This window comes from Numida meleagris, chromosome 1 (genome assembly GCF_002078875.1).
Source record: "Numida meleagris isolate 19003 breed g44 Domestic line chromosome 1, NumMel1.0, whole genome shotgun sequence".
Taxonomy (NCBI): domain Eukaryota; kingdom Metazoa; phylum Chordata; class Aves; order Galliformes; family Numididae; genus Numida; species Numida meleagris.
Window position 1 is genome coordinate 81,117,830 of NC_034409.1, and position 121,297 is coordinate 81,239,126.

Sequence of the window (121,297 nt, forward strand, 5' to 3'; positions counted from 1 at the left end):
ATTTACATTCATGAGGTCAACGGAGATTTGTGAGTAGATCTGCAAGCAGTCAACACAAATCATTACATGCTCCAAAATTTCTAACTGAAAAATGATTTCAGTTCTTCCCATGTTTAAAAGGCTTCACCCAGTTAAGCACTGTATTTTAGGTAAAGGCCTGGCAAATGAAGAACAGGAAGAAGTTGCCCCAAATGGCTTAAAGTCAATTTTACATATGTGGAAATAGATCCACACAGACAGGTTACCAAACATGTCAGCATTCTGCATGCAATCAGAGAAACCATTAACAGTAATGAGGAATCACAGAATCATAGAATGAGGAAAGAGCTACCTAAACTGATGACCAGTGGAAACTTGCACTGACGATGTATTAAGGACTCACAATAATTACTGTGCTGCCTAATGTCATCTACGGAGGTAGCCCTATAAAACAAGAAACAGCCCGTATTACCTAATATAACATTTTAATACTTTACCATAAAACCTGCAATTAGTGCATTCTAGGTTTCATTAACAACCCTGCTCAATTTCCAGATGTGGATCTTCAGCATCCCACTTGAGTCCTGTTGCAAGCGACAGGAAAATTTGGAGAGCCCTCTAAAGGAACTGAGTACTCCTCTCAGAAAAAGCCAGAGGGAGTCTGGCCCCAAACATGTAGGTGGCTAAGATGGGAGTTCATAATAAAGTAAAAGAACATGAAATATGGGAGATGAGAAAGTGGATTGTAGAAACCAACAGCCTTCAAGAAGAAAGGCAGCCTTCCACACATTACTTAGTAAAAAAGCCCTGGCAAAGGCCAGGCTGGTTGGGTTGTTATTTATTTTTAGATATAAATGGCATGACAAGTTTTATTTTCCCAATTTATCCCTTCTATGTTTTTGTAACAGATTACAGCAGCTTTGGAAATAGAGGCTACGTGTTATGATTTGAGAGCATGCAACATTACCGGTATCAGTCGTCTTAAATAATGCATTATAACCAAAATACATCTTTTCAAACTTCAAAACAGTTTCCTTATTAGTAAGAGATGGTTTTCTTAGTCAGAAGCTTCCACTATGTCTAGCTAGTGCACCTACTTCCCCTACTGTTTACTTGTCACATTTTCTAAAGCTCACAGAGTTTTACAAGAGGCATTCCAACAACAGATCTCAGGAGAGACCGATGATTCTCCAGAAATCTGGACTGCATTTTGCTGCTTTGGATACTGGAGTCAGGCACAGGGTAAGGCAGGAATCTGTGATCAAAGAAAATGCTTCCCACGAAGTGACTAATGACTTCTGAGGCTTCGTTTGAGGATGTCTAGCTTCAGATCCTCTGCAAAGCACTGATTTCCAGTACGCACTGAGTACTCACAGCTACCACTTGAAGGATGCCCTTTCTTTTATCCTGTTTGTTGAGGCAAAGCAAACCAGACTGTGAAACCGTGTGGCACTTTGCTCAGAGAACGAAACCAGGACAGTGGTTTCAAAATCAAACCGAACTGTCAGTCTAGCTTTAAAATTGGTACTCAAAATGACCAGAAAGACAGAGCTAAAACGCAAAGAGCACCTTTCCCACTGAGGAAGCCCATGTATAAATAAATACGCAGTGATTATTTAACTTATATATCAGCATCCACATGACACGACCACTCGCTTGACTTCGCCATGTGCTGCCTAAACACCTGCATGACCACACACCCTGAGCCTTCACCACCCATTTCCCCTGTAACCTACTCCTCACCCTCCCTCCCCTGGGAACCACAGCAACACTTACCCACGCCCCACACACAGCAAAACAGTTACACCATAAAAAAATTACTAACAAAAAGAAAAGGGAATTGAAGGAAAAAGGGAAGGGAAACAAGAATGAAATGTGCTATAAGAAGATGCCCACGAGAAATTCAGTTGCATACGAGAGAACATACCAGAGCAGAGTCCCTGCACAGAAAATGATTTAGCATGAGCAAGGTAAAGAATAAATCTGCAACAACCCTTATAATCCAACAGCTTCCAGAGCCCAAGCTTTGACAGAGTGAAGTGATGGCAATGTGGCACACTCACATCTGTGCAGTTACTTCAGAAATCCTTGCTGAAAGGCGATGGAACCCTCCCACTATTCTAATTTTTTAAGACCTTGTGCAATTTGACTAGCGATGCTTATAGGTTCCTACCTCCACTGCCACCTAAATAAATGTCAATGAAAGTTGGTGGGGAAACTCCCGTTTTCACTGGAGTTTTGTATGGGTAACTTCAGAAGAGCTGGGGTTTGGCTGAGTGGTAAGACTGAAAGCCTGACCCCACAGACTATACAAACTCAGCAGTGAACTCAGCAGGATCAGCATGCCCTCTTTCAGAGTTCATGCTAATGATTCATCTCCAGACAGTCCAAGGACCTACGAAGCTCCTACAATTACACGGTCCTGCAGATCCATGTGGTTAAGAACATCTGAATAGACGCTCTCAGCTGTGCTGCTGGACTTCCTGATACCATGAGCTGCACCTTCCTTAAATTGCCTTTTGGCTACTTGGATAAGGCATTGGGGAACATCATGGCATTTAGGCACAATTTAACTCTCTGCTGAGGCATGCGTAGTGTAGGCACCCTAAATCAGCTCAGGTTCCCAATCCATGTGGCTACCACAGCTCTGGTGGCACCAAAGGTAGGGCATTACAGAGAGAAACACCCTCGGACCGTGTGTTTGCATCGTGTGTTTCAAGGCTGAGTCTCCTTTCTCATGATGTCCTGAGACAATGCTCACTTCAGCCAGACTTAAAAGCCAGATATGGAGACTGAAGCTAAGCAGCTAAAAAAAAAAAATACACAAAAAAAAACAACTAAAATCTGTATTTGCCACAAGACCTGATTGGAAAGCATGTGCCCTAAATCAGGTCTTGTGAAAAGGTCCAGGGGAAGTGAAAAAGGAAGATTGCAATAAAAACAGGATTTCCAAAACACTGCGCATAGAGAACAAGGACCAAATAATACATTTTCAATCTTATAATTCAACTAAAACAGCAACAGCAAGCAGCAACTCATACACCTTGCACTGAATCCAGCTTTTGCACAGCACTGCACACAGCTTTATGAGACCGAAACCAAAGCATGGCCTCCTGCCCCACAGTGGGTAGGGTTTGTTTAGTGTGTGAGACACAGGTGGAGCAGAGGTAACAGATGTGGAGAATAGCTCTTGTCAGCTGACAGGACAACCCATGACACACGGCCTTTCTTCTGTTTTAATAAGGCCGATGTGTACTGACTCACGCTTTACTACCAGTGCAGCAGAGCCAGAGGGGACCTCAGGCAGTCATCTATATCACCAGCAAATACACGTCAGCTATCTTTGACATGCATCTGTCGAAAAACGTAAGCGTCGGCCATCATTTCTCCTGAGAAATTTCATTAAATGTGTTGAAAATCGTGAGCTCCCATGCAAATCTGTTCGGAGAATTCCTTTCATTGCTCTTCAACTCATCAGTTTACCCTCTAACCACATGCTGCTTTCTTTGCAAACAGGAGGGGAAAGAAATCTTTGTTCAAAAAAGCGAGCTGGTGGGCCCTGAGGCCCTACCACCTGTACCACCAACCTGACAGCTTGCTGCATTACACCAGCTCTGTCATTTACCCCACCACAACAGAAAACCAAAAATCACATGCACCATGCAGAGCAGGACAGCACTTTGAAACTGCAGCCTATCAGACGCAGATCAGCCCGGTAAGCAGGGATGAGACAAGAAAATATACTTCCAAGCGACATAGCTTTTAGAAAAATGGCTGGAATCAGATGAAGGACTACTTTGGATGGTGAACTGCTTCTCAATATATACTGCAGTATTAGATGTCATGTGTGAGAATTGATGGTATATAGCAGATCTTTATTTTTCTGAGGAATCAAACAATTATTTCGGAAAATGGATAAAAAATAAAACTAACACTCTCTCCTGCCAGCAATATTTGAGCAGAGTTGGTTTTTACATAATATGACTTCCTTTGGGTCAACTTTATAAGAACACTAAAGCCTCCTTTTCAACCTAAAATCACCACAAGCTTTTACCTGCCAAAAAAGACTAAACGAGCTGCTTGCACTGCTAAAACAGTGATATATGTACAGAACTCCTGCAATTTTTGACATCCAAAAAGGAGAAATACAAGAGACTTCCCGCAGCTGCACTGAACAAAGCAGCTCAGAAGCTATGAGCACGGGAACCTTAAAGTCGTGATTAACTAACAGCTACAATAGCAATTTAACCAAAGAAAGAAAGAAAGAAAGAAAGAAAGCACTGAGCTAAGAATATGAGTGACCTCAAACCATTAAGAAGACTTGACTTTCTTATCCACTTTGCAAAACAAGAACTTTGCATTCTGTTTTCTGCAGCTGAGAACAGCTGGATCCTGCAGGACTCGGCACCATGCTGTTTCCTTGCTCCTGCCCCAGGCCCCCCCGCGTGCCATTCTGTGTATGCCGTGGGTCGAAGGCAATCAGGGATCCCGACCTTGCTGCCCAGCAAGCAATGCTCCACCAGCAGACACCGCTATCCACATCTCACTGGGTCCCTTGAGAGCAGAGGGGAGTGTTGCAGTTAGGGCAAAAATAAACCTTAAGTTTTCAAAGGCTGAGGTGCTTTAGTCTCAGTGACTCAAGCAGCCTCAAAAGCAGTATCTAAACCAGGACGCTGCTGCAAACAAGAAAGGCTGTCTTTACGGTTGGTGTCTTGTCTTGTTGGAGACAAGAAACAGTGAAAATAAAAGATGTGCACTCTTGGCTGACACACACCACAGCTACACTAGTATGTGTTTATATTGCTGTTGTCGGTGCTGCTCGGGGTTGACAAGAAGTTCTCTACAGAATCATTTTCAGAGACGCACCCGGAGCAGCTCCTGTGAGATGTGGCCAGTCCTGGTGCTATAATGGCGTGTGTGATGCCAGGATGCATTATGAAGCGAGTTTTAACAGAGCTGCCATCAAGCAGTCCGTCTCTCATGGACTCAGTGATCTTTGTGGGTCCCTTCGTTCTCTGATTTTATGATCGTAATGTGGTTAGTTTGCACTCCCAGCTGCTGATACTGTAATTTTCTAAGTTTGAAGCAGCAAAACCAGAAACATTTTTACAATCATAGAATCACAGAACCACAGAATGGGTGGGTTGCGAAGGACGTCTAAGGCAACCCCTTGCTGTGAGCAAGGCCACCACTCACCAGCTCAGGCTGCTATCCAACCCTGCCTTGAATGCCTCCAGGGATGGGGCACCCACAGCTTCTCCGAGCAGCCTGTGACAGGGCCTAGGCTTTTTTTAAGAAGTCACCTACACCCATATCCCCCCAAAACCTAGGTGCAAAGTGGGCTTCTAAAGGGTGGGACGGCATCCGTCAGACCACAGGGTGCTGTGCAGCCCTCACCGCCCAGCAAGAGCCTCTCCAGCCCTACCACCACACACGCCCATAAGCAGGAGGACGCAAGGCGAAAAACCGACATTCGGCGGGGCACGGAAGCGGCCTCCCTGCCCTCCCCACCCAGCGCTACCCCGGCCACAGCTCCCCTCCATCCAGTCCATCACTCGTGGATTTGTGGACGCACACCCTGACCCAGCACCCTATACATAAATAAAGCGCAGCCGCCCGTCCCCGCCGTCCCAGCCCTACCTGCCCGGCCGGGCCGCTCCCGCCGCCGCCCCTCGCCGCGGCGTCTATGAGTGCGCCGGGGCCGAGCGCAGGCCTAGGGGCGGCAGAGGCCTCGCGTGCGAAGCACACGCGGCGGCGGTGCCGCTCTGAGTCAGGGCGGCCGCGGCGGCGGGGGAGTGCGGGCTGCGGGTGAAAGAGAGAGCGGTGCTGAGTGATCTCTGGCACCCGCCGGCCGGCGCGTGGCACGCAATGGGACCGGAGCCCTGCTCCGCCATCAGCGAGGGGGAGCGCGGTTGAGGGCTTACAGTGTGGTTGCCAGCTGTAAATTATACGTGATTTGCGTGACTTTTTCCCCCTCGGTTGTCGTCGCCTCTTCCTGCGATCAGAAAGCGCTGTGCTTGTAGGGGAGAAGTGCCTCACGATGAGGGTGGTGAGGCTCAGGAGCGGGTCTGCAGGGAAGCTACGGATGCCTGATCCCAGGGCACACTCAAGGCCAGGCTGCACGGGGGAGGAGATGGGCAGGGACGTGCAGTCCGGCCCCACAGCAGAGTACATTTGTTGGGTGATCTGTAAGGGCCCTTTCAGACCACACTGGGATCCAATTTGCTGCTGCCAAAGGGCTTGTGCCATTGCCCAGCCTTCCCAGCACAGCCACCGCTGCACCCAGCATGGCGTAGAGTCACAGAATGGCTTAGCTTGGAACGGACCTTAAAGCCCATCCGGTTCCAACCCTCTGCCATGAGCAGGGTTGCCACCCACCAGATCACCCAGGCTGCCCTTCTTGGCATGTAACTTTTCCAAGAGTTTAGCGGTTAAAGGGAAGTAGGATATGTAAAAGGCAAACATCTCTGTGCCATCAACAGGCTGAGCAACAGAAATGGTGTGGAGTACACAGAGTAGCGGATGTTTTTTGAGAAAGGGTGTTTATGCAGACTTCAGGAACACATTCATCTCAGAAACAACAGAAAATTGATGTTTCTCAAGATTTCATCTCAGTGGATTCAGTTGAACTGGTTACACCACAAGCTTTCCCAAAGCTGGCAATAAATGAATGATGATTTTTACAACAAAGGTGGTGAGGCACTGGAACTGGCTGCCCAGAGAGGTGGTGGACTCTCCATCCCTGGAGACATTCAAGGTCAGGCTGAACGGGGCTCTGAGCAACCTGGTCTAGCTGAAGGTGTCCTTATTCATTGCAGGAGGGTCAGACTAGATGAACATTATGGGTCCCTACCGTCTCAAACGATTCTATGATTCTGTTATTACTCACAAAGAAAGTTTCTGTCAAATGAGTGTCACTGAAGCGAATACTTCCCCTACAACACCTCTCCAAGAATCTTGGGGCCCACAGTAAACTTTCACAGACATCATATGGGAAGAGATTTCCATCCCTATTTTACAAAGAAATTACAGGCACAGTAAGATTAAACTGTTTATTCCTTCTGAACACTGGGAGCAGTTGTGAAGCAGTTCAACTCAAAGTAAAATGCAAGACCTCTCATTACCAGTCCCATGAGTTTACCCTAGGATCTCTTTTGGAATAGAACTATTTATTTATTTTTTTTCCTTACCTGGTCCCAGCTTGCATGTTGGGCCAGCTGTCAGCTGCCAATTTCTGCTCTTAAAGCACTTTCCAAATGATGGTTCTTACAGTGTCAGGGTCAAAAGTGGCAGCGGCAGGCTTTTTGTTTTGTAGATTGCCCCGCATTGTAGATTGTGTGGCTGATTAACCACCCAGAAAGTTTATGCAGCATACAAATGCACAGATAAATCTGTGACTGTGAGATTCAGAAGAATCAAGCACAGAGATCTATGTTCTGATTCAGTTTTACCCATATACAAAAACTGGTCAGACAGATAATCAGCATGTGGCTGGTTCAGATTTTCTGGAGATTATATTGCAGAGGAATGGAAGTGCTGTATCTAAGCACGTTTAACAAAACATCAAAATCTTCATTAAGTTTTCACATGAAATTCACAGCAGGTGATGCTCACTCCAGATATGTCACAGTGCAGTAGAGTAATGCTGCTGAGTTGCATTGGTAAAGCCACACAACAGACTCAAAACGCAATGAATTCCCTCCTCTTTCCAAATTTTTCCCTACCTTATTTTAGCAGCACATACAAAGAAAAGTCTGAATCGCTGATTTCCAGGAGACCAAACTTTAAGGACGTATCCAGGCTCTTTCATATGACTCATCAGTTTCACTCCATAAAAAGGAAATACCCCTGGAGTTCCTAAGCAGTGAGAACAAGCTTTGTCCTGAGAAAAGTCCCAGGATGCCGAATGCTTCCCTGGGGCAGTAGATTTAAACTGGCAGGACTTCACCTGCAAGGGTTACATTTGGGGAGAAAGAGATTCTGAGCAGATATGAGCAAAGCAAGCAGGTAAGAAATCACTTCTTCAGCAGAAAGGGCTGAAGTTTCTGGCTTTTTCATGTGGCCCAAAGTTTTTTGTGTTTTTCTAAACCTTCATTAAAGTCCGGGTGCATTTATGTAATACCTATGCACATGTGTACTGATGTGTGACCAGGGAAGTGGAGCTAGCCTAAGCAGATCAGGCAGAAGTCTGCAACAGAGAGGTTTGCAGAAGCGGTGAAGTGACTGAAGGTGGAAGAGCTTGCTGCTCTGCACACTGCTTTACACATACAGCTGTACATGGTACCAAGCACCTGAGGAGACACAGAACTTGTGAAATTAACTTTTTTACTCAAGGCAACTTGTTAAGTGCAAATTTATGTTGATAGCTGATTGCACTGGTAATTACAAAGCAAACAAACAAACCAATCCTGATACACAGGAGTCGCATTTCTCCAAAGGAGCACTATCCTGTGTTATTCACAGCCTACCACATTGCTCCAAAAGAACAACAGCTAGAACATGCTCACCTTTGTGTGGTGGCAAACTCCTCTCAGGAGGAGAGCCCTTAGGAGAGGAAATTGAGAGCGGTACATCAGGAAACTGGGGAATCAGGTACTGCTGGCAGTAAGTCTTTCTAACCATTAATGAAGAATGTGGACGCACACATTTTCAGTATTCAGTGCTTCATGCTAGAGGAAGCCTTCCTTCTCAATGAGGACTTTCTTTCCCCCCATCATAACGCAGCCCAAGCGATACAAGTACTGAAGCACATCAATGGCAAAGTGTAGTCTCTTGAGATAATCAAACACCGTTGTAATGTGTGGAATCCTGGTTAAAATACAAGGCTAAAAGTGTGCATGCAGAGTCAAGACAGCTCTCCCACCAGTACTAACAGGAGGCTGGCGCTGAGATACTGGAGGAAATACAGCTGTTGACTGTTATTTAGCCTTTTGATGATGAAATAGATGGATTTCTTTACCAATGTGAGCATCTGAGATGAGGCACAGTTACAAAAGGCTGGCAAGGACCCATCAGGTCTTTATTGACCATCCTGAGCATTGGTGCCCCTCTCATAAATCGATCACCCTCCATCCTGATGCTAGGGAGGGATTTTCCCTCCCTTCTTTGGAAAGGTTGATCAGCAGACTCACTGCATGGGTGATGAAACATGCTTTCAAAGTCCTGCTCAAACTGACGCATGGTTCAGTTTACTGGCACTTGTTTTCCCAAATGATCTGAAATCTTCAGACAGTTGATATGGGTGCACCTGCTTGCTTCTTACCTAACGAAGGAGAACAATTAGTGGGACTCAACATTTCATAATGTGATGTTATGGCTGCCCTGGTTGCCATTCTGTGGCGACCCCAAAAGATGTTCAGGCAGTCAACCCATCCCGTCCCCCCGTCTACCAAGAACCTGAACTCAGTTAAATGTGCCTCTACTGTCAAGGTTTGCTCACATAGCCTGCAACAACTTCTTGTTAGTCACAGGTACATTCTCAGCAGAATGGGGTGCAGAGAGGGATGTGATTTTATAACAGTCAATACAAGTAGGAAACTGAAGGAAGTGTAACAACCAACATTTTTTTTATTAGAAGGTCAGAGCCAAGTCATTCAGGAGGAATTAATTTTCAGGATTTGGCTATTGCAGAGCTCTGCAATCTCATTGCCTTCCCCAATGCCCAGCAGCCTTTTTTTTTTTTTTTTATTTCAGGGGAAACTTCAGCAGATGTTGTCCATCCTTTGGTCTTTGATGCTGGGTTCCCTCTAGTTGCATTAACAGGAGCATCGATTCTTTGTTATTGACTGATCTTGGTCCGTAGTGGAGGCAAAGGGAAAGAGGACACTGCAGGATGCTACCCACTCACTTCAGGGAACGCTGACTTTTCTTCCAACTAGTAGCCTAGGACTTTTGTGTACCACAGTTTCTTTATTTTTTCTATCAGCTGTTCTGCCAGCATACTAAGTCTAGCCGTTTCACTGATGAGGAAGTTCCTGTAGGAGACAACAGCATAGGTGGTGAGATGTATAGATATGGGAGTGAGGGTAACCTCTGTCTGCAGTAGTTATCAAGCTGTCCTTCTTTCACACTGCCTGCCACTGAGTGCAGAGCTCCTCCACAGTCCTAGAAAGGCTTTCCTTAGAAGGCGGGACTAGGCAGTCTGTATTTGCTGTGAGTTAGACAAAACTTTCTCTCTTAAATTGTCATGATTTTCCTTTCCCCTTCTTTGAGGAATACATATTTACAGATAGAGTGAATTTTATAATCTGAGTTGAGTGCTAACAGTGTTTGCTGGCGCCTTCAGTACTCGGCTCCCCACAGCCAGTGTCGAAGCATCTGCCCGGCCTGCTCCAGTGGGCTGATACCCTACCAGAGATTGCCCACCCACCCCACCCCTACCCATGTATTCATCGTCCCTTAGGTCCCCTCATATAGATACTTGATTAATCTGTTCTTTCTCCCACTCCTCCCTCTCCTTCTCCACCCATGGCTATTACAACACTAGCACAGAAGTTCTTTCCATACCTGGTCCCAGCAACTGCTGCAGTCTGGGAAACATCCATCAAGAACTGACCAGCTCTAGGGGACACCTTGTTCACAACTTCATAGATGTAAGCTGCAACTGCATCGACAGTGACCATCCAGTCACGACGGTCTCTCTCAAAGATGGACTTTGAGTGCACTTCTGAGAGGGAGGAGGCAAAAAAATCATGAGGCTTCTCCAGTCACACGTCCTTCTGATATCTTCCACCAGACACAGTGGGAAGAGATGCAAAATTCTCAGGTTCAAAGAGTTTGCTCTAAAAGCATCCAGCAGTAGCTCATTGCTAATTTCTAGGCACCTGAGTCAAATGACATGGCAGAGAATTTGCACCAGGTATGGATGATTTGCAAACCAAGCCCCTAGAAAGTACCGTGTACTCATGGTTTTGAACTGTGTTACTGAGCTTCAGTCCTATTATGGATGGGACAGACTTCTCTGAGGCAATGAGAACCCATCTCAAAAGCTGTTCAGACTTACCGGGGACAGTGCTGCTAAGGAGCAGAATCAGAACTATCACCAATGCCCTGTATTGCACCATGGTTTGTTGGTACCAGTTCAGCCCTGTGCACCAAGAGACCTGCTGGAATAACCATATAATATTTTGTTTGTTTTTAGAAAAATGCCATGTCTGTTAAACATCAGGTTTGTGTGAAAAACCTAGCAAATATATAATAATTAAAAAAAAAACAAACCAGGAAAGATCATGATGCAGTTCTCCTTAAGACATGAGGAAAATATAGCATAAAAATGAGCATGTCCTTTTATTCACATAATCACAAATATCCACAATGAACAATAGCTTTCAGAGCTCCAAGAAATATGTGATTGTTAAAGTTATTTATTTTATAAGAGAGTTAAAATTCCTTGCTTCAGCATAGGAGCAAATAATGAAAATTGTGGTCAGAAAAGGCTTCTTCCACACAGGGGTATAACTGAAAAAGTCATGGTGCAGGTTTTTTTGCTTGAATTTTTGTAAATGGCTGTAAGGAATCTTATGCTAGTCAGTGCATCACATGCAGTGATCATCTGAATGACACAGTGATCTGAGTACTTTGTCTTGCTCTAGTTGAGGAAAGACCCAGCTGGGTTCTCCTGTCTCTTCCACACTGTGATAAGTGAAGCAGACAGTAACACAGGCAGAACAAGTTGTCAGAAGGAAATAAGTGCAAACTTCACCATCATCCAATGTCCTTTATTCTGTCTATGGAAAAATCTAGAATCAGAGAAACTCTTGAAAAGTTGATCCATTGAAAGGATGGCATTACATCTGTACAAACTTTTCAAATACTGTGCATTTAGAAAGGTGTTAGAAGATTGGAAGTTAAAATTGATTTATAGGCTGAACTACAGAGTTGCATCAGTGAGAACAGCATGATGAAAACATTAATGCTAGGAATTGCAGTTTCAAAAAGAGCTGCACACCTATTCCATATGAATACTTTGCTAAATCCTGTTCAGGTAGTGGCACTAGCCAATGCTTCTTCTTCTTGCACAGTAAGGCAGGGTATGTCAATTTTTATTTCCTTCTATGCACAGATTACTTCCAAAAACTACTACTCCATCTTCACTAGGAATTTGCTGACTAGCAGCAGTTGCTCAGTTACTACCCTTCTTTGAATTTTAATCCTAGGGCCAGTTTCTCCCTCTGTAGACAAAAGGTATAAATTTGCTTCCCAGGATTGTAAAGAGGGGATCTTACCTGCTTTAGAGCCTGAAGCCACTGTGGTGAGGGCAGCTGGGAAAAAGTCATGTATGTTCCAACACTGCAACTCTGCAATTCCTAACCATGGGCTTGACCCTGCTATGAGTGTCCTATGGGGCTTCCATCACTCAACATCAGTCCATTCCCACCCTCTTCCATTTCAGCAGTATTCCACACTGGGGAGCATGAGGAGGGTCCATGCTTTGTAAAAAGTGGAGCAGACCACCTCCACTCACGTGTCAGCGTCCCAAGGTCCACACCACCCAGAGCTGAGAGTGCAGTTCTTACCTGTCCTGCTTTCTCTCTCCCAGGCTGAAGCTGAGGTTGGTGCTCATCCGAGACACCGGCATTTATGCAGAACTAATATAGAGATAGTGAGGGGTCAAAGGTCGTGCTTTGTTTCCCCATTTGCTCTTTTGCAAGCAGATTCAGCTCAGTGGGATGGGAAGAAGCTGTGTAGGACTCTGGACCTGTTGTTGGGATTTGGTAATGGAGGGTCAGTCTGACCTGAGCACAGGAGATGTGGAAGGCAGCTCCTGGGTCACTGAGCCCCCTACTTTTTCAGGCAACCATGTCATAGAGTCCCCTTTCATAAGCTGACCAAATTCCACATTAACTGTAGCTAGAGCTGGGCTGAATTTTGCTCCCACTGTTCCTGTGGGAAGGCTCATGTTGAAAGCTGACCGCTCTGACAGCTGCAAATTATTTGTGGCTATTACGCTCATTCATATTTCACCCTCTGTTTCCAACAAACATATTAACCAACTGGTGTGCACAGATACGTGCGTACGTATAGTGCTCTCACTGTTCATTTTTCCCCACATCCAAGCCTTTTTACACAGGCTGACACGATGGGCGTAAATCTCAGCCAGTTGTCAAAACGTGCACAGGGGAACATAAATTCTCCCCAGGCTGCCTGTGGAACTATGCCTAGTTGGAAAGCATCTGTAGTGCCATGCTGTGGGATGTGCTTTTCGCATAGCTCAATCTCCAAGCGCCCATTGGGTCTTCAGTCAGGCCAACCATCAGTATCTGGCACATACAACCACTGAACAGGAGGGGGGAGGCAGAAAATGTACAACATGGAGCAACAAATGGCGTAAGCTGAGGGAAAGGTGCGGGCATGAGGCGTACATTAAACTTACAGTGTGAGACTCAACAAAACTATCTTGTGTCAGTGACATAATATAGTATTAGTCACCTTACTGAGTCACTGACATGACTTTCAACTAACAGATGGACACTCTGAAAAGCTCAACCAGTATCTTTATCAGCCCAACACACTCTTCTTCATGGAGCTTCGTGTATTGTAAACCAAACAGTAAGCATTACAATTTTACAGATATGGCAGCCAAGCCAGTGATAGCAGCAGTGATACAACTGAGGTCACATCGTTAGAGAGGGCTGCCCATGGCCTCCCAGACAATTTTTCCACTCTCTTGGTGAAGTATTTATTAAAAGCATCTTCTTTCTTTAAAAAAAAAAAAAAAAAAGCAAAGAAAAAGCCCCCTGAAACATGAAGAACATTCACCATAAAGATCCTCCATAGCAGCAAAAAATGACAGCAGAAAATTCTTACTAATGTCTAACAAGGTTACTTCTAAGTCAGAACAGAGAATTTTCAGTTCTACTTCTTGTGTAAACACTAAAAAGCAATCTATGGTCTAGGAAGAACACACAGGAACAAGAGTTGAAAGTTCTCTTATATTTTAATTATACATTCAACAATCATAAGGAGACTCTATGGATTTACTGCCTGCTTTTACAGCTGAAGTAACGTTCAGAAGACCAGCACAAGGCACGTTACAGGCACAAGGCATTAAAGTTAACAGAAATAGCAATAAGCAGTCATTACTTGTGGGGGTGAATTTAGTATAACCTCAAGTGTCATCTCTCTTCTAAGTCAGGTCAACAAATGGCAGTCTCTGACCATATTAAGGGTGTGTTTTAAACTGATGTGCTGCTGGAGGTAGTAAAACAAAGGGAATTTAGCTGCCCTACGTAGTAATACGTACCTCTGAAGAGCTTTGCATTGTGGTAACTCTTGTCCCTACTAAGTTAGTCTAACTTTACCCAGTACTATCTTGAATACAACTCCATAGATAGCAGCAGGGCCTTTCAGCACTTTCTACTGCCAAACAGGCAATTGCCAAGCCCAAATCGATGATTGCACAAGAAGCAGTCCTTGCCCTTCATTCCTGAAATGGCATTCTGGAATGGCAGAGCGCTCTGCAAATAAGCCAGGTATTGCAAGTCCTTTTTTAATCAAATAAAAAGAATGCATAGTTCTTTTATCTTTCTTATGAATCTTTGGTCTGAAGTGGAAAGCAGCTGACATGAGCAGCATGGATGTCCTTATCTGTTCCATTCTTTTGCCTATTCTTTATTTTAATATGGATAACCCCAGTGGCTATCAAGGCAATTTCATATGCAAAATTCATTCTTAGGTGTAAGGTATTTTCCTTCACCTGCATGACAGGAAGAAACAAAAGTCTTTAACAAATCACAAATGAAATCATATTTATTTCGTTCATCACAGATGGATGACACATGAACATCAGCTCTTTGGAATGGCTAAAGAATTAAAAATGAGTAAATTACAATCTAGAAGGAATGAGGCTCAACTATTTCCTCCTGTTATTTCTTTTACTGTGTAGTATTTCAGCTGCTAAATTCAATTTCTCTCTTTTAAAAAGTGAAAGGCCTTGTTATCTTACTGTTAAAGTCTACATAGTATTGAGCAAAGGCTTTCACTTACAGCCAATTAAAAACAGAAATAAGCATTCAAAGTATAGCCTATTTTCTTCCCACTTTTCTGTCTGCTTGCAGTTGCAAAGCATGTATATATAGATTTCCTTTTTAATTATTTCACAGATCACTAACCAGTGCTTTATGAACCACAGTGGTTTGTGGACCAGATCTTAGCAAAACTGGTACCATTTCTGTTCCCTGCTGGATAACCTAATCTACTTCTGTCTGCAATTTTAAGACACAGAATTAAGACTGAGATATAATCAGTTTTCCCTGAAGTGTTATGTTTAATGTTTCTATAAATATGAACAAAGTAACTGAAGAGGAGCTCAAACATGATAAAGATAAAACTCTTCAGACTTCACACAGCACAACTTGAACAAATTCACACAATCTGCAGTAGCCATTCTGACTCAATTATGGGAACCACAGTTCAGCATGAAGATGGAAAGCTCCTTCGTGTGATTTAGATCAAAAAGTGCAACCTCTGCAGTTAGCAAGAATTGTAGAATCAAAGAATGGCTTGGGTTGGAAAGGACCACAGGGATCATCAGGTTCCAACCCCACTGCCACAGGCAGGGCTGCCAGCCACTAGGCCAAGTACTAGATGAGACTGCCCAGGGCCCCATCCAACCTGGCCTCAAACACCATCAGGGATGGGGCATCCACAACCTCTCTGGGCAGCCTGTTCCAGCACCTCACCGCTCTCAGTAAAAAAACCTCCCCCTGAAGTCTAATATAAATCTATCCACCCTTAGTTTAAAACAATTCCCCCATGTCCTATCACTATCTACCCACATAAAAAATTGACTTCCCTCATGTTTATGAACTCCTTTTAAATACTGGAATGCTGCAATGAGGTCTCCCCGCAGCCTTCTCTTTTCTGGGCTGAACAAGCTCAGTTCCTTCAGCCTGACTTCATAGGAGAGGTGCTCCAGCCCTTGGATCATCTTCACGGCCCTCCACCGGACCCTCTCCAAAAGCTCCACATCTTTCCTGTATCGGGGGCCCCAGACTTGGACACAGTACTCCAGCTGGGGCCTCAGGAGGGCAGAGTAGAGGGGGACAATCCCCTCCCTTGCCCTGCTGGCCACCCCTCTTCCGATGGAACCCAGGATACCATTGCCCTTCTGGGCTGCAAGCTCACACTGCTGGCTCATGTGAAGTTTTTCATCAACCAGGACCCCTAAGTCCTTCTCAGCAGGGCTACTCTCAAGTTCTTCTCCCCATTTGTATACATATCTGGGATTACCTTGATCCACATGCAAAACCTTGCACTTTGCTTTGTTGAACTTCATTAGGTTCACAAGGCCCCATCTTTCGAGTTTATCAAGGTCCCTCTGGATGACATGCTCATGCTAGAACTGCTGCTGCTGTTACATACAGTCATGTGGATTTTCTTGCTGACTGAGAGAGTTCCCACTCTAGGAGAAACTTACTGGACACGTATTGGAATGTGAAAGGACAGCAAATTCTTTTCCATGCTACCATCTTAGGATTTGAGCTATGGCACTGGCTGGGAAATAAGTCGGACAATACAGTAACTAACACTGGCCAGTCTCTAGTGCCTCAGAGTTACAAAATAATTCACACAATGCTCCTAAAGCTCCCTGCCAACAACTGAATTTCTTGAATCCAAGAGTATCTTTGGCAAGCCAGTTTCCTGTGGATGCATCCAGCATGTAACTACAGTACCCAGAGGACATCAAGTTTTCCAGTACATTTTAAATGGTAACAGTGGATGGATGAATCACATCAAGGAAAAATAGCAAATTTTTCTCCTTTGCAGATAGTCTCATGGCATTCTAGAAATTCTGCATTCTAGTTGCAAGAAGAGACGAGAAAACCCTGCCATCTAGATAGATCAGGTACATCACGTATTCAGAATTGAGTTGTGTCAGGGTAAAGATCAAGAGGACAAGAGTAAAAATTGTTAGGCCTCTTCAGAGCCCTTTATCCCACCCCATGTATATAGTACATGGTAGAGAGAGCAAAGGGAGAACATACAATGAGTATATGGCCCAGGAAACGTACATCCATCAAAGTTATGCTTCCCAGAGTTGAAGGAAGTTCCAGTCTACAGTACGAGAGATAGTAGTCATACCTTGCTCAATTCCTGTGGGGATGACCAAGCTTTGGTAAATTTAGCTCATTACATTTACAAACAAATTCAAGTCTGTGTTAAAGGCTAGAAAAAGCATCTTTTTAGGTACTAAGGTCTAAACTTAAGGTAGAGCAGGGTGTTTCAGTCAGTATAGGGCAGACGAGCTGGCAATTTGCAGATACGCCAGTGAGCCCTTAGTAAGGCTTGCAAATTCTTCTAACTCTGGAATTCTACTGTTTGGGAGAGAGACATATCAGAGACAAAAGGGAGCAACTGCCCATGCTATACTGAATAGCCAGGCAGAAGCAGCAAGCGTCAAATAATTCCCAAGTACAGTAGAGGGCCTCTGAAAGGAGATGCTATGCCTCTCTACAATAAATTCTGAGGGGGCTGGGTCCAATGAACTCCAGAGGTGTCTTCCAACCTAAATTACTGTCCTGTGACTTTACATCTCTGTGATTATCTGAGCACTTCTCCAGTAACTGGTGTGCAAAGGACCAGCATTCTACACACTGGGCTCCCTGTAGTGTCAGGGTACCTAATGAAGGCAACTAATATCTCTGGGAATACATTGTTTATTAAAAAAATCCGCTGTATCATGTTTTCAGCCCATCACAATCCTAAGTTTCCAAATCAAAGTAGGAACAAATAAGGGGTTATGTATTGCTTTCATGTCGACTAGACATATCTTCTTCAAAAGCAGTTTCATCTTCTGTTTGTTTTTCTTTTGCTGGTTCAATCAAAAGCAGTCATCCCAAACAACATAGTAAAAAAAGCTAAAAAGAGTCCAGTGTGAATCTTATTCTTTCAGTACTGGCATTAAATGACAATGCTTCTTGCACTATAGGAACTTCCTCTGTCCTGCAAGAAAAAATAAAAGGTTCACGAACAAGAAAAGATGAATGAAAATCATGTGTCTTCCTACCTGCTCTGAGCACCAAAACAAAACCATTCATACATATACACATCATAGCTGGCACTAAAACTGCACTTCCTTCCAAAACTCAGAAGGGAAAATTGTAATATGAAAAATATGGCCCTTTAAGAATACTGCCACCCGGTAAAATACTGCATGTAGGTGATAAGGGACACTTAATATTTTTGTTACTGTTTTTGAAAAACTACATTTTTTAAGGAGGAACATACTGTCTAGCTTGGAGGCTAGCAATTTGGATACGAAGCTTTTCATGCACAGGACGCTGCTTGAAATCTAGTCCCAGTATAAACCAATGAGCAGTGAACAGCAGCTCTACACTCCCCACACAATGCATGTCCAGTCCTCAGGAGCTGCAGCTAGCAAGCTACCCTCTTCCACATGGCCTGAAGGATCATGCATTTCCCAGCGTTTCCTAGGATACTCAGTGCTCTTTGCCCTCCTTTTGAAAGACAGCAGGCTGCAGAAAGCAACTAACATTCACTGTCACCCCTAGAACCCATCTCTTCCCTGTGACTGGAAGAAAAGAGCTGACTCACCGAGCGTGGCCCTGCACCCTCTCTGTGCTTGCTGTGCCGATCTGGGATGATTTCTAGCGAGCGATAACTGGGAGGTTTATCTTCTGGCCATTCCCGAGACCGGTTGTGCCGCCTGCGGTTTGTCGCTGGCAGACGGACTTGCTCTTCCGAGGAGCTCCACGATTCCCGTCGAGAAGGGGGAGAGTAGCTGTGCCGCCGGTGCCTTGAGTTATTGCTGCTCCTGGTCTGCTGCTGGTACTCTTGCCTCACTGCAGGCTGTTGTCTCCGGCCACGATGGTGGCCAGAGTGCTCCTTGGCCTCCTCTGAATAGAAGCTGCAGCTGCTGCTGCTGCTTTTTCCCCTCTCAGTCTGGCGGGCGGGTGACACATCCCGCCTGGAGTGCTGGGGTCTGCCATCATAGCCGCCTGTCCTCTGCCTTGGAGGATGGTCCTCTCGCTGCCTGTCCCGGGGCTCCCTACTGTAGCTGGAATGAGAATCTCCACTGGAAGGCAAGGGCCACCTCCGTTCTTCCCTCCTGTTCTCTGCTGTGGAGTCCCAGGTTCTGGGGCTGCGGGTAGCTCTCTGTGGCCGTGAGGAGCTGCTGCTCCCATGGGAGGAAGAAACGTGACCGGTGAGAGGAGGAAGACCATTTGTGCCGTGTTGCATGATGTCGGAGCCCAGGGAGGACAGTAAGCTGGGCTGCACCGCCTGCCGCTGGTGGGAGGGCGGCCGGGGCTGTGACGGGTTAAGGTTTTGGATTTCGGATTCCAGGTAGTCCAAAACACCCTTGCTAGGGGAAAGTCGAGCTTGTGGCTGTACCAGTGGAAGACTGTTCTGCAGAGACACATCTAAAGATTAAATCACAGGAGGATGCAGTAAGTTAAGGAAAAACAAAGAAGAGCGAGCCTCCCTGCGCTAATGGTACTAGCTCAATCTCCTTTGAGTCTCACTTCTCTCACTGGAGAAGCTGCACAAGTTTCAAGCACCACAACCACACAAAGTAAGATGCAAAGTACAGAAACCAGTACGTTGCAGCCACTATCTGTGTTCTGAGTAACACACAGGTAAGAAATCGAGTCATCCAGCACACCAGGGAATGAGTATTCGGTGAGAGGAACGTAAGTTTTCCTACAGCATCAATAATTTTCTTTTTTTTTTTACTCTAATACCTTACTGAATTCGAAGTAATATGAATCAATACTGCAAAAGAAATTTTTTTAATACAAATGTGCATAAACACACACATACGTATGTACAGATATAAGTAGCAAATGGTAAAGTTCCTCCTCTATGAAGCTGGTGCAGTTCTGGAACAGTTACCCAGAGAGGTCACGGAATCTTCTTCCTTGCAGATTTCCACTTCTCAGCTGGACAAAGCCACAGCTAGTATAACTGAGGCTAGTGATAGTCCTGCTTTGAGCAAGAGGGAGGACTCGACGACCTTAGAGCTCCTTTCCACTCAGCATCTCTAACATTTCAAATACGTGACATGAATAAGGCTAAGCAACAGCCTAAGGAACTTAATTGTCCATTGTATTCTGCCAGTATGTCCATGTATTTCCTTGAGAAGTCTCAGTGCATTCTGTCTTAACTGATGACAGCTCGGTCACCAGATCTTCATAAAGTGAACTGATGCCCTGACTAGGAAAAATACCAACTGTAGAATTAACTGAAGGGTTAACAAAGTATGTACTCAAACATCTTGAATCTAGCATTTAAGATGCTTACAAACTCTTCAAACAACAGTTAAGACTGTAAATCTGTGACTGCTGTACAATGATGACAAGCTAATTTCAGACAAAAAAAATCCTATATTTGTTTGAGAAGTCATTATGCTGAATTCTGCTATTGTTTTTAGGGGTGGTTAAATAATATTGCTGGTAATAATTAATTCTACTGCTTATGCCTCTGTGAATTCAGACACTCTATCTTCCCTACTCCATTAAACTCAGAAATATATACAACTAATGTAAGTGATTTGGGGGCAGAACACCTAGCAAATTCTTCCTGATTTATTCTTTGCTGTATGTACGCTAGATCTATTGCACAGAAGGCAGTTTGCCCTCAATTGTATGAAAACCAGACATTTGATAAGAACTCAAACAAATTGCACTTCACTTCTCATGTCAATTTTGGATATAAGGAGTTGACCGTGACCAGCACAGCAGAACAAAGACACAGTACCCTCTTCCACCCCCATGACGAGAGATAAGCTGGGTATATTTACCCTGCAGTCACTGTGGTGTAGCACAAGATACACCTTAGTTAGCATTAAAATACTTCACCCAGCACTGAGCCTAGCGAGACACTTAAGATGGATATGCTGTAGTTATCCACCCAGACAAGTCTAAAGTACATTGCAGATGTAGCAGAACTGCCATGCTAGGACGTGCAGTCATGCTAGGAACATCTTTCTCACTCTGTAGTAGAGAGGACAAAGTCTCACTGCCGAACCTTCCTGAGATGTTACCTGCTTCTCTTTCCTATTTCCTTCTGAAATGATGACTGTAGTCTCACCTTGTTGCAGTAGAGGGTTCAGCTGGTAAGAGGAAAGCTGTGAGTTCCTATCAGCACCTCCATAGAACATGTTAGGTAACATCCAAGGTGCAAATGCCTGAGCCCGCTTCATGAACCGATGCCGTTCCAGTACTGTAAAGGAAGATGAAAGCTCTGAGCAGCTATGCCTAGAGTACAGCTTGCAGAACACATACCTTTTTGCTTGGCAGACTTTAGCCTTTGAATGTGATCACAGAATGAGAAGCTCTCTCCAATTTATGACAAAGGTTAAAAATAGAGCACAGGAAATTTTAACAGAAAAGTTGTACAGCTTCCAAAATGTACCTAAAACTGAAGAACCTAATGTACCTAAAACTGGTACATTTCCAGGAATCAGGAACAAACAGCACTAGGATTAAGTATACAGCACATAACCTAATGCAGGACTTCTATCTGCCATGTCACTATGAGTACAGCTGTGGCCCAGTGGGAAATAATGTTTCATATAGCAAGACATACATACCACATTGTTTTCTTTCTTAAAACTCTTTCAGTTCACCATTGGTCCTTTTCCTACAGTTAAACGAGATCTTTTTTGCTCCCTTCATGTAGGCTTTGTTTAGATCTTCTCTTCCACACCACATTCAAAAGCCTTGGTTCTTCTCTGTTCTACAAACAAGGCACTCAGAGATGCATTTTTCACCTTCTCCCTGTCTAGTCTTTCAGCTGCTCTTGTTGTCTCTCTTCAACTTACCTCAGCATGACTGCTAAAATTAAATCCCTTTGGACAATGTGGTCAAACTTGTTAACAAACTAAATGTCCTGTTCTCAACAGCAATGTCTTGTGTGCCAGAAGAGGAAACTCAGTGGAAATTTCTACTTCCTCACCATTTTTCCATCACTAACTCCAGTCCACTCCTAGTGGAGTCAGGCTTCAATCCAACTTCACTTTTTTCAGCTCTTGCATCTCCCCCTTACAAAGACAGTATCACCATATCTGTCTTCAAAACCATCACTCACTGCTGGTTCTTTTTTTTGGGAAAGCTAAAAATATCTTAAAAAAAAAAACAACCTTACTCCTTCTACCACAGACAATCAAAACTTAAGTTTACAAGCAAATTCTGCAAGTCCCAGACATTACACATTACTCTGCACAGTTTGTCTGTCACCTTTGGGTGAAACTCTTCTGCAACTGGAGCTTTTGCAAAATTCTCTTATGTGGTTTCTCTGGAATCTCAAAAGAGGCAGTCTTTTACTGCAATCTCTTCCGTAAGGCACTAACAGAACATTCTTGTCTATACATTTCAGCACACAGATAAGAATGTAATTGCCTTTGAGACACTTACCCCTCTGATAAATCTGGCTGAAGTTGGCTGATGAAATTAAAAGTTACTGAAGGGGAAGAGACTGGGGATACATAGGCTGGCTGCACAAGCCTTCCTTCTTTAAGAAACCAGGCTACAGCTAAGCTCCAATTAATTCTGTCCCCTGAGTTAATCTGAAGAAAGCAGCATTTAGACAGAGAGCTCTTTGGGTCTCAACTCCTCCGTTTCATGTAGCACACATTTATTAAACAGATTGCCTAAATGTACTCTAACGGTTTCACTCAGAGCACCACTTGTAGCAGAACAGGGACTGACACTCCCTCTAAGCACATCCCTCCTTTTCCCCACAGCTCATGCAGCTCCACTTTGTTCTCTACTCCAGACTCCCTCCCCAGCCTGGCTCCAAACAGAGTGAACTACAAAGCTGGAGACTTCAGGAATTTTAATCCTAATACACTGATTTTCCTTCAAAGTGTTGTGGCCTGAGGTAGCAGCTTTCAACCATTTAATGTAAAACTTGTTTCATTATTTTCTTTCCAAGGGATTTTCCACCAGTCTACCTTTCAAATTTGGAAGGAAGAGTGAAAGAAGAAAACAGAGAGAAAAATAAAGAAAAAGGCCCTATCTGTTCCTCACCCATTCCTCTGGTTATCACCTTCAGAATGTCCTCACACCTGTGAAATGCACATCTCTGAGTTTCGAATGCAGTCCTACATGAGCAGTGAAAGCCTCAGCAGCAAAAGGCACACTTACAGCACTACGGGTTCTTCTCTCTTTAATGTATGAAGGCAGCTGCTAGCACCAGCCATCCTGAGCCTATGATGCTCTGATCTATCCCTGTAGCTGAACAAATGCAGAATTATCCCTGGACTTTCTTCACTACCCTCATCTTCTTTTCCCTCCCCCAGATACATTGCCTACCCATTTCATCCCAATATAGAAAGTCCTGAATTCAGTACTCTGGTTCCCCACTTGCAAAATGGAGGTAAAATTACAGATCTCTTCTCTAAACTGTTTGCGAACATTTTTATCTGAGGAAGGTCAGATTCACCATAGTTCCAAAACTCATACCTGCTATAAAACTTCGGCAGGGTGTTTCATTGTTCCTTTTTCCAACCATTCCCTGCTGAGAAAGTTTGTTCTTTACCTTTGACAGCTGCTGGGCCATTTACCCAATTCTAAAAAAATTTACTTTCCAACCTAATCAGACCTTGGTGCAAGTATAACCTATTTTGCACCAACTCATTAATGGAAGAAGTCTGCAGGAGAAAAGGAACTAGTAGGAACAGAAGGAGGTCATTACATATATTTAACACAATACCTGTACTAGTAAGCTTTTTACAGTTTTCCATGAGAAATGTAATTGGCTTGCCCATGGGGCACACTTAATATTTCTGCAGCACCAATTCTGAATTACCCAAACAATTCATTTCTATTACAAGGTTCAAAATCATGTTAGCTGATGACCTGACTTAAAACACAGACTTACCTCGCTTCAGCGTATCCTAGGCCCATTCAGCAGATCTAGGCTACCCTCTAGTGGCCAGTAAGTGGGAAGAAATCACCCACATTCAACTCCCACTATAATTCTACAATTTAATTGATGACTTTTGTGTTCACATCAATTATGTGGAACTGTTATTCCTTAGAACTGTTTTCTAAGATGTTTCTTGCCTCAGTCTTCTGTTTTTTAAGTCCCCAGTTCATTTCCCAAAGGCCAAAAAGTCTGTCAGAAGCAGGATGAAGTAAAGGCACACAGATTCCAGCAACCAGCCAAGGAGGCTGAACCCTTCTGCACCTTCTCTTGTGAGCAGGTAGAGGTTTAGGGAAACCCACAAGATTTCCTCCTATTTATCCTCAGCAGAAGGCAGGAAAGACAAAAGCAGCACTCTGGAAAGTGCCTTTGCCACCTACAGCACGGAAATTCCCCTTAGAAAGTTCATGCATTTTCAAAATCCTTTTCTTGATGAGAACTAGGAAGTCTGGAGGTGTAAATCTTTCATCTCCATCACCTTTCTCTCATGGAAAGCAAGTTATTGGCCAATTTTCTACTGCATCCTCACCTCCATTGCATCCTCATCACCACACAACCAAAAAATTCCAAGAAACTGTTCTGGTTGGTTTTGGCTTTAGCAAAGGAGATGGTCTGTTTGCTCTCTGCAAAGGCTAAGCAGATTAAGCAAAAATCTAAAACTGTCACAGTAGCTTCTTTCAGCTGTCAGAGAGCTTACTAACACCCAAGTTATACCAAATAATGCTTTTGCAAGTAGAAAGAAGCATAGCTCCTGTCCACAAATCCTCTCCTTGCAGCATCTGCAGAAGAATCCAGGGATTTCAGTGATAGGTAAATGTATTTGCTGCACTTTGTTCCTATCAAATTGTATAAAGTGCAGGGGGTGGGAGTATTCTACCTTGTGTCACTGCTAAGTTACAGGAACACAGAGGTTAAACAACCATAGCAATCAAAATTTAAATGCTATGCCTGGCTGGCCCTATTAACAGAACACTGTCTGGCTGCAGAATCTTTATTACTGCAAAAAATTGCACACAACAGAGTTTCTCTTGACCCTCAAAACCTCAAAAAGCATTTGCAGTGTTTACCACTATGATAGGCCTTTTCCCTTTCTTTCTCACTTCCTCCCTCACTCAAAAACAAAAACAAAAACAAAAACAACCACGAAGAGAGAAAACCTTTTTCTTGTGAAAAGAGCAGCTCTGAAAATAATAGGATGGCACAAAAATCCAAACTTTATACAAGCACCTCTCAGAGCAACATACTAGAAGGTTAGGCCAGTTTCGAGAGTAACATCATAGTAAGGACAAGGCATTAACTTGCCTCCCTCAAGTGCACGGACCTAAAATCCACAAGACATGTTAAAAAACAGTCTTGAGCTACTCAGGCAAGGCCAGTGACAGTGCCCTGGATGATGACATTAGGGAAGTTGGCAGTGAGGTGTCAGTGGGAACAAATTTTTGAAAGTAGGACACATGGATGCAAAACGGGATCCACATACCCTAGCTCCCCCTTCTCTAATCTAAAGTGGGGTGGTCACGAATGTTACATCATTACCCAAAGAAATGTCACAGTCTATATGGACACTGAACTGGAAGGAGAAAGTGGAACTCAGACAACTGCATCAGGTTTTTGTCTTGACAGAAATAATGAACGGACACATATTTGCTTGCACCTCACCTTCCTCATTACAGCAGCACCGGGTTGGGCAGCAGACACACCGGATGTGGCAGCAGCAATGCTGGGGGCAGCACTGGCACCAGCATATTCCAATCAGCAGGAAGAGAAGGAGGCCACCAAGGACGATGAGGAGTACTGTGAGCCAGTCTACAGGAGATACGGAGAGAGAAAGAGGATCCTGACAAACCTTGTCACCGTAACTTATTAAGCACCTTTCCAGAACTGAAGAAACCTTGGGGTGGGGAGGAAAAGAACAGGAAAAGGTATCTGCTGCCCAGGCAACAGGAACTTACGTAAAACAATTAGCTTAACTTCTTTGTCTGGATCCCCTGAGGTATCTCCTGGTGCTTCCACAGTGCAGTAGTATACGCCATGGTCCCACCACATGACCTCACTGATAACAAGGTCTGCCCCTGTGGGAGAAGGACTGAGAGGTGAGCAGAATATTTGAAACTGACACTCCTTCCAGAACCCTACTCTAAGAGGGCCCTTCCCCTGCAGGCAACATCAAGTATTGCATATCCCCTCTTCCCAAGGGTAGCCATCACATTCAGACAATCCTCTTTGAGACTGAGAAATTCTGTGAATAGCATTAACCACCAGTCCTATTTCTCTTTGTGTTGCTGGAAGGTAACATTACTTAGAAGTGGGACTAGCTCTGTCTGTGGTGAAACACCAGAGTATTGCTGGGTCATGTATGTTAAAAAGCATGACAGCTGCCAACACTGGTTTTGGAACACAGACCCTTGTAATCGTTAGGCCAGACATCCCAGTAACTCTCTCGCAGTAGCAACAGCTATTGCTCCAAGGACAGCACAGAGCATATAATGCACCTATACAACTATGCAGTACTTCTTAAAGGAAATAACTGTTTTCTGGCCTGAGAACTCCTCAGCTGACCTTCATTCTTCAGCAAAATGCTTCGGTATCCTCAACTCAGCCTTAACTTGTAGTGCCTCCAACACTCTTAGGCCAGGCAAGGGACAGGGGAGCTGGCCCTTCACAACTCTTTTTCACAGAATCACACACAGAGTCACTTGAGTTGGAAGGGACACCCAAAAGTCATCTAGTCCAATTCCCCTGCAATGAATAAGGACACCTACAGCTATACCAGGTTGCTCAGAGCTCCATGCAGCCTGACCCTGAATGTCTCCAGGGATAGGGCATCCACCACCTCTAGGCAACTTGTGCCAGCGCTTCACCATCCTTTACGTAAAAAACTTTTTCCTTATACCCAATCTAAATCTCCCCTCTTTTAGTTTGAAATAATTTACCTTTGTCCTATCACAACAGATCCTGCTAAGGAGCCAACCCCCTTCTTTCTTATAGCCCCCCTTTACATACTGATAGGCCACTCTCAGGTCTCCCTGGAGCCTTCTCTTCTCCAGGCTGAACAGCCCCAGGTCTCTCAGCCTGTCCTCACAGGGGAGGTGTTCCATCCTTTGGATCATTTTTGTGGCCCTCTTCTGGATATGCTCCAACAGATCTATGTCTCCCCTGTACTGAGGACTCCACATCTGGATGCAGTACTCCAGGTGAGGTCTCATCAGTGCAGAGCAGAGGGGCAGGATCACCTCCCTTGACCTACTGGCCATGCTGCTTTTGATGCAGTCCAGGATATGGTTGGCTTTCTGGGCTGTGAGGGCACACTGCTCGCTCATGTCCAGCTTGCCATTCACCAGTACCCCCAAGTTTTTTACGGCACAGCTGTGCTCAATTCTTTCATCCTCTAACTTGTATAAATAGCGGGGGTTGCTGTTACTCAGGTGCAAGATCTTGCACGTGGATTTGTTGAACCTCATGAGGTTCTCCTGAGCCCACTGCTGGAGCATGTCTAGATTTCTATTGCCCCATCACAGAATACATAAGCTACAGACTACATTACCCATATTTATGCTTTTCTTTGCTTAGTAAGCCCAGACACTGCATAGTTCACTGCCTGCCTGTGAGGTCAAGTCACTTACGGTTCTGGATGGTGATCTTTCGTTGCCGGTAGTCAACACCCAGCACAGGCTCATTCTGCCCATATTTCTGGATGACAATGCGCACCTTTCGCTGGATGTCATTGCAGTCATCAGACGGGTCCTGGCCAAGAGCTAAACTGGCTTGGTACGCTGTAAGCACACATCATCAAATAAGATGCCAAAAATTATTTCAAAGGGCCAATTTCTATTCCCTGGTAAGCAGCAGAGAACTCCTGAATGCACATGTGCACTTACTTTTGTTCAGTAAGATAAAGCATGGCTTCAGAGAGAAAGGACAAGTTGCTTTGGAGTGCTTAAAAGCAAAAAGAGGAAGAGCCACAGGAATGGCAGAGATTTTGAGAGCTGTAGAGGAGCTCCTGTGCTCACAACTGAAAGAACAACAGCACAAAGAACCTAATGAAGGTAGGTGGGAGGGCATGTCCCAGTACAAAGACAAACCGCAAGAAAAAGAGTCACAGAACTCCTAGAACTACTGGAAAAAAAAACCAAAACCATGTTTATTTAATAACAACAAAAAGAATCTCTAGACACATACAAACCACTGTGGGATTACTTCCCTCTCCCTCCTCTATCCCATTACATGTTGTGGGGCTCCTAAAGGCAGGAAAACCCATCATCCAATTCCTGCTCAGGACTATATCGTGTAGAGACCCAATAACACTAATGGAACACTAGAGGCAATTTCTGTCTAATACTTTTATGAGAGATTCACAGTATAACCTAAGATAGAGTTGCCAGGCATTTGGGAACTGGGAGTTACGGAGACTACTGATACAGACACTCAGCACTGTCTGTAAAGGACTTGCAATGAAGAGAAGACAAGACAAACCTTGTCAAAGACATAGTGGTGTTTATAATGGATTATGAAGAGCAGATCCACCTAAGCAAATACCATGACCTTTGTGCTTTTTATCCTTGTCAGGGACTATGAGGTTGAGTCATGTTACTCTGGGAACAGCAGAGCATCAGACCCACCTGCTTGCAGACTTTGTGTAGACCACATGCCTACCCAATCCATTCAGAGATGGATTTTGGGCACCAAGACACCAAACAAGTCCAGGGTCTTCATTCTGAGTTCATTGTTAAGTATGCAGTTAAGCTAAGGCTGGCAAGTTTAAACATACTATCTCAAACATTCCTGAAACAGAGTAACAAGCACCAGAATATCTGCATATGAAGTGTTGCCAGTAGTATTAAATGCTATTGCTTAGAAGCCTTCCTGCCCTCCAAAGAGCACATGTTTTTGCCTAAAATCAGTCACACTCAGTCACTGGCCTCTAGTTCCAAAACCGGTGCTTCCCATGTAATCATTAAGTCTACATGTTGCAAGACCCTTGTTTTCAAATATGGGGCTGCCAAGTTTGACACATGTAAAACACGACTGATTCTGTCTGCCTTCTGATCTGATGACAAGGAGGACAGACAAACTGCTTTGGCTGGGATGTCCATGATACAGTACCATATAAGTATTGACATTGCAAAGGAAATCACAGGCACAATCTTGTTTACTTGGATCCTGGGGAAACACCACTGCCTGACCTAGTCTGTGGTCAGGAAAAACCTGTATTCCCCAGTAAGTCTGCCTTCCTGTTCCTTTCCATTTGAAGAGTGATTCTTTGGAAGACAAGCCTGATACTCACAGACTGAGTAGTAATCAAAGATGGGGTCCTTGCAGAAGGATTTGAAGCGCCAGGTCACCACTACATCCTGCAGCTGTGCTGAAGTGCTATAGTCACACTTGAGGGTGATACTGGCAAATAAGGTGGTGTAACGCTCAGTATCCTGCACTGTCACCAGCAGGGAGAGGCAACCTGCAAGCAAGAACACAGGAGGCAGTCAAGCAGCAACAGCAGACATCACAACATAACTCTCACTCTGGACCAGACCAACAACTCAAGTACACTTCCCTTGGCCTCACACAGGATCTGTATTTACAGACCCTCTTTTTAATAAAGCTGTTACTGTGTATGTTTAGAACTCATCAGTAACAACTTCCACAGCATTGTCTATCCAAACAGCTGCATCCATAGAGCGAGGTTTTACAAAGTTTCACATAAGCTATGCTTTATTTTAGCCACACTCAGAGGCATCTCTATCTTGTTTAAACTTTGATAATACATTAAGCTGTGCGTGTCATTAACAACAGAAAAGTTATCACCAGTTGCCTTTGATAAGGCAATACAAATAGTGTGGAGTTAGTGTAGGATGCCCTGTCTGGAACATATCCCAGGAAACAGGACAGGCTTGCAGTGCCGTGCTAGGTGCTTCTAGACTGGGAGCATGGGAAACAAGGAAGGAGAGAAAGAAAAGGGAACATCTGAAGTAACAAATCAAAAGGATAACAAACCAGCATTTGTATCCCAAGTCTTTCCCTCTATTCTCCTATTTTCGGGTTGAGAACAGGGAATAAGGGGATATATAACATCTGGATTACACTTGAAAGCATCATTCTTTCAGTGCCTTCTTAGGCTGCCATGGAGTATGCTCCTGACAAACGTAAGATCACCCAGTTTCCACCAGGTGTAAACCATATAAGGTGCAGAGGTGCAGCACTGTTTCAACACGTATTTTTGCAGCTGGATATTGTTAATGCAGTACTTGCTTGGTTTCAGGTTTGAAAAAAGACTTGTGGCCAGCCAACTCAAAGTAAAGCAGAGCAAACTCTTTTGCTAATCATGGTAAACTCTGAGTCCACGACCTTACTGAAAAATAAAATATACACAGGCTTAAACACAGAAATAGTAGCAGTGGTGCAAAATTCTAGCAAAATGAAGGCTGTTTTTCACACTGCTGTAGTAAGACAAGGTCCAGACTAATGACAGGTAGTTGCAGTGACTTTTACTTATGTTGTATGATGACACATTTTGTTTCAGCTTTCATTGTGAAACAGCTCATACACAGGATCTTACTGTGTGAAATCACAATAAACCAAAATCCAAACCCTCAAGGCTGGCAAAATCTCAGTCTCACTGGCAACCAAACAGATCTTTCCCATGAGAATTCTGACCTTCATGGACAGAGCTTTTCTCTATGTTTTCCATAGCAGCATCTCTCAGACAAGAATAAAACATTCAGAATAACTGTGTGCTTTTCACTTACAGAAACCAAAGTTCTTTTTGAAAGAGATCTTTTGTCATTAGCTCTGTTCTACACAAGAATTAGAGTTGAACAACAAGTTCCTTACTTCTTAATGAGGTTAAAAACCCACTTTTCCCACTGGAGGACAGTCAGACGTCTCCACATGTCTGGTGTTTCATATTAGCCTCCCCAGCCAACGCTACACAAGACTACCGAAATGCTGTGAAATTAAGACAGATTCCTAGGGCTGAATGACACCCCTCTCCTGCATGCTGTTCTCCTTTTCCTGCTTGGAAAGAACAGATCTGGGACTACCAGCCTAGCAAGCTACTGTTAGCTTGTATCTATGACCTCCTTAGGAAAAGATACTGACCTTTACAACCGGTGAAGCCAATTTTTAGCTAGTACATCAAGCAGGAATGTTGCTGTCAAGCTAGACGATCAACTGGCATACCTCTGTATTTGTCGCCTCATTTATTGGTTCCCTCTCTGAAGAACGGAACTTTGGTGCTTAAAGCTAAAGGTGCTGTCAAGCAACCTGCAAAGCTCGGAAGAAAGGCCGCCTCTGGACACAGAAGGCACCTCTGGTCTCCACAAAGGTATGTGCACCCAGCAGGTACTGAAGCAGTGCAGTCACATCAGATCCTAGCGTGGCTGGAGCACTTGTGGACAAGCCAGAGGGGACCGCCATGTGTCTTCCCGTGCTCAGGCCCAAGCCAACCTGGCTGCACACAGGCGACACGGGAGGCGGCCAGGAAGCAGGGGACCACTTCCTCCTCGGCCAGGCGTGGGCCGCACTCTTGGGGTAACGAAACCACTCGCGGATCGGCCCTCCTGGTGCTGCCTCGGGATAGCCCGGCTCTTCTGCCCAGCCCCGGGCGAGCGCTGGGCTGGGGCAGCCGCCCCAAAAGCTGCCCAGGGGAAACAGGGCGGGCCGCCGCAGACGCTCGCCCGGCCCAGTGCCCCTTCTCCCGGCCGCTCCCCTCGCCCTCACCCCGAGGGCGCCTCCTGGCCCCGGCTCCGTACAGGTGTCGCGGGGAGGGGAGCGGCCCCGCTCCGCCGCGCGGTTTCACTCACCGGCCGGCAGGCAGGCCACCAGCAGCCAGGCCAGCAGCAGCGCCCGCCCGCAGCGCCCACACGGGGCCATGGCGCGGCCTCCTCCTCCCGCCCGGGGCCGTCGCGACAGGCCACCCCGCCGCGCCCACAGGCCCTCCCCTTCCCGTGGCACCTGTCCCAGCGCCGGGCGCTGCCGCCCGCGGCAGTCCCCTCCCCTCAGTGCCTCTCTCCTCTCCTGGGCCCCTGGCGGAGGCCTCTGCCGTGGGCAGGTACACCTTCCTCCCCCTGCACACTTGTGTCCTGCTGCAAGTGGGGGGGACGCCGCCTCCCAACTTCAGAAGCTGCTCCAAGATACATGCTTATTGGTAGACACGTAAACATGCACAGGTTGTGCTGGCTGGCAGCCTGCCTGCCTAGGCCTGGGTGCCAGGGCAGCCACCTCGTGGCTGGAAGGAGGCAGCAGGTGCGTGAGTTTTTGGGTTTGGGGTAGGTTTTTGGCCTTCAGCAGCGGAATACTTCCCCTGAGCTGACTGCGAGAGGAAAGCTATCATGGAAACACTCCCATCCGTGCCCAGGCACGTTGCTGCCCTGTGCGGAAGCTGTGTGATGCAGGAGAGCATCAGCTGTGGGCGTTTCTGGCTGGGCCATCGTCACAGCTGCGACCTTTAGTGGATGTTGCCTGGGATGGAGATGGCATGGATGGCCTGGGGCACTGAACGTCACTCCCCAGGTACCCCCAGGGCGCCTTACTTGAGGGTCAGGGTGCAGGCCCCTTGCCTCGCAGAGCAGGAGCCCTCCCTGAGAGCAGCATCCCTGCATCAGGACTCAAGCCACCTCTTTCTACTGGATAGAACCACAGAATATCCCAAATTGGAAAGGACCCACAGCGATCACCGGGTCCAGCTCCTGGCTCCACACATCCAAAATCCAAACCCTATGTCTGAGAGCGGTGTACAAACGCTCCTTGAACTCCGGCAGCTTGGGGCTATGGGATGCGGGGCTATGGGTGCGGGCATAAATACGCATTTTTGAGCGGGCTCTGTTGTTAGTGTTGGAAAAGATAACCCGAAAGATAATTTACTTCCCAAGCGAAGACAAACTCTGCTGTCCCTTTATGGCTGAATCGCTACTGCCGCGTGTCACCCCCACTCCCGGGGCCTTAGGCGGCGTAACGGCCGCCGCTGCCTCACAGCCCGCCCCGCGTGTTTCCCCGGCTGGCCGAACTACAACTCCCAGGGTGCTCAGCGCGTCGCGGTGCGGTTGCCCGGAGACCGGTAACGCCGCGCTGGAGGTGGCCCCAGGTAAGGGGCAGCGGGGAGCTGGGGGCCGCGGGCACGGCTCTGGGGTAGGTCCGGCCGCGGCTCCACTATCCCTCACACAGACTACCAGACCCGTGAGTCCGTGCCTCCCGTGGCTTTGCCCCCGGTTAGCGTCTCACTAGTCCCCCGGCGTCCCTGCTGCGGCAGCCTCCCCTGGAGCTCTGCAGGCCTCCTTCGGGATCTGCTCCCTGCCCCTTAGCTCGCAGCCCGCCACAGGGTCCTCCTGCCTGTCCGTGGCCGTGTCCTGGTGTCCTGATGGGAGGCAGCATTGGAGGAGAGTTGTCATCAGGCCACGCTGGTGTCCACCTCAGAGCACACCCGCTACCATCGCCTCTGTATGCTGAAGTATGCATAAATGCTTAGCTTAGGGAAAGTAAAACAGAACAAATGTTCTGTGGGTGAGGTGGACAATCCCTCACCTCTGAAACATGGGACATGTTGGTTTTGCTGCTCTGCGTGTGAGAAGGCCATTGTTTTTATTGCCTGTTGCATATGCGCTCTTTGTAGTTCATTTTTATGAATTTCCTTTACGCTGTGTGTTAATAAGTAACTGGTGATACAGCCTGTTTCGTATCTTGCTTAACCGAAACCTGGTTACTCACCTTTATTTGCAAGGCAGACTTTAATAGACGTCACACTCTCACTTGCATGAGACAGAGCTGTGATATCTGGGTCATACGAAGGACTATTTTAGTTTGAAATTAGAGTTAGGTTTTATGTCTTCTGTTTTACTGGAAAATGTTTTGTGTGCAAAACAGCAACAGTCAGGTTCTACGCCGGGCTCTCCTGTCCGCTTCCTTTCTCTCTCTATTGGAGAACAAAAGACATATATAATGGGGCTACCACAGTGGTGATGTGTCTAGATCCTGCTTTGTAGCCATATCCTTGCTGTCTCAGTCTCTGGCTAGTAAATATTTTATATACTTATCCTTAATTGCTGCGAGAATTGGTAATTTCTGTTACCCTCCTTTTTGCTAAGTCCTCTATTTTACAAGACAGCAGTATTCTCTACTATGAAAAATTATTTCCTTGGGATTTTGTGTTGATTGCCTAGTGCTGATTTTTAATACTAATTTTGTGGTAATGCCGACAGATAATGACACACAGACAGCACTATGCCAGCTATGCCCAATTTACAGTTGTATATTTTTCACTGTGTATACGAGCACTTAAATATTTTAATTTCTTTTTGAGTGAAGTTTAGTTTTGCGGTACTCTGTTGTTTGCACATGTTGTGCCTACTAGCAGCCCAATAAATTGCTGGCAGACTGTGATGTGGTCTGAAAGCTAAAAGGAGTCCTCAGTTATTGAGTAGTGTGCTGTTTTTCATAAAGAGGAGGAAAGAGGGAAAATGTAGGATGACAATGCCATCTCAGTGAATTTGTTTGTGATGTCAAAAAATGCTCATTTGATTTGATTTTCCTGTGTTTTGAATAAATGATACAATTATATAAGGTGAGACATCTCTTAATGTTCAAGTTTTCTGAGAATCCTCTATATAAAGATTCTGTGTGGCAGCAACCTTTCCAACAAGTTTCTTAGTTTTAAAATTACTGAGAGAACATACCTGAAAGAACATATTTCTACACCCTGAGGTCAGCTGCAGCTTTTTCAGAACGTAGGTAAGAGGAAGGCAATTTGAGAGAAAATGAAGTTTTGCTGAAGTTCACACTTTATAGCACTGGCCACTGAAGCAAGAAAACCTGAATCCACTCCTCAGTGACTTGTTAGATAGCTGAACAATAGAACTAATGTGGATCTGGTACAGTGTTTCAAGTCAATATCGTGAATTACTAGGACTGGAGGGGAAAAAAAATCCTGGGGAGGTATGTTGAATGATTAGGGTTGACAAAAACTTCTGACTACCAGCTTGTTTTTTCTCACCAGAATTGTCACACTCACTTAATTTGCCACAATCTCAGTTTTTACTATCAAAAGCCTTTATTTTAGATTATTTAGAAAAGTGTTTCCTAAAAAGTATGCAGGAAAAGAAAATCAAAACTCAGAGGGATTTTGTTACAGTGAACTTGCATGAAAGTTTTCTTGGATCAGTCAGTCCTTAAAACTGCAACAAAAGTAGACATCCTTCTCTTGAACCTCCTTAGAGTCTTAAAATTATATTGGTTTTGGCATAGTGGTTGAATGCCATCGTAGTCACATGTACAGTGAACAATACAGCAGCTTTCTGTGACTAGAACCCAGATAATGATGGAGGCAGAAATGTTCAGACCCTCTTTCAGCCTAAAGCATTTTCCAGAGAGGAATTAATTTATAATGAAAACTATGATAGACTTAATTTTTAGAAGATAAATGATTGCTAATTAGTTACAATAATTTGAAATGTTATTGCACTTTTCTCTATGGATATCTAAACCCTTTGCTAAGATGGGTAAGTATTATTATCTCATTTTTCACAAGAGATAACTGAGACAGCCAGAGGTGAAATGGCTGATACAAATTGTATACGTCATTACTGGGTTTGGAATTAGAGTTCAGGTCTCTGAAGACTCCACTGTATATTTATGCAACTAGTGTGGAAATATTTCTTCAATAATATCAGTTCTGTTATCTTACTAAAAACTCATGGATTTCATTTAAATATATTGAGATTTATTTTAATTGTTTTGATTTGTTTTCTGAATTTTAAATTTTCTGCATGTCTAGTTTTGAGCACTCCTGAGGGGTAAATGCTCATTTTAATTCTTAAATGAAATTATACAGAGAATTCAGACTCTGACAAAACCTCAGAGTAGGGCAAGTTGACCGTATAATGGCATTAATGGCATGTTTACAGTATTTCTTTCCTTTCACTCTCTTTCTGGGGGGGTGACATTACGTTTGGACACACTGCTTTTCCTGAAATACCTGAAAAGACCAAGGTGACACAAAATATTTTTCCTCAAACTTATTATGACCCAATGCCAGAAACAAGAAATGCATCTTTAGGGATTTTTTCTTGCTTTTGAAATCCAGCTTACACATACAAACAGATTCATTTTCATACTGGCTATATTTGTTATGCTGAATACTTAGATTTCTTTATATTAAACTAATTAATTTCCTGAATTCTGTACTATTTGTACATAATTGGTTTTTTTTGTTTGGTTGATTGGTTTTTGAAATAGAGACCATGTTAAAAATCGAAAGATGGAACAAATTTAGAATAAGCACAACGTATATCTTTTTTGACTTCTTTTGGAAAAAATTATATAAATGATTAATGCATTTGTTTTTTAATTGAAAACTGTGAATCTTTCCCACCCTAAAGGACAATGATAACTATGAAAATTGTAGCACTCTGCAAACAGCAGTCTGAAAGCTGAAAATTACTGGGGGTGTGTTAGTTAAGCCATTTAGTTAGTTAAGCCATAAAGTCTTGAAGAAAGTAGTTTTTTTTTTTTTTCTGAAGGATTCATCTCTCCTGCTTCTCCATTCAAGATGTCAGATGATCACAGAATGTCCATCTCCTGATACTTTTGTGAAGTCTACTAGAAAGAAATTTTCTCACAAAAACAAAGCTCACCCCAGTACACTGAAGAGAAGCCCAAAACATGCAAATCTCTCTTCAGTTTCTCCTGTTACACAATATGTAGATGACAGTCTTTCTGTAGCAATGTACGCAGAGCCCAGCGGTCTAAAAACTGAACCAATTAATTCACCCTATAAAGCAGAACATATTCTTGGATTATCCATACTTGTACTGTACAGGCAGAACACAAATATTATGTTTGGGAATCTCAACATTTGAGAAGAAATGAATAGTCTAAAGAGCAGACAAAGGCAATAATACTAGAAGTTCCTCTTCACTGCCACCAGGTGAAGAGGACATGTCGTCTCCAAATGAACAGGAGGGAGCAGAGGAGAAGCCAGCAGAAGGTACACAGGCAGATGACAGCAGTGGCCGTAAGTACTTTCTGCTGTTACAGTGATTCCAATAGTAAACCTACAGTAACTCCTGACTTCTCACACCACTCACACCTTCCTTTCTAGTAAGAGTTAATCTTTGGTTACTGTTCTCAGTGTTGTTGAATTTTGTTTTGACCCTGGTCGAAGATGACCTCTTCCAGAGATGTTCTGGGCTGACTCATGCATCAGCAGTTCTTGCCATCCTTCAGCCCACAAAGTCTCTCCCCTGACAATTCTTGCTGCTTAGACCTGTTCCTGTGGCCATTACTGCAATCGATTTGTTTTAAAATACGGTTATTTAAAAGCAAACTTCTCCCTACACTTAACGCTGAACAGCAAGAAGTCCACTGTTAGACAGGCTTTTTTGTTTGTTTTACTACTATGGAACTATTTTATAGAATTATATTTTTATTTAACCTGATGTATAAATAAATTAGTCAAATTAATTCATACCTAAGAGATCCCAATTGTTCTTTACAGAGGAAAGCAAAACTAGTCTTCCAAAGGAATCACCAACTGGAGAGGAAGAGAAGGAAGATGTGGAGCAAGTGGAAACAGATACAGAGAGCATTGGTGGGTACTGCTTTCCTTTGGGGGGATGTTGGCATTAACTTAAAAATCCCACTGCTTTCTAGTTTTTATTTTTTGGCTGTTGTTGTTATGAACAACAGCTCAACCAGTGCCATCATGCTACAGATACAGAGTTTCACTGAACAGTTCCTGTTGTCTTACTCTGTGTACTTTTTTTCACTCTTTTCCCTTGCTGGTATCTGAGCCCAGTTGGTTGAGGGGGAGAAAAAAATTAACATAGGGTAAAAAGCTTGCAAAATAGGTAATGGAGGTTCAGTTTGAGGTATCTAGCTTGAATTCAGTTTTAACAAGTACTTATGACTAGTTGGAGTTCAAGCTGATGATATTTTGCATTGCAGTCCAGCAAAGAACTTCACTTAGCAGTACGCATTTTCTGAAACAATGTCTTATGGTGGTCTGCTGTATGTGAAAGAGCAAAGAGCACTTGCTTTTACTAGTAGTTTTGCATGATGATGTGTATTCAGTAGCTGCCAAAAAGAGACATTTCAAATACTGTTTGGTTTCTAAAGCTGAGACTTAAGCACCAAAGCTGAACTACTTCAGTATCCTAGGTTTTGAGTTTTAAAACCAATGTTTTTAAAATATTCTCAATTTTCTCCACCTCTAAATTCTTCAATTGTGAGTATCCACAGTAGAGTTTTTAAAAACTGGAGGGCGGGATTGTTCCAGGACAAGTTGTTACTAAGACAGCATATCCCTATGTTCAGCTATGGAGTGCCTATTACTCTGTCAAAGGAGGCAATGCATGAATCCCTCTTTTCTTCAGTTAAGTACAAATATCAACAAGAAACCTAAGGTTTATCCTAAATATAAATATTCTTTACATTCCCACTTGTGACATGCAGCAGATGATTTGGAAGAACAAGATGATACTGAGGTACCCCCAAAGGAAGAAAAAAGCCCTGAGAAGGAAGAAAAGACAATCTCAGAAACTTTCTTCTATAGTTATGAAGATATATATTCACGGCCATTTGTCACTGAAGACTCAGGGATACCAATTAACCTTCTTACTCTTAAGTATCCTTTCTGTTGAGGCTCTGTAAATTTAAGGCTAGGTATTTCTTAATTTATGTTAAAATTGTACTTGACTAATTTGGAGTATCCTCTGTGGCATTAGTGGGATGCCTTTGGTTGAGGCATGGATAAGAATTCAGTAATGGTCCTGGGTGAATTTAATTTTAAACATTGTCTTGACCATATAAACATTTCTTATTAGACATAACTTTTACTTTCCTAAGTTCTCTCGTAGAACTAGATCATAGTAGGAAATCCATGACAAAGCTTTCCCTTTACACTGGTGTTCCCAAGAGGCTGAGGGTGAGTACACTGAGTTCCTCATATTTCTTCACAGAACTGCTAAAGGAGAAATGTAGAAGAAACTAGAGAGGCTTGTAGCCTGCTGCTCAGAAGACCTAAACTAGTGGAGTGGAGGAAGAGATGCTGATCAATCAAGAGCTATAATACATTCCTTGCTAAGTAGATTCAAGTAGGATATGATATGTGACTATCACAAGGGTTGGTATTTTTCTTTGCAGACACAGTCAAGTTGCTGCTGAAGACTGGATTTTCCATTCTTTGCATCTGCCTGCAGACATTTAAGAGTGAACCTGAGTATTTCTTTGGTTTGGACTCTTGTCTGTAGAAGAGTTCCTAGTAATCGAATGCACATTTCTTACATTATATTTGAAAAAAGATCACCAAACTGCTAGAATGTGAATTTCTAGCAGCCCCAAAGGATTCTGCAGAAGCAAGAAGTGTACCCTTTAATGGAGGTGGGAAAGTGGACCACAACATTTAGAAGGTCTTCACTTTGCCTTCCCCTCAGTTATAGAGTCTTGATATCATTTAACTTCCTGTGCAGTGAACAAAACTTGCCTAATATCAGACTTCTAGTCACTAGATTCAGTATTTTTGTCTCAGTTTTGGTTTAAGCGTTTCTATCCATTTAGTAAACTTTTCTTGAAAGCCAACATCAAATCTTTTCCTTATTGAATTGTTCTCAGATATTCTTTTGGATATGACTGCATCAGAAGTGTAAACCTGATGGTGATGGATAGCCAAAGCCTCTTATATGTAGCAGGCAACCAAGTGGTGATTCTGGACCTGAAAACTAAATCTCAAAGTTACCTCCGGAGCAGCAGTGGAGGTGGAATTGGGTTTCTTGCGGTATGCCTTTATTTTTTCCTTTAGGATGTTAGTCCTTCTTATAAGGCAAAAAGGTCACTTCATTGCCTAATGGGAGATTTCAACAGCTGCACACATGTAAGAAAGTATGGTTCTGATTAAAGGGGTGTAGTGGACCCTGCAGTACAGGGTAACTCAATCTGTCGGTATAATCAACAGAGCACAAATATCTGCATACTTGTCTCAGGCCCAGGTAACTGATAAGTGCTGGCTGAGATTCATTTTAGTACCTATTGCATTCTTATTTAAATATTAGTGCTCATTTCAGCTCTCTTTTTTTTTTCCTCCTATTTACAGCTGATACTGATATAGTATTTCGCCAGTGGTTAAAATTTAGAAAATTAGCAACCTAGATAAATGAAGAGGAAAAAGTATCTGGTTTCACTCTAGTAAACTCCTATGAAAAGCTTGGAATCTCAAATGCTTTTTATGGTTTTATGGCACCTTACCCTGTGAATAGCTCTGCTATCTCTCAGTTGTACTCAGTAAGATCAAAGCTTTCAGTATAACAGCCTCAGACTGTTCTGCTGATATAAGCAGCCTTTCATGGAGAATCGTGGTGCATCTGTCCGTCTTCAGAAAAATGTAATTCAGGATGGCTTTTCTACATCTTTCTGTGTAGATGAACGCTGACCCAAATGGTGCACGTGGAAAGATCAGCTAGTGAGTTGAGTGAGGTAGGAAAAGTCAAAGAATGCATGATAAAGGAGTTTATTATACAGTTTCTCATGGTTCTGAAGTATGTATGTGTGATAATCCTATTTTGTGTGCCTAATAGTTTTACCATTGTGTACGTGTAATGGCTTTATTCAGGTTTTGAGCAATAAGCTGGCAGTTGTTCAGGAAAAACATACAGAAAAATGCTACTTAGTATTTACAGCGATATCTTTTGACTAATGAGTGAGCAAATACAATAACTTAACTAGCAGAATGGAGACAAAGGTGTCATTACACCATGAAACTGGACTTTTATTTTTCAAGGCACACCCTACTAAGCAGTACTTTGCAGTGGGAGAAAAGGGAGAGAAGCCAAACCTCATCATCTACGATTATCCTTCACTGAGGCCTTACAGAATACTGCGAGGTAGTGTAAAAAGTACTATTTTCATTTTACATAAACGGGCAGTGTTTGTAGATCCCAGTAGATGGAGTAGAGGTTCACTTTAACTTTATATCGAATTAAAAGTTTTTGGTATTCCACAGCAGAATAGAAAACACTGATTTCCAACTTTTTTCATTACGGGATTGGAGAAATGTTGAGCTCTCCTTAAACCGTTTTTCCTATTGTTTCTTCCTTTTTTTCCATTCATGTGTTGATTGGTATGTTTCTCCAGGTGGAACAAATAAAGGCTATGTTTTTGGTGATTTCAACCATACTGGCACTCTGCTGGCCAGTATTGGAAGCAGCCCTGACTACATGTTGACTATCTGGGACTGGAAACAAGAAAAGATTGTGTTAAGGTCGAAAGCTTTTTCACAGGATGTTTACAGGGTCACATTTTCTCCTGATAACGAAGAACAGCTAACTACAGCTGGAGTAGGACACATCAGGTAGGTTTACCAGTTATGTTTCATATGCATCAGCTCTAAAGGCATAATACCTAGATGATGACTAGCAGAAACGTATCATTAGCAAACATGCATGAGTGGTGAATGCTATTTTACCTTGCTGTTGCAATTACAAATCCAAAAAGTCCTTCAGCTAGTCAGCAAAGTCTTTTAAACACCCTTGTTTTCAAAAAAGGATGATGCTTGGCGTTCAATATGTGTACTATTAGCTTCATTCTTGTAATTCCAGCAAACACTGTCGAGAATTAATAAAAAATATGTAGACATACCTGTCTTCTAGCTGTTAACAGAGCATTCATGCCTCCTCGGCTTTGCACCTTTGATTTATTGAGCTCAGCTGCTGTTTGGATGGCCAGTAGAACTGGTTGCCAAATCATGGGTTAGAAAGTCACTGATTCAAAAGCTGTGCTTCCATACACTCCATTCTATGGTAAGTTCATGGTTCCTTTTGCAACAAAAAATAAGTGAGAGCTTTAAACTCTTTGAGACAAGGACTAACATTGTGGTATGTGTTTATCTGGTGTTAAGTGCTTGCACAGCACGGACTTAAGATATGGCTTGGATGCTATTGGAATAGATACTTTTAATATTACAACACATCTAAAATTTCTTTGAATTTTACTGAAGAATCAGATCAAAATCTGAGATGTGTTCTACAATTTGGTCATAAGATGGGTCTGAAATAAGAAATTGCTTATGTAGACACAGAATGAAAGTGGTTTAGAGAATATTATTTATGGAAGTCTGACAAAACAAGCTCTTATATAAACTTTCTTTTGAGATAAAATACTATGAATAAACTCTGATACAGCTTTATAACACAGGTATATATGACTCAACGCAAACATGTATTCAAATCCTGATTTCCAGCACTTAACTTAAATGTAATGTCTCCTGCACACGCAGTATACTATCCCTAATTGCAGTATATGTTAATTTTTCTGAAAAGCAATAATTTAAAACAATGTTTTGTACTGCTAAAAATATAATGATTGACTAATAATAGCTGTGAAGATCTAGGATAAAGCTTCTTGCTCACTGAGATTTTACAGTCACGCTCAAGTCCATGGGGTTATTTGTATGAAAATTAGGGAAGAAGTTAGTCCCTTGGATTTACAAAGTTGAACATCATACACTAGAGATAGCAAGAGTAAAATAGACATCCTTAAGTATGTGTATTGGATGTATCTGGAAAGATATGGCTGTCAATTTAACAGTTATCTGTTTTAAGTAGTAGTGTAACCTTCGTTCTGCCCATGTTAAATTCTCCTGGGTTTTTCTTAGAGGTAATATATGGGAAAGTTTGTACATTTACAAAGATTTGTCTCATTAAAAAACAAACAAGCAAAATATCCAAGGTCTCCTGTGAAAAACAATAATAAATGAACAAAATGGAATCCGTGGTAAGATTATTACAATGTCTGAGAGAGATTAAAAAGCATGTCTAGGAAATCTTCTATCAGTGAGGGATGTGTTTTCTTTACTCAGGTTCTGGAAGATGGCTCACACATTCACTGGACTCAAGTTACAAGGAGCTTTGGGCAGGTTTGGAAAAACAGCAGTGACTGACATTATAGGGTACGTGGAGCTACCTGATGGGAAGGTAAGTCTGAACAAGTTTAACTGATTTTATGTTCCTTCTCATGTTTTGTTGAAAAGTTTATTGAGTAAGTTGGAGAGTTACTATTCACTTCTGAGTGATATGAATGCACTGCTCAATGCACTGCTCTAATAAGCTAGTATTGAGATTAATTTGCCAAATAAAATTGCTTGCTTTGTAATAATTGAAAAGTAAATTTGACATTATAATTCCCAGACAAAAGATCTCTATTGGCTTAGGGCTGAGGCTCCTCTTATGGCGTAGTAAAGATGTTCGTGTAAAGAAATGAAAAGTGTGTTAGCCACAATCTTCAGTCATTTCAGTGCAGGTAATTGATGCCATGTTCCTTAAAAGTTGAATCTTGTCTTCCTTTACAACTTCTCTTGAAAATACCTGTGCATTGCTATCAATTTAATGCTTTTGTAGAAGGAAGCCACTAAGTTAACCATATTCTTGTCAATGTTTCTGCATGGTAAAGTACAGTTGCATGCCTGCTTCTCTCCATTTGCATTGAAGGTTATCTCAGGGGCTGAGTGGGGCAACTTGCTGCTTTGGGAAGGGGGCCTCATCAAAGTAGAGCTCTGTCGAGCTGGACACAAGCCTTGTCATAATGGCCCTGTCAGCCAGATAGTTCTGGATGAAGGAGAACTTGTCACTGTTGGAAAAGATGGCTTCATTCGGGTGAGTTTTTTATTGCTCTGCCTTTTGGTGTACGAATTTGTGATCAGCAGATACATGTCACATATTTTCTTTACCAGAGCTTATTTATGGTGACATCTTTGCATTATAGTTGCTTTCTGAGAATTAATTTGTAGATGAGAATATGGACATGTCTCCACAGTGTACATGTTTGAATCAGGTAGTGTTTACACACATTCTGTTTCATTGTGGTTTTTTGTGTCATTTTGTTTAATCTTTATAATTTTCAAGCCTAGTAATGCATTCTTGTTGTTTCAAAGGATAAACAATGACAACTTTGAAATTAATTTTCTGATTATTTTAATGCTTAGATTATTAATACAGAAATTAATTAATATCTTAGAGATACATGCACTGAAATAGAGGAACAGTCAGAATAAAAAGTATTTCCATTAGGAAAATTAACTTGATTCTAAGGGTGCCAACTGACATTTTGTTCTCATACCACAGAGCAGAACACGGATATGTTACTTTTCCCATTTGACCATGCTGCCTCAGTATAAGCAATGCTCAGAGCAGCTAGATGTCACTTACTTTCTCTGAGGTTGCTACGCATAGTGCTACCAGTGCCAGGGCTGAATTTAAGCTATTGTTATATGAGAATTGGAGAGGGAACTTTTACATATACTTTGCATTGCACCCAATTGTACGAGATGGTAGTTGCTAATCGCCAGTGTTCCAGATTACATTCAGAACAGTGAGTGTGTGCTGTATGTCATACTTTACCTGTAGAACCTATCCTCTCCTGATTTGTCAAGATTTTGAATTTCCATATTAATTGTACGTGAAAATGTAATCTGACCTAATGAAAACCCTCTTTTTTTGTTTTCAATTCTTTGAAGGTGTGGAACTTTGAGGCAATAGATGCTGCTGATTCTGTGGATGAGACAGGGTTATTGGAGATGGAACCTATGAATGAACTTCATGTTGGCAAGAATGTCAGTCTGAGTTTTATGTCAAAAATTTATGACTGTGGACACCCCTTTTGGTATTCTCAGGTAAGATACACTCAAAGTACATGCAGCCCTGCGGAGAAACTGTAAGAGAGAGGCAATGTTAACTAATAGCAGTAAGACCTTACAGGTTGGTACATCTCTTTTCTGTAGAATTCGATCTTTTGGATTTATATTTACTGTGTAGTAACACGTGAGCCTATGGCTTGCAGAGCCAGAGCTGCATAAGAGTAGGAGAGTGTCAAAATTCAAGTTCTTTTATCCTGGACTGATAGATAGGACTGATGGTGATGTGGGTCCTACTTCAGTCATTTCATTTTTACAATGATAATCATTAAGGAATTTTAAAGGAGTTATTGTGGTCAGTTTTATTTCTGCATTGAGTTTCAAAATATTCAGGTTACATTTTTGGTTTTGCTTCTTCAGGGTGCCAATGGAACAATCTGGAAGCTGGATTTGACTTTTTCAAACATAGTAAGTTTATTTTCTTTTTTTATTTCTTCAGTTCCTTTATAGTAACTTGTTTTAACTATGTGAGATGCATCTACAGTGAAATTTGTATTTAGTGAAGTTGCAGAGCTGAAAATTTTAGCCTTGAAACAGATCTCTTTTTTTTTTTTTTCATAATATTACTGGTAATCCTGCACAGTCATTATAATCAAAAGTCATTATTGATTTTTGCTTCCTGAAGTGTTGGCTGCCAAATTCAAATTATCTTAAACAGGAAATAAAAGTTGCATGTATGCAGGAAATGAGTTCAAGGATTATTTATATATCCTATCTAGTAGGTGTATTTGAAACAATCATTACTGTTACCTCCAAATGACACAAAAAACTAGGAAAAACAAGGACAACATATGCACTTTGTATGTTTTATCCAGCTGACTTCTACTGTTACTGCTGGAGGTGTTTTTGATGAAGGAATAGATGACAAAGGTAAAATGAGAGCATGCAATTTTTGCTCCAGGACATACTGAAGTTAATGGTAATATTCCCTTTGATTGGTATGAAGTTTTAAGGCAACAGCTAAGTAATGTTCCAAGAATTTCATGATTAAAAAGGATGAATAAAACATGCTGTAAAAATTAAGGTAAAGAATGGACAACAACAAATAAAATCCCTTGGATGATGAAAAAATTTCCCAGGTATTATAAGCCCTAAGCTTGACAGTATTTTCTTTGCCTTTAGAGCAACAGCTCTTTGCTAAAAACATTAATTCTAGGCTTGAAACTGCTTAATGGAAGTGGACATGCTGTATTTCCCTTTATTTTCACCTTGAGAATGGTGGCATTCTAAATCAACTTAATGTTCCTGTACTAGTTTGCGCATAATCTTTTCATGAACATTTGAGTTAAAAAAAAAAAAAAGAAAGAAAGAATTCCCCATAGGCAACTCATGCCTGGCAAATTTTGTTCACACAACCAGTATCTGCCTAGATTGTTCAGGTTGACTGTAGCTATGGCTGGTAATAACTTCTAAATGCAGCTCCAGCACATAGCAAAATTTCTGTTTTTTTGTTTCACACGGCAGACCCATGATCCGGAGTGCCTCTGCACCTTTCACTCTGGAAGGATTGAGGCCATGAGCGTCTCTCCCATAACATACCTTATGGCCACCACTGCTCTTGACCGTAAGTACGCTATTCCTTTGCTCTTATTCCACTGTAATCTTTGGTTTTGGAGAACAATGATGATTGGTTTGGAACTATTATGTTTTGAATAAATTGTGTATTTGCTCTTCAAAAATCACTTTACAGACAACGGTTATTCCTGGGATTAGTTCTTTTACAGTTGGGACAAATCATTAAAGTTTTGAAGTAATACTTTGGGATCACCTCATCTTAAAAGCCTGGGATTTTAATGGGAAGCTTCGTAAATTCCGTTTGTTCTGAAGGAACAGCTGGAAAGATGAGACATTTGGTTTGAATAACAGCGTTCGTATTCAGGCCTCCATACTGATAAGTGTTGGGATCTTTGTTTTGTAAGGAATTACTTACATTTCTACCATTGTGTAAGTCATTGTGAATATTAATATTTGTGGCTTTCTTAGAAAAAGCAATCGCTATCTCACTCTCAACAACAGATAGCATGTTAATTACAGATATTAATTTACGTTATATAAATAGGCTTACCATAATCTGAAAGAAGAACCACAGGCCAGAACATTAACAATGTCATTTATGCTGCTTAGAAAATGCTATAAGATCTTTAACTCAATTATTGTCAGCTGTACCTTGTCATTTATCTGTGTTATACAAAATACATGCACTTCTAGCCTGAAGACAAAGTTATAACAGTTGAGCAAATTACACTTAGGATATTTGCCATCTGCAATGGAATTTAATGCAAACCAATGTATATCTACTATTCCACCTCTGGTGAAATTGGATTTTCTTTGGAAAATCTCCCATTTTCATCCACTTAAATATTTTTCTCCCTAGGCAATTCCAAGTAATAGTGTATCATCTTTTCCTATGTTGACAGTACAGATTTCCCTTAGAGTAGTCCACAGTTCTGTGATTACTCAAAAATTACACACAGTGGTCAGTGTGGGACTTCTTATTAAACCCCTCAGCCCTGACAACTCATGGGAGTGAGTTAAAGAGTGAAGTAAGCTTACGTAAGCACCATGCTACCTGTGGTACTTTGTAACCATCAGTTATGTCTTTCAAGGTGTATGTTTGATGCTCAAAGAGAAAAATAAATAACTTGCCACACAGCTTTTCATTCAAATAAATAGAAATTTCTCCATAAATCTTAAGCTGGAAGTGACATTGCAAGAAATAAAATCCTATTGTCTCCTTTACATGCAGGGTCAGTGCGTATCTATGATTTCATCAGCAACAGTCAGCGGAGTGAAATTCATTTTAAACAAGGAGGAACAGCATTGACATGGGCACCTCATGTTGTAAGTTTTTGTTTGTGTGTTAACAAAAATTCATAAAGGACCTACAAGTCTGCAAGCATCAAGAAAAATTCTCACGATGCAAAACATGAAAGAAGTTACTGTTTAGTCCATGCTGGAATTTACTGTATTAGTACGTATGTATAAATTTGTGCAGTAGTATGTATGTATATAGTGCACCATTTGATTTTACTGTGGGTTGTCAGGTATCCAAATTTGTGAAATTTTAAAATCAGATCTCTGTGTGCAGTCCAGGAAGTAATGTTAGCTTGTGGACTAACAACTTCTGTTGAATCCAAGCAGAGTAATTGTCAATTAACATAAATTAGTTAACACAGGTCAAAATGACAGCCCAGACAATCCACAAACATTTGCAGATTAATCATAAAAAATTGTTACCGGAAATGATCATTTGTAGAGTGTGGAGTCTATCACTTTTAGACATATTTACTAATTTTAGTTTAAGAACATAACTAGACACTATTTTAAGAAACATAGCAAGCCTAGTGGTTTCACTGCAAGCAAATTTATGGAGTAAAGTGCGTTAGCTTGTCCAAGGCAAGGACAGCACCGGGTCAGTAATCTAGTAACTGTAATTCCGGTCACACAGACATGCAGGGATGCTATTTGGTGATGACCAAAACATTCACGATGTCACCACAATAACTTGTACAGCATTACAGAATGAATTCAGATCAGTTTTACGAAAGTTGTTACGAAACACAGACTGAAAAATCAGGGGTATTTAGTCTCCCTAGATTCTTTTAAACTCTAATTTAATACTTGCATATAGTTTAAGGTTCTTGAATCTGTTTGAAAATCGGTGCTGTTAATCTAAGAAAATTTCATTCCACATACTTCAAAGCATCTGTATCCCATTACATCCTCATAGACAAGCTGCCAAAGTGCAGGTTAGGTAAGTGACATGGATTTTAAACTGCCTGAATGACTGGGCTGCAGGGGGCAGTGATCAATAGATCAGTACCACAACCTCCAGTTAGAGGGAAGTCTAGTTGTGTGCTCCAGCAGTCATTACATGAACCAATACTCCTCATTAATGACCTGAATACTGGGACAGAGTGCACCTTTGGTAAGTTTGCAGATGATAAATACTGGGAGGAGCAGCTGATAGGCCAGATGGTTGTGCTGCCTTTCAGAGCAACCTGGACATGCTGGAGAACTGAGCTGAGGGGAATCTCGTGGAGTTCAACAAGGGAAAAACACAAAGTTCTGCATCTGGGTAGGAATACCAGAGGCATCAGTACTTCCTGGTAGCCCACCAGCTGAAAAGAAGATCTACAGAGAAGGATCTTGGGATTCTAGTAGATGCCAAGCTGACTATTAGCCAGCAGTGTACCCTCATGGCAAAGAAGGCCAATGGCATCCTTGGCTGCACTGGGAAGGCTGTTATTAGCTGGTCAGGGAGGTGATACCCTCCTCTTTACTCAGAACTTGTGAGACCACATCTGGAGTACTGTGTCCAGTGCTGGCTTCCCCAGTAGAGGAAAGATACAGACTTACTGGAGGGAGTGAAGTGCAGGGCCACAGATCTGAAGACCATGAGTGACTACTTTTGATCATCTAGTGAGCAAAGTTGCCATACACCTTCTTATTACAGAGATGATTTTTAAGATATGGCAACATAGGCTCATCTCTCAAGATAACTGGAAAGCAGTTACACCTATCTTCCTACAATAATGTCCATAACAGTTTCATACGTAACACTGTGCTTTTTCCAGTTGCTCTCCGATCTTATCCATTTACCCTTATCTCTTCACACAGCAATTTTCATTCTAGTCTAATTTCTAGCATGCATTAATGTACATAATGTTACAGTCTGTACATAACATTATGTACGTGATGGTACAGTCTGCAACATATCTGAATTTGACTCATCTTGTAAGTGACTTCAAGATGCTACTTTATATGGCTAATACTAGCTACATCTGTGAGTCCAGATAGATCCAGCTAAAACTCATGACTGTTTCTGCCAACTCTTCTATCTTGCAGTTTAAGTCTGTCTACATTTTTATCGATTGGATTCCCCTCAGGGCAAATTAGTTAAAGTCTCCATAACCTCCTATTTCCATCTCAAGTAGATGTCTCAAGTCCCTGTTGACAGTTGTACTTTACATGGTCAGCCAGACACAAGTCTATGCCCTCATCTCTTCAAAAATCATATCCACATTCAATGCCAAATATTATATTCAGGATAGTATAATAATTCTTTTTTGACTTCCAGATCTTCTCCTTAAGAAGATACTGATACGAATGCTTATCAGTATGGATCACCTTTTCCCCAGATGTTTCCACTCCCAAAGCATGTCATCAATAAGTAAAATGAAAACAACAGACAAAAACCCCAAACCAATGAACCAATCTAAACACACCTCACCACCACCTTTACTCAGTCCTTCCCTTCCCTTTACGGTAGCATATTAGAAAGAATAAACAAAACTTCCCTTGTATGGAACATTCTTTGTGCTTTAAGGTCACATCCATGTAAGATGAGTTATAAGTTAACAGCAGGACATGCGACATGCAGATTATTATTCTAAACTCCTCGATGTACACTGTGATTTTTTTTTCTTCATTCTTCCACTCAAAGGTAAATCCTGAAGGAGGTCTAATTGCTGTGGGGTTTGAAGATGGTGTTGTCCGCATAATTGAAGTTTATGATCCCACAGGACTGCCCACTCTTGTAGGACGGTCCAATATAGGGAATGCAGAGATAAATCTGAAACAAGCTTTCAAACCTCATACTACTGCAGTTACAGCCTTGGCATACGAACGAAATGGAGATATCCTTGCCACAGGGGTATGTATCACTTCCTTTGTTTATTTTTATTAAGCAACAACTTGCAAGATTATTTAAAGAGTTAAGGCAAATTTTGATCACTGACAATGCAGTTATACTTCTGTTATAGCTGTCAATTGCTTCCTGTATTTCTCAGTAGTGCTAGGGGAAGAGAAGGATCTGTTTGCATGCACTTCATTTCCTGAAGGAAAGCAACCATGCAATTCATACAGTTTATTTTTTGAATTACTGGATTGTTTAGTGTGAATTCTGTAATCCCTTTTGAAGATGCATTTGGCTTATTTTTGAATTAGTTTAGTAGTGTCTTGCATTTAGTAAAAGCAAGTCCATTTGTACACCATCTTGGCAGAACACCAATAGCTACCCAACACTCCTTTGCAACAAGATCATCTGATCTGTTTGTCAGTGTGTCTGCTAGGCTTTGAAATGATTTCCAGTCAGAGAACTGGGAACAGGTAACAAGCCACATCAGAGATCAAAACAGGAAATCCAGGAAACAGTTTGGGAACATCAGAATACCAGGCTGTGAACAGGTATACCTCTGACATAGCTCAGGCTAGGGCTGAAGACCTAGGCCTAAGCTTTGTCTGAGTTCCTGGAGCAGTGGGCAAAAGGTGCATGAATTGAGATGCCAGGAGAGGCTTGTGAGGGCAACTAAGGCCTACAGCTCTACTCAGCAGCCCAGAGGAAGCTGGGCAAGATTTTTATTCCCCCACGCTGTAATCATCATGAAAATCCAATTCTACGTACCAAGGCACTTGCAAGTCCCTTTGTCTAGCCAAAGAACATCTGAAGGATGTGTTTCACACAGTACTTAAAATTGTTCAGATGTTCTGTCAGCCTTCATTCAGTAATTATCTCTTTTTCCTTTTTTTTTCTTCAGAGTAAAGACAAAACAGTTTTCTTTTTTGCTGTTGAAAATGAATACAAGCCAGTTGGATTCATCTATGTCCCTGGGCCTGTGCAGGCATTACAGTGGTCTCCACCTTCTCATGTGAGTAATGCATGCTTGTTTTTTTTTTTCCTCTGCTGTGTTATTTTGAAAAGAACTTCCAATGAAAACCAGTGGAGGATCATCACTAGCTACATTCTCTATATACAGAGCAAAAGATGTTTTGCTGCTTTTTTCTGCATTCTGCTTCAGAATGACAGATTCTTTGTAGCTGTACCTCTAGTTCAGTCACTTTGGATAAATTCTGGACTTTGCATAATCAAGAGCAGAAACATACATAAGCCACAGAATTTTGTGCAGTATTTTGAGTTCCTGCCTTGAACTAACAAGGCTGTCCCTTTTGCCCACATTATTACAATCATTTGCAATTGTAGACAAAACTTTCAGAGCACATTAAGAAAATTTTGGGGTGCTTCTCTGAACTTATGCTCTGTATTCAGTGTTATTCAGTGACATAAACAGATTCTTGATTATACTTACTTTAGAAATTTGATGTGGTTATGGTAATGTGTGAATTTTTTGTTGGTCCAGTATTCTTATTTAGAAGGAAGATAGTTCATTATATTTAATACTGACAAAGTGGCCACCAGGATGCATTATAATGCTTTACAATGGCAAACTTCAACTATTATTGCTTGTTTTTTGAGGACAGATAAAAACTGTGCTGGGAAAAGAGCTCTTGCTGGTATGAACTCTGTCTTACAGCAGAACTGACAGGTTTTGGTCAAACAGTTACATTTTGGGTCCTTTCCTTGAGGACAAGGTGCTCCTTACTAAAAGAAAAGTACCTGTCATGTCTTTGATGTGTCGCATTCCTCTGAGTAATTTTTACTACAAGTATTAGATCTCCACTGCTAAATGTGAACACTTGCTAAACATAATTCAAGCAGCAGACTGTTTTTTTGTTTCCCTTTAAATAAGCACCATGTTAATTATATACATTTAATGAATATGTTTTTAAGGATGAGATTTTATACATGAACCATATGATTGCTCATTAAGGTTTCCACAGCAACTCTAATATATCCCCTGGCACATTTTTAGTGTTGGGTCAGATAATCTTCTCTCTCTTCTCCAGATAGCTTATGAAAATTGAAACTACATACAGACTTGCATTATAAATTCTCAAAACACTAAATAATTATTACCCTCACCTTGTCTATTCTTCCTGACCTGGCGTTTTAAGGGAACCAGCAGGTACCAGCAATTAAAAAAAGCAAACAAACTCAAGCTAAATAGCATTTGGCAAGATTTCCAGGCCAGTGTTGAAGGTATTAAGGGATTTAAATATCATAGAAACATAACAATTTACAAGTATTTATCAAAACAAAAACTCAGCTTCTAACTTCTGGGCCAGATTAACCTTAAAATTTACCAGACTCCCAATATATTATGATTCTTCCTAGCTAGATGGTGTCAGTATAATAGCCATTTTGTATAAGGCAAGGACTTCTTCAGTTCCTTAGCTTTTCCTGGGATACATGTGTGGAGTTCACTACAAAATACCATCTCCTATTTATTTCTATGGAAAGTATAACAGATACAAAGACCACAGCAACACTATTTGATAGAGCAAATTCTCAGCTATAAAACACTCTTTTTCAACATGGTCACCACTATTAGCTATGCATTTTCACCCCTGATGAACAAGAGGAAAAATCTACACCAGCAGAAGCCACCCAGTGTTTCATAGCCACTATGACAACATTGTTGCTAGGAAAACATTGCCCATGCAATCCGTCATTCATTGACCCAGACAGATGAAAGTCAGGAGGCTCCAAATCCAGAATACATGGTGGGTGTGATAGGCTAGTCCAACCAAGACTGGCAGTGTGCTCCATGGTCTTCAAACTGGTATGAGGCCTGGTGTTAATGTGTTGCAAGAGAAAGATTGTCTTCTCTGGCTTGACTCTGGAAGTTGAAGCCTTCAGTTTAGTCAGCATCACAGTGAAGTGGTCAGAGTTGATGGTTTGTCTGGGTTCCAGGAAATCTAGGAGAATGACCCCTTTCCTATCCCAAAAGAGAGGGCACATCACTTTATCCGCTGAGGGCTGCATCTTGAACTTTTTCTTTGATGGGGAATTCACATCACCACTCCATGGACTGCCATTTTGACTCCAGCTCATAGTAGTGACACCACATCTCATCACTGGTAATCATGCAATGTAGGAAACTGTCATCTTTAGCCTCGCATTCAGTAGGTCCTGACAAACTTGCATATAGTTTTCTGTCTGTTCCAGTGTGAGCATTTGTGGGATCCATCTGGCTCAAACTTTGCAATATTGCCACCATTGTTTCCAACATACTGAAGCTGATAGTCAGCTCTGTACACAGTTCCCTGATTGTAATCCTCTGATTCTCACTGATGAGCTGATCAAGACGCTCTTCATTTCATGTTGTGACAGCTGTGCATGACCATTCAGAACATGGCTCGTCTTTCACGTTGATGTCACCACTGCTAAAATGCACTACTCATTGCCTCACTGTACTCACACTCACTGTTTGTTCTCCATAAATGTTCAGGAAGTGTCAGTGAATGCCAGTGGGTGCCATTTTTTCCTCATGGAGGAATTCAGTTCCACACCTTTGCACTCACTTCCATGTCAGACGCCATTTTGTCAGAGTGTCCCTCTGCTGCCATCTGTTGCACAGCAAGAAAATGTAAGGGAATATTGGTGAGAAGGTTCAACCTCTACTGCCATACCACCAATACCCAGCTCTGACATCATGGGCCAACATACTAAAACAGGAGACATTGCTTTCATAGCAGCCCTCAGAAGTTTGCTGGTTTCTGGTGTCCATATAAGAGTATCCAATCAAATAACAACACAGTTAAGAGTTAATGCCTCCTGACTGGAGTTTGACTTTGAGAAGGTGCATCTACTGAGTAACTTTTTTCCCCTTTCTCTCAATTCCATTTATACATCTGCCCAATATTTGTATTTTTTGTGTTTTTGTGTAGGTGGCAAGCATGCTTCTCATCCTTTGTGAGAATGGATATGTTCTCCAGGTTCCTGCCCCTCTCCCTGAGAAACTGGATACAGCATCCACCTATCATATCAAAAACCTGCCGACACAGTACTTTCATTTTTATAGCATTAAGTCCCGAATCAAGGTAAAGAAGTCTCCTTTGGAGGAATTTCATATTTGTGTTCAGAGGACAAAGTTTCCTCTAAGAGTTTCTACTCTCTGTATTGAAGTGCAGGATTTTGGCTGAGCTTCTTAGAAGGGAAGGCAAGGTGGAGTCCATTTGTGGCTGTATTTCAGCGTTTGAAATTTCAAGTTGTTTGTTCATTCAAATATAAAATGCATCACACTGAAAACATGTTGTGTGTTTTGATTAAACATTAGTGGAAGTGAAGTTAGCACATTGGTTTTTATTTTGGTATTTTTCAGAAATATTTTTATTTTGGTAATTTTCAGAAAAAGTATGTTTCTTTATTTGATGTTAGCCCTGCAGCAAATTCCTTTGAACGGTCATAAAACACTTACGTGGTCACTTTGAGGCAAACATGAAACTTTTTTTTATTTTCAGCAGTTATATGTTTCCAAATTTTTTATGTTGTAATAACTTAAAAGGGACATTTTTACCTTCCATATTGAAATCTATGCATTTCTGAATAAGAACTGGCTTTTTAGAAGATGTGCAGAAACAAGGGAGAAGTGCTATGCCAGTTGTCAGCTATCTTTAATTTCGTGAAATTAGAAACCTTGTCTTAGTCAAGAGCAGAACTGCAGTGAGCAGGCTCTCAGTCCGCTGTTCAATCCACCATTATCCTAGCAGCCTATCTGGTTCTGTTCTTAACCAGCAACTTCTCTGCTTCCTCTGTTCACTGCTTCTGTATTCGGAGCAGTGCGTTACTGAATGTCAGACAAAGCCTCATTTCTTGTTGTAACTAGGAGGATAGCAACATTCAGGAGAAAGATTCTGTGGTGGTTTTCTCACAGGAAGAACCATAAAGGTAGCATACACATGTAAGAAAAGATTCAATGTATTGTGTGTGGAGTTTTATGTGGTTTTGTTTGATTTAGTCAAAAGAGAAGAATATAAATTTAAATTTATACACACATATATATATATACACGTATATATGTAATGTTCCTAAGTCTTAGGAAAATAGAAAATGTTGTCATCTCTTTCCTCTGGGAGAATAGATCAATAATTAATAAGTTGGAAGAAGAATGTTTTAGATAATATGTAAGGAAAGATATATAGCAGTAAGGATGGTGAAGCACTGAAATAGTTTACATAGACCATGGAATCACCGTAGCAGGAAATTTATAAAGTGCAGATCTGACAAACCTCAGCTCATAATACTTAAGGTTTAACTGATGCTGCTCTGGAGCAAAAGAACAATCTTTTGAGATCCTTTCCAGGCATTTCTCTATGACTTTCTATCAGATATTTTCTTAGGAATTACCTGTTCCAGAGAATGTTTGCTATTTGGTTTTGCTCAAGGTGGCTTGAACAGAAAGGATGTTTTAAAGATTTTGTGTCCTCCCTTCAGTTTTCAGAAGAAGTGAAGTCCGTTACAGGTTCTCTCTTTTACTGTACATACATCAGTAACATATTAGAACCTGAAAATCTGACATCAGCTTTCCAAGCAGTTTTTATCCTTTCAAGGAATATTTCTGCATAAGTAGCATACTAATAGTGGTTAATATTGGGAATAATCTCTCTGAGGAAGTGCTGAAGTCTGATTCTTATGCAGAATGGCTTCTGTTTCCAAGGTCCATGATTTAAATACTTTGGAGGAGGGAAATGGGCACTTCCCATGAGGTCTGGTTGATTTCTGCTTAGTTGAAGGAAAAGAGATTTCTCTGGATATTCTGTGTATGTAATGCCAGAACCACCTTGGATTTTGTTTATGAGACTACTTCAGTCAGTAATTCATGAATTGCATTTGTTTCATGTCTTTATGTTTCACTGCCTGTTGTAACAGCTGGAAGAGGAAATTGCACTAAGAGAGAGAAAAAAGCAAGAGAAGGAAAAAGCAAAACTTGAACGGATAATACAGCTACAGGAGATGGGAATGGAGGTGGAAGAAGAACCTGAAGAAGAGGAGCCATTGCCACCAATCTACATACCAGAGGAGCCCAGCCCCATTCTCTGTGGGTTTTATTCAGCACCTGGGAAATTTTGGCTTTCCTTGGTAAATCCATTTTTTTTCATGTTGCTTGGATTGCAAGATATGGCAACATTCCACTCCCACCTGAGTATCTTCAAAAATTATTTGAAACCTGCAGTCTCTGGGATACAGAATTCCCATCTTAGTTGATGGTTTCAGTGATCTTTTTGAAGTAAATCAGTAGCGTTAGTCCAATTCAGAAGTTTTTCAGTAAATGCTCTTCTTCATCACACCTGAATGGGCACAAAAGCTAACCTGTTCCTTTGCTAGTAGAAAGTAGAATCTTAACATATTGATAGGATGGACTGTAATGCCATCATCATTATAGATTTTCTCTATGGGTATATAAGTTCTCTAGATGTTTGGAAGTAGTGTTTCCTAAGCTATCCTTAAGAAAAAAATTATTCAGAACATTACATTTACTCGGCCAGCTGCTTCAGTGTTCTTTTGTCACCATTTCTTTATGGTCTTTCTCTTCAGGGTGGATATGACTCAGGTTTCCTTTATCATTGTGCGTTCTCCTCAAATGAGCACCAAGAAGACCCTGAAAACAGGCAAGATGAACCTTTTGAAGTGATTCCTATTGAGGACACTGATGACAACCCCATCCACCAGATCTCCTTCTGGTAAAACAGTTTAGTGTAAAACTAAATCCCTTCTAGTTGGATTGTAGATCATCATTGGTTCTCTTCACTAGTTAGAGGACATGGTTAGCTCTCAAGGAGAATATCGAGGGATCAGTCCATCTCTTTTGTTCAAAGAATACAGGCTTCTCAGGACATTCTGTGAACTGTGAATGAAAAGGGTGAACTATTTTCAGAATCCCAGCATTAGGGTTCCCTGTAAGGCATGATCTACATCTTAGGAGGCAGGTTTAGTTCAGACTTTAATCTACAGCTGTCTGCATTCTAGTTGGCCGCTATCTGCACTAGATGAAGATTGGGAAAGAAAACTGTTTTTCTAACTCTGCACTAGGTATCTGCTGCACCACCCAATTTAGGGCTGAGACTAGTTCTGTGATACCCAGCAGATGCTAGAATGTTACTGAGAAGCCAGTTGACGTGAGAAAAAGTATGTAGTAATACCACACATATTTCAAGTGGTCCAAATAGTTTGCTACCACCTTACAAACTTGGGAAGGGTCCATTTACTCAGCTAGGTTAGCTCTTCCTTAGAAGCATCATGCTTTGAGCTGTGGCCTTACTTGTTGCAAGTCATGTTGTATTACTGTTTCTGGTTGCTTATTTGACAGTACCAGCAGACTACTGATGTTCTGCGGGATGCAGAATGGTGCGCTGCGTGTTTATCCTCTCCGAGACAAAGACCTCTCGGTGAATACCCTGAAGGAATACTGGTCTTTCAATGTACATGACAATGATTATGGCCAGATCCGGGGGATCTGCTGTAGTTACGATGATAGGTTTCTGATTACCTGTGGTGGAGATGGAAATATTTTTACCTTCAACATCTTGTCTCCAGAGGATGTTCACAAAGAGTTAAAAGCCCAAATCCCTCCTCCTAGGGTAAGTCACTAAATGAAAATCCCCCAGACTCTTGTTTTTATCATATGGAGAGTTACAGCTCTGACTCCAAAACGATTCTGAATACATACCCTGCTACCTTATTTCAGTGAATTAGGCCTATTTGCTATGATGCTACTGCAAATGGCTAAAATCCAGTTCAATAATTTGACATCATAGACCTTTCTTAGCAAAAGCTATGGTTTCCTAAACAATTTGGAAGGAGAGTTTTTGCAAAGCCTTTCCTAGTAAAGAGGCGATATGACTGCATTGCTCCTTCTTAATGTTTCATGTTTTTCTCCAAATACACATAGTATGTGTGGTTCATATGTAATATTCTACTACCTTCTTCTGACTCAAAGATGTAATCACAGACATAACTAGAATGAAAAAAACACAAGGATATGGCATATTTAATGTCTCTCTTGGATTTTATTCCAGTAGAGCATGATGCTGCTCTGTATGGGGATTCCAAAATTAGTATCAGAAAATGCCAATTGTATAGTTTCTCAGTGCCTTTGGTACCTTTAATATGCAATCCACAACTTGTACTTTTTTTTAATTTGCAAAATAGCATAGCATTATGATGATCCTGTTCCTCTTTCAGTCATTTACAGCATTAGCAGTAATGATTTTACAGATGTCCAGTAATCTCTGTGCCCCTGTTTACCTTTGTCATGTTTGAAGAGATGACACTGGAACTTGATAACAAATATTCTATTACACACATTTTAAAAATTTCTTGAGTGCTTGAATGAAACAAAGGTAACAGGAAAGAAGCAATTTAAACTGTTGAGTAAGGAAGTGCTATCATATGCAATTAATTTTGTAATGATTATGCATTCAATATATCGTAAAAATTTAAGTGTCAACATAAAACAAATTAAACTTTTAAATAATTTTAATATTAGTTAGCAACTACTTTTTGAAAGATTCTTAGTGAGAGAGACAGAGAGGAAATTGGGATTTTAGTTATTTGGTTAAATTGTTCGTGCTAGTTCAAATTTTTGACCTGTATTAGAAGAATATTTAGCACTGAAAATAGACTAAAAATAATTTTCTTAAACAAAGTGAATGATTGTAACCTGTGGTATTGGAGCCTTACTAGCCGCAGTTTTACAAATAGTAATTAATATACAATTATAAAGCATATATATAGTTTTAGCATTCTGAATGTAGAAGTAGCTCTATAAAAAGATCTTTGTGGTTAATTGGTATTATGCAGGCTAGCAACGTTGCTTAATGACCGTCCTAATAGGGTTTTTCTCTTATCAAAGTAAATCTTCATTAAGTATCTATTTGAGTTTTAAATAATGAGGAAGATTTTTAAAATTCCATCATAATTAAACTTAATGAGATTCCTAGAGAATCAAATATAAGTCCTCTGAAACTAATTGAGTTAAATTACAGATCAATTTAGTACCACTGTATTCACTGTAGAATGATAGGCCCCCCTCTTATCTTAAAGCACGATTTCCTAAGGAAATGAGGCTTGTATGACTGCAGTGTCCATCCGTCATTCCTAACAGCTAATAATTGGGGACCCATTACACAGTCAGCAGAAGCAAACCAGATGAATTGCACTTGTAACATGGAATTAGCCTGGGATATGATGTCTCTTGTCAGCCTAGCAGTTACCGGGGGACAAGAGAATTATATATAATAGCAGGGTCTGTCTGGTGAAGAACCAAAAGTGTAGTGGGACAGTGAAGTTGGAACAAGCAGTGATGTAGGAGTTAACGTTGATGGGAAGAATATAGGATTTCTGTTCTCTGTCCCAAAGAACTAGGCTCCATTAGTTCTTTCACATGTAAACTAACTAAAAATTATTTCTTGTTCTTGAAATGTTACAACCTGATACTTAAGACTATTAAGACAATTGTAGCAGTATTGATCATGAAGATTTCTTTAGATTTTGTGAGAGGCAATGAGAATTCTATCTTAATGTTTGTAAAAGCTTTATTGTCTGTTAAAACTATTATTGCTTGTTTAAAGGCAAGACATTTTTATTCCAGAGGGGTCTAGAGAAGGAGAAGGCTGCTGAAGACATTGAGGATCCCAATGCTTGCAAGTAAGAGATGCTTGGATGATGATGAAAAATTTCCAAGCATTAGCAGCTCTTTCTTCAGATTACATTTCTCTTTTTGGCTGTTAAAAGAAGGGAGGAGTTGATCACCCTCAGTTTGGGTCACTTCCTCATTACACACAAAGTTTTTTCAGGCTTTGCCTCCATTTCTTCTACTTTTCTGTGGAAATAATTCAACTGTATTACTCTGAGACTTACATTACTTCATATAACACAAGGTCAAGGCCAAAGCACTGTGATGTTAGAACCACATAAGTATACAGTAAGATGGCTTCTTTCTAAGTTACCTTCAGAACCACTGAGTTCCCTTGAAGTTTAAGGTTGTCAAGGAAATCTAAAAGGTTACATCAATTGTAATTTTTCCCCTATTCCATTGTGACAATAGAATTTCCTTCTTGCATTTTCAGCATTGAGGAAGTCAAGCAGAAAAAGGAGTATGAACGGATCATGAAAGAAGCTGAAGACAAGAAAAGCAAGAAAAGAGAGGAGTTAGTTGCACTAAGACAGGAATTTCTTTTTCTGCTTCAAAAGAATCAGGAGTTGCCAAAGCACATGCAACTGCAAAGAGAGGTTCATTTGCTTTTCATAAGTCATCTGCTATTAGAGGAACCCTCTAAAATTTGTTGGTGCCTAATGTGTTGGGATCAAAAATGTCCAATGCTATGGGCTAATATACTTGATCATAGAATTCGCAAGGACTTCTGAATCACAACTGATATTTGTACCATTTAAGAAGTGAGTGGGGAAAAAAATGTTGCTTTCTATGGAGATCTGAATAACTCTTGAAATAAAGGATTGTGTTAATGTTCATGAAACTCTGTCATCAGGGCAAAAATATTTGTTAGCAAAACTCAGCAGCCATCTTTTCTAACCTGAGCAATTTTATGATTCTGTGTTGGGTTTTCTGTGTTTCTACAGCAGTATGAGATGGACCGAAGGGTCTTTGAGGAGCTGAACAGGCAGACTGCACAGAGAATCCAATTAGTGGAAAAGGAACTAGCTTGGGAGCATGAGAAACACTTGATCGGACTGCAGAAACTACAGAATTGGTAAGTAGTGCATTTTCCTACCTTTCCCGTTAGCCTTGCCATGAGGCTTATTGGGGCACAACGTTAAAGAACTTTGGTGTCCCCCCTCCCCCCTTGTAGAATCAGCATTTCTTCTGTTAATGATTTTGTCCTTATTTGACTTGAAAAATACATAAGAGTATATATTGATATTTGGGTGTGCTTCCTTCTTTTGAATCCTTGGTCAAAATTCAGATACGCAAATCAAGGAAGTAGCTTAATTCTGATTTATCTCTATATGAAGAAAACCAGTCTTTTGGGGGGGGAGGAGAATAAATTTGCTTGGGATTTTGCCAGTAAGGTCAGTAAGAATGAAGACCTCTTAATGGAACTTTGAAGAGCAATGTATGAAATGAATCCCTGTTTTTCAGGTATGCTGCATGTCTGTCAGTGTCATTGCTAGAACAGTGTTCTCTATACACTTTAAAATTATGACATGAGCTTCCTCAAGAACACAGGTTTAAGCACAAGATTCATTTTTGGTCAATCTTAGGGTAAAAGATGAACAAATGCACAATAGAATAAATACACAATAACGAAGATACCCTAGTCACATTTAGTGTATGACTGGAAAAGAGACAAATAAATATATTTTTAACCATCCCTTAATGAAAGATGACGGTTACTCTCATGAAGAACCTGGTGTAAGTTTTGGTATTGGGAACAGTATTAATATATTTATTCTTGAGTGTCTCTATTCCTAGATTGGATAAAAGACAATAGATGATGTCACATGTCATCACGCTCTTAGTGACTATATTACATATACAATTATTACATATAAATACATATAAATAAGTAAACTGCATTACTCAGGTCCTTTTGGTGAAAGAAAAATGGTGGGTTGCACCTACTGACATCAGACAGTTTTGTCTAATTTGACTTTTCAGGTTTCGAGACTCACTGGAATTCGACACTGTTGTTGTTCATGCTATTCAAAGCAATCATGAGATTTCCACCTATAGACTTCTAGCCATCTCTGAGAAGTACTACCAAGATAAGGAACGTCCATCTTGGAAGAAGACAGTACTTAAACGGGCATGGAAAAAAACGGAAAAAAAGGAGATTGTCAGAGAAAGAAAGTGTAAGCATAGGGCTAATTCTGACCTTTTACAGAATAAAAGTAATAAGTTTTTGTCTTTCATTTCTGTTCATTTTCCTGAGTCCAAGCTAAAGAAATGATAATTTCTCTGGGTACAGATAAAGAAATATAACTATGGTATGATTTTTAGTACCCACATACATACAGTGTTTTTACACATTTAAGTCAATGTCAGCAGTCAGCTGTCAACCCACTGGGAAGAACTTGACTAAGAGTCATCTCAGAGAACCCGAGTGTATTCAGAACATCCACTGCAGTGCAACTGTCTTGATCAACACCAACTTAAGAGGAGCTGTCCCAGGAGATTCCTGGTAGTTTAGATTATACTGTGTTGCATGATATTTACATCTTCATGAATATTACATCTTTGTGAATATTTTTTGTTTCAAAAGCTAGAATTGTCGAGAGGGAAGCTGATAAGCTGAAGTCAAAGGTCCAAAAGCCAACAACACGTTTTATAGAAAGCAAACGTGAGCAGATCAAAAGAATTGTTGAGAAATCTGACAAGGAGAAAGCTAAGATAATGAAGAGGAAGGAGGAGTGGGAAGAACTGTGAGTCTTTAATTGGGCTCTGGGTCCTTTTAGTTCTGCTTCTTGTTTGGCTGTCATATGGCACTATCATATCTCTGCCCAGTTTCTTATGTTCCTGATGGATGCAATTAAAATACATGAGCCTTTTTATACCTCAGAGTGTCAAGAGACAATTAAAATCTTTCAGTTGTTTTCCATGGTTCTTCTAAAACATTAAAAAAATTGAGTTCAGCTAGGTAGCTGCATCTTTAGATAGGGCTTAAGAGGTCTAAATCAATCATGACCTAGTGACATGTGAACTATTAGCCTCCTCAGTTAACTCTTCTAGCACCATGTATTCCACATGCTGCAACAGCTGTATGTTAAGTTAGTTGCACTTCAAGTCTGCTAGCAGAAAAGGGAGCCAATGTAGGGTCAGAGCACAAAGCTTTTAAGGTTACTGAGGGTTTGATAACATAGGATCAGACATTCTGAGCTGCACACTGGCAGACTTTAAGACAGAAAACATACAGATGTACAAAACTGGGACATTCTGTACCTTCTGTCTTAAAGTTCATCTTTGCTTTGTACCTACCAGATACAAGAGCAAGCCAAGCGTTGACTATGAGGATCCCAGAGATGTTCAGGCCATCAAAGAAGCACAGGAAAATATGGGGTGTTACAAGCTGAAAACTGCCACTGATTACAGAGTCCCTCAGGACAAGCGTATGAATACTGAAAAGAAGATGATGCAACTTGCATCCCTGGAAGTGGTGGTATGTAAACTGATTCACTGATGTGGGTATTTTCCCCTTTTCACAGGAAGGAGGATAGTTTAGTACTCAGTGAATCAATGCAGGATAACTCACAGCTGGCTCTTTTTAAGCAAAGAAGTTACCTTTTCCAGTTATTTCAGCAGGAACTTATATCCTTTAATTCTTTTTTTAAGAATCACTATCTAGCAACTGATACGCTTTCCTTACAACACTGAGCTAAATAATCCCTGTCATGAAATTTATGAAATATTTTTACAAAAACAGGGATGTGAGCAGGAGCAGGTCTTTTTGGCATAGCGTCTTCATTTTGCACTTGAGCAATCACTGCTTTTAAGTAAGAACTAAGGATTGGAATCTTCCTGGGAAATGGTGTTTTGGAGCCACCTTCCTGTAACAGGACTCCAACAGCTATTAATGTCTTTTAACCACAAAGGCCTCATGACCTCAGATGTTGCGCAGTATCATTATTGCTTTTCTTGTGACTTCTACTGCCCCCTTCTACTCACAGGAACCGTTTTACATTTTATTTTACTGTGGGTGCATTTTTACAGTGTTACCGGATATCCAGTGGTTAAGCTAACTCAGTAGGACAAGCCAATGCAAGTAAAAAGGAATAGTTCTAAATCTCAGGTTTACATAAATGAAGAATTCCAGTTACTTTAGATGATTGCTGTATAAGATTGTTGTCTTTTAAGAAGATCAGAGAAGTTTCTGCCACGTACATTCATGTTAAATCTTATTCTATTATTATTTTGTATGAAAAGAGTAAATCAATGCAGTGTCTCTTTATCACGGGGTCAAAGAATGGTTAAGGTTTGGAAGGGACCTCTGAAGGTCATCCAACCCAACCCACCTGCTCAAGCAGGGACTCTCAGTGCAGGATGCCCAGAATCATGTCCGAGTCACTTTTGAAGATCTCCAAGGGTGGGTATCCACCATTCTTCCCAGTCTGATATTTTCAGCTGAGGGAACACTCTGCCCCATCATCCAGATCATTAATGATGTTTAACAGAATTATTACTGCTGAATTCTGAATATAAAATTATTATTGAGGTTCTGCCTACAGGTGAAGCAAGATGCAAACAAAATGTAACAAGTTTTGCTGCACTTGGCAGTTTAATTCACAACTCTTAATGTGAGTGTCACCTCTCACATTAATCTTTGTCTCGAGTTGGGGAAAAAGTATTCAGCTAATGCCAAAGTTTTCTGAGTTGACTTTGGTAATCCAGATTACTGGAAGGTCGGGAGAGGATTTGTTGTGAATTTATAGTGGCTTTTTATTAAATCCAGAAGCACCTGACAGTTGCTGTCTTGCTTTTAATTTTGCTGCCTACTCTACTTGAAAATTCAGAACTTCATTCCATTCCAAATTCACTGCAGTGGTTGTGATTTCAACATCACCTTCCCATATTTTATTGACAAGGATTACATCTATATTCAAGAACCAACATTTATGAAGGACACTGAAATGTTATGAAGGAGTTATATAAGAAAACTGCCTTGTTGTAATGATGATGTCAGAAGTCAAGATTTCTGGAAAGCCATGCATTTGTTAGTGTGTACAGTAAAGGTCTTCTGAAATGCAGTTCTTTTGTCTTGGTATATAATTTGTACAGCGTACCTGAAAAGAGAGCTATGTATCAAACCTGAGATTTGTATTTAGTGAGAGACAGCCCAGATGACTGTTCTTCTAAACCCCACAACTGATTTTCACAGTCCGTCTGCTTTCTGCACTACTTCTAAATCTCATGTCAAGAAATTCATGATCAAGTCAGGAGAGACAGAGGAAGCCTCATTTCTGCTCTTGCATTTTCTGTGAAGAAGAGTTAGAACGGTGGTTTCAAAGATTTTAAAACCAGAGATTATTTAAGGTGCTCTTTTAAAAATGCTTATTTATGGAGATGGTACAGAAAAGAAAACTAGTATGGAAAGAGGGGATATCAGTATGACAAGCCTCTTATCTACTACTTGTGTTGGAGAAGACCATATATTATGTGTCACTGGGGAAATCCTACTAAAATTGTTTTCTCTTGCAGATCTATAAGAAGAAAGTGAATATGAACAAACAGATCATGGCATTACGAGACTTCAAGGTTTCTGTTGTTGAAGAAATCAAGTGTTTATTGCAAGAATTGAAATCTGTGCAGGCAGCGTTAGATTTATCAGAACGTCTCCCTCTCCCTCTGATTCCTCAGTTACACCCAGATGAAGTTCCAGAAAAAAGATTTGAGTATGACCGTGACATCCTACTGAAATTCAAAGAGGGGCAGGCAGCCAAGGCAAAGCTTCAGGAACAATTTGAGGAGTCTCTCTCATCTGGTGCATTTAGGCATAGTTTTAAGTCTTCCTATAAAGAAACTGGCTCTCCACAACAGACCGGAAGCTCACACACAATAAGAAGAGCATCGTCTGTGATCGTAGAGCAGCAAAAGGTTTTTGTAATTGAGAAAGCAGAGCCAACAGAAATGGAACTGGAAATTTTAAAGAAGGAGAAGATAAAAAACATATACTTGCAGGAGACCTTAATTAATAAGGTAGGAAAACAATTTTTTTTCCTATTTTCAACAGTCTCACTCAATCAGAAATAAAACCCTTTCCTTCTCTCTCAGGACTGCAGTTACACTGCTTTTCAGAACTTCAGGAAAACACTATCTAGCGCAAATGTACAGTGTAAATCAGTGTAAATCTATAACAGCAACCTCTGTGCTATTATCACTTGAAAAACAGATCTTAGTTCTGTGAAATTCTGAATTCAGTAGCCAAAAAAAAAGGAAAGTAAAATGTAAGAAATTATTTCAAAAGTGATAGAAAAAGTGAAGCATCACTGCAACTTCATAGATTCATGAAGTTCTCAGCTGTCAAGTAACATGAGTAGTGTTGACCCTCTGTTCTCAAAAATGATTTTTAACCTACAAGGGTCATGGGAAAGCTTCCTTAAAAGGCACATCTGTGTGCCTAATGCATAGCATGAGCAGGCTGACTTGGAGATAAATTTTCCCTTCTGCTCCTTCCCTAGCTGTACACGTTTAGCTCCACTCCTAATACCTCCCCTGTAACTCCTTTGCCTCTCTTATGCTCCAGATCAATGCACTGGTGATCAACTTTGATGCTGAACTTCGCTTTCTGCGGCACAAGAAACTGCAGCTGGATGTGCAGATGAAATATGCTGACCTGAGCTACATCACTTGGTTTGAAGAGCTGCTTATCCTGAAGAATACTGAGGAAAATGAGAACCTTCTCCAGGGGCGTGTTAACACCCTCCACAGTGAGCAGGAGGCCTTGCAAGTATGTAGGCTATGCGTCTTTGGATTTAATAGTACCGCTAATGAGTGACCTAAACCAAAAGAAAGATGTAAAATAAATGGGGGCTTCTCTTTGCTTCCTTTTTGCACTGATCCAGCACCTAGTGCTAAATTTTGAAAAACAAAAAACTCTCAATCATCAATCTAAGAGAGTAGCTTTTAATGTCAATAGTTAAATCTTTCCACAGTCTTCATGAGGTAGAATCAGTGTCAAAACATATTCTTTAACTTAAGAAGATTTTTCTAAGTCTTGCTTGACTGGAGCGTGGATTCAAAGATAGTCAAATGTAGCATCTCCAGATCTTCACTGATATGTCCTATTGACATTAAAGTTAAAAGTTTGTGCCTTTCAATTAAAGAAGGTTTTTTGTTTGTTTAGTCAAAACTGAACAGCTACCTTGCACAGATGGAGGATAAAATGTCTGAGATTGTAAAACTTCAGGAATGTGAGAAAGCTCTTTATGCCAGCTTCCAGGCATCCCTTGGAGAAAACAATGAATTTGCCCATTTCCTGACCAAGCTTCTGAAGAATAAATTCAAGTGCATGCAAAAAAAAGTAGAAAGAGAAACAGGTTAGAGATAACTGTTCTTTCTTTTGGATTGTTTACACCTACTTCCATGCAGTAAAATAAATGTGCCTCAATCTAGCTGGAGCCCTGGGTACATGCAATGCTACACGCAGTTCAAAAAAATCAAATAGATTAAACCTACTCAAGTTCTGTTTCTGTGCCAACCCATGTTCTGTGGGAGCCATCCTGAATAACAATGGTAATTCAATCTCTAATGTCATTACATTTGGTCTGATCACAGCTCCTACAATGTACTTCCTATGTATCAGTACTGAGGATTGATAATTAGCATGAAGAGGAGGCAAAGCTTTAAATAGCTACTTCCTGTGCTGAACCAATTGGAGCTAAGGAAAAAATGATTAATCTGCCACATTTGTGACATTCTCCTTTAATCTGTCCATTGACTAATGAGAGATCATAGACCTCATCTGCAATAATCTGTTAGTCACACAACTAAACAAATTAGGAAAGGATTTAATTTATCTTAGTGACTAGGTTTTAATCTGTAAAGGCTAAGCAGTCTAACTAAGCTAGAATGCTTGCCTTGGCTTTTGCAGCCATCGGAAAGATCAACGCAATGGAAAAGGCATTACAAAGAGGTGGAAGGACTGGTATGATAGAAAGGTGCTACAAAGGAACAGAAGTATCAGAATTTTCTGATACTCACTCATATCAGAAGATTCTGGGTTCTCAGAGAAAAGCTCCACCAAGGAGGGATCTCCAGAAAGAGATCCTTCCTCCATGGCAGTCAGCCCTTAAATGAGGCCTAAGACGCCATTCCGTTGCCTTCACCTGCGCTCCCGGGCTGACTGGGTCTTTCCTCCAGGTGCTCAATCAGTGGTTCAGGCCATGACTCAGCAGTTCCCATACAGCTTTCAACTGGGACATGATTACCAAAAAGCGCAGACAACAGTCATGCTTTTGTGACAGTTTTGTGCTTCTGTGTATTTTTCTTGGTTGTTTAATCTCTATAGTAGAAGGGTAAACTACAATGTTTAAATTCCAAATACTTAATACACATGCGGAGAGGAAAAATCATTGAAGAAAGTCCCCAAAATGTTCCTATGTTTGTGCACTTGGCAGTACAAGCTGATCTCTCTCCCATGCTTTTTAAAATTTCTGTGTCATTATCAAATCAATGCAATAGGTGAAAAGTGCCTGAATCTGCAAATTACTGGGTAACTGGGGATGTATTCACTTGCACATTAGGATAATGCACAACTAGTGGATTTGGGGGCTGTCCTGCAAGTCAGTAGTACTGTCCTTTTCTTCCAGATGAAAAAGATGAGAGTGAAGAGGAGAGTGATGAAGAGTCCAGCTTGGAGAGTGATGAAGAAGATTCTGGTTCTGAAGATGAAATCTCTGACATCTCTGTTTGCCCAAAGAGTACCTAAGCCATCATTTCCTTGGGTTGACTACTTGTTTAGCTTTAGAGCAATACTGTGTTTTTGAAAAGGAATTTTTTGGTTATTCTCTTCATGTTAATGCCATTAAGGGCCAGAATGTGTGTAGTCCTCACTGCAGCATTTCTCCCCAGGAAATCTCAGTGAAGATAAGGAAAACACTGACGGTATAGAGTACAGGAATTAAAAAGTTTGGACAAACAAAGCTTAGCTAAGTGCTAAGAATTAATTATTTTATGTAAAGAACCATTTGCCATTTCATGGCTGTTTTCTGGGGAGAAAAAGCTCCTCATAGGAGTAGAGCTGGAGCGAGGCTGCAGTTGCTCTCTGCTGCCAAGCCTGGCGGGCTCCCTATTCAGGGATGTTCTGTGGGGACGCTGCTGCGATGTTGAATGAAGCTCTTTGTTACCACCTCGTGGATTTATGTAGGAATTGCCTGTTGCTAGGTTTCTCTCTATCAAAAAAAGGTAATAGCATTACTTTGCACAATTCTCTTGACTCATTCATTCATTCATTCAGCAAAGGAAAACAATCTCTTTTTTTTTTATTTTTCAAGATCTTTGAGTGACGTAGTAGTGACCACTTAACAACACTGCCGTATTTTCAGTTCACATTTACCAGCAAGATACTGAGACTTTTTTTTTTAACTGAATTTTTACTAACTCCTTGCCTATCTCCTTTTTCAATGAATTATTGGGAGGAAGTAGAGCCTTTTTACGTTTTATTGAAAAAATCCAAACTACTCATTTCATGGAGAAATGACATGTTGCATTAGCCTCTTCATATTTGTGTCTTTAAACGAAACTCGCTTTGCCTTTATTGGACTTTCTTTATAGGAACTGATTTGTGTTTTGCGTTGATAATGCTGAATTCGTTGGTATGACAGATGCCACTGCAGCAGCTAGAACTTCACAGGTCCTATGAACCACAGCTTTCTTTACAAGTAGAGCTAGATCTCCAGAAGCAGATCACCACAGCAAGTCCATCATTTATTGTTAAAGATGCTATGGATAAATATCTAAAGATATAACTAAAGATTGTATTCTAACATATTAATTACCGGGACTGAGTTATAAAAGCTAACTGTTGCTTTAATACTGGCTTTGATGCCTTGAGTTTTACTTCTGGAAACAAACTGTCTTATCTGAATATAAAGAAAAAAGATCTGTCCAAGACACTGACCCCTTCACAAAGGAGCTTGGCCCACAGGGCTTCTGTTTGAGAAGGCTCTAAGGATCCAAGAGCATTATAGGGAATGCTGGGCAACGTGCACAGTAAGGGAAGCTACTAACTCAAGCTTGTATGGTACAGTTATAACAAAACTAAGCTATCTTCTGATCCTTTCCTTCTCAGACTGTGATAAGGCACTCTTTCAAAACACCATCCAGCTCCGGGAAAAGCGGTTAGACATCAAGGAAGCCTTAATAAGGGAGAAGAAAGTTGCTGCTAAACTCAGAAAGGAATATAATGTCTTATTCGAAAAGGTATTGTAGTGTTTTGTTCTCAGCAAGCAGCAGCCGGCTCCAGTACAATGAAAATGTACTATTGATTTTGTCTAAGATATAAAAACACAATGCTAACCTTTTAAGAGACCTCTGTTTGGGGAGAGTATTCCATGCCAGCACACAGGCAGGAGGCAGCTCTCTCTGAGTCTCCTGTCCTCCTGAAGAAGGCAAATCAAGTTGGTCCAACCTTAGTTGCTAGGGGGCTGTACCCAGGTTTTAGATCCCTCACCTAGCAGAAGTTAGACTCTCTGATTCAGGTGGCACACCTGGTGTAGCCTGGCCCCCATCCTGTGTACATGTGATGGGGATGGAGAATATAAAGGGTCATCCTAACACAAATGCTTGCTAAAATACATGCATAAAAATGCTCTTCTTCTCTGTGTTTCTTTTGCTTTTAGTTATTTTCTTCTGCTCTTTGTCATAGTAATTATTGAATAAACTCACTTGGGGCAAGTTTTCCTTTCAGCTTTTATGAGGTCCTGCATTCGTCAAGACATTTGATTTATATTAAATCAAAAATATCTTAATTTAAAGGGCTTTCTGGGATAGAGTTCTGCCAAAATGCCATTATGCAAGGCTTGCTTTTATTGTGTCTCAAAAAATGTCCCATCAAATAAACTTAACTTACAACACTTTCTTGTTTTGCTTTTAAAAGCTTTCCTAAGTGCCAGCTGCCACATATTCACCCTGGGGTCTGACATTTGACTCTGAATTGTTTCTTTCTCATGCAGAATCACATTTCCAGGCATGAAACAATAAAAAATATCTTGCAGACACTGCTGATCTAGAAGTGTTTTGTATGTCCATTGAACAAAACAGCTCTCTCTTAATACATACATATCTTCACAAGTAAGAAGATATTTATGAATGTACTCGTGTACAGAAGTATTCAGCATAGAATTCTGCTTGAATACATAGATGAGCCTCAAGCTAACCCATAAAACTTAACTCCCATAATATGTACAAAAAAAGAGCATTTTTTCCATGCTTCTTTTCCTTCAAATCAAGGACTCTAACTTGCACAGAACCCTGTTGTCTGTGTATTTGAATACTATAGGATTTTTGTCTGACCACAATTTGTCTTTCTGCAGGCAAAATCAGTAGAATCCAGCCTGAACACTGCAGAGAAGGAACTGGACATCTTTCAGTGGAACAAGCAGCAGAAGCTGAATGATTTATATGTAGTTGTGCCTTTGAAACTCCATCAGGTAATTCAAGATTTTATGTGTTACTCTGTTTTACTTTTGGCAGGTGCAAATGGCCTATGTACATTTTATCAGTGGTGTTACAGGCTTTTGAGACCTTTGACACTACTGTCTCCTTAGACTGACAGTGCCATTAATTGAACTTCATATTTCCTCTGGGTTTGTTTCCCTTCATATAAGGACAGGTAGAGTTGGCACATTGATGAAATGTGTGTAGCCTTCAAGTGTCTTACAGGTTTGAAAGGAATATTACTTCAGGTCTATGCCTACTAATATTCTCTTGACAAAAACAACAACAACAAAATGCAATAAAAACAAGCTAACAAAAAAAAATTACCCAATTCAAGAATGCTGGATTGCATGCAATGCATTCATCTATGCAATTGTTATCCTAGGGATGAGAAGCAGAAAATGAAGAGGAGAACCCCAGACAATACTGTTATTTCCTCTGGGTTTAACCTTGTCCTCAGAGAGATAGGATAGGCCTCTGCCTGTCGTGGCTTGTACACTTCTGAGGCAAGCTCAGCAGCTCTATCTTTGTTTCATCTACCCTCATTAAAATGTTCGTAAGAAAGACAGAAGAGTCCCAGACCTGGCTATGCAATTCTGCAGCTCCCAGATCATTCAGAAGCACAGAGACACTCAATAGGAGTCCCCTCTATTTTTGTTCTCGGTGCTATAGAAGGGTAAACAGCTTCGTACACAGGGAGCCTTCATAGGCTACTTAGTCTATGAGTTCTGCTGTGTGGTAGTGATTCCCTGGCCCAAAACATGAGAGTTGTGCGCATGCTATTACCTCATTCATTAGTTTCCAAACTCTCGTACATTTTTTATCCAGAATAATCAAAAGCACCCTGAACAAGTTAAGTCAGCCTTGCTTATGGCTGTTTCTGGCAGGTGGAGTACTTCTTTAATGGGGAGATACCCAGGGACTTCTCCCAAGCTCTGGTATTTACCAACCAGTCTCTAGACTATCTGCAGAGGAGAATTGTGGACCTACATCATGAAAAGGTAACGCAGAGAGAGATCTATAAGGAGGCCCAGCAGCAATATAAGCAGCTTGTCCGGGACAAAAAGGAGATGGAGATAACTATTCAACGTGAGTAGCAGACCTCATAGAGCACAGGCTTCAAGTTTCTCTCTCACTGGGCGTGAGTAACTCAGCAGATCTGTCTTTATGCTCACCCAAATGTCACAGCTGATTACTGCAGAAAAAGTGTATCAAGTGGACTGTTTGGGTGAAGTACTGGTAGCTCTCCAGCACTGTAGAATCACTAGGCTTGTTCTTCCTCATGTAACATAAGAAGAATTTAAAAACTCTCTATTCAAAACATTTACATTCCCAAGAACCAGACCCAGGTGTCTACGACTTTTGAACCTCCTCTGCCAACCTGCTGAGGCTTTGGTGTGGGGATGGCTCGCTGGGACTGTCTGAATGTGGCTTAGAGATTGCCCAGGTGTGGTCATGGGCAAGAGCAAATGGCAGTATTCAGTTGTGAGCTCGGTAAGAGTTCATGTGAATGATTTATTATGGATCATACACGACAAAGCTCAGGCTGGGATTATGGAACAAATTGTTATTAACCAATAGAAAGCAGTTCTGCTACTTGTGCCATGCCTTTCCTGTTAGGTCTGGAAGAGAAATGCAGTCAGCTGATGATGATGAAGTTTGGCCGGGTGGTTGATTTTGAAGCAGTTCGAGCACGCTCTGTTAATATACGCGTGGAAGAGCTGGAATTGCAAATAATAGAGAAAGAATATGAGCACTCCCAGGAAATCAAAGAGTATGCGGTAAGGTACAGGAATGGGAGGAACGTGTATGTATGAATATGTTCTATTAAGGCTTCATTTGCCTGGGGCTGAATAGCTACATTAAAGTTTTGTCAACATATTCGGTTTTGTTTGTTTTTTTCACCTGTCACCCGCAGACCAAAATGTCCAACTCCCATGTCCCATCACGATTCCTACCTTTCCTCAGCTGCTGCTGCACATCCTGTTTTCTTGTGGAGGTAGTTGATGACATCTTTATTTTTAAACTGTCCTCCAGTGCATTCTTCTGTTCCAGTCAGTATGTGAGGTTCTCCTAGAGTGCTATCCTTTGGATTTCAGCTGGCAGTCAGTACCTGCTGCCTCCTCGCATCGTATTTGTTGATGAATTATTTGAGTACAGGGCATCCCTGGCTTATCCCTGGGACACTAGGCTGTGCAGTATGAAAAGTGCACGTCCTTCTGGGATACCCAAGGCTCAGCTGCTACAGGCAGGCAACAGTCCCAAACTGTCCTTACAGAATGCTGTTCTTTTCTGACACTTTAAAAATACATAGACAGAAAAGTTAGAAATCAAGAGTATCCCAGAAGAGCCAGAAAATATCTCTATGAGCGAGTATCATGCCTAATACTAATTTGTTTGACTAATATTTCACCCCTACCCTTCCTAATAGGTTTTGTGATTTCTGCTTCTTCCTCTTAATATCAGTTATCAACATGTTTTGGGCTTACTCTTTGCTGTGGGAAATGCTCTGCTCCTTAGAGAAGTTAGTCTGGTATCCTTCAACACAGCATACATCTGGATGTGTTGCAAGGTTTGTATAAGAAAAGAACAAAACAAACAAAAAAAACCCCAACAAAACAGATTGGATGAAAAGTATTATAGGATCACTTGTCTGCAGGATCAGTTTGTTTTTTCCCTCTCTTCTATGACGCACATTCAGCCTAGCCCTTGTTCCCCATTCCACACTTCTTATCCTCGCTCATCCTAGTTGAACTTTTTATTTCTTCCTAGAAGAGAATCTTAGACTTACAACAGAAACTAATGATGCTGACGAAAGAAAACACCATGAAGGTGCGGCAGCTGAACCAGTTCTGCCTTGAAAAGCAGCAACTTGAAACTAAGCTGGATTCACTGAAGGACGATCTGGTAAACCTCTTAGCTACTGTACTACATGCATGTTTGGGACTGTTTGAAAGCAGAAAGGGGTTCCTCCAGCCTTCACCGCCTCCCTGGTCAAACATCCTGCTCTGCAGTCAGCCAATCAGGCCGATCCTGCCTGGTGGCACAGGCTGAATGGCTGCTCCAGGTCTGCTCCAGAAAGGAAGATGGATGAAATGATCCTGAAGTAGGCCATACTTTAACTTCTCTGTTAATTTCTTAGCTGCTTTCTAATACTGAAGCAAAGTCATTTCTAATTAGAAAATATTTTGCAGCAAGTCAGAATTATTCCTTTGATACGTGGAAACAGATGAATGAGTTGTTTTCTTTCTCTTTATTAGGGAATAAGGCAGCCACTGGTAACAGACTGAGCCTAAGATAAAGGTCTCTCACTCTGTCTTCCAAGTAGTTCTGACTGAGGAGTGGAGCAGTCACTGTCCTGCTTCTTGGAAAGCTTCATTTTCCCAGATGAAATAAATTTCCACCATTAATTCTTGCATTTTTTCCTAGGAGTAATTTTTTTTCTCTCCTTACAGGGAGTAGAATTTCAGGGCTCCCGAACTGCTGATATCAAAGAGAAGGCCAGGATGGAGTCACAGCTGAAACATTTGGCTCATGATGGAGCCATCCTAAGAGAAGAAATCAATCTTCTAAGCAGAAAAGATGGGCATTTAATTGAACAACTCAGTCTCCTAACCAAGAACAGTCGGTTTCTACAACCTTCATCACCACAGGACTTGGAGACACCAGATGAAACATTCCCTGTTCTTACACCGTGAACGGTAACAAGCAGTTGAAGTGTCTCTTAAAAGCAGACATTGAACTATGGCAGTAGTAATACATGCAAGTGTGAAATTTATTGTTCTGGTTATACAGGAGTTTCACTGTAAAGGATTGAACTTGTTTCCTCTGTCCAAAGATGGCTGTAGTGGCAGATAAGGAATTAAAAAGTGCAAATGCAACCAGTAAATGCTGTTGTCAGTCCCTTGCAGAGCTTTGCACTGGACAGATGCTGCGTGTGTGTATGTGCGTGCACAGGCCTGTTCTTAGCTCTCAGTACAAAATGGCTTTTGAAGGCTGGAAATGAGAATGTTTCACATGGGTAAATCTATCTGTAGCACCCGGGTTCATCAAAAAATGATAAAGGAGGTCTGTGTTAAGGGTGCATCTTGTTGAACATTCTCACTGCAACAGCAGTTGTCTCCTAACTTGAGTTAGGAATATTGTAAAAAGAGATGGGAAGCACTATGTTTGGGGAAAGCAAGGGGACCTTTTTCCTCAGGGCCTACAGTGCTAGAAGGGTACGGCGCCAGTAAGAGGATTGTCCCCACTCTGCAGAGGTGGGAAACTGCACTGAAGTGCAGGATGTCCCATTTATTTGGCGCAAGAAGACTATAGCAAATATGAAGTCAGCCTGTAATTTCACTGACTTGCATGTGTCAGAGAGTAGAGCTAGTCTTTGTGTTCTGGTTTTATTCTTTTTTTTTTTCCTCTTGCATTTGAGATGTTGACAGTGAGCGATTATTGATCGTGCTTACCCTGTCTTACTGTGAAAGGTTTCTTTAACCTCCAAGTGGAGGGGGTTTGTTGCAGTGTTCTTCCATTGCAGTTTCTGACAGCATGCAGAGCTTTGGGGTTGGCTGCTCTTTTTAAATTAACCAGCTCCAACAACCTGTAGCTGCTCTAGCTTCTTCTGCCCACTCCCTCCCCAGTCATTGCTCCTGTCTGGCACACCTTCAGCCATGATCCAGTTGTATCCCAGCCAGGCACAAGAACTGCCACTGCTGGCCACAGTGCAGGCAAACAAATGGTATTTGTGCTGCCTGCCTTTTGGTGACACAGAGGAAAACTATAACTGCAGGAGTCACCTTCCCTCGGGCATCCTGTTTGCCATGTTTCTGTGCAAGGAGAAAGAATGTAGATTCATTCTGTGGAAGATTTTAGCATACAACCAGCCACAGAAAACACTTAAGCCTTTATTTTAGTTGTTAAAGCATGGGTTTGTCTTTACAGATACGCAGCTGCAGATGGCGTCTATGTGAAAGTTTAAGTTGATTAGGCAGAGTGCATAACTCCAGTCCACTCACAGGAATGCATTCCTGGGACGTGCCTTCCTGTGGGTGAGGAGAAGCCCTCACTGCAGGAGGCTGATTCATCTTGGTGGTGGCAGCTTCATTTGGACCCATGTCTTGCAATGTCCCTTGTCGTGCTGTTTCAGACTTGTGCTCTGATGAACAGCCCAGTGCCACAGGTGGCTGCTGCCTTGTTTCTCGGGCCCTCCTGTTGCCTTGCTGAAGATGCCTTCTGTCTCCATAGCATTATAAAAGGCACATATACATCTATATACAAGTGCATAAATATATAAATAGAGGTGTTATACAAAAATAAATACCCATTCTTTTTTTCTCTTTAGAATAAGTCTTTTGCAAAAGGCAGCTTGGTCCCTAACTGATAGCAGAATGAGTCTCTAAGGGCCTCAGCGATGGCGAGCTGCTGTTCAGATGTCCTGGTAGGTCCTGACTCAAAGACGCGAGCACTGGAACCTGGGGATGGAGGTCTCCTCTGGACTGGCAGCACTCTAGTCTTTCTACCTCTTCCACTGGCACTAGGCCTAGGCAGAAAGGGCTTCCTGAAAGGCAGAGGAGTAAGAGAGAATTAAAATGTGTACAGAAATGAGAGATACTATGATAGCTTTCTAGTCAACAGTCCACTTTATGAGGATAGATAGTCTGATCAAAGACCAAGAACTGCATTCTAAAAGTCCTGGCTACAGGGGAGTTTACTCCTATTATGCTTGTACACAATGAGTTTGATCCATGCAGCAGGAGGGATGGATCAGTAGATCACATCCTAGAGGGATGGATTCACATAATTTTTCAGGGACTTTGGTGTTTGACCAGCCTGGAAGATGTAAGATAAAGAAGGACCAAGTGACTATTCTCTGCAACTGCAGGTGGGTATGCATCCTTCGAGTAGCATATATGCCATGCTTATGGAGAAATGAAAAATCTGTTATTTAAAACCGTCCCAGGCAGTTTACAATGCCAACTGCCGGTGTGGCGTTCTCATGCTATTCTAAGAAACAGTCCTTGCACCACAGAACTGAACATGAACAAAGCCATCAAGCATCCTCTACAGTGAAGTTTCCCTTCAAGATCGGCCCAAAACAATGAGATGAAGCAAGCACTGAATTTTCCAGAACACTGACCGTGGTGGAACACTGGATCTCGTCGAGGATCCAAACTAGGGCCTCCCACTTTGTTGCCTATCGCTGGATGATGCAGGCCAATGAAGTGCTCTTGGAGGTGTGGACAGTCATCTTGTGGCTGGAGAAGCTGGTGAGTGGAGTCATCTGGGAGACTGTACAGGAAAGAGCTGTCTTCTGGTCTTGAACTGGGCAATCTGGAGAGGCAGACAAAGAAAGAAGTTCAGCACTATTTGCAGATGTTTCCTCCTTGAAAGGTATGGTTCATGCAACGTCTCAGCCAGCTGCACTGGTGGAATGACAAACCATTCCTAAATGAGAAGAAATTTGGATATACTTGTGGAGTGGGAATGAGGTGATGGGAACTGGTATCCGTGATTCAAAACTTGGTGAATGCCACAGAAGCTGGGAGGAGTTATGCCTCCTGGGGAGCATGGGAATAATGACTTGGAGTCTGAACATGAGATACAAGCGTCTGCAGCTGGCCAGATTCTGGGCAGCTGTTTATCAGGATCCAGCCACAGATACTACTTTCTCTCATTGTACTTTTTAGTCTACGCTTAGGAGTACAAGGAAGAAATGGGAGAGCCATCTCTAAAGTGAAGTCACCCCTCCTTCAAACTGTGAGAGGAATGAGCTGTGTGAAAAGATTTTAGACCAAACAACACTGAATGCTGGAGCACAGGTTTGTTTCCCACATAAACTGGAACAGACACGGGCATGTTTGCGCTAGCCATTGTAAGCATGTATTCCGATGGGCCCCACAGGATTGTTTCATCCTCCCCCTTGGTAAGCCAGGACCAACCTGGTGGGCTGGTAGTCTCGCTGGGCATTCCCATTTTGCAGCACTCTTGCCTGCAGCAAGGCATTTGTCTCCTCATGTGACTGGAATGAGAGAAAGGATCTTAGCAGAGCAACGATATAAAGCAGCAGTAAAAGGCTGGTGCTGATCTCTTAACAGAACCAGAACCACGAGGCAGAATGGTGAAGTTCTTAGGGAAGAGCTGGAGCTGTTCCTTTTGTTACAGAGTAGAACTGAGCACTGAAAAACTCAGATTACTTACTGCTGTGTCACTGGGTCATGCTAACCGATTTATACTCTCTCTTGTGGAACTGCATTTATTTTACTATGTACATACAGAACACTCAATCCCTGGGTGCTTTGCTCAGGAGAAACAGGAACTGGTTCCATTAAGAGCAGCCTTTGCTCACTGCTTCCTCCATGCCTAAGAGCCACTGCCCCAGGAAGCAAGCCACCTCATCACAAGTGATTTGGAGACCTTCCTGCTCGTCCCAGGTCTCACATAACTCCACTGCAACAGGGAAACTTCATTTAAAAATGAGCCAGTTTTGGCACATCTACATGCTGCAAAAAGTGTCAAGCATGTCTGGAGAAGTCCTCCCACTGCAACCATGGCCATGGCTCATGTCAAATCAGCTGTTAACTGTGGGTGTGGACGTACCTGCTGCATGTCATCTGGACTGTAATCTTGGGGCTTTGTGCTCACATAGTCCACTCCTGCAGAGGGGCAGATGCCGTTCAGATGTGCCCCGCTGGCGTAGGGCTGCCCATTAACGTAGGGATGTCTATTGGCACGAGGAGCAGAGATACCCCTCAGGGGCACCATTGTGTACTGGCAGGATGACACCAGCAGTCCAGCTCCTGGGAAGCCCATGTCAATGGTTTGCTCTGCAGAAGGAAGAACAAGTAAGTCTGAGGCCAAAAGCAGAGGTAAAGCTGAGCTTCCTGAAGTGAACTACTGAAATTGATAGTGTTAGGATGCCCTATAAGGCAGCTGTTTTGGCATCCAAAGCACCCTTGGAAACAAATGATACAAAAGGGAAGGCTTGCTTCCCAGAATGTGCAGGCTTCACAGTTTGGATGTTTGATCCAATTACACCCAGGGTCATATCTAACCCACAAAGTTACATCTTGTAAATCAGCCCTCAAGAAAGGACCCTTACTCTGCTTGGACCAGGCTCTCCAAAGGCAAAAGGGGATGAAGGCCACGATGAGGAGTACAATAGAGCCCAGCACAACGCCTACGATCAAGTATGGTAGGTCGCTGGAACGGGCCACCATGGCTCCTGTCCCCAGGCCACTGTGCCCACCGCTGAGTGGGGGATGCTGCTGAGGGGCCACTGTTGAGGGTGGAAGACGACCCGGCAGACCAAGAGACTTTCGAGCTGTGAAAGGAAGAGACACAGAGTGAGATACAGCCGTGGCAGGGAGAGGAGCAGCACACTCCAGGAATGTGAGTACTGGTGTGGGTGTATGCACATATTGAGCAACAACATCACCGAGCCTGCTTGCCCCCTTCTGTCCCTTGCCAGAGCTTAGATGACGTGCTGTCGGGCAGGGATGACTCCTGCCTTGCTGTGCTCTGGACAGCAGCAGGGACAGAGCGCTGCACTCCCACATGTGCCCTGCAAAGCTGCTCACCTTTAGTTTCACAGATCATCACGTTGCTGAACTCGCTTTCACCACCCTCATTGAAGCACTGCATCTTGATGTCATATGAGGTCTCTGGCTGCAGGTGGCTGATGGAGTGCCAGTATCGATCTCCTGAAGACAGAACACACACACAGGGTGCCATTAGCTTCCTGTGTGCAGACAGTCCACCTCTACAGCAGTGCTAGGTGGGAAAAAAAATAGCCAGCAGTACCCTTGTGCCTTTGGTACACAGGGCTCCGTATGGCCACATCCTCTTACAAAAGGAACCAGTAGTTAGGACCAGCGTCCAAATATCTCCTACCTTCCACCACATCCTTCTTGTAATCGCTGTCATTGTCACTGTCTGTGGGGCGGTAGTAGATGTAAAAGCCATGGATGGGAGTGTTATTGTTGCTTGCTGGGATATACTGCAGAGGAAGAGCAGAAATTAGCAGAGATGTCTGTGTTGTCAGATCCTTACTGTTCTGGGTGAGGAGCAGTTGGGATAAATGGGATGGGACAGGACGAAGTCCTGGCAGAGGATCTCTTCCTTGTCTTGCCACTACTTTTCACAGTAACTAAGGGCTTCCTTCCCAGAAACCACTGATATTTTACACTCTCACATATTGCTTCTGTCACACAGCAGGCAGGCTGTGAATTTGGTCCTGTCCACCCAATCATCCTATACTCTGCTTCTATGATTTTTTTTTCTCTGAAGCATCGAATGGTTTGGGTTGGAAGGGGCCTTTAAGATCACCTAGTTCCAACCTCCCTGCTATAGGCAGAAACACCTCCCACCAGACCAGGTTGCTCAAAGCCCCATCCAACCTGGCCTTCAATGCCTTCTAGAAGGAGGCATCTACACTTTCTCTGGGCAATCTGTTCCTGTGTCTCACCACCCTCACAGTAAAGCACTTATTCCTAATATCTAGTCTAGATCTACCCTCTTCCAGTTTAAAGCCATTTCTCCTCATCCTGTCACTATATGCCCTAATAAAATGTCCCTCCCAGCTTTCCTGTAGGCCCCCTTCAGGTACTGGAAAGGCACTATGAGGTCCCCCCAGCTCAAGCCCTCTGATCATCTTCATGGCCCTACTCTGGCCCTCCTTTTCCTTATCAAGTGACTCAGCTGGGCAAGGACAAACACACCATCACCTTGACTCCAACAGACAAACTGCATCTATCTTGCTATGAACCTGTGACTGTAGAAGTCTCGTACTCCTGAAGACAACTCTGCTCCTCCCTCATCTGGAGCTGTACTGCCCCAGCTCCATGTGTTTTTGCTGCCTTTCATCTAGTACTTTATCAGCTAGTGCATTTAAAATAACATCATTGCCCATCCTGCCGTGGAGCAATTTTGAGTCAGAAGTTAGGAAAGAAGAGTGTGATGCACCCCTCTGAATAAGCTCTAAGCTGTTGGACATTTGGATCTGGGCTTGTGAGCCAAAATATCCTGTCCGCTCCTAAAAATCCTCAGGGCTGGACCGCTGTACACGATTACCAGCACTTAGAATTGCTGTTTAGCAAGTGAGAGTGAAGGACACATCTGCTGGAAACTACTTGGGCAGACAGAGGTGCTAAAAGATTCCAGGAATTTGGCCAGGAAAGCAAGCAGCCACCCCACGCATTGTTGAACCATGCTTGTTGGACAAAATGGTCAAGACCCTGAGGTTATCCACTGGAATGCCTCCTGTTTACAATGCTGGATTCAGATTAAAAGGGTTTCCTAGGCTCTCTGACTTCCTGCACTTCTGCACGGCATAAGCCCAGCCCTCAATGGCTGTGACAGCTATGGGATCTCCAATCCATTTGTGCTAGTGACAAGCACTGGTGTGGTAACCTTGAAGATGTGCGAGCTGGGCAAGTAGCACCTACACATCTGCTTCCTGCACATTCTGAGATCCTTCTTTCTCCCCCCTAAAGCTTACCATCCACTTCAGCATGATGGTGGTCTCGTTAATGGCATCTGTGAAGGTGATGTATGGCCCGGCCACAGGGCGCTCGTAGACTCGGTTGTTGTGCCCAGACACCACATACGGCCGAGACGCAGCACTGGGCTCACTTTCTCCCAGGATGTTCAGTGCTCGGACACGAAACTTATAGGAAAAGCCTTGGGAAGAAATGGGGAATAAAAGAAGTTTCACTAAGACAGCACCGATGTATTTCAAGAGTTCTACTGTCAGCACAGGCCTGGCTGTGGAGAGGGGGCTGTGTCCTCTCCAGAAAGTGAAGAAAACTAGAGATGCTTTGGTTGAAGAACAAACACTGAATGGCCACATTTCAGCCATGTGATAGACAGAGTCTGCTTTTACTTGTCTCTCCCAGTTCCTGTCTGGTTGGCCTAGAAGTCATGTAGCAGTTATGGGAGGTGGGGTGGATGGCTGGATTCAGAGATGCCTGAAATTTGCCCTTACCCTAAAGCAGGTACGGGATAGCATCTTTCCTCTACTGCACAGAAATTAGGTACATAAATCTCAGATAATAAGCCTAAGTCATTTTAGCTGAGACATCCTTTTTCTGCTCTTTAAGTTTGGGTAGGTGTTTAATATGGCTTTTTAAAGCTGTCCCACTCAGTGAAGCCTTTTTTTCTCATGTGAAGTTCAGTGGGAATTGTGCATCCATCTGTCTTGCCTGTGGCTACAGAAAGAAAAGTTCTGTCCTATCTAGTAAATTGCAAAAACAAGACACTAATGCCTCTAGTAACTATGTCCCGTAATACAGAAAAGCATGTGCGAGCCTCCCTGAGGGAGGTCAAATCTATGCTGATCTCTGCAGCTGGAGAAATTGGAGAAGCATTTGCAGCATGTCCCCATACACCTAAGGCTGGAGCTGGGGAGGCTTTGTTCTGCTTACACATGCCAGGGCTGAGTGTGACGTGACAGATGGTTCACCATCCTACAGGGACTGCACGGCTTTCCTGCAGACCCCCAGGAAGCGGAGAGGAGAACACCTGCCTACCTTTCTCCAGGTCTGGGATTTCCACAGAGAGGCGAGAGGGAGGAATGTCACTGGTGGCCAGGACCCAGTCTCCCGCCTTCTTCAGTTTCTTATATTCCACACGGAAAGACTGGATGGGAAATCCACCATTCCCACGGGGGATCCAGGTCACATACACAGATGTCTCTGATGCCATGGAGATAGTTGGACGATCTGGTGCCTCTGGAGCTGCAAGGGGCACAGGTGGACATCAAGACACACTTTCAACATGTCTGGAGGATGCTGTAGCTCAGAGGGATGTGGGTGAAGGATGGCCTGCATCACACCCACCCACATACTCTCTAAGACCCAAGTGCTCTTCGTTGGAGCTGGGACCCCCGAATCCTCACTCCTTTCAGTTTGTGCTCTCCAAATATCTTTTACTGCTGCTTGTATCTCCCTCCTTTTTTCCCCTTTCCAGTTCAAGTAAGGTGCACGCACCCATCGTAGAAGAGACAGCAGTGAGAAGTGTGTATGCGGGTCTGGAGGCAGAGTGGGAGGCCTCACTGATGTGGAAGCAGCAGGCAGGGGGAGATGGGCACTGGGGACAGAAAGGGGACAGACAGGGGTAGGAGATGAGAACAGGAAAGGCCTTGCTCAGAGCCTTACGGGAAAGCCGGCTGTTGTCGGACTGGTTGCTGCTCTGAGTGCTCGTGCCTGGGTCATCCCTCTGGATTTGCTGCTCTTTGCTGGCAACAATCTCTGGTTTTGGGCGCCGGCCTGTGTAGGATGGAGAGATGGCATCAAGGACACGGTGGTGTGGGTGAGAGTTAATTTTTGCTGTGATGAATAAAGAAAATATTCCCAGTCGCAATGCTGATGTAAATAGTCTTTGGATTCAAAACAGCCCTGAGGGCTCAAAGTGCTCAACTTGCAGAGAGGAACTAAAGCAACAGAGGCAGATTTGCTATACTGTTTTTTTTTTTTTTTTCCCCCACTAACATTTAATTTTCTAAAACTTTTAATCAGTTTTCTGAAAATCTTGTTGCTAGATTTCTGCCTAAGCAGGTGGTAATCAGCACAATGCCGAGCTTGAGAAGGTATGAGAGCAGCCCTTCCCATGAGGAAGGTTTCTACACAGGGTATGCCATCCCCCACACTTCTGAGGGACAGGAAAAGCAGCACAGGGACAGGGGGACTGTGCTGAGACTTTTGGAGCACCCTTTTGGTGGTACAGACAGCTTGGCACTAAGCAGACTGCCCGCAGGGAAGGTTTGGAGTCTTTCTTAAGAACAGCTTAGACGAACACCTGTCAGGAATAAATCCCAAAGGCATATCCTTTCTCCAGGCAGGGGAAGGATTAAGTGACCTCCTGACATCCCTCCCAGGCCTATTTTCCGTGGTTCTGCAGGTGTCCAACTGAGACACCGAGAGAGGAAGGAGGGCACCCCGCTGCCTCAGAGCAAAATACCCCAGGACCGTTTTGACCTTTACCAGTCCGGAAGGTCACCATGGCCGTCTGTCCCTCGCCGGCACAGTTGTGAGCGGCCATCTCCACCTCGTAGAGGCTTCCGGGATCCAGCCTGGTGAGCGTCAGGCGGTGCTGCGAGGCTGGCACGTCTCTCACTGCCCAGCTGTCTGAGGCGTTGGCCACCTGCTGGGAGAACAGTGCAGACGACGGGCAGAGTTAAGGCTACGCAGCCTCACCTTGGGTGATTCCTGGCTGAACTACAACGCCTCCTGCGGGGAACGGATGCTGGATGGCTGCGCCCCCAGAAAAACGCAGAAACACGTTTTGTTTTTCAGTGATGTGCCACCATCCCGTACCGAAGGTGGGATTCTCCACCTTCTCTCCAGCTGCAAGGATAATATTTTTGCAGGCAAACACACAGGACGCTGAGGTGACCCGGTGCCGAAAGCAGCATTAGCAATGCAGGCAACGCGACAAAACGGAAATGCCAGGACTCAGCCGTATAATTCATCTTCTCCGGGCGTTTGACACTGACTGATTAATGCCTGCCCCATTTTAGTTTTATTCCTGAGCCTGCAGAGCCGTGAGGCCAGGCAGGGGAACCCTGAAGACTGCTAAATATCCGCGAAAGAAAAAGGGAAATTCTTAGAAATGAAGATAATAACTGTATGGCATCTGACCGCTTGCAGGCTGCTGAGATTTTAGGGTCAGTCTAGGAGCAGGGAGAAGAGACATCCGTGGATATTTTCCAGAGGAGAAACAGACCCTTGCCCAGACAATTCTAAGCCTCCTGTCAGAAGGTTTTACTTTCCTCGGCCATCTCTCACACAAAGAGCCTTTTCTTTTGTTGCTGAATTGATTCCTTCCCTCTCCACGCACATGCTTTTCCAGTCAGAGATGTTTAAACCAGATCATTATATAACTTGATCCTACAGATCTCTTATAGAAAGAGTCTCTTTCTAAACAAGTTTGAGGGTTATTGGGACTAATTCCTTTCCACACAATCCTTCAGCGTCCCAAGAAAGAGTCTCCAGCTGAGAATTTGGACTACACTGAAAACATATTACTGCAAACTGCAGTGACCCACGGTGACCTCCACTGCCCTACAGCCCCTTCCAGGTGAAGCGCTGAAAAACAAATAAGATATGGAAAAAATCCAGCCTGCAAGCTAAGATTGCATACAGAATTGCTTGTTACATGATACACCACTGGGGGACAAAAATCTTCCTGGCAGACTACTAGACCCTATACAGTCTGGTGAGGCTTTTGGCATCTTTTGTTTTTGAAGCTTGCCCCATTGTGTTCTTGTGCTGGCATCTTCTGTCTTTGTTTTAAAGAGTTATTTAAAGCAACGGCTAGCTGCAACCCTCAGCCTTAGTTTTGTTTAGAAAGAAATCAGTGATGTGGGGGGTTACCGCAGCTTCCCGTTATTCCGTATTTTCAAGAAGTCAAACAATTTCAGGAAAATAGATAGATATATTCATATATATAAATGGTGGCTTGCAGTGGCTGGGAATCCAAAACATACCAGATCTGAAATGTACTCAAAGCCCAAAGCAAAACCAATCTCTCTGCTGCAACCATCTGCTTACCCAAAGGAAATACAGGCTTTTTTCCCCTTGCTCCCAGTAAAATGACAAGAAGTGCTCGACATTTCAATAGCAGAATTTTTACCTCAGTGGTGCTTTGCTTTGCTACTTAGAGAATCTGCTGGGCAATGGCTCTGCCCGCACCCTGCCTGCTGTGCTGAGAGGCACTGCAGAGGGCAGGAGCCTTCAGGCTCAGCAGGGCTCGGCACTGCTCCGTGCACCACGGTGTGCCACCAGCAAGTGCTTTACAGTGTACTGCTTTTCAGTCTCCAGAGTAAAACCTTCAGACAGTGGAGGTTTAGAAGCTTCCCAGAGGAGTAAGCATGGCTGTGAGAACCAGAAAGGCATGTGGGTGTGCACACACTCTCTTCATTTTGAGGCTGACACACACACCCCTACCATCTTTTCTTGGATTGGTCCCACTGAGCAGCACCACCAGTGAGCAATGTGTGCCCATGCCCATGTCCCAGCGCACTGTCCACAGGGCATGCAACAAGGCCACCAGCCAGCTGGAGAACAGCATGGAAGAAAGAGGGAGCAGGGCAAAACAGCAATACCTTGCGATGCTTCACCACGTAGTAGAGGATCGGGGCTCTGCTGTCGGGCCGGGGTCTCCACACTAGGTCGTAGCTGTCGGTCTTGGATGTCCGAGGAGAACTGAGGATGATGGGGGCCTCGGCTGGAGACACCAGCTCCTTGTTGGCTGAGCACTGCGGAGATGCTGCCAGTGGGGTGGTCACAGGCTTTGGCAGACTGCCTTTATCCAGGGGCAGCTTTAAGGCACTGTCCCTGGAAGGCGGTGTTGGGGGCTGAGCTGAACCCAGCTGGGCATCTTGCCCAGGGTTGAGGGTAGCTCCTGAAAGACAAGATGCTGAGAGTAAATGAGTGGCACAGGCAGGGTAAATGTGCGATCCAGAATGCGATGAAGACAGAGCTATGAGAAGCCCCCTGAATCCTCTTAGAAGCCTGGAGCTATTCACCTGCTGCACCACAGATAACTCAGAGGTGTCAGGTTCCAGGTAGAGCTGCCTGCTGGGCCTCTCCAAAAAGTGTCAGAAACAAGCTTTCCTTCTCCTCATACAAACATGACATGACTCACAGGAGCCTCTCCCTGGACTGGCCTGGGCCACAGGGGGCTTCCTACCTCTCTGAGAGCCCCTCTGACCCTGGGTAAGTTCAGCAGGGTCCAAGAAAGGTGGTAGCATCTCCAAAACCACTCAGAGTGTAGGATGCAAAAGAAGAAAGAGCACAGCAGCTCAAACCCAAGCAGGTGTGTTACACACCAATCTTCTCCTCTCTGCAATTTTGCTGTTCGTTGGCCTCTAGCACTGAATGACCACAAGCTTCAAGGGAGGGACTCACCTGGCTGGGCTGTCCTCAGCTGCACCATGGCTTGTGCGCTTCCCACCTCGTTCTCTGCCATGCACTGGTAAATGCCATCATCTTCAGGCCCCACACTGACCACTCGCAGCGCCCGGCGGGACAGCCGAAGCCGGTGGCTGGCGGAGAGGGGCACAGCGTTGCGCAGCCACATGACTGAGGGCTGGGGGTTCCCTCGCACCTCGCAGGTGAACTTGGCACTCTGGCCCCAGGGAATGATCTGCTGGGACAGCTCCATGGTGACCTCTGGGGGCTCTGTGAGGGGGAAAAGCACAAATAACGATCGCCGCTTGGCAGGGAGCATGGCACAGTCCTGGCTTTGCACTCTCCTTTCTGGCAGGGATGAGGGTGGAGGGATGGATTCTCAACCCTCCATGCCAGTCCTGCTACCTTTACGGGGTCCCACGTGGATCTGGTTTGTTACATCTCTCCTTCAGTACCCACATGAATCAAAAGGAGAGTTGGCTTAACACCAGCTTCCGCTCTCAGTCACATAGTGACTGTAGGCACCTATAAGTCCCATTTTTCTTAGCTGAAACAGTACTCTTCAAAGGCTGTGCTTGTGCCAGCAACACTTTGACACTTGGATAACATGCAGTCCAACAAAACATGGGCTCACCCTCCCTAAAGTTTGTGAGAAGGGGAAGGATATGTGGTAGAAATACCTAAGGTGTGGTATTCTTTCCGTTTCTCACCCCACAGAGAGCTTCCCTACAGAACAAAGTGAAAAGCAAGACTCTCTGATGCCTTCCCTATGCCAGTCTCAAATACATCTGAGGAAGAGCCTGTCCTCCACTAAAGAGTGTTAGAGCAAACCCAGTGACACAAAGGACAAGGGATGAGCTTCCCCACGGGAGGGGGAAGCTCACGGTGGGATCCCGGAGGAATAATCTTTCACCCTCAAGATAGAATTTATCCCATCTCCTAGAAACTGGAACCACAGGCATGGTTTGACTTACACTGTGGTTTGTCCAGAGAGAGGAAAAGAAGAGCAGGACTAGTATATTTTCCCTGAAAGCAGCTGAGGAAGTCCCAGCCCTTCCTGAAACAAGAGCTACAGCAGCACTCACCGAACACCTGCACATTGTAGAAGATGAATGCTGCTCCAGCCTCACCAACGCCATTGTCAGCCGTGCAGCTGTAGGTGCCTGAGTCCTCCTCACTGGTGGGGTCAATCAGAAGGTTGCTGAGCAGGAACCGTGTCTTATTGTACGCTGAGACACTCAAGCCATCTTTGGCCCAGGTGACGCGGGGCGGGGGGATCCCACTGGCCACACACTCCAGGATGAGACTTTGGCCTTTGGTGACAATGATGGTCTGAGCTTCAGGCGGGTAGATTATCCGAGCGGCCTCCGCTGTGGAGCCTGGGAGGAGGTAATAGGAAGGGAGGTGGCAATGCAAGACAAGAAGGACGTTCTTTAAAGGATCTGTGCAAGCAGCAAGTGGTTTTGCTGATGGTCTAAGGGCCTTTGCTCTTGTATCACCAAGAGTAAGTCCTGAAGAGGTATGGCAATCCCAAGGTTGCACACACAAACCCTGGGAGCAGACCCAGAGGAATTCTGCTCCTAGAAAGGAGTTTTCTCAGCAGCTGCTAATGTCAGTTCACACCAAAACCCAGTTAAAATAGCACTTTGTATACGCTCCCAGGGCTGGAATGGCTAAAAAGGTGACATGCAATGAAAGGAGAGCAACTTACGTCTCACGCGGAGCCTCTCACTGGAGACCGAGGTTTTCACCTCCTGTGTCACAGGGTTGTAGGCAGCACATTTATAAGTTCCCTCGTCCTCTTGGCTGGCATTGACAATCTGAAGGTTCCCAGATGGCATGATAAGGTAATTGTCTGTAGGGAGAGAAGAGGAGATGGCTCACGGCTCAAGATGTGGCACCTGGATGAAACACAGTGCCCTAAAAGAAAAGCTGAACAAGTGAAGAGGGAAAAAAACAATGGGATGACACTAACAGCACTGAAATGAGCCCTTTTTGTTCACACATCAGGAGGAGATATGATGCAGCTGTGGGAGGAAGAATGCTGCAGGTGAAGCTAGCTTGTAACAAGTATGTACAGTAGATAAGAGTGAAACTCCAGAATTTAGATCCAAATTTTAAAAATTCCCCCAAATTCAGAATCATCTTTATCCAGGGACTGGGCTGGAAGAATACTTCACAGACATACGGAGATGCTCAATGAAGAGTAACGTGGTGCATCACCTAATTCTACTTCCTTTCCCCAAGCTTCCTTCCGCACACTGGTGCTACACCTGACTCCTCAGTTCCAGGCAGTGGGAACACATGGAGCCTTGTCAGAAACCCTGACTCAGTGCTCAGATCAGCCAAAAAGGGTAATACTGAAGCCATGGGGACGCAGTGGGGCAGCGCCCCGTGGTGCTCACCTCGGGAGGCCTCCAGCCACTCATGCTTCACGCTGTAGCGGACCTGGGCCTTGGGATGGCTTTCAGGCAGGTCACAGGCGATGACGGCTGTGTTGCCTTCATCCACCTCAATCACGTGAGGGCCGTCAAACTTGAAATCCTTGAGATCTGCAAAGCGAGCAAACAACAGGACATCTCAGCTAACCCAGCACCCCAGCTCATCCTTTCCCTGCAGACGCAGGGCTGCTTCACCGCTGTGCCAGCAGACGACCGCTCCATCCACGGCAGCCAGGGAAACTTGCTCCATATCAGAGCTGTAGTTTTCTCCTTCTCCTTTCTACAAAGCCTATAAATTAAAACACAACTTCCAGAGAAGCTGCCTGTTCCACGGCTGAGGGACTGGGTGTGAAAAATCCTGGCCTCAAAGTAAAAACAGAGCCAACTTACTGCAGCACTGAGGGACAGCCAAAAACGGTCCTTCTACCGCCTCCTACTTCCAGCGCAGCTGCCGTCCTGCTCCTGAGCACTCAATGCTTTAATCACCATTCTGGGATGCCTCAAGGGCATGCGGACACTGGGTGACAGGGGGCAAAAAGGTGTGCCAAGTCGGGATACCAGGGTGATCACGAGGAAGGGAACCTTCTACACGCTCCTCAGAGGCATCACCCTCAGCTCTGCACATCACCACGAGCTCTTCCACCACCCAAAGAGGAGGGCACTCGTCCTCAAACCCTGTGCTACGGGGCACGATGAGGCCTCGTGCTGTCACCAGCTCAGCCATTCCCTCTGCTGGCATCCAGGTGCACGGCGCCAGTGCCCGTGGGCAGTCTGGAGAGCTGGGGAGCAGAAGGGCTTGTGGAGGGCAGGCTCGGTGCAGCCCGCCCTTGGCAGCCGAGCCAGCAAAAAATGTGTTTTTGTTCTCCGCGAAATAGTGCAGCACTCCAAGAGAAAGAGACAACGCTGGCTCCGAGCTTCTCCCACCCACAGTCACGGAAAAGTGACATGAAATTTCTCAAGCAGACTTTCTGATTAAAGCAAGATCCTTTATGGGGTTTAAATAAAAACCAGCCCTCTTGGCAGGGTGGCGAGAAAGCCTCCCCGAAGGCGGCGCGGAGGGGCTGCCGGGCGGCTGCCTTGGGGAGCGAGTGTTCCCGTGCCCGGATTCGAGGGGAGGGGAGCGGGCCGAGCAGGGGAGGGGAGGTTTTGCAATGTCATAAAAATGATTTGCAGCGAACACGCTTCATACTTCTGGAATTTCTTGGCATCGTTCAATTTAAAAAAAAAAAAAATACTAAAAAGAAGGAATAAGGGTGAACTTCAGAAATGCCATTAATCCTTTAAGACAAGCCGAGGAGGGGAGCCATGTTTCCACTGGGTATTAAAGCCAGATGAAGATTAACTCTTAACTTGTGAAGAGCTGGCGGCAACCCGCTCTCTTCCAGCAAGGAAAGTTACTGCCGGGGAGGGGAAGGGTGCCGGCTAGTTTCTCCTCTTTGCTTTCCTACTCCATCAAGGAATAAAATAGCAGGAGCCACAGAAATGGAAAGAGGTGGAGAAGAGGCGAGAGCCCACTGTCTGCCTGCACACATCACGCATATTTCTCCGATCAACAAAATATAAACGAGCATCGGGAAAATTAATGTGCGCCTTGGTGGTCTGGATTCATCACGGCCAAATTAAGATTCTGGAGCCAAGGCACAGGCTCCAGCAACTCTGGCAGGGATCTGCACATGCACACACGTGTGCACACGCACCGACCCCAGAAAGCAGCCCCACAGCCCCACCAGGAGCTCTTTCCCTGTGTGGGACAGCCTCATGCAGGACAGCTGCGGGGGGTCCTTGGCACGCAGCCCCCCAGCAGGAGATGCCCCTCGGTGGGGACCGGGACCCGTGGCTCTCCCTGCCTCCCTCAGGCCACTTGCAGAGAGGACACAGGGGCTGATGGAGACGCACAGGGAGGAGTGGGCAAAAAGACAAGAGATTTTCCAATACGCAGGCATAAGAGCCTCCTGCCAGACTATTGCCCTGCTCCCCCACAGGGAATGAGCTACTCGCCAGTGGATTTTGCCTTCAGGTGGTCTCAGCTCCTCACTGGTTCCCCCTCTGCCACACGCACCATGGCAGGCCCACCCGAGGGGACAGCAGCTTCACCCCGAGGGCTTCATGCAAGCAGGAGAAATCGCTTACCCTCTCCACGGCTGCAAATCCCGGCCATGCTGGGATAACAGGATTTATTATTATTGGTATTTTCTTTCTGCGTGTGGCAGGGAGTGCACGCGAAGGCCACTCCCTGTGTCCATCTGTGGCCCATGAGGAGGCACGAGGAGGGTCAACCCCACAGCTGCCCAGCCGCTGTCATCGGGGAGTGAAACCAGCTGAATCCCAGGGCCGGGGGCCAAGCAGCAGGACGGGTGAGATGGATCGGATTAAATGAATGGGAGGCCATAAATAACTCTGAGAAGGAGCAGTAGTAAATAGAAAGCAGGCCCTCAAGGTGAAAGTCCTCTCACTACCCCCTGGGCACACCCATGCTGCCCTCCAGCCTCTGGCATCCTGAAGCCCCGCTCCCCCTCAGCTCCCCATCACCCTCAGACATCTCACAGCCCTCGTGCCACCCCTCCCAAGGCTCACGGAGCCCCACCTGTGTTTTCCCTCTCTCTTCTCCTCACACCACTTCTGCCCCCGGGGCTGGACCCCCTGAGCCGGCTCAGCAAATGCTTTTCCAACCTGCAAGCGACCTCCTCCCTACCAGCGCCTCTGGGGAGCTGTCAGCAGAGAGGCCCAGGCAAAGGAAAATGAATGGGGCCAGTTTCAGCAAGCAGCTGCAAACTCCTCAGGGACCCCCAGCCTGACCTCGCACAGGGTCGCTGCCCACGAGTGCTGCATCTTGGCTTTCCCCACGTGTGAGCCTCCCCACTGCGTCCCCAGGGCGCCCGGGATCTCCTCTCATCCCTGGCTGCTGGGTCGTGGTTTGGGGATACACCACAGCAGGTGCTTCCCTTTGCTTCACCCCAGTTATTTTTCCGGTTTTAAATGTCAAGGCTAACCATTGCAGGATGACCGTCGAGCTGAATGCATGGATTTTTTTCTGTGCATACTGTGAGCTGCTTGGATTTTACTACCTCTGGCTGCCTGCTCTGCTAGCCAAACACTTCAGCACTCTTTTCCCTGTAAGTTACCCCAAGATCCAAGGAGACCCTGCAGAACTGGGCATGCAGAGCCTGCAACACTCAAGGGTACTTCTTCCAAAGGAGGAGAAAAAGGAGTGCAAAGAGCCACAAAATTGGCCAGAGGATGTTACCTAAACCCCTTGAAACCTAGCAGGACACTTTTTCCAATGACTCCAGATCTGCTTCCAAAATAAACCTAAGCCATAATCTTGAAAATACATTCTTTCCCTCCTGCTTCTTTCATATTCACATTCCGATTTCGCTCTTCCATCTCTGAAAGTAATTTTGGCTTGAGGCAAAGACTTTCAGAGGGTTCCTTTCAGCCCAGCAGGTGAGCTGGAAGAAGCCCGAAGGACCGGCGGCAATGCCCACCTGCCAGGTCTTCCCTCTCCCCACAGACCTTGGTCTCCCTCAAACCAGATCAGAGCAAGGCCCTATAGGTGAGGTCCGGAGCAGGCGTGACAGCCTGTGCTGCACGTGCTACCACAGCTGTCCATCTCAGTCCCACCACAAATCGGTGTCCCCTCTTATTTTAAACCACTGCAAAGCCACTGCTGTGAGCAGTTTCCTTCTCATGGACATGAGCCTGGTTGTGGGAACCCCCTCAGAAGGCTTCTCTCCTGCACCTCCAGCTCCATGTCTTTCCTGGGGCTGCCTGCTCTCTCTTCACCCACAGATTTCCAAGCCTTCCCCATCCAAGGCTGCCATGGTGCATGGGACATGGCCCCTGTTTCCCTAGGAGGACAGGGGATCCACAGAGCCCTTCTGGTGCTGTAGGACCTATCTGCTCTTCACCGCTGATACTAGACCCAAGGAGGTGTGTCAAACAGACGTGCTTTGCCCTAGAAGACAGAGCTAGCGGTGGTGGGCTGGAGTGAAGAGAAAAAGAGAAATGGAGAGCAGTCTAAGAATGAAATGATCAGGCTGAGGAGCTGTGCACACCCCACTCTCCTAAATGCAAACCATGCCCTCGGTAATCCCATCCACCTCTCCCTCCTCTCCTTCCCTCTATCAGGCCACCAGTGCACACAACCCCCTTTCTGCTCTGGAATGTGTTCTCCGAAACTTAATCTTGGCACAGAGCTCAGGCCAAATCCCCCAACATATTCGGCCCCGTGACAATCCCCTCCCACCCCACTTTGGAGCGCAGCAACTCTCCTTCACCTCCTCCTCCCACCCAGCCTGGCCTAAACATTTCACTTCTGATTAATGTATCAGTGTCAAGCCAATAGCTCTTGGCTTTAAAGCCAAACCAGCCCCTACTTTGCACAAACATATTCACTTCTGCACTTTCTTAAGGCTTAGCCCCAGGCTCTCCTCGTGCCAGGAAGATGAAGCAGTGCTGTCACTGCTAAAGGATGGAAGTCTCTGCAGCACAGACCTGCCTCGCCAAACACTGCACAGGACTCGCAGAGGATCAGACTCTCAGGTGCCCAAACAAGGGTGGCCCACACAGAGCCTCCCCAGGGAGCAGTGGTGAGGATCATGTCAGAAATCGTGGAGCTCAGAAACGAGGTGGCTCACAGTGACCAGGCCACTGAGGCCTCGCGGGGAGAGAAAAGAGCCCTGGGAAGGGGGAGCAGGCAGAAGTTTGGTGATCAACAGCAGCAGGTACTTTCTGGAACCCTCAATCAAGATGTCAGCAACCAGATGGGGCAACATGGAGGTGAGGGAACCAACCACACATCAGTCAGGTACTTCCAGCTCTTTGTGGTCATGTGAAAACTGTCACTGTGGGACAGTCTACTATGCAGAAGGACTACTTAGGTTACAGCAGGGCCATAACACGACAGCTAATCCATGATCTAAAGTGCTACAAAATGGCCTGAAAAGTTAAAGGAGCCCTCCCCTCACGCCAGAGTGGACAAGCGAACTTAGATGAACCTCTCCAGATGGGTGAGTGGAGGCCTGAGTAATGCACAGATGGCAGAGTTACTCACTAGCCAAGGTGACCACTGCAGGGACACTGGCAATGACTCCTTCGGGCACACGAGCAATGCACTGGTATCGCCCCACGGTGTGGTTGTTGAGAGCTGTGATAATGAGTTTCCCTCGCTCGATGTGGATCCCCAGCACCTCGTCTGATCCATCCAGCTCCTTCCCATTCAGTCTCCAGCTGAGGTTCACTCTTGGGGGGTCCACGACACACCCCAGGCTGACCGGGCCCCCAGGCTTCTGGACGGTGGATGCAGGCTGCACAGTGACTTGCAGAGATTCACCTGCAAAGAGAAGAAGAAATGGAAAGAGAAAAGCCCCATGAGTCTCAGCAAAAGAAAAGACAGAGGAACAAATTGCAAAACTGCTGTGCTTGACATTCCCCATTGTTTCTGTACGTGCCTCATTCTCCCCTTAGCACCACACACACACACACACACCCTAGTCCTTGGAGGCATATACCAGCCCCATTTCTTCTTGGCACCACCAAGCAGAGATGTCCAGCTCCACCTGCAACCTCTTCTCCTAAGGAATGTCATCCTGCCAGGGATGCTCACCCCTCCCTCAGAATGGAAATGAACACTGCATCATATCCCTTATGCACACAGCAGATGCCAAGCCTCTTCAGAAAGAAGTGGGATCTTGGGAGCTCGGTTTGCCCCAAGACAAAGCATAAACAAAATGAAACAAATAGATAAAACAGAAACTCACTCAGTCTGGCAAAGCAGCTCGTGGCTGCGAGGAGGAGGCAAAGGATGGCGGACATGGGTCTCTTCTTTCCACGTGTCATTGCCATCCCATGCGGTGTCTCCTGGGGCAGAGGTGCCCAGGGAAGGATCCCATAAGCTGCCTCAGGGGATGTGGTAGAGGTGTGGCAGTGGCTTCCTGCAGGTGGCAAGAGAGACAGTGGCATGAAATTCTCAGACTTCCCTCTGTTTTCCAGCCTTCCCTGGCTTCTTTTTCAGCACTCCTAAGCTTCCAGGGATTCACCAAGCCTGTGGCCTGAGCAGGCTGCAGATCCTGATGCAAGGTGACCCACGCTAATTTGGCATCACACACTTTTATTCTAAACTAAGAGACCCAACATATAGAAAGATTTCAGATTAATTGGTTGGCCTAAAACACACAGCCTATTTTGAGTTTATCAACCCCTTCTGGAACAAGCACTAGGTTAATATTTGAAGGCAACACCAATCTTCAAAATTTGAAGACACAGATTCACAGCTCAGATTGCTGAGAGGAGCTCCACACTGCAGCAGCTGTTTAGGAGAGACTGCCATGAATGAAAATCAAAGCAGACAAGGGGGATTAAGGACTTAAGTGGCTGCACCCACACACACCTCAGATGTCAGACCGAAGTCAGCTTCAACCAAAGGCTAAAGACTAAATTTGAGGAGAGATTTTCTCCTATGGACATTGTAAAATAGCTACGGGATTTTGAGCGTCCCAAAGGAGTTTCAGAATTGCTCCTGTAGTGTGTCTACATTGGCAGAGGAGATCAGAGACCAGACTGACTATAGCAGCCAGCTGAAACAGCAATTGTCACATTGCCTGCTCCCCCTGCAGACACACACAAGCCCGTTACCTACAATCACCATCCTCAAGAGCACCTGCAGAGCAGTGTTTCCTATTTTCACCACGGTCAATGATCGAGCCATGAGCAGTTTAAGCGCATCCTTTCCATAGCCATCTCAGTCAAAAAGAGGGGACAAATTCTTTCAAGTGTAACCTCCAGAAGAGAGACTCCTGAAGCGCAGACTCCCACAAACTCCCGGTGAGATGCTCAGGGAGTCATTCAAGGTAAGCCCCATTTGCTGGCACACACCTCCCACACTCCGGGAGCTCTCACCAAGCCACTTTGCTGGCGGTTCTTAAAGGAAGCAAAGCCAAGCAAACTGGCCTGCAGCTGAAACTTTGCAATCAGCTGAAGTCATATTGTAGCTACTGCAGCCCACAGCTCAGTTACATGTGGAAATCCACTGTGGGTAACCACCAGCACCAAAGCGACAACACAACTTCCTTCCCATGTGCCTCAGCCTTCCCAGCATTGCTCTCCTAAGGAGGGAAGAATGCCTCAATAATTTGTCTTTGAGGAGATCCCCCCATTAACCAGCACACGCTGTGGTATGAGATCCTTTAGCTGTCATCTTGGAGAGCATCTGTGTCACTCAAGTTAAGTTCTCCACCTAAGACAGCCACCAAAGAACCTTTTGTTATACCACAGCTGTCTCAGCCAAGCCACCACTGACCAGGCCCGATGTCCATCCATTCCAGAACACGCACTGACGTGCCGCTTTAGCATAGAAAAAGCTTAAAAACTGGGTTTCTGCTTCACGCTACAAGGTTTATGGGGATAGAAAGTCTTCCACCAAACCAGAAGAACCATTCTGGGGGAGACCTTAAGCCTTGTTCCTCAGTGCTGGAAGCCTACAGTGCGAAGCTGACTCACTTGCCCTATCTGGACGAGTTTGGCAGCAGGATGGAAAAATGTTGGACGGGAAAGAGTTGCTCCTTGGAGTCCATGCTGAGGGTGGGGGAAGGTAAAGAGGTTCCCAACCAGACCTCCCAGCAGCAATGCGCTGCTCAGAGCCTCTGGCCGGAGAGGCAAAGCCAAAGGCGTAATGGACCCTTCACGAGCAAGGACCACCCATGCACATGGACGCCATGACCGAACTGGCTGTCCCCAGTCTGTAGAAAGAAGAAGGGCAATAGGTGGGGAGAAAAAAAGGGGAGATCACAAAATTTGGCCAAAGAGCCAGGCAGATTAAACAGCATTCAGCGGAGGCTGAGGAGAGAAGGTGTGTTGCGACAAGTGTATGGTACCTCCCCAAACCTCCAGGCAGAACATGAGCTCTAAATAGGGACATGTGGCCATTTCTTTCACAGCTGAGTGAAGTACAAAAAGTAAATGGCCAGCATAAAAATAATGAGGAAAATGAATGAAAACATCAATTCCAAAAGGACTATTAGGATCCGGGGCCAGATTTCGAAATTCTCAGCTTCCACAATTGAAGCCAGATTTTCAAAAGCATTCAGTTCTTGACATGCTGAGCTCTCCTGAATAGGCAACCAACTTATTTCGACGCCTAAATGGGAGCTGACCTCTTTTGAAAGTGCTGCCCTTAAGCAGCCTGCAGTAGTGCAGAGCAAGGCACTTTATTAACCGGGCAGCTTGTGAGCCGCCGGCAGCCCCGCGCGCGCCGGGAGCGGTGTGGAGCTGAGGTGGCCCCCGTCTGCTGGCACTTCTGTGGTCACCCACACCTCCAGCCTCTGCTTAACCGCTGCTCAGGAAAAGAAGGGGTTAAAGGCACTGGAAGGGCTTCAGTGGGGAGGGGGGAATTATTTACTTATTTATTTTTAATTCTTTCCTGTCAGGTTAAAATAACAATTTCCTGTCAAGGGAGCGAAGGCCCTAAGTCTCTTTCAGACAGCCCAGTAAATCAAAGGAGGGGCCATTAGGAGAGCAAAATTAACGAGAGCTTTGTCAGATTGGGGGGTGTAAAATCTGTCGGCTCTGCTTCCCGCCCCGCACCGAAGGCCCCAAAGGAGGGAAGGGAAAGGCAGAGGTGAGGCCGTGAGAGGGGAGAAAAAGGCACGTGGGGGGGTGGATGGCTGGAGAGGAAAAGAGACCTGAATTAGACACAAGCAGCGAGAGAGGTGTCTGCTGATTAGAAACTGAAGGTTTTACTGAGGAAATGCTGCCCACAGCCCCGAGCCCCCTCCTGCTTAACAAGGGCCGGCCCGGCAGCCCTCATTACAGCCACACCACCCGTGATTTACAAGGCCCCAAATGGAAACCAGGCCCAGCCCGCTGCCCAGCTCCGTGGGCAGGCAGCGAGGGCCGAGGGAAGGCAGGCAGGGAGAGCACCGACACTGCAGGGCCGGGGGAGGGCTGCAGGGCTGGGGCCAGATGGGGACGTGCGGGGGACGCCGGGGGATCGCCGCAGCTGCTCCCAGCAGCGGGTCAGGCCAGGACAGCAGAGCTCCCAGCTCGCTGCTTAGGCTTCGGGACCGGTGCTCTTCAGAAGAGGAGCCTTCCGCAGTACAGCGCGCCAGCTGCTTGGGATCGTTAGCTTTTAATACAAGACAGGGTTTTTTAAGTTGTTCCATGGAGCTTAAGGCACTGAAACGGAAGATGAAAAAGGAATGAGAGCCACCGTACCCATTTGCTTGAGAAAAGATGAGGCCTAAGAGCGAGCAGAGGAAGCCCACCTAGTGCAAGGGCACGCAGTGAAGCAGGGCTGGGACCCCCACGCGCTGACTGCACCACCTCACGCCATTGTGCCGCACTGCCGCTGTGTGAGGGGATCTGGGAAAGGAGAGGTGTGCGGTAGGAGATGCGTTCACTGCTGTGAGGATCCCCTCAGCCATCCCCACGCTGGGCCCCGTGCTAGGCACGCAGGCCGGCCTCGCTGCCCTTCGATGTGCCCCGAAAACGGCGCTTGCTTTGAGAAGGCCAAACTCCCAGAGAGCAGGCAAGCCAAGCTGCGGCCTTTCTTCGCCATCGCGCTCCCCCCATGCCCCGACACTTAATTTCCCTCCTCTCCCCCTGGACCCCCCCTCTATTCTGAGTAAATTCAATTTGACAACCCTGCTAATTGGATAAACGCTGCTCCCTGCGCTCCTTTAAGGCCGCCCGCTTTTCTCTGCTCGTTTTCCGAGGGCGATTGTGGCTGTTCTTTAACACGAATTCCATCTGCTTTATTTCTCCTCTGCCCATTCACGGCCCCTCCTGCATATGTATGAGGGGCTGCCCCCCCCCCAGCTCCCTCCCCCGGCCCCCCCACCCCTCTCCCTGCCCTCTCCCATTGCCCGGGACAATAACCCCCCAAATGCCCCCTTCTCCCACCCCGGCCCCTTTTTTCGCTTTAGATAAACACAGGCAGTGTCAAGTGTGAGGAGTGGGGGGGGGGAATGGGGTTCAACTGCCAGTCAAGCCCCGGGCCCTCAATGAAGCCCGGAGGCCCATCCTAATCTGCTGCATGCTTGCCATATGGGAGCTGTGTTGCCCTGGGAAACACTAACAGGCAGAACGGAGCTTAATAGAGTCCATATTCATTGTAATGCAGTGAAATGGCTCGAGGGACTATTGCCCCTTGGGTCTGTTTTCATTCTTCTGCTCCCCCTCTTTCTTCTCTCCCCCTCTCCCTTTTCCTCCCCTCCCCACCCCACACCCCCTTTCCCTTTCTTCCTTTCAAAAAGCCCCTTCCCTGGAGAGCTCTAATCTGGAGAGGCTGGGGGCTCCCGGAGGGACGGCCCGGCCAGGGGGAAGGGGCTGGGGGAGAGGCGCGGGGCGAAGCAGCTGGCAGGACGCTGCGCTCCCACTCAGGGGGCAGGCGGTGGGCAGCCGGCCCCGCTGGCACAGGCTGCGGGCCCTGGTGCCTCTGGCCTCGCTGGCAAAACGCGGCACCAGCAACACAGCCCCGGGTGCAGATGGAGCGTGCTGCGCAGCCTCTTTAGAGACAAAGTGCGCCCAGCAAACAGATGTTACTGCTGCAGCATGCTGGCTGTTGTGCCGCAGCAGCGATGGGGCCTTGTGGGGTACCCTGCCTATACCCACAGCTGAGGCACCTTTGTGGTGGGGAACACCACAGAGGAAGCAGGACAAAGCAGGACAGGGGTAACCCCCACGCACAGGTGTGATGCGCTAACCCTTGGAAGCTGGGATTCACGGCATCGCACCACTCACCCGTCAGCCCCAAGCCTTACGACAACGATACCCAATTTACCACATGTCACCATTACAGCCAGTGACCACTGTCAGGGCAGGCACAGCTGCAGACAGATGCTGCACAAAACAGAGTAAAACTCATCCCACACTCTAGGCACTTCAAACGACAGGCCAGGATCGCTTCTTTATTTCGGAGGTTTGATGCAATGGATACCAGAATGCATGCATCTACACTTCCTCCTACTTGCAGAAGTTGGGCAGAGTTTGCCTGCCCACAGCCCTCCGCTCAGGCATGCCCTACACACTCCTGGCTGCACCTCTATAAAGACAGCACTGCACAGGGCGGCTGACGCGGACTGCAGGGCTGCAAGAGCAACTCTGAGCAGGACATCGGGCCTTCGCCATCCCCCTCCACCACCAACCATGGGGAACGGAGCGCTGCGAGGGACAGCAGCGCCCGCCGGGAGCCGTCATCGCGCCGACACAGATGTGCCTGTGGCTAGTTTACACTAGTCGGGGCGCTGCTTTTGTTTTCCCATTCTCATCCTCCCCAAACAAAAAAAAAAAACAAAAAAAAAACCAGAACTCAGAGTCTGAGGTTGAGGCTTTAATTGCTGCTTGGGTTAGGGAGAGGTCAGCGAGGAGGCAGGCCCAGCTGAAGCAGGGAAGTGACGATGGGGAGAAGCCTTGGGAGACACCAAAGGGAAGTGGGGACAGAGGCGGCGGAAAGCTCAGGGCAGGAGAACTGAACAGAGCCGAGCAAGTCAAGGGCAGTCACTTGGGGAGATCCAGGTAAGGAAACCACAGCGCTCGGATCACAGCCAGCTGCTTCTTTGTGTGCTTAAACATGAACCTCCTTACCAACTCCAAATTTTTTAAAAAAATTCTTTGTCTAGGAACAATAGAAAAATCTTCACCGTGTCAAATGAGGTACAATAATAGAGTGAAAAAACAAACAGAGCCCCTAAAGCAGAAAAGCCCACGGAAACTGCCGGTGACAAACTGTGAAGCATTCCTTGGGGCAAGTCGCAATGGGAAGATCTCCTGATGGAGCGGGGAGAACCCTCAGTCCATTTCCTGGCTTTCCAGCCTTCGCCCAGGGCGTAGCTGGGGAACAAGGGCACCTACAGCAGCTGCAGTGTTAACAGCAAAAAACGGGCTGAGCTTATGTGAAACACATGTCGGAACTACCTGTTAAATACTGCATCCAGAAGGTCATAGCAGGGGATTTGATCTGGCTGCCTCCAAAACCAGTGTGATCTTTGCCATGACTTCAATGGGAGCAGGCCCAGAAATTGCATTAACAAGTGCAAGGCTCGTTTAACACAGTTGACATCAAAATCCAGAAGAGCATACAAAAGAGACAGGACAAAGTACTCGCCAGTACCGTCAATACAAAGTTTAATCCCCAGATGGCTGGCTTTAGAGGCATCCCCATCACCACCATAAAGAAAAACTGCCTTCTCGCTTGCACTCCTTTCAGCAGTGACTTGTTGCTGGGATGCAAAAGAGCACAAGCCCATTTTTCTCGGCCTTTGAAGATTGTATTTAAGAGGGTTGGTTTTTTTTTTTTCCCCTCTCCTTTTTTTGAAGTTTGGGAATAAATGGGAGTTTTTACTCTCCATTGCTGTCACTTTAATACTTTTCACTACCAATAACCATGTTGGTAATTGGAGCAGGTCAAAAGCCCCTAGGACCCTCTGCTGGGACACAATTTCCCTGGAAGACACGTCACTACTCCAAAAAACACAAGAGGAAGCTCACGGTCAGCAAAACAAAAGGACAGAGATGACTGCCTGCAGAAAATGCCCTGGGGGTACCAAGCGGCTAGGTGGGGCACGGGGCAGCCCCAGGCCTGGCATGACTCTCCCAAACCCTATGCGACGGGTGTCACCTGCAGCAGGGCATCACTAAAGGTGATGGATTTCCCTGTTCCAGAGAAGGAAACTGTCTCGTAGCTAATTTTTTTGTTTTGTTAAGGTAACATCTGCATCCCTTTTGCCCCATTTATCATCCTGGGAATAAACACGCCTCCCTGAAAATGATGGCACGCTTGAGGACAGCGACCCAAACACGGGCAGGAGATGGCACAGGACCTGGCGTTGCCCTTCAGACGCAGGCAGGGCCGGCATGTGGTTTCTCCCTCTCCAAGAAGGGATGCTCCACGACAGAAAGTCAACAGCTGGGGGAGGGAGGCTCACCTGCCCAGCCACCAGCACGACACAGGCTAGCCATCGGCTCCCCGCTCTGCCTCCTTTTCCTTTCACACAAGCACTGAGAGGGCAGGCATGGCCTCCGAGCCGCCTCCCCAGCCCCTTCACACAATGAGCACCAGCAGCAATTCCAGCTGCAAAGTTTGCTTTCCTTGACACACAGTTTACTTTCTTCATTCCCTTGCATCCCGCCCCTGCCACTTACCCCTCACTCCAAAAAGGCGCTCTCAAACAGGCTTAAGCTTTAAACAAATAAGGGTTTGGAAAGCAGCAGCCTGCTCCCGTTTCCCTCCCCACCGCCCCTGCTCTCCCCCCGCCTCCAGCTCGGAGCGAGGGCGCAAGCAGCGCTGGCAAGCGCCGCGCAGGCACAGAAAACAAACACGTGGAGCCGAGCCAGCTGTGAAGTTGGATTTGGCGCACGCTGTTTGCAAAGGAAATAAAAGCACATGGGAGAAGGGGAAAGAGGAGAAGGGGCAGAGCAGAGGGAGCTGGGGGCGCCCGGGCCCCAAGGGAAGAGTGTGAGTGTCTCACAAAGGCCTGGCACGCACGTGGGTGTGGACATAGGGATGTTCTGCTGCACCACGTGAAAAATAAGCACGTTTTTACCTCCTGGGGCTGGCAGCCCTCCCCACTGGACCTGAGGCTTTCCTATTCCTTGGGCTCACGGTGCTCCAGGGGTGCCAGCACAGGGATTGCCGAACCAACTTCCCCATACCCTCAGCAGAGATTACATGCGTTGAGGGCATGCATTCACCCTAATCCTCATCATCAGCCTTTTTTTCCTATCCCTTCTCCACTGTCCCCCTCTGAAAGGGCTGCAGACAAAATATTCCTCCTCTCACACCCCAGATCTCTGGGGATGCCAGTGGGGGTATTATTCTGTTCTCACCGGTAGGATCCAGCCGTAGGAACGGCACTTGCAAGTGCTAGGAACAGACTACCTGCAGTCTAATGGCAATGCCAGACCCATGCCAGCTTTCCTCCACCTCACTCTTCATCAAGTGGAAATTAAACAGAAGCCCATGCCCTTTGCCTGGTTTGGGGTAGAATCTAGCAATTTGACATGGTCTGCTTGTGGTTTCCACTGAAAGCCATAAGCCCTGGAGAGGCTTATGGCTCTCCAGGAGAGAACCTGAACAGCCCTGGCTCTCAGAAGCCCCAGTGTGCACTGGGGACAGCCTGGGTTGGCCTCTCAGTCCCCACAGGCAGGTTTCCACCAGTCTTGTCACCACCCCTGATGTACATACAGCAAGGTCTTTCCCGTGTCCATGTCCATGAACACTTGTCCCCCTGCATCGCTCCAAACTGACTCTAAGGTACACTACTTTGTTATCACCTCTCCTGCAAACTGTATCACTCGAAGACAAGGAATGTTAACTTACTGTGGAGAAATCTTGCAATTGCTTTTTTGCTCTCAGATTGGAATTACTGGGATGCCAAAACAGCCGTGGATCACTGCAAATAACGCATTGCTTGAAACCACCCAACCCTTTCTTTTGGGGGACAAATTACGTAGAGCAAAGAGGGACAGAAACTCATAGTCTTGGAAGTTGACTCCGTATGTCTGGAATCACTTCATCTTTTGGACAGAACATCCTCCTACCTTGTGCCTCAGCTTCCCAGGCTGCAAAAACAGGAGCAGCAAACCCCAGCTGGTACAAGTGGTACACAGATGAACAGTACGCACCAGACAGCTTTGGGCTCTCAGGTGAGAGGTACTAGACAGGTATACAGTCTTATGATTTATGCTGCTTCCTGGCAGCCCCGGGATTTCTGGGTTATTAAGATACAGATGTCAGCATGCTGGGGGTACACATTCAGCAAGTGAATGAACAGAGCAGGGAGGGGCAGGCTGATTACAACAAGAGAAGAAAACACAAATTTGTACCACACACAAAATATTGTGGTTAAGGGAGACAACAACCAAGAGATTATTGACAACAAGAGAACAGGATAACTCAGCGGGGTTTGTCGGACTAAACTTTCCATAATCGCAGACTTCAGGGAAATTTTTTTGTCAAGCAAACATTCAAACATCCAGCTGCCAAGAACTAAGTAAACAGAGAAGGAGAAACAGGAGGGTCAATGTGCCACCATTTGTAAATGCCCCAGGACCGGGCATCGCAGCCCACCCAAGCCCATCAGCTGGCACTCACGAAGCCCAGGGCTGAGCTGTGGCAGGAAGACCTACCACCAGGTTACCGAACAAGAAGCAATTCACACCTTCCAAATATCCTCATAGAGCCAGGCAGGTGCGGGTACAGCAGTTTCTGTGGGTTGGTGGATGCTTTCCTGCAGTATGCGCATACACACGCAACCACCTGGGCAAGTGAAATGGAGCCCAACTCCAGGCTGAAGGACTCCAAGACGAGTGACACACAACAACTATTAGTACCACACATCCATTTTCAGTCCCCAAAGCCTGTGGTGGTAGTTACCATGCTTAAGAAGAGCCAGAGACCCAGGCCAAATCCACACAGATCCCAGCCCTGAGGCCAGGGGTGCTGGTGGCACCCAAGCCAGCTGATGCTCCCAGGCCCAAGCAGGCAATCCAGTTGAGCACCAAGCTATGGGGACGGACTGGCTGCAGGAAACACTGTACCGGGTGTTGCAAGGCTGCACAAAGGCTACAGCCACTTTACATGCTTTTTATTTATGCTGGCAAACATGAGCGGGTGGGAGGAAAGCAAACCTTGAAGAGGCAAAGGAAATTTCTTTAAGTCATGCAGAGAGTCAGCAGTATAGCAAAGAAGGGAAACATTGGTCTTCTGCCTCCCACCCAAGAGCCTGTCCCTCGGTCAGTGCTCCCCACCCATGGATCAGGAGACTGCTGAAAGGGGCATGTGGATGACTTCAGGGGTCCAGGAAAAGGGATGAAAACATGCAAGTCTAGATTAGCTGCGCGGTACATTGTGTATGTGTGTCTACCGACCTCCATGGGAAAGTATTCAAAAACACATATATAAAATAAAGCTGAAAACCATCATGTGCAACCACACACATGCTTCTTCTCTCTGCCTGCCTCTATTTTCCTCCATCATATCATGACAGGTGAAACCAGGGTGGTTATATAATTCATTTGCTTCAGACAAGATCCCTGTCGGTAGATGAGAAAGAAATGTGCAAGACACAAGGCACATTTCAAGGCCAGCACTGGCTGCATTGCTCCTCCGTTAGTCACTGGCAACCAATGCACGCACAGTGGTGCTGCTGGAGCCACCCCTTGGCACATCTGGGGCCAGCTGCACAAGTAAGAGACCAAAAAATTTACAAATTGCCGCCAAAGCTGCTGGGGAGAGGAAGCGTATGGTCTCCAGACCAAAGTTACTGACACCTTTGGAGCTTGAGCTTGTGCTTACACTCAGAAGGTTCAAGATGGGATTAGGAAAGCAGTTCTTCCCCTAGCCGGGCAAAAGGAGTTTTGAAAGACTGGAGGGCCAGGGAGTCTGCTGGTCCCCATGAAGAAGGATCTTGCAGGTTTAGTGGCTGTGAAAAGTGACTCTGCCTGGGACTATACCATGGACATTTACTTACTTTATGCATACAGCATTGGCCCTGGTCTTCAACAAGTTGCCCAGCACCATAGATAGATCAACTGCTGTATTTGCAACCATGAAAATACCTTAAAGTAACAAGATCTCTCCATTAACGTCCTCTTCTCTGTATCCTCATCCCTAGCTTGCTACTGTAGATCAGCCCTGGAGCAGCCCACTCACCGTGCAATATTGGTGGCCCAAGGCTGTCACCAGGATAGTAGAACATGCCTGTGTAGGCTTTCCATCTGCCATGCCCTCCAGCAACACAATTCTGTTGCACAGGGGACTTATTTGGATGGAGCCATCAAGGGACAAGGTGTTTCCCAAGCATCTTACACACCACAAGGCTCTCTGATGGGCAGAACTGAAGCAGAGTTCAGCAGCATCCCATATCACACCAGGTGCTTCTGGCAGGGCAGGAAACAGCACAGCAGTCCTGATTCCCTGTGGGGAAAATGCTGATTTTGTTTTTCAAACGGCAACCACACTGGTTCTGGATCCTCGCTGATAAACACAGGCAGATTTCTCATCCACTCATGGTGGTTTTCAGCAACAGGAACCTCAGGCTGCTGTTAGTACTCAGTCACAACAGCAGACTTTGTCTTGAGACTGTTCAGGTCACCTGGGCCACACAGCACAACACGGCCACATTTTAGGACTACGACTTTGAAGCTTCCCTGCGTGACAGAAGGGGAATGATAAAGGGTTAAAGCTGGTGTAACCTCAAAATCACTCTCTGCTTTCCAAAGCAAGAACATCTTTGGCAGGGTCTGCATCTGGGAAATGACATCCCTTCCCCCCTCGCTTCCCCCTCTTCTCCCCCTGAACTCAGAACAAAGCATCACACTGCCCAACATGTTCCTCGACTGGTTTCATCTTGGTCCAAATGCTGCTTGCGTTTTAACTCTTGCCAAAAAGAAATGCCTTAAAAAATAATATTAAAAAAAGGCATGTGCGGGGCAGGGAGGGAGGAAGCAGGGAGAGTAGAGGGAAGTCATTAAAATTGAATCTTGATTAGCTACCAGTGGAGGAGAAAGGAAACAATGGGGAGAGGAGGTTTTTCTCTTGTGATACGTCACGTCATCTTGGAGCCGAAACCAGCAGGCCCAGAGGAGACAAGACACCTCTGCACAATCTTCCACCTGGGCTCAAACCAACTTACTTTGCCTTTCCAGACCACTGCATGCCACCCCACCGTCATCATGAGAAGCATCTTCCTTCTCAAATTGTTTTCCTGCCTACCACCACACACATTTTTCACTGCTCTCATAGCTGTAGCTCTCGTGGATGGCAAGAAAACAGTACCCAGGGCTGATGGAGACCAAATGCTCTTCTTTCCTTTTGCTCAACCTAGGGGCCACACTTTGAGCATTCTGTCCCAGCACAGTACCTCTTCTTGTTGCAAGGCCAAACCACCCCCTGAGCCATCGTTGGCAGAGGGCTGGAGGACGCAGCACAGCCAGCCTGCCCATGTTAGCCTTTCTGTCTTCTTACTAAACATGGAGGCTTGGCCACAGAAAAGCCATAGGGAATCCTAGAGGAAACACAGCCTGCAGATGGCTTGTGCGTGCTCTGTGGATAAGCTGGATGGGCCAAATGAAGAGCCCCAGACAGACTTTGTCTCCCAAACAGACACCCTCCAGCCAAAAATTAAAAAATAATTCTAAAAAAAAAATCACATCAGTTAAAGAAGCATTTAAAAGCAAAACAAAAAACAGTCCAGTTTAGAGAGTCTGCAAACGCTGAACCCAGGAGACACGCAGAGGATGTTTTTTGTTCCCTCAGTACAAAAGCCCTCGGTTTCCCCTCCTCCTCATTCCCGCGTTTCCCCACCAGGGCTGTCAGAGACAGTTCAAGGCTCCCCAGGAGCAGTCAGAAACCAGGCCTTGCTGCCCCGAGGGAGCCAGGGAGGGAGAACCAGGGAGCCCCAGCAGCCTGAACCTGCTGCCCCTGGAGGGTGGCCAAAGGGCAGCCTCCGTGGCATCCTGTATCCCGCTGCTTGCTGGTGCTTGCTTCTGGGGTTTGGCTTTCGCCAGCATGACTCTGGCTAGCAGGGCTGCGATGCCCCAAGGCTTGCTCGCACTACAGCTGGCATCCCGCAGCAGGTTGGAGAGGGGGAGAGATTAACTCCCTTTTTAAGTATCTCATTACTGCTATATTTTTAAACACAGCTGGTCCAATTTTTTTTTTTTTTTTCAGGGAAGCCATAAATAAATAAATACTTGAAGGAAAATTCCTGTGATCTGAAAACTTCACCTACTGGTCTAGCCTTTGTCAATGGCTTTCCCTCCCTGCTACGCATAAGCTCTACTTACTCCCTTTTTCTCTAAGGATGAAATTCACTGAACTGTGGAAGGAAGTCTGAGATTTCATTGCTTTCACTATTTGAGATTTTAACAACCACGCACCCCCCTGACCCGCACAGCAATTGCAATGTTCCCACCTGATGAGCTTCCATTTGTCTTGTTAAAGGTGGTACTTTCCCCCAAGACCCAAAGATCCAGACACTGAAAACACATCTCCCAGTCCCATTTTGCAAACTACTTCTTTTTGTGTTCCTTGTGAGGATACTACTCGGTGCCCTGGTCTGCCTTGCTTTTGCAGATCATCCCACCTCTCATCAGCTCTCACTCCTCCATCCTTCTCAACTTGTTTCCAAGAGTAATCTGTTTCTACAGCTGTGGAAAACACTCAAAACCACCACCTGTCACGACATTCCTGCTAAAGCAGTAAGAACTGCAACAAAACCCACCATCTCCTATTAGCAATCCGTTAAGGAAAGAAGACACCCACTTCTGGAGAAGACTGAGGGGGGAGACAGCTTCTCTCCTCCAGCCCTTCCCCTGAGTACCAGAGACAGACAAAACCCATCTAGCAGTGTCTGTGCAAGACTCCTCTGCTACGTAAATAGTAAATAATGCCTTGGGGCCATCTGAAAAAAAAAAAAAAAAGGCCCCCAACCTGAGGCTTTGCACACAGAGCAATAGAAGACCTTGCCCCCCAAAGGCTGCCTTTCCACGGTACATCTCATCTGACCAGGTTGGAGCCCATTTAAACTTTAGGAAGGATGGCTTGGAGCTTGGGGCCTCCTCACCCGAATGCTAACCCACTTGGTGTAGCCCAAAAAAGGAAACAAATTCACGACCAAATTGCTTCCAGTATTTTTTTTCCAAGCTATTGTTATGTGACTGCATTTGGAAGCAAGAGAGAAAAACAAATGCATGACTGTGGTCAGTGCCTGTTCTAGAACAGGGGGAAAAAAAAAAAGCCCAACAAAATCTAATCCTTGTTTTACATGCTTAGTCACTTTTGGAGAAGATTGTATCTAATGAAGAGACCAGGGAGAAGCAGTGACACACCACAGCCAGCCACTGGACCGTGAGGGGTTGACTATGGGAGACGCAGAACAGATGGCAGCCTACCATCCATTTATGAAAGTATGCAGTTCAGCACAAGAAATTCTTAAAAGGTCCAGCAAACCTGGTATTTGCTCAGTTCTTTACTGGGAAAGCAAAACAACAACATAAAGGCGACTCTCTGAGTCTTCCTAAGATCCTCACATTACCTGCGCAGTAAAGGAAAAACAAGGAACGTTTGATACTCTCATTTTACAGAGCCTCTTTTAAGACAACGGTATTAGGTGCTCTACAAAACTACAATAAGAAGACATCCTCTGCCTCAAGGAATGTATCCCTAATTGCTTACAGAGACTGTCAACGCTCCCTTTGAGACGGGAAGTCTGTGACTGTCCCAGAGCACCAAATACCCCTAGAAAAAACTTTCACTGTTCGGTGCATCCGTAAAGCAGCTCAGTCAGTACCTACCCCAATATGATCCCCTCCAAATTATGTTAAATACTGTCAGCTCGTTACAGATCACACAGCCAATATTAGAAGTGGAAAGGAATAAGGACTTTTTCCCACCCCCTGAAGCAACTGGAAAACTCAGCTGTAAGGGAGAAATCCAACCTCAGAATCATCAATATCGACCATTTATTAACTTGAGTATCTGTCATACTTATTTGTCATACTGGGATGGGCAAAGAAAGTATTCTGGTACAGTCACATCTCCAACATGCTTCAGGAGTTAACAGTCTCTCACGAAAGACATAAGCTATATAAGCATAAACTGTAACAATGGGCTAAAAAACAGCTTCCAGAATTCCCTCTACAAGCCTAATAGGGAAACAATGACAATTTCCCTCTGTGCTCCTCAGCTTCTCACCAGCTGAAGCCTGTCCGTTTTCCAGCCCCGCTCGCTTTGCCGATAACAAACATCTGGTAGGAGCGTCTTCCCTCATGTGAGAGGGAAACTGATCCACCGCAGCATCTGGGGCTCTGTACCTCTGCAAAGCGCCCTGGAGAGCCTCTGCTACAAAACCCACGGAGAACCTCTGCCAGTTTTATCTGTTGACTGCAGAAGCGCTACATGGAAAATGAGGCTTTCCTGCAGTAAGGGCCTCAGTAGTTCAGACCTTCAGAAACAGCTCGCCAGGAGCCTGCGGTAGAGGCTATCTGAAGTCCACCCCAGCTGTACCTTTCTAAGGAGCTTTATTTGAGATTTCCCAGCCCTCACCTACACCAGACCTCACCTGTCCATCGACTCAGCAGAAAGCCCTCAAAGCCCAAGGCTGCAGGCTCCCAGACGAGGCTGCTTTGCTGCAGCTCGCTGACATCCCCTGACCTCTCTCACCCTGTTGGTGGCCCTCCCCTAGCAGATGCTGGCTCCCCACTGCGTGCTGCAGGCACATTTGTTGGCCTCACCAAGCCGCCTCCCCAGCCACCTGTAAGGGCACGAACCCCTCTGAGCTCACCAAATATCACAGGATCAGAAACCTTGGTGGAGATCCATCTCTCCGAACCTCCGAGCTCCTAACTGCCGGGCAGGGGCGAGCAGAGGAAGCAGAGAGGTGGCTCCGCTTTGCAGAGAGTCTGATTCACCTCCAAAACAACTTGCAGGGAGGCTGCAGCCCTGCCTGCCTGGGCAAGGGCTCCCCGAACCCGCTCTGACATGCCAGGGCCCTGCTCGCCCCAGGTCGGCAAGGGCTGGGAGCCCTGCTCCAGCACCAGGGAGGCACCGCCAGCGGCTCCTATGTGCCCTCCCCAAAACAAGTAAGGACAGGGGCCTTTGAGATTTCTCCCAACAAGTCTATCTCAGCCCTGGCACGGGGACCTCAGGCAGAAGAGGAAATTAAAGCCCAAAAATTGAGAATGAGGGAGGTGTGAGGGCCCAGCTGCAGCCCCCATATCCTTCAGGAGGCAGCACGCACTCAGGGAATGGGTGCAGGACCCACTGTAATCCCATTCTCCCTCCCCACTGCAGAACTGAGAGGGATGTGCACGCTGGAAGAAGTTATTTTCACTAAGAGCCAGCGAGGAGACATGAGGGCCCAAAATCTGCATCACTGATCTCTCCTGTAATTAAATTACCTCGCTTGCAGAGGGCAGAATGAAACCCACTTGCAAAACAGAGGAGTCCTGCTTCAAACGGGCTCTCCACAGAGCAGGGGAAGGAGTCATCACCTTCACCCAGCCACAAAGAGCCCTCGGCAATATGATGCCATTAAAACAACGTTTCAAAGCATTCCTCCGTGCAAGAAGCCTCCGACTGCAGTTGAGACTTTTGCTCACACACAGCAGGACATGGCCATGAGCAGCCCTGCAAGAGGATTTGCCCACAGCTCTTCACAAACAGACAGGTGCCAGAGGAGGATGACTATGCATCTCCACCTGCTCCCTAAAACTTAGTGCTGCAAGTCAGACAGAAAGGTGAGGGGGGAAGCAATCCTATCCTCCTTTGAGAGAGAGTTCCCCACATCCCATGAGCAGCCGTTTAGAGTTCAGGCACTGCTTTGCATCCTCATCCTTGTCTTGGTACCAAAAGCCAGTGCCTCCAGAGCAGGAGGAACATGATCCCAGGACCCCAGGAAAGAAGGGACACAGCACCTATGTAATTAGATCATTTTGCTTGCAGTGTGCACGTTTACTACACTGGCTCTCTGCTCTCCCAGCTGTTTTTCAAAGCACCATGCCACGACTGAAAACCAGCTGACAAGGAGAACTGAAGGCAGAACTGGCTCCTTTCCTTCCACTCCAGCCACGCACTCCTGCAGCTCTCCATAGCAGAAAGGCACTACCAATGCCCAGAGCCCAATGTGGGGCTATCAGGAAACACGGGCTCTGCTCTAATCTCCAGCCCTGACGTGCTGAATGACCCCAAGGCACACATCTTCTTTTTCATGCTTTCATCTCCCGTCCTGCATTTGTCTTGCTGTTTTGAATGAAGATATGGGAACTATCTCCCGCTACAGGCTAGCACAGTGCCTAACATAGTTGGGTCCCAGTCTTGGTTAAAACCTTTAGACCACTACTGCAATACAGCGGGGGGGGAAGACAGCATGGCAGGTCTTCCTCAGGCCTTCACCCACAGAGCAAATGTTAAGAAACCTCTACTTATCTTCAACGCTCAGGCTATGCAAAAACTGGGTTATACTCAAATTTTTGTGGCTGCTGAAATTTTTGCTTGTTTTCTTGGTCACTAGTTTGGGAAATTTTTGTAAAGGTGGTTCTTTGAAGTGGCTCGGAGGTTAGGGATGTCTGAAGCTATCCCAGGGGAGTCAGATTATAGGGCAGAGTGCAGGTTAGGTGATCAGACATCAACGCTAAATATGACTCACCACTTTGCTCTTGACGTTGTCTTCTTTATACTTCTTTCTCCTCCCCAAATCTACAGTCTAGGAAATCACAAGGAAAACCCAGTCGTTTATCCAGCAAGTACTTTGCTGTCTATCTTAGTGCCTTATGTAAAAAGTTGACCCTTGCTTGCACAGAAGTCAACAGACCTCATGGGGCAATTAGTGGGGCTCCATGGGTTGTTTTGCATATTTGTGTACCAAGCAAGCACAGCTAGCTCTCACTGATAGACTGCTGCCTGCCTCACAAGGCACGGAGTTCGCTTGGCTTCATCACATAGCTTCATATGTGTTAGTACTGACTCCCCTTCTCTAGCATCTTTCATCCCACCAAGCTAACGTGCTGCATGGTTGCTGAGCACAACAGACCATCAACTTGAGGCCTCTTCCCTCTCTGCTGGTGGGGCAACAGTATCTGATGGACTTTTGAAGTCAAGATTATATTTCCATGCGAGAGTAGGTGTTTGGGAATGATTTGTGCAGCTGCTACACTGGTGACGGTGGGACCATCCCACAGATGTGCCAACTGTGACCTTGTATTTAAAAGCAAGGGGAGAGCCGTCCAGTCCCTCAATGCACACATCTCAGTAAGTATAATTAAGTCACCCCAGGTGCTTTTGAAAAATCCCACCCAGCATGTTTTTGAAAACCTCCCCTTTTACTGTGACTCAAACCCATCTCTTCAATCCGACAGGGCTTGGGTTTGTTAAACAAGCAGCGTTCATCGGGAAAATTAAAAAAAAAAAATCACATTCCCATCATCTTAGATTCAAGGGGCCCAAAGGAATCACTTGCTGACAGTGCCAGGCTCTGGAGAAGTGGGGCCAGCTCGCCCTTTCTACCACCCACGGCTGAGGAACGTGCAGGCAAGCACCGCCATCCTGCCCCAGAGGGGGCTGCCATCCAGCAGAGGGCTGGAGCGGCGAGAAGGCTCCTCCACATCAGCTGCAGCTCGGGGAGCAACTTGGAACAGAAGGCGCTAGATGAAGTGAATTATTATTCGGCATCCAGAACTCTATTGGCTTCCAAATAATTGTCTATTTGTGTGCGTGCATGCACAAGAATCCTCGTTCCATGGTCTCTGCCAGCATATTCCCAGTGCTGTCACTCTCAGGGGACAAGGCCTATGCTTGTATTCAATCTTGGCATTGGATCTCGAACACTAAAGTTTCAGATTTTGTTTTAAAAAACATTTTCTCTGGCAACCGGGCTGTTAATGGATTATGTTTTTGCTCTTGCCTCCTCCCCACCTTTAAAACCTTGGCACCAAAGGGCTTCTTTGAAGATAAGGCCAAATTTGCAATTTAAGGGGTGGAACTTCATAAAGCTAGATGTGAGAGGATGGAGAGGAGGGGGGAAAAGAAAAAAAACAGGAGCCACTTTTCTCGTGGAGATATACACTGTACAGTACATAAGATTACAATGGCTTCTCTGTACCGCTGCTGGCTGGAGTCATAAATTCACTGCAGCTGTAGTGCCGCTACCTACGCTAGACTCCCTAAGGGTCAAGCTCAGAGAGCAGCTTGACATCAAGCCTACCCTCCCGACCAAAACCAGAGCCCACAGCCACCCCGCACGCATGGATGGATATCCCCAGAGGTGACCGCAGAGCCTCCCATCGGGCTGCCAACACCACAGGAGGCTCTCTGCTGAAACCAGCAGTGGTCCTAAGCAGAAAGGCTTCTCAGCAGCCAGCAAAGCCACAGTCTCTCTGGATCTCCAGCAGATCTACCTTCAGCACCACCAGGAGGCAGGGAAGTGCCACTCACAGGTTCTGCAGGTGGAGAGCTGAGGCAAAGAGCCACTTGCCCCAACCCGGGCAAAAGTTTGCAAGGCAGAGAGCAGAACCTCACCTCCCTACAGCAAAAGCATAACTAAGCAAGGTGGCTGCTCTACCTAAACACAGTAGAATAAACCACAGTGACATGACCAGAGGCATGCGCCTTTTTCATATAAATGCTATATTCCAGGCCAGTGCACCCACATTCGAGGTTTATTTCTCAACTACTACCTCTGTAGGTTTATATCTGCGTAAGTTTTCTTAACACACTCAACGTACTGTTCCACAGGGCTCTGCCTAACCTATCGTTTTCAAAGCTGAAGACACAACACTGACAGGGATCTTCACACCCTTTCCTTCTCCACTCCTTTGATTTAAAAAAAAACAACACAGGAGAGAGGCTCAATGCACGGTTTTTAGGCACACAAGCTTGTTCAGACTCACTGACACTGCAGCCTGTGAGTATGCCCTTGCATCTGGTAGGGCTGTAGGACCACGGCTCTGCGAAAGAGTAGGACTTGCTGGCTAATCTTGCAGAACAGAACAGAAATGTTTAGATATAGCGTTGGGAGACATAGTTTAGTGGGGTTGTTGGTGGTAGGTGGATGGTTGGACTAGGTGATCTTGTAGGTCTTTTCCAACCTAGCTAATTCTATGATTCTATGAACAAAAATGGCATTGCCACCATGGGGCTTGGGACTTACAGCCTTTGCCATAGAAGCTCACAAGTGACTGGTTTCCAAGCCACCATCTGGCTTTCACAAACATATAGAGAGCCCAGAGCCCCAGAGTCCAGTGATCTCAACAACAGTGGGTTTTCACCGGGGCAGTGGGCTGCTGCGTGGTTTGGACTTGGCCCAGCCAGCCTCCATGGACACCCTCTACATGGACACAAGGTGCAGTCGCACTCCCCTCATCTATAGGGGGGGCTTAGGGGAGGCTTTGGCCACGGGTCAGCAGCTTCCCCAGAGCAGCCAAGCTGAAAGCGAGGGTAAAGTTTGGCTCTCACCTCTGTGCTGGCATGCTGCCCACGGAGAGGGCAAAGAAGCCTGAGCACGTCCCACACGCTGCCTGAAGCACATTTTCCTCCGTCAATCCCACCAGAGCCAAAATAAATTGGCTCTGGCTCTTACTGGAGCACTCTTGCAAGGCAGGAGAGCAGCCCCAAGAGCCCCTCTCAGCACAGAGCCTCACTGCGCCAGGTGCTCTGCTAACAACTCCATCAGGGCCAGCTGAGTCCCTCAGCCTGTTTGGCCTTTTTCAGGGACAAAAAGAGCATGCAGGCTCCTCAAGGCAGTGGTCTGTTCCCTGTTCGTGTACAAAACCCTTCAGAACCATGTGAGCACTGAGGGCTTTTCCCCCACAACAACAGCTCTCTGAGCTCCTCAGCCAGCTCGCTCCCACTGCGCTCACACCATTTTTGTCTCCACTTTCCACCAACACTCCTGCAACACTCCTACGGAGGGGAGATCTGAAAAACTCTGAAGCTCAAATATGCACACAAAGCAAATTTTAGAAGCTTCCCATCCTGCAAGCGCTCCCTCCAGAAATGAAGCTCTGAGCGCCGCGTTCAGCCAACGAAGCAATGGAAACAATGCCGTATGATTCAGGGCCAAGAAGGATGAAACCAAAGAGCAGGAAATAAGAAAAAGACATTTGCGATGCATTTTGTCGAACAGTCACCCAAAACACATTTAGAAAAAATGGAAAGTGATCTTCTCCGGGACCTGCAACTCCTATATCTGTTACTCTCCTTAAATTGTCCTTGTGGCCTAGGCACTGTAAGAAGCCACAGCCTTTTAAGCTGCGACTGACCACAGGAGCGCCAGAGCATACAGCAGCAGGTTTCTCCCTCAGGATGTTTTCAGTCTAACCAGAAACAGGAAGTCTGCAAAGGTTTTGCAAGAGAGCTTCTGCGTTGTGGGATATCCCATCCCAACAGCAGCCTCTGCAGCGTAAAGCTTTCAGCCTGGAAGACAATGGTTTGAACCAAGAGATCTGCAATCCCTGGTTCATAACGTGCCAGCAGTAATGCATCGAACCATCCCTGCACATAAAAGAAGTCTGAGGGCATTTCCTCCTGCTTTTTCAAAGCATTCAATGTCAGGCATTAGAATGACCAGCCTACCATTATTTACTGCCCAAGAAACTTCTGTTAAGCTGCAGCTACACCGGCCGACTGCTGCTGCAACTTCTTGTGGGCCGAGTCACTGAGGCTGACTGAGCTGGAGCTCTGCTTTGAGAGACACGAGGGCTGGTGCTGCTGGCTGGCATGATGGTGCCAACGCCTGCCCCGCCGCAGTGCTCACTCCATCTGCACAGGGTTCTGCACCATTTTCTGCAGTGGGAAACCGAGGCATGGAGCTACAAAGGAAGCTCTTTAAGCTCGTGCAATGCACATGCATTGGCTGTGGACAGCCCAAGCAACTCGACATTCAAACCTGTGCTTCCACCTGAAGAGTGTCCTTCTGCCTCTACTGCTCATCAGCCCAGGTAGAAGTAACAGAGATTTGTCACACACGGTCTCAGACTGTGCTTGCGAGGACACACAATTAAGGAAGAGGCCAGGAAGCACTGACAGGTGTACGTGTTGGCATTTTAGTCAAGTGTAGTCATCCAGTAACAACAAAGAGAAACTACAGAAATTCAGATCTACTCTTCACTGAGGAAAGGAAGCACCCAGAGATCTGAAGGGACAAGATGGGACCAAGCAGGCTACTCGCTTTCCTGACCCCACCTGCACGCTCTGTGCTGGGCAGGAGGCTCCACCAGTTCACAAAGGGCTGTTAGTTTTCAGAACAGAACAGAATTTCAAGAAGCGAGAGGGAGAGAGCAATAATTCACCTGTCCTCTGAAAAAGCACAGCTCTGAGATGTTGAGTCTTACATCCAGCAGGCTGGAAAACCTCTGCAGACATGGGGCATCCAGCCTTACTATGCAATGGTGAAGAGACTCTCACCCTGTACTCACTGGGCTATCGTGTCAGCACACAATGCAGAAAAGCTGTATTTTCTGGTCCGCAGGGATACAGAGCACCCATAAGACATACATGCCATTTGGTAGCACATACATTCACGTCTAAAATTTCTTCTTTGTGCCAAGCAGAGGAGATGTATGTGGATTCAGCTACTTGTGCTGGGATTTCTCTCAAAGAATGGTCCTATGGGTATGCGTATGTATTAGAAAAGGAGAAAACAGGACTTGTTTTCCAAATCTGCAAGGACCTGTGCACACCCTTCAGATGAACCTGCCTCATTTTCCCTAATGGGAAATACACCAGCAGGGAGGACTGCTGACTCCAGCCCTCACAGCAAACACTTACTGAGATCCTGTCCGTGTTGTGCACAACAGATGAAGTCCTGCGATTGTATCTGGGGGAATGAGTGTTTCAGAAAAGTACTTAGAACAAAACTCTGTTTATTTCTTGTCAGAGAGTATCACACACTCAGCAGGGAGCTCACAGCTCTCCCTAATTGTCCTATTTACTTTAGAAGGTCCCAAGATGACTCCTATTAGCAAAGGAAGTTATTTCACCTTCATTTCTCTAGGTCACTTAAATAAACAGAACAAATCTTCCTTGCAAACCCATGAAATGTTTCTGCTTGAAATCCTTCCCAGAGCCATAAACCTCAATATCCAACCCATTAGAAAAAGGTCTTGTGCATGCATGTAGATATGCATAATTATTTAAGAGCTCTCCTTTAAACATAGGCACATTGGGCAGTTAGTTTTAAAAGAGAAGAAAACTAAGTTAAAATCCTGCTTGCAAAAGCACCCACATTCTCCTAATATTTTCCATGATTATTTTTTAGCCCATGGGAAAAGAAACTTAACAGCAGATTGCAAACGCATTTATCAAAAAGATACCATAGTAGCGATGTAGAAGTTAGAACTGGACACCAAGAAAATCAAACAGCTTAGGACATGCCTGGAATTACGGGCGGGCACGCAGTGTGTGTGGAAGCCTGTTATCCCACTTCCATAATGCTGCAGAGAGGTCAAGAGAGTTTCTTTAAAACAAACAAGAACCAAAAAAACCCTTTAACAGACCTGAACTGTCTTTCCCACAATGCCAAATGCCCGTGAAAAAACACTCAGGGTACCTGAATTAGTTGAGGAAGTGCTCAAAGACACACGATTTCTGTTAAATATCTTTTGCTTGCTGGGGCCATCGGGAAAAGCCTATTATTATTTTTCAAAGTACGTACCAGTGTCTGTGGGGCATTTTAGAAGGTTTCATTTGGACACAGCTACAAATCCTGCATCCCACTCTGCCCCCCGCACACCAGCACACTTTCCATTCGCAGTCACCACCAAGAGGACCTGCCAAAGTTACAGCCCAAGCAGCGAGGCACATAGGCACAAGTCCTTCAGCATCCCGCCACGGAGCAGAAAATCACCACCCTGAACCCAAATCACGCCTCATCCTTGCACCAGAGTTAAAAAACTACAACTGCACAAGAAAAGGACAGAAATTATGCTCGCAGATTACCCACCCACGCTTTTCTCTGCATCAGCAGCACAACCCCTTCACACAGCACGAACCAAAATGACTCTGCTGAGTCTTGCCTGCAAACTCCCATCTGCTTTTGACAAGAGCTGAAGCAACACGGCTTTTTGCACAGCTTTTCCCTCTCCACCACACGCTCTGCGACCAGCCGGTGGTGGGGATGGAGAGACCCAGCTTTTGGGGAAGGCTTAGGCAAAATGCCAGTGCACCACGGTGTGTACATGCTCCGGGCCCACCATTAAAGCCGCCTGGCCAAGGAGGGAGGTCTGGGAGGGGATGACCCGCACCCCAAACCCACCTGCGCCAGCACAACCCCAAGTCCCACATGGCAGGGGCTGGCGGGATGTCGTTCCTCTCTTGTCAGCTCCTCGGCGCGTCCGCTCACCCCTTCCCAGCATCCCGACAGCAACTTCCCCAACTCCAGCACAAAGCTTCTTCACCACCACCACCACGACCACCACCGAGGCGTGAGGAGAGGGGAAGCCCCGTGCCCCACGGCCGCCCCCCGGCAGCCGCCCCCCGGCCCACTCCCCTCCGCTTCACTCACCGGGGGCTCGGGCCCAGCAGACCGGGGGAACACGGCCGTGCCCGAAACGGAGGGAAGCAACAAAGAGGCTTAACTCCAGGAGCTGGGAACTTCCAGGCCGGATCTGCAGGGAATTCAGCACACACACACAGAGAAAAAAAAAATAATAATAATAACGAGAGGAGGAAAAAAAAAAAGAGAGAGAGAGAGAGAGAAAGGAAAAAAAGCCTGTTTTGGGGAGAACGGGAGGGGAAGGCGGGGGCCCTGGACTTGGGGTGCTGGCGGTGTTTTGCGCTGGTTATATGCAGAGCGGAGGCGCGGCGGGGAGAGCAGCGCGGGCGGAGGAGAAGGAGGAGGAGAAGGAGGAGGAGGAGGGAAGGGGAGCTGGGGCACGGGGAGCCAGACCCTCCATACGGGTGACAGCTTTTGGATGACTGAACTCCCAAACAATTCCCTGCTCCAGCTACTCCTGCTCCAGAGCCTCCTCCCCTCCCCCTGAGGAGGAGGGGGGAAGAAGAGGAGGAGCCAGAGGAGAGAGAAAACACAAAATAAACCCACTTACCTAAAACGCCGGGCAGCAGCCGCCTGCTCCCCCCCCGGCAATAACAATGGCCAGCATCATCTGACCGCTGCCTACCCAAACGGCGACCGCCGACACCCGCCCAGCCGCTCCCGCCCGGCCACCACACTTCTCCCGGCAGGCGGAAGCGGGAAAGTTGGGCCGAAAAGTTTGGCCTGAGTGGCAGGGAGGCCGCGGCGGCGGCTGGGGCAGCGGGGTGGCCTGTGGGATGAGGGCGGCGGGGCCTCCCGGCACAGCGGGGACATGGCAGCCGGGCCTCGCTGCCCCAGCCTGGGGTCAGGTGGGATGGGCAGCGCCTGCGGGCGCTGTGGTCATGCCAGGAGGGAATGGGATCCTGGGGTCACTGGGGGCAATGTTTGGGCTATGAAAGCAGGCTGGAGATAAATACCAGTGGAGGTGTCGTGGTAGGCCTTCTAATTGACCTTGTTGCTCTGGGGACCAAGCCTGCAAAGGTCTGGGGGAGTAGCTCCAAGCACCTGTTGAGCTTCCCAGGGAAGGACAGCTTTCCTGCGGTCTGCAGGTTCCCAGCAGGCATCTGCTGAAGGGATGTAAGAGCCACCACGCAAGCCTGGAACTTCACAAGCTGGGTAACTTCAGCCATCCATGCTCTTCAGGGAAGTTCACCAACACCAAGCCTTGCAGGGCCTTTGTGTCACACCACTTCATGCCGTGTCAGGGTCCTCAGGACAATTAGATCCCTTGTCCTTGCTCTGGCGATGGCATGCAGGGTGGGATTGGGCAGGTCCCTGTCGTCACTATGTGCCTCAGTTTCCGTGTTAGTACGAATGGAGTTCAAACACCCGCATAGCTGCCTCACAGCCATAACCAATGGTTGTGAAAGGACTGGAGGTGCTTCACTTGTCTGGTATCACCCACAGGCTCATTCACTCCTGGAGAGGATATCCCATTTGTGCTGCTGTGGGACACAGGACAGACCGTCTGGATGAGGATGTCAAGACATCTGAGACAAAAAATATAGGCAGAGAAAGAGGAAAAGTGATGACTGTGTAGGAGGCAAAACTTTGCACCCATCCAGGTTAAATAAGATGAGCCCAACTGCATATTTTAAAAACTGCT

General features: G+C 45.1%; 4 protein-coding genes across 22 annotated transcripts; 1 reads left to right on the forward strand and 3 right to left on the reverse strand.

The window, feature by feature from the left end:
- LOC110392538 (apovitellenin-1-like) lies at nucleotides 9,346–12,528 on the reverse strand. Its single transcript, XM_021384780.1, has 4 exons — nucleotides 12,495–12,528; nucleotides 10,982–11,084; nucleotides 10,486–10,645; nucleotides 9,346–9,953 (listed from the first exon to the last, which is right to left on the reverse strand). Exons 2-4 carry the CDS (start codon nucleotides 11,040–11,042, stop codon nucleotides 9,854–9,856), a joined length of 321 nt encoding a protein of 106 aa, XP_021240455.1. The 5' UTR covers nucleotides 11,043–11,084; nucleotides 12,495–12,528; the 3' UTR covers nucleotides 9,346–9,853.
- Nucleotides 16,886–31,810, reverse strand: ILDR1 (immunoglobulin like domain containing receptor 1). The gene is made up of 8 exons (XM_021399058.1): nucleotides 31,668–31,810; nucleotides 29,153–29,323; nucleotides 27,492–27,641; nucleotides 25,821–25,940; nucleotides 25,528–25,674; nucleotides 21,031–21,162; nucleotides 18,535–19,361; nucleotides 16,886–17,922 (listed from the first exon to the last, which is right to left on the reverse strand). Exons 1-8 carry the CDS (start codon nucleotides 31,735–31,737, stop codon nucleotides 17,881–17,883), a joined length of 1,659 nt encoding a protein of 552 aa, XP_021254733.1. The 5' UTR covers nucleotides 31,738–31,810; the 3' UTR covers nucleotides 16,886–17,880.
- On the forward strand, nucleotides 31,090–75,214 carry CFAP44 (cilia and flagella associated protein 44). 15 transcript variants are annotated; one of them, XM_021398952.1, is made up of 35 exons: nucleotides 31,090–31,189; nucleotides 36,782–36,868; nucleotides 37,352–37,444; nucleotides 38,308–38,479; nucleotides 39,466–39,628; nucleotides 40,628–40,730; nucleotides 40,981–41,197; nucleotides 42,704–42,818; nucleotides 43,332–43,496; nucleotides 44,357–44,512; nucleotides 44,894–44,941; nucleotides 45,998–46,097; nucleotides 47,280–47,374; nucleotides 49,980–50,189; nucleotides 51,073–51,183; nucleotides 54,104–54,256; nucleotides 56,085–56,294; nucleotides 56,751–56,896; nucleotides 57,523–57,793; nucleotides 59,806–59,861; nucleotides 60,284–60,446; nucleotides 60,795–60,925; nucleotides 61,834–62,027; nucleotides 62,438–62,597; nucleotides 63,154–63,331; nucleotides 65,368–65,865; nucleotides 66,413–66,616; nucleotides 67,013–67,205; nucleotides 68,478–68,588; nucleotides 69,959–70,089; nucleotides 71,202–71,318; nucleotides 72,213–72,414; nucleotides 72,946–73,106; nucleotides 74,098–74,232; nucleotides 74,781–75,214. In XM_021398952.1, exons 2-35 carry the CDS (start codon nucleotides 36,793–36,795, stop codon nucleotides 75,021–75,023), a joined length of 5,481 nt encoding a protein of 1,826 aa, XP_021254627.1. In that variant the 5' UTR covers nucleotides 31,090–31,189; nucleotides 36,782–36,792; the 3' UTR covers nucleotides 75,024–75,214. The 15 variants fall into 15 exon arrangements, 12 of the variants coding, with proteins under 12 accessions (XP_021254627.1, XP_021254554.1, XP_021254562.1 ...); XM_021398879.1 differs by lacking the exon at nucleotides 31,090–31,189 and adding an exon at nucleotides 32,746–32,947; XM_021398887.1 differs by lacking the exon at nucleotides 31,090–31,189 and adding an exon at nucleotides 32,746–32,947 and having other exon boundaries at nucleotides 38,311–38,479.
- Nucleotides 76,201–120,346, reverse strand: BOC (BOC cell adhesion associated, oncogene regulated). 5 transcript variants are annotated; one of them, XM_021399020.1, is made up of 20 exons: nucleotides 120,203–120,346; nucleotides 119,662–119,764; nucleotides 95,425–95,598; nucleotides 94,719–94,997; nucleotides 89,630–89,776; nucleotides 88,936–89,079; nucleotides 88,310–88,603; nucleotides 87,222–87,494; nucleotides 86,417–86,715; nucleotides 84,288–84,456; nucleotides 83,469–83,579; nucleotides 82,842–83,048; nucleotides 81,812–81,993; nucleotides 80,206–80,311; nucleotides 79,893–80,015; nucleotides 79,415–79,636; nucleotides 78,913–79,139; nucleotides 78,255–78,334; nucleotides 77,453–77,646; nucleotides 76,201–76,873 (listed from the first exon to the last, which is right to left on the reverse strand). In XM_021399020.1, exons 3-20 carry the CDS (start codon nucleotides 95,507–95,509, stop codon nucleotides 76,689–76,691), a joined length of 3,327 nt encoding a protein of 1,108 aa, XP_021254695.1. In that variant the 5' UTR covers nucleotides 95,510–95,598; nucleotides 119,662–119,764; nucleotides 120,203–120,346; the 3' UTR covers nucleotides 76,201–76,688. The 5 variants fall into 5 exon arrangements, with proteins under 5 accessions (XP_021254695.1, XP_021254706.1, XP_021254716.1 ...); XM_021399031.1 differs by lacking the exon at nucleotides 120,203–120,346 and having other exon boundaries at nucleotides 84,288–84,453; nucleotides 119,662–120,147; XM_021399041.1 differs by lacking the exon at nucleotides 120,203–120,346 and having other exon boundaries at nucleotides 84,294–84,456; nucleotides 119,662–120,147.

What these genes read in the sequence shown, in the direction of transcription:
- BOC (XM_021399020.1), bottom strand. Translation starts at nt 95,509, where the DNA reads ATGGCAATGACACGTGGAAAGAAGAGACCCATGTCCGCCATCCTTTGC. An exon ending in CCATCATGCTGAAGTGGATG is followed by an intron (nt 80,312 to 81,811) that starts GTAAGCTTTAGG and finishes CTTCCTCTGCAG; the next exon opens with TATATCCCAGCAAGCAACAA. An exon ending in AGATCCAGTGTTCCACCACG is followed by an intron (nt 76,874 to 77,452) that starts GTCAGTGTTCTG and finishes TCTGCCTTTCAG; the next exon opens with GAAGCCCTTTCTGCCTAGGC.
- CFAP44 (XM_021398879.1), top strand. Translation starts at nt 32,761, where the DNA reads ATGGCTGAATCGCTACTGCCGCGTGTCACCCCCACTCCCGGGGCCTTA. An exon ending in GGCAGATGACAGCAGTGGCC is followed by an intron (nt 36,869 to 37,351) that starts GTAAGTACTTTC and finishes TGTTCTTTACAG; the next exon opens with AGGAAAGCAAAACTAGTCTT. An exon ending in ATCCACCAGATCTCCTTCTG is followed by an intron (nt 56,897 to 57,522) that starts GTAAAACAGTTT and finishes CTTATTTGACAG; the next exon opens with TACCAGCAGACTACTGATGT.
- LOC110392538 (XM_021384780.1), bottom strand. Translation starts at nt 11,042, where the DNA reads ATGGTGCAATACAGGGCATTGGTGATAGTTCTGATTCTGCTCCTTAGC. An exon ending in CCTTAGCAGCACTGTCCCCG is followed by an intron (nt 10,646 to 10,981) that starts GTAAGTCTGAAC and finishes CCTCCCTCTCAG; the next exon opens with AAGTGCACTCAAAGTCCATC. An exon ending in GCAGCAGTTGCTGGGACCAG is followed by an intron (nt 9,954 to 10,485) that starts GTATGGAAAGAA and finishes TGTCTCCTACAG; the next exon opens with GAACTTCCTCATCAGTGAAA.
- ILDR1 (XM_021399058.1), bottom strand. Translation starts at nt 31,737, where the DNA reads ATGGCCCCGTGTGGGCGCTGCGGGCGGGCGCTGCTGCTGGCCTGGCTG. An exon ending in GGTGGCCTGCCTGCCGGCCG is followed by an intron (nt 29,324 to 31,667) that starts GTGAGTGAAACC and finishes TCTTGCTTGCAG; the next exon opens with GTTGCCTCTCCCTGCTGGTG. An exon ending in AGTTAAGCTAATTGTTTTAC is followed by an intron (nt 25,675 to 25,820) that starts GTAAGTTCCTGT and finishes TATCTCCTGTAG; the next exon opens with ACTGGCTCACAGTACTCCTC.